Source organism: Nelumbo lutea, chromosome 6 (genome assembly GCF_056320005.1).
Source record: "Nelumbo lutea isolate HS-2025 chromosome 6, American lotus-T2T, whole genome shotgun sequence".
NCBI lineage: Eukaryota > Viridiplantae > Streptophyta > Magnoliopsida > Proteales > Nelumbonaceae > Nelumbo > Nelumbo lutea.
In genome coordinates this window covers 59,138,975-59,283,153 of record NC_142689.1, presented here as the reverse complement: position 1 = coordinate 59,283,153, position 144,179 = coordinate 59,138,975, and the positions used below count along the sequence as shown (strand labels likewise).

General features: G+C 38.1%; 4 protein-coding genes and 2 long non-coding RNA genes across 10 annotated transcripts; 2 read left to right on the top strand and 4 right to left on the bottom strand.

Moving 5' to 3' along the window:
• Positions 1 to 7,993: 7,993 nt before the first annotated feature.
• On the bottom strand, positions 7,994 to 14,296 carry LOC148849104 (uncharacterized). Of its 2 annotated transcripts, none has more exons than XM_088949341.1 (4): positions 13,985 to 14,296; positions 12,492 to 12,691; positions 9,093 to 9,185; positions 7,994 to 8,939 (listed from the first exon to the last, which is right to left on the bottom strand). In XM_088949341.1, exons 2-4 carry the CDS (start codon positions 12,596 to 12,598, stop codon positions 8,405 to 8,407), a joined length of 735 nt encoding a protein of 244 aa, XP_088805467.1. In that variant the 5' UTR covers positions 12,599 to 12,691; positions 13,985 to 14,296; the 3' UTR covers positions 7,994 to 8,404. The 2 variants fall into 2 exon arrangements, with proteins under 2 accessions (XP_088805467.1, XP_088805468.1); XM_088949342.1 differs by having other exon boundaries at positions 13,968 to 14,144.
• A 7,971-nt stretch (positions 14,297 to 22,267) lies between these two features.
• LOC148849103 (uncharacterized) lies at positions 22,268 to 24,661 on the bottom strand. The gene is made up of 3 exons (XR_016101354.1): positions 24,111 to 24,661; positions 23,498 to 24,032; positions 22,268 to 22,694 (listed from the first exon to the last, which is right to left on the bottom strand). It is a non-coding gene; the product is annotated as an uncharacterized LOC148849103 (long non-coding RNA).
• A 16,209-nt stretch (positions 24,662 to 40,870) lies between these two features.
• Positions 40,871 to 55,890, bottom strand: LOC148849102 (uncharacterized). Of its 2 annotated transcripts, none has more exons than XR_016101277.1 (2): positions 54,935 to 55,890; positions 40,871 to 41,547 (listed from the first exon to the last, which is right to left on the bottom strand). It is a non-coding gene; the product is annotated as an uncharacterized LOC148849102 (long non-coding RNA). The 2 variants fall into 2 exon arrangements; XR_016101276.1 differs by lacking the exon at positions 54,935 to 55,890 and adding an exon at positions 46,862 to 46,971.
• Positions 55,891 to 79,360: 23,470 nt separating this feature from the next.
• LOC148849101 (endoglucanase 23-like) lies at positions 79,361 to 83,713 on the top strand. Its single transcript, XM_088948564.1, has 5 exons — positions 79,361 to 80,153; positions 81,431 to 81,730; positions 82,351 to 82,512; positions 82,623 to 82,898; positions 83,087 to 83,713. Exons 1-5 carry the CDS (start codon positions 79,710 to 79,712, stop codon positions 83,411 to 83,413), a joined length of 1,509 nt encoding a protein of 502 aa, XP_088804690.1. The 5' UTR covers positions 79,361 to 79,709; the 3' UTR covers positions 83,414 to 83,713.
• A 23,797-nt stretch (positions 83,714 to 107,510) lies between these two features.
• Positions 107,511 to 116,517, top strand: LOC148849100 (Low temperature viability protein). 3 transcript variants are annotated; one of them, XM_088950945.1, is made up of 7 exons: positions 107,511 to 107,723; positions 107,828 to 107,872; positions 108,390 to 108,879; positions 108,996 to 109,427; positions 113,576 to 114,178; positions 114,709 to 114,836; positions 116,079 to 116,517. In XM_088950945.1, exons 3-7 carry the CDS (start codon positions 108,397 to 108,399, stop codon positions 116,080 to 116,082), a joined length of 1,650 nt encoding a protein of 549 aa, XP_088807071.1. In that variant the 5' UTR covers positions 107,511 to 107,723; positions 107,828 to 107,872; positions 108,390 to 108,396; the 3' UTR covers positions 116,083 to 116,517. The 3 variants fall into 3 exon arrangements, with proteins under 3 accessions (XP_088807071.1, XP_088807072.1, XP_088807073.1); XM_088950946.1 differs by lacking the exon at positions 116,079 to 116,517 and having other exon boundaries at positions 107,555 to 107,723; positions 114,709 to 114,840; XM_088950947.1 differs by lacking the exon at positions 107,828 to 107,872 and having other exon boundaries at positions 107,580 to 107,723.
• Positions 116,518 to 135,284: 18,767 nt separating this feature from the next.
• Positions 135,285 to 138,918, bottom strand: LOC148849099 (putative TPR repeat-containing protein At1g05150). The gene is made up of 2 exons (XM_088951528.1): positions 138,743 to 138,918; positions 135,285 to 138,562 (listed from the first exon to the last, which is right to left on the bottom strand). The coding sequence occupies exon 2, from the start codon at positions 137,833 to 137,835 to the stop codon at positions 135,436 to 135,438; it is 2,400 nt and encodes a 799-aa protein (XP_088807654.1). The 5' UTR covers positions 137,836 to 138,562; positions 138,743 to 138,918; the 3' UTR covers positions 135,285 to 135,435.
• Between the last annotated feature and the right edge of the window lie 5,261 nt (positions 138,919 to 144,179).

The window sequence follows — 144,179 nt, the reverse complement described above, 5'->3', positions numbered from 1 at the left end:
AAATTAGCTCATGTAAAAAATTTATTAACATGCTTATTGGGTTGTTGTTATCTCTACTCTAATTTTATTAGACTTTGATAGAGTATTTTTCTTGTTCTACTATCTTTGAAACCCCATTGGTCAGTGCCATATGGAAGAATATTGGTGGGGTCATTGCAGCCATATTCAGTATCTTCATGGAGGTTGTCTTGATGAAATACAAAAAAATTGGTTGCAAGTTGGAGAACAAAAAGATTAGAAGTCTATGTAAATGAGTTTATCTCAAATGCACACGTATGAGTGATATAGAGTGTCTTTCACAAATTAGAATGAGAATGTGTTTTTCTACCCTATGTGATTTATTTACTTTGCATAGTGGACTTCATCAACTAACTAATCATATGATCATAGAGGAGTAAGTTGCAATGTTTTTACACACTATTGGACATAATGTCTAGAATAGTGTATTCATGCACGATTCAGACGTTCCTAAGAGACCATAAGTCGTTACTTTCACAATTTTATATGTCATTCATAGGTTATATCCCATATTGGTCATATAACCATTTGAGAGCACATACCCCCCTCCCAATTAGTAATGACCCTTGTTTCATGCCCTATTTCAAGGTATGTTCCAACTATCTATTTAATAAATAAATAAATATATATATATATATTTATTTATAAATATATATAACCAATACACAATAATAGTGACCCTATTATAGGGCTTGTTTAATTGCTTTGATATCTGACATCTAAAAGTGCAATAATTACATTACAGGTATATTGGCATTAGTAAATTTTTCTTTCCTCGGAATTCTAAATATAGAGAATGTTGTTCTGAATTCTAAATTCTGAAATTACTAAATATGAAATTTTTTGTCTGTGTTTTGAGGGTATCATTGGAAAATAAAAAATTGTAACCTTGTTAAAAGATAAGATATAAGAGGAATTGAACACACATTTTCCTTTTAAAGTTGTAAGATTCTTCTTAAGAGATAAGAGTTAAGAAGAAATGAACAAGCCCTTAGTGAAATTGTAGGATTGCATAGGGGCAATAGACAACACTCATATCCCATACAAGGTGCCTATTGAAAAGAAAGAAAAAATTTGTGAAGGGATGGGAAAGACAATGCAAAATGTGATGGCAACAATTACATTTGATCTAAAGTTTACCTATGTAGTGGCCAGGTGGGAGGGTTCAACTACAAATGCAACAATCCTCAATAATTCTTTATAGAGGGATAAAAAACTTAATGTCTTTTAGTAAATTGTATAGTTATTTAATCATCCTTAACATACCACCAATCATCACGTAAATTTTGGGTTGATTTCTCTCTTAAGTGTAAATATAGGAAAGTAATACCTCGTAGATGTTGGATAAAACATGTCAGGATTCCTATCTTCTTATCAAGGCATAAGATATCACTTCAATGAGGTACAAGGTCAATTGTTAGAATCTCCAAGAGAGATATTCAATAATCAAAATTTCTTACTGAGAAATGCAGTGGAACATGCTTTTAGTGTTTTAAAAAAGCAATTGGCCATTATTGATGCCACCCAACGTTTCGACTTTTCTATACAAGTTAAAATTGTTATGGCATTTTATGTTCTCCATAATCACATAATGGGAGTTGACCCATTTGATTAAATTACTCAATGAGGGATCCAAGAAACATATAAAAGTGTTATAGTAGATGATGTTGAATACGTAGATAATGACCCCCATCCAAAATCTTTAACACAGACTCCAAAGGAATGAATTAGCAAGATGGTCATAATTTAGGGATCAAATTGGATCATATATGTTTCATGACTAGAGGAGACTGTGTCAGGGTCTTATTTGATGTTGTGTCTTAATTACTAAAACCTTATTGATGTTGAACCATTACTTTTATTATTGCATGTGTATTCTTTAATCGGCTTTTTGAACATATCAGTTGTATTATGAACATCTCTAATTAGATTTGTCAATATGTTAATTGGGTTAATGACATGTGTGTTATATTTCTTAATGTATTTGTTAATTACATGTTTGCTATTTATTTATAGGATGTAATACTTGTTAGGGATGGTTTTGAAAAAGATACCCAAGTTTCATCTATTGAGACCAAAAGGGATAAGGGTGAGAACATCCTATCTATCTATCTTTCTACCTCTACTTAGCATGAAAGAACCTAATAACTTCGATGGAGTGATACAATGGATAAAGCATTAATTGACTTATTTGTTAATCAAGTTGCCTTAGGCAATATGATTGACAAGGGGTTCAAAACACTACACATTAAGAGTAGGATGCAAACCTTGAAGCCATTTACATAGAGTCTAAAACGTTATTAGGTACAAGTGGCTTTAGTTGGAGTGAAGCAAAAAAAGGAATATCTATAGGTAAATATAACATAGATATATTTATATGTCTTCATTTCTAAAAAAAAGTTGTTAATGAAGTATGTATTGATCATGAATTGTACAATGTAGGTCAATCCACTTGTAGCTAATGTAAATGGTTGTGTCATGGAGATGTATGATGAAATTCAAGTGGTATTGGGAACTGATCAAGTCATAGGTGAAGATGTTAAAGTAGGTATTGAGTTGGCAAATGAAACAAGGATTAAACAAACTGGTTATGATAAAAATGATGCAGATATAGATAATGATGCATTAACACCGATATTTATCAATGAGGGTACCTCATTAGAATCCAATACACAACGTAAGACACCCTCTTCAACAATTATGAAGAAGAGGGTCCATGGCAGTAAGACGAAATCTGACGATGAGTTTACAAGTGCAATTGTTACAATGAATGAAATAGTGAACAAGATTGCAGTTGCTCTCAAAGTTCAAAGTGAGCAAGAATTTCCCAAGGGTCTTTGGAATGAGGTCATGGCTTTGATGATTTTGATAATGAAGAATTAAATGAAGTATTTGGCTACTTTGCTCGAAATGATAGAGAAGCCAAAATATTTCTTAATAGAGATAAGCCCCGTATGGTTAAAATAGTTCATTGCATCACCTCTAATTTTCCCTAGTAACCTAATTTGGTAGTGGGAGATACTTTTACTAATCTTGACAAGTTTAAATCATTCTTATCTCTCATATTGTCCATTTCATGCTTTGATTTAATTTGTTTTGATTATGTTGTTGATAGAACACAATAACTTTAAATACTTTGCCCCATATCTCATTTATAGAAGATATTTTTTAACTATAGCTTTTTGGGTATACTTTGCTTGCTCTTTTAAGTTGTATTTTTAATATGGTTCAAAGAACTATTGATTTATGGATTCATTAGAGTAATTTAACATTATTGATTGGTTATTATGGTCCAAAAATAATATTATTGTTTAGTTAGGTCTAGCTCCAAAAATCTATCCATCATATCCTTTAGTGATGCTCCATAAAAACAAGCCCTTAGTGACAAGTCCAAGATACCTCTACAAGATAAGAATCTCATTTGGTCTCATAAAGTAGAGTAGCAATTTGTCATCATTTACATGTAGAAATGAGAACTAATAAAATGAACTTATTGCAACTGATCCAAAAGATCTATGTATTGATTAACTACTTTTCCCTTAAAGCTAAAAGATGTTACTTTATGCATCTTTACCTAAATGCTTGCCTAATACTTAAAAACTTTTTGTCAAACCATTTAAGCATCTTTATGCAAATTTATATTTAGATAAACATAACCCAACATAAAACATATGTCAGACAATTGGTACAAATATTACGAAAATGTAGGAGCTCCACTTCACTACCATTTAACATACCAAACCTATAAAAAACTTAAGAATTGTTCAAAATCAAGCCTTTTGCACTCCTACTTCGTGTATATCATTTTTTTCCAAAACTGAAGGATGCTAATGAAGAGGTTCATCAATCCATTTGTACATTGTTGGAAGGAGAATGATAGCAAGTTGCAGCAATGTATGAAAAACATTTTTTAGTCCCTTTCACCATTATGTACATGATTATGATAGCTCTTTCTCCATTAGTATCGTGCATTCAAGATAGTCAATTGAGAAAAAAGATGGCTCAAGAACATTGTAGCAAATTCTAGTACTTGATTTCCATATTCTCCTTGCTAAATGAATATATTAAAGAACTGAAAAATAGCATCGAGACTCAATAGACAATCAGATCATCTATCAAAGAACTAATATCATATTACAATCAGAAGCAACTACTGACCGTTGTTACATATGATTACATATAATCATCTTATGGAAAATCATCATCACTTTTTGAAGTGCTAGTGCTCTCTTCATCTTCTAGCATGCCATTATGAAAAATCATCCCCTAGCACATTATCTTCTTGGGAGTCCTTTGAATCTTTTATCATATCATCTTCTAAAATGCTCTCTTCATGTTCTAAGATGCTATCATTTGAAAATCATCCCCCGGCACATTACCTTCCTAAAACATAATTTTGTTGAATCAATGGTTGATCATTTATCCAACATAACTACCCATCTTGTTTGTAACGACTTTAGGTTTCACATTATATTATATCTATTACAAGGCTGTACAAGTCGTATAAAGGGCTTGAACTTCTATCTAAATGATCTATTTTTTAGATCTATAATTTTTGCACTTTTTACATTTTTTATATCTATTATTTGCTTCTAGGTTATGTTTAAATATTTTGTTTTTTGTTATTTTCTGCATTTTCTTTTATGAAAATTTTGATAAACTTATTAATCAATCTATTTTTTTTTTATATTTGTTTAATGATCTATTGTTTTTCTTTTGTAATTGTTGAACTTTCTATATCTTTATTCAATTTCTGTTCTTTTCTATGCATTATATATATATATATATATATATATATATATACTACTTTAAAAAGTACTAATGGCCTCACAAATATTTTTGAAATTTTCTAAGGACAATATTTATTCCTCTAAATTTAGATTTAATAATAAAAAATAAGGGAAAGTAGGGTAATTGGTTCTTGATATTAAACGAGTTGAAAAGAGGTAATTTAAAGATATTCAATACAATCAATCCTCTCTCATTAAATCCAACATTTAAGTTATTAACTTGCATTCATGTTCATTGAATCATATATTTAAGTCATTTTTATTTCTTCTTATCATTAAGTTCTATTAATTAAATTCATACTTAATAAATTAATAATTCCAATAACATAAAAGCTTATACCTTTAAAATCTACCAAGCAAAAATGTGTTTTCATCTAAGTGGTAGTAAGAAATTAAATCATTTTGGGTCAAATGGGTTAGTCCATGTTGCCACGATTAAATAATAAAATTAAAAATAGATAAAATGAAAAAAATAGAAATTAAAAAAATTGGGAACATTTTCAACATACAAATTAAACAATAATAAGTATGTTAAATAAGAAATACTTTCATTAATGATGAAAATTGAATGTAAAATTTAAAACCAATTGGAAATAAAAATATTTTCTTATTCTCTCTCATTAAATCCTATATTTATAATAGATTTTTCTCATTATTAAATTCTTGTAATTAAATCCACAATATTAATTTTAATAGTATAAAAATAAATATTTTGAAAAGTAATTGAAAACAAAACCATTTTCTTCCCTCCCTGTGGTGGGCAAGCAATTTGACCATTTTGGGTCAAATGGATTAATAAATAATGTCATAATTAAATAATAAAAAATAAAATAAATAACTATGAAATGGAAGAAATATTTTTGTTAATGAAAATGGAAAGCCAATTCAAAATCTACTTAGAAATTAAATGATGTTAGAGTCAAATGATAAACTTTTTAATAATAGAAAATATAAAGAATCACAAAAAAAAGATTAGAGAAAAATTTGGACACATATTTAATGTTATATATTTATAAAAAATAAAATATTGGGTACATCTCTAATATTGTACATTCATTATATTGAACAAAAATGAGTTTTATATGAAATAATTTTATCAATGATGGAAATGTAATGCAAAATTTAATGTCAACCTTGAAATCAAACAATTTTTATTTTTAAATGGTGGGTTAGTGGTTTGAGTAAAATGACACCATAGACAAACAAAAATTAAGTGTAATAAGTAAAAAATATTTTATATAATGTAAATGAAATATATAATTTAAAGGGTAAATTGCAGTCAAAGTCGGTTGTACATTTAAAATTAGGTTATAGGTTGGCCCAGAAACCAACCATACTTTGAAAACTGGCTCTACATTTCAAATTACAAAAATCCCCACCATGTCATCAGAGGCTTACGTGGCTGTTGCCAACATGGAACTCTTATTCCATGTTGGACACAACAAAAAACCTATATCGAAAATAAGTCTTCAGTTTCTCTTCCATTCCCTCTATCTCTCAATCTCCCTCCCTTCTCTCTCACTCTCACAGTCATCTCTCGATCTCCTGCCCCCTCTATCTCTCCCACTCTCTCTGCTTCGGTCTGTAACCAAATCAAAACCTCTCACTCTGTCTCTCTCTCTCTCTCTATTGTTCTCCCTTAATATTTCTCATTCTTCCCCCTCACTCTCCCTCTCGGTTAAAATCTCTTTCTCCCTCAATCTCTATCGTTCTCCAATTGGTGTAAATTTTATAACCAAGAATTTCTTATGAATTTTATCAATTTGGTGTAATAATTTTTTAACCATACCAAGTTGGTCTCGTGTTCTTTTACACGGTTTGATTAATACCATATAAGTGTGTAAGAAAATAAGAAAATAAAAAACGAGAGAGAGAGAGAGAGAGAGAGAGAAAGAGAGGAAAACTGAGGAAGAACGATAGAAATTAAGGGAGAAGGAGAAATTGACCGAGAAAGAGAATGGGAGAGATTGAGGGAGAACGATAGGTGGAGAGAGAGAATAAGAGAATTTGATATAAAGAATGTAAATACGGAAACCAAAAACCATTTTTATTAATTTTCAAATCACACAGTCGTTAACCAGATAAAGATGATTGTGAGTGAAAGAGTGTGAGGGAGATTGAGAGAGAGAAACTAAAAACCCTTTTTTTATTTTCCATTAACCCAACATTAGAGGGCAATTTCAGTATAAGCTTTTTATTGTGTCCAATATGGATTAAGAGTCCCATGTTGGTACTAGCCACATAACCCTTTGATGACATGACAAGGGTTTTTATAACTTGAAATGTAGAGCTATTTGTTAAAGTTTTGTTGGTTTATGGACCAACTTGTAACCAAATTTTAAATGTACAACTAGCTCCAATTATAATTTTCCCTATAAAACTAATCCAAAAGTAATGCTACTTCTTATCTAGATGATGGATCAATGATCCAACTTTTCTAAAAAAAAAATAATGTCATAATTCAATAATAAATATTTAAGTTTATTTTTAATCGTATTGTTATTTTTTTTAATTTTCAATTTCTATCTTAATTATAACATATCTAAAATTCAAGTAATTAATATGAAGAAAAATTTCTCTGAAAAATATATATTGATATTTCTGCTATTTTTATTGTAATTTGCATGTTTCCTTTACTTTTAGATTGTGGCAGGTTACAAATTTTAACAGTTGATGTTGTTGCATATAAACATGTGGAAAATGGTAAAAATTGGTGGGGGAATAGTTGGAGCATCATTGGGTAGCAACAAACATCCACAAAAAAATTGTATTGTTCTTGTTCTTTGCATCATGCAAAACAAATGGACTTTTTTTTAACACTCTCTCCCCAACCCATACCTCCCCCACCCACTCTCTCCCAAACCCAGGTGCAATCGAGATTTGATCTGTAATCTCCAACCTTACCTGTCAACCACTTTGCACTTGCACGGAGAACTTGAGCTGAGTGATAAGTGGGCATGAAAATCTTGAACCACTTTTGCACTCGCATGAACCGGACATTAAAATTTTGTAGCATGCAGCTTTGTATTTATACTCCTTCCCAAACTGAGCCTTGTTATGTGAGACCATCATGTACAGGACACATGTACAAAGCATCGATATGCATCATCCAACTTCCACCATGGGGGTGGAATCAACTTCTCATGTTAATGTTACAAATACGTGGCAGTTGACGCTTGCAACAATAAAGGATCAAATAAAAGCTCATTCATTCTCCTGCTTGGACCCAAAGACTCAACGCCCGTAGAGGATTTCAAATACAGATCAAAGTTAGTAAAAAAGCCAACCAGCCCAACAAAAATACATCAATGGTTCCAAAAGGTGGGTAGGTCAAGGGAGGAGGAAGTCATGAAACACAGGGCAAATAAGTTCACTAACAGTAATACAAATGTAATGTATAAATCCATACTATAATTTCAAGTAAGCCGAAGATGCAGACATGCTAAATCTCACTTAAAGGAAAAGCTTGCCGAAATCCACCAAACCGTCAATGTTATGAACTTCAAAATTAACAACCAAAAGGACTCAAAGGTAGATAGAGCCAACAAGATTATATCGTCTCCCATTGATCCACGCTGCAAGTTTACCCCATCCCATCAGTACCTTCGAGGACCACGGTCCAAAAACCTCCCAGATGGGCACTCGAATGCCATATGTCCTCGACCACCGCAGTTGTGGCAAATCATCAACGGGCCCATACAATCCCTGCTCATGTGGCCCATCTGATGGCAGCTCCGGCAGATTACATCTCGATAACCACCACCTCGACCCCCAGCAGCCCTCTCACCAAGAATGTCAGCCTTGGGGCATTGCCTAGCAACATGCCCAGAGATATTACACAAGTTGCAAACAGGTTCATTCTGGCAGTCTCGAGCTAAGTGGCCTGTCTTCCTGCAGTTATTGCATGCCTTGTCGTTTGTGCAATCAGCAGCTATATGGCCTTGCTTATAGCAGTTGTTGCATAGCCTCAACTCACCAGGTGGCAACTCAGGAGCCGAACAATCTTTGGCACGATGGCCAGCTTTGCCACAAGTGTGGCAGATACCCTCGTTTGGACAGTTGCTGGCCACGTGGCCAGGCTCTCGACAGTTCCAACATAAAGACTTGGTTGTGCATTCTGATGCTATGTGCCTGGTAAAGAATTTATATGCATAGATATTGACAACATCAATCAAAATGGGCAATACAAATCCAAGGAAGAACACAAAAAAAAGTGAATCTTCTTGCATTCTTGTATTTGCAAGTAAATACAATTGCTTTGTTGATAAAGTTGTATTTCATTACCCAGGAAGACCGCAATTGTTACACACTGCAGCATTAGGGCATTCTCTTGCATAATGACCAGGCCTCTTGCAATTTTTGCACAGATTGCCTTGGCTGGTGGGGGCAAAAAATCCGAATGGAATTAATTGCAGAAAGAAAAAAAATTATAGAACTTCAGAAACAAAAAACAAAATGTTGTAAGAATGGCAAATCAATTATGTCCCCATTGTTACTGGTATTCGTAGGTTTATTAGGGGGCCTTCGTTTGAAATTTCCCATCTAAAAACATAATTTTTAGAAAGTGAAAACCAATTATCTATGAGCCATATATGGGCAACCAAGAATTCAAGTATAAAGAATTACAGACAATATAGCACAGTAGAAAAAAAGACCTGATATAAACAGAACAATATTTTCCAATGATACAGACACAAGTCCCATGATTATTTTAATCAGCAGCATCTCAATGCTTGAATAAAGAGCAGGGATGATCAACCTAAGAACAAATCTAGTTTAAAGTAGAATCAATACACATCTTTTTTAGTCAGCCATATACTTCCAACTCTGAACTAGAGTTTTTTTCAGAGAACAAGTTCTTTCAGTTTGAATTTAAAGAATCTACCATGGGAAACATAATGAGTAGATGAATCTCTGTTTGCATGTCTTAATTACTTTCCAGAGGCAACAAGGATCCTTTTTTTTTCTTTTAGGATCAGTAACAAGATACCATGATTTGAAAATATTTTCTTGATTTCTTCATTCTCTCTCTCTCTCTCTCTCTCTGAATGAAATAAATCCATCAAGAGAAGGGTATAAAAAGGAAAACCAGCCTAGTACACCAACCTCTTTGCAATAAAACAAGGAAAACCAAGAGACCACAAGTGCAGCATATTCCAGCATCCCAAAAAGAGTCTTGACAGGTATAAGCATTCCAAAGATCCAACTGCATGGGAAAGACCACACCACATCCAAATCCCAACATACTGAAGCACCCCACCTTGCAACAAAGGGCATGCACCCTTAAGCAGACATAGAGCTGTAAACTGTACCAGGCAGGCTGTGCCAGGTGGTCCGGACACATGCTGGGCTTCCCTCTTTGGGGGATTCATGCCACACAAGCACAGCTCATCAAGGCCTACTAGTGTGGGCAGCCCACATTACACCTCTAAGCAGACACCACCAAGCCCTGACCCTAACCAAACCACAAAGAGAGAGAGATTCCCAAGTGGCTTAGCAGGATGTGGCAATGAAACCTTCGATCCCCCTTTCTACTTCTGTTGTTCTCCCCTGCTGGGAAATCTCTAACACACCATTCCCAACAATTTGGGAGCCCCCTTATAATGACCAGCAATTCCCACCACTACAATCAACTAAACTTCCCCTCCCCACAATTTAAAACATCCCCTTTTTTCCTTGTCATTCCTGAAGAGCAGATGAACAGCATCTTTAAAACAAAAAGAAAGAGATAATGAAGAATTTGGATCAGATATTTGATGATAATATATGCTAGTTTAGAAAGTATTGTATTAGAATAGCCAAAACAAAGTATCAACCCATGTGCATTGAGAAGCTGTACAGTTTCTTTTGGAAAGCCACCAAACAAAAGAGATTCAGTGTATAAAAGAAGGGAAAAAAGTTAAACTGTACACCTAGGTATGGCTTCTGTATGCGAAGTCATGAACATAGAAGACCTTTAAAAGTAGTGGTTTCTCTCCAAACTTAAATTAGAATCATATAGAAAACCCTATCTTAAGGTTTTAACTAGAACCATAACCCAATGGGTTTGACTAGTCAAAAAGAATCTTATCAAGACTGGCAAAATCTTGAAGACGAAACTTCTTGCTTACAAAGGGCAGGCAACGTGGAAAAATGCACCTCCAGACAAGTCAATATTTAACGAAATATGCTTGATACAAGTTCACAAAAAACATTCAAGGAGAATGTGCTTAGTACAGAAGCCTTATGTGCCAAACCTATTTTTCCTCCAACCAATTATTGCAAATGATTGGTTAAGACACAAATTTTCCACTTCCATTAGCTCCCCATTTTCTAGTGCATGTCAACCCACTTATTTCTTTTTATATGTAACATAATAAATGAATATAAAGGAGAATAATAAACACAATTTTCCACCCTCTTTCGTTTATCTACTATTTTACCTTTATTTCTAACCATATCAAAGCACATAAATATCTTACCTATTTTAACATAATGCAAGGGTTGGATTCTTACCTAGACAGATCATACATCCCAAGTATTTAAATTTTGATTGTGGAGCAGGTTTTGACAAGGCTTAAGGCAAAAAAATGTCCAGAAATTGAGTGAAATTTCAAAACTGAGTCAACATTTCAATATTTTCTGAAACCTTGGCAATTAAAAGGGGATGCCTTTTACTTTATCTCTTTTTGTTTTTATCTTTTTTTCTCAATAACAAACAATAAAGAATGTTCATTTGATTTAAGAAAAATTTCTAACAGCCAACAACTTAGACGGTAGGATTTTTATTTTTTTTGATAGCATAACAAAACAGCAAATAACTGTCCATTCATCTTCACATGCTATCACACAAGAATTTTGTTCTACTGTTAAAAAATGGTATGGATAACTCCCCCCCCCAAAAAAAAAAAAAAGAATTTTGTTCTACTGTTCATCCAATTACTCTTCTGAGTCCTAAATAGCAGGTTCCAACAAAACCCAAAACAGCCAAATAATGTCAACCCAGTCAAGGTGTTTCATTCTTTTAATAACATCTCTTCAATCGTGGTTACAGTTTATAATTAAAAAAAAAAATGTACAGAGGCTTGAAATTGACCTACAGAAACAATAACAAAATATTTGAATTGAACAGGGAAATTGTAGGTGTCAACTAAATGGTAACGGTGTTAGATTAATGCACTCATGCTTGTTGATTGTGACTAGGTTGACATACTAATACTCTGTGGTATGGTAGTACAGGATATTTAAGCAAAATTGCTTTTTTGGGCAAAAATCTATCTATCTATCTATAGGTTCACTATTCAATTCACAAAATGCAATCCATGACATAAGTACTGAAAAGAGAGCTTGGTAGAAGTAACTAATTTTAAGGATCACCCACATAACATAAATACCCACAGAGCTGCACATAAAGTCTAAACATGTATAAAGGTCTTAACAATCAAGTCATATACTACAAAGGGATACATGAGACCATTAAACAGAAAGGCTGCATGCACACACACAAAAAAAAATCCAAAATAAGCAGAATTCTTTGCATTGGTGCATCCTGAAGTACAAATTAAAGTCTAATTGAAGCCTCATTCAACAAAAATGGGAACAACAGCAAGCATCCATATTGAATGAGACATGTATTAGCTTTTGTTCCCTTCTCCACATGGGGAATGACAAAGAAAACAATACAAGTAATTAGAAACCAGAAACCTGAACCCCCGACGTGAGTCTCTCCTGTAAGGCGCATCACGGTAGGAAAATCGTTCTGTACGAATCCTGCGATCCCGCGGACTCCTGCTCCTGCTGCGCTGGCTCATCTTCAAATATTTCCCTAATTTTCCAATCACAAGTGTTTGGCAGAACCAACACCACCACTACCAACACAGTCCACCACAGCTGCCGTTTGCTCCCTGTCCACATTACAACCATATGTCCACAATCACCTCCATCAGTCCACATCAAACCCTCTATCTTTCTCTTCAAAAAGAAAATACCAAATTCCAACACTATAATAAAATCCCTATCCAATAAGCAAACCATACTATCTCCATTTTTAATAAGCAATAAGCATACAACACTGCCTCCGCCTCACCATTGTGCACCAACCTTGCAAACTTAAATCACCAGTTTCTTCAACTAGAACACCACCCTATTAAAAACTCAAATGATTCCAGCACATAATCAATGCCCAAAAACTCTACCAAACTTAGACAAATAAATATACAGAGTGCACAAAATAAGTTCAGTAGAGAATATAGCTCTTCAGCATTCCCATAGATCTCCCTTTTCTCAATTTCACCTCAAGACCCAGATCCTTCCGATTTATTGAGTTCATGAGTTAATCCATGAGAAATTTTCAAAATTGGGAATAGATACGTAGGCATGAATGAGAGGAGGGGACTTGTGTCAAGAAAAAAAGCTACGAGTTACACCGGCAGTGATCTACCACAAATATAAAGACTAGATGAACATCAGATTCCGCTAGACATCTCCGATTTGTCTATTCATTCTACTGCCAGAATCATGACTTCCATGAGCCGTAGATATTATCAATTTTTACTGCTTAATTATCGAGATAAATAAATAAATGATTGCAAATAAATATGTAGTTCGTGTGCCCACTACCCAATTCAAAATATGAAAAATAAATTAATTCTGAACAAGTTTTTCTTCTTCTTCTTTTGGAGGGGGTGGAGAGCCAACCTAATTAAAAACAGGAGAAAAAAAAGTGGCTACGTCATTATTGATACCGGATTATGAATTAAACATGAAAATATCTGAAAAATAAAATCGAGAGAAATAATAGGTGCAAGGGACAAAAGAACAACATGATATCGTTACCCCACTGGGCATTGAGAATTAAAGAAATTAGTTAAGTTATGCGAAGAAAGAAAGAACGAAAGAATGAAGGAAGAGAAAAAAAAAATGTGTTTAACTTTAACATGCATAAGAACCCAATCCATTGACTCTTCCTCAGAAACCCTAATTGCCACAAAAGGAGATAACAAACCCTAAATAAGAGATCAAAGTAATCAGGAGATTACTTGCATAGCCTTCCAACAAATTAATCTACACTTTCCGCATTAGCTAAACAAATAGGCAGGGATCTACTCATCTACATACTAAAGATAAATTTAACAAGAAACTAGAAGTTTGGATGATGAACTGGAGATCGAGAATCTTTACTGGTAAGAATTACGGACCTCCGGAGCCTAGGCGTCTGTAGCTTCCTTCCTCGGAACTCTATCCAGGGAAAAGAATGGTGAATGGTTTTTCTCGCCCTCTCTTCAGTTAGGATAGATCCACGGAGGAGCGACGAGCAAGAGGCTAGGGCTTTCTAAACCGCTTTCGAACGAAAAATTTAAGGGGAAATTTCTTAGGGTAAATATATTAACCACCATTATGGTTTAGCTAATTCACTTAATCTATCCTTATTGTTTGAAAATTTACTAAAAAATTACTAAACCTATTCTTTGACAATTGACTAATACTTCCCTTATTCTCAATGTAAGTTTAAAGTATCATACATATCGGCGACCGATATGTATCATTTTGGGACCCCACCGATACGTCCCTATAGTGGGTGTATCAGGGGTCTAACTAGTTAAGGGGGTAGAGGATCCCTAAATCGGTCCCCCTGAATTGATTTCAGGAAAAAAAAGTATCGATATTTTGAACCTTGTCATAAATCATTCAAATGTATATCAGGTGACTGCTATAACTTCCAAAAATACCTAATTTACCCTTATTATAACTTCTAACACTAGCACTAGCTCTCATGGAATATATCATTGTTCCCTCTAGTACCAGCCAACATCTCTAGATCTCGTGCTACATAGAGGCACAACCTTGTCTTCATGCTTTGGGATGCAACATAAGCACACAGAACATCACCTATCAATTCTTGTTGGAGGGAGATTCAAATTTACATTTCTCCTCCCTCTCTTGTTTTTTGTCCTTTCCTCTTTCCCACCCTTGAATGACTCATTGTCCCACATTTCTTGGGAAATGAGTGTAAGTGGAGTATATTTGTAGTCTTGCTCTCTCTATGGGTAGGGACTCATAAGAGTAGAGGACTATAGATATTCCATGCATGTGAGGGGGGTTGGGGGTGCTTTTCACACGCGCATGCTATGCCAAGCTGAGTTGAGTTGAGCTGAGGGCGCAGGTGTAGGTGTAGTTGCGGGTGCGGGTGCGTGTGATGCACCGAATCTTTTTGGTCTAAATTGGTGAGTTGGTTGGCCAGTTAGCTAGTTACAATAAGGAAAAAAGGTTGAAGGAGTTTGATTCCACTTGTACTTTGTAACATAGCCTGCTATACCTAAGTGTTGATTGAACTTCAAAAGGCATCACCATGAATAATTTTCTCACTACGATTCTCAGTTCGATCTTCTTGTAATTTTCAATCTTGTGGGGGATTATTGGAGGGAGATTCAAATTTACAAGAATCTCTCTCCTCTCTCTCTTGTTTTTTGTCCTTTTCTCTTCCCACCCTTGAATGACTCCTTGTCCCACATTTTCAATCTTTTGACGTGCATGCGCCGAGCCGGGTTGGGGCGTGAGCGTGGGCGTGTGTATGTGTTCATGCGTGCGATGCACTGAATCTTTTTGGTTTAACCGAATTACGCCTTTTCTTTTTAAATTGAGTCAAATTAAAACATTTTCTTTTTTTTGTGTCTCTTCTTCCTCCTTGTGTCTCTTCGAACAGGTGCACTGTTCTGAAGAGTCTCTTATCTGAAAGGACACATCTGTGTCCATTCGGGTCTGAGAGCACTCTATAAGAAGAGTGTTGGCCGACCTAGTGCACACACCATTTTCGACATTCTTGTTTTCTCTGAGAAATTTGAGCATCAATTTTCTATGGTTCGCGGAGATCTGGTAAGCGAGTTTGCAATCACCCAGCTGCACCTTAGGGGGCAAATACGGTTTTAAGGAGAGTGACCAAGTGGCACGACTCAACCCTCCATCTTCCTGCAATTCCTAGTTTCGAGTTTTTGCAACAACTTCACATCACTCCAACTTCGGTTTGGAAAGTGACTATCGATAAGTTTCATTTGCTCTCTTTACTATTTTTTCAACAATCTTAAAACCGTATTTATGGAACCTATCTCTAGTAACCCCTTCATGAGGAACTGGATGTTGTCAACAGTTCTCGATTTATGGTTGGACATTCTTACTTTTCACATGCGCGCGCTGAGCCGAGACAGATCGGGTCAAGGCGTGGGTGCAGGTGTACGTGCGATGCACCGGATCTTTTTGGCCTAACCGAATTACACCTTTTCTTTTTTAAATTGAGTCTTTTCAATTTTGAATTTAATTTCAAATTAAAGCGTTTTCTTTTTTGTGTATCTTCTTCATCCTTATGTCTTTTCGAACGGGTGAACTGTTCTAAAGAGTCTCTTGTCTGAAAGGACACATCTGTGTCTATTTGGGTCTGAGAGCACTCTATAAGAAGAGTGCTAGCCGACCCAGTATAAACACCATTTTCGACATTCTTGTTTTCTCAGAGAAATCTGAGCATCGATTTTCTATGGTTCGCGTAGGTCTGGTAAGCAAGTGCATGCCTACCAATGGCCTGTGGGTTGTTTTATCTTGGCGATTGGTTTACAATCACCCAGCTGCACCGTAGGGGGCAAATACGGTTTTAAGGAGAGTGACCAAGTGGCACGACTCAACCCTCCATCTTCCTGCAATTCTCAGTTTTGAGTTCCTGCAACAACTTCACATCACTACAACTTCGGTTTGGAAAGCGACTATCAATAAGTTCCATCTGCTCTCTTTATTGTTTTTTCAACAATCTTAAAATCGTATTTATGGAACCTATCTTTGCTAATCCCTTCATGAGGAACCAGATGCTATCAACAATTCCCGATTTCTCTAAAATTGAACCCTTCAATGGAACCAACTATAAGCGTTGGAGACAACGCTTGTTGTTTGCCTTAGAACAGTTAGGGGTAACTTTCGCTTTGACTAAACCGAACTCATTAAACATGGAGGAACCATCCCGTTATGTTGTGTAGAACATTGGACTACGACCGACCGCTTCTGCACCAATCATATTCTAAACTGCTTGTCCAATGAACTATACAATGTTTATTCTTCCTACAGTTATGCCTATGAAATTTGGAATGCATTGAACACTAAGTATGCTCTAGAAAATGTCAAAAATAAGAAATATGTCATTGCCAACTTCCTACACTTCACCATGAAAGAAGACATGGACGTGTTTTCCCAAATAGATGAGTTCCAAGTTCTTGTGGGGGAACTGACAAAGGAAGGCATGGTACTCCTAGATGAATTCATCACCGATTCTCTCATAGAGAAACTGCCACATACATGGAATGATTTCAAGACTAGTATGAAACACAAGAGGAAGGACACTACTTTGGACCAAGTAGTGGTTCGAATTAAGATTGAAGAAAAGAACAAAAATAAAGATGAGGACCAGTTTTCCAAAACCAATCTGGTGGAGGAAAAGACTACAAAATTCAAAAAGAACTTGAATGTGAAAATGATCAGAAATTCAAGAAACAACAAAAAAAAGGAAATTGCTATGTATGTGGCAAACTTGAACATTGCAAGAAGGACTACTAGTACCGGAAGAAGAAGGTTTCTAGGAAATTGAAAGTCATTTGACTGAGAATGTTATCGCAACAGTGGTAACTAAGGTAAACTTGGTTGATAAGTCGAAGGAGTGGGTACTGGACACTGGTGCTACCGAGCACATATGTGGGGACTGCAATTCCTTATATGAGTATACAGCTTTGTCTGAAGGAGAACAAGTCTTCATGGGAAACTCACAAACTTTGAAGGGCATCGGCAAATGAAATGTGCTCTTGAAACTGACTTCGGGAAAAATCCTAATGCTGAATGATGTACTGCATGTGCCGGAGCTCCGACGAAACTTGGTATCGGGGGCATTCCTCAACAAAGTAGGATTGAAACTCACATTTGAAGCAGATAAGGCTGTGTTGACTAAAACTAATGTATTTATTGGAAAATGGTACAATGTTGGTGGATCATTTGTATTAAACATATCTGATATTATTATGAATAAAACTGCTTATTCTTCTATTTATATTGTTGAATCTTTTGATATTTGGCATGCTAGACTAGGACATCGTAGTACTCCTTATTTAAAACGATTATGTAAATTAGGAGTTTTGAATGTTCCTATTAATTTTATAAATAAAAAATGCCAAATATGTGTAAAAGCAAATTAGTAAGAAATCTAATAAAAGTGCACAAAGAGAAACTGAACTATTACAACTTATACACAGTGATCTAGGAGACCTTAAATGTCATGAAGTTAGAGGAGGAAAAAGATACTATATAACTTTTATAGATGACTTCTAGATATACAAAAATAGTTCTACTTAGATCAAAAGATGAGGTTGATCAAGTTTTCATAAATTATAAAACTAAAGTAGAAAATCAATTAGGAAAGAAAATAAAAAAAAAATGATGGACAAACCATTAGAAAATTCTTTGAAGAAAATTGAATCATACATGAAACCATAGTTCCCTATTAACCTGAATCTAATGGAGTTGCAAAAAGACTTAATAGAACACTAAAAGAAATGATGAATGCAATGCTAATTAGTTTAGGTGCACCTCTTAATTTGTGGGGGGGAAGCAATCCTAACGGCTTGTCGCTTTTATAATAGAATACCACCTAAGAAAAAGGACAAATTCCCTTTAAACTTTGGCACAACAGAAAACATAGTTTAAACTACCTAAAAGTTTGGGACTGCCTAGTAAAGGTTGGAATACCCGAACCTAAAAGAAAGAAATTAGGACAAAAAACCTGTGACTGTGTGTTCATTGGCTATGCATAAAAAAATGCAGCTTATTGGTTCCTTGTAATTAAAATAATTGAAAATGTTGTAAAAAATAACATAATAATAGAGTCCTGAGATGTAGAGTTCTTTGAGCACATCTTCCATTGGAGAAAAGAAACATTAAATAGGGAACATTCCCAAAACCAAGTTAGAACCCAAGAACAAGTGCTCAAGGAATCGATATTTCACTTAGGCAAGACCTAGACTAAAGGAGAAGTAAAAGACAAAGAAGAGAAATAAACTTGGGTGATGGAATGTTCACATTTCTGGTGGACAAGGACCTAGTAACCTGTCAGGAAGCTGTAACTTCACTTGATGCAGTTTTTTGAAAAGAAGCCATAAAAAGTAAAATTGACTCTTTAATCCCTAACCACACTTGGTAACTTGTAGACCTCTCACTTGGAACTAAGGCGCTAGATTATAAGTGGATCTTAAAAAAAAAAACTAAAACTAAATGGCACAATAGACAAATTCAAAGCTAGATTAGTTGTTAAGGGGTTCAGACAAAAGAATGATGTAGACTTCTTTAACACTTGCTCCCCGGTTGCAAGATTAACGACAATTAGGGTTTTATTTGCTATAGCATTCATTTACAAATTGGTAGTTTATCAAATGGATGCGAAAACAACTTTCTTAAATGGGGAATTAGAAGAAGAAATTTACATTAGGCAACCTGAAGGCTTCATAATGCCAGGACAAGAAAATAAAGTATGTAAATTAATTAAGTCTTTGTATGGCTTAAAACAAACTCCCAAACAATGGCATGAAAATTTGATAATGTGTTAGTAATTAATGGATGTAGCAGAAATGATTTTGATAGATGTGTCTATAGCAAATTTGAAAATAATACAGGAGTCATGATTTGTCTATATGTTAATGATATGCTAATAATGGGAACTAGTGTAGAGGTAGTAAAAGAAACAAAACAATATCTAATGTCCAAATTTGATACCAAGGACTTGGGTGAGGCTGATGTGATTTTGGGGATTAAAATCCATAAAGAACAATGAAACTTTATTCTCTCTCAATCACATTATGTAAGGAGTATTCTTAGAAAATTTGAACACTATGATTGTAAATCGATTAAAACATCTCTTGACTGTATTATTCACTTAAAGAAATATGTAGGAGAACCTGTTTTACAAAAGGAGTATGCAAGTATAATTGGATCTGTATTTTATTTAATGAACTGTACAAGACCAGACATGGCTATAGTTGTGGGAAAATTAAGTCAGCATACTCAATTCCGGAAATGAACATTGAGTAGTTTTAATAAGATTATTAAAATATTTAAAAGAAACCATAAACTTTAATTTACATTATTTAGGTTTTCCTCCTGTTTTAGAAGGCTTTATTGATGTGAACTGAATTTTAGATTCAAATGATAGTATTTCCACTAGTGAATATGTGTTTACTCTAGGTGGAGGAACAATATCATGGAAATCAATAAAGTAGTCATGCAATACAAATTCAACGATGGAGGTCGAGTTCATTGCACTAGAATTGGCGGGGTCCGAGGTAGTGACTAAGAAACTTACTAGCAGATATAGCACTTTGGCCGCGACCGGTTCTGTCTATATCTCTCCATTGTGATAGCCAAGCGACAATAGCCAAAGCCAAAACCAAACATACAATGGTAAAAGAAGACACATCCACTTAAGGCATAACCTAGTAAGACAATACCTCAGCGAAGATACAATTGCTTTGGATTTTGTAAGGTCTAAAAAGAACCTTGCAAATTCATTAAGCAAACCGCAAACTTCTAAGGTGGTTTATGAGGCATCGATAGGAATGGAGTTGAAGCCCATTACAATGTCATTAGTGATGGACACCCAACCTATGTGAAAGGAGACCCCTGAAATTAGGTTGAATGGGTAAAACGAGTCGCTAAATGACTTGAAAAAGCTCTATCATTTGTATCCCATTTCAGATGCGAAGATAAGATAATACTCATTGTAGATTGAGGATATTGAGCATGGGGCTCTTAATCAGTTAAGAATAGTGTGAACAATGCACACTAATAACTGACCTAAGTGAGTGTGAAGTGTGGCCGCTTCTAAAAGAGATTTAGGGCTAACTCTCTAAAACACTCATGATTCCAAGAGGGGAACAAATGCCAAAATGTTCCAAAACAAATGAACCACTAAAGGACTGATGAGTTGAGTTGGTTGGCCAGTTAGCTAGTTACATTAAGGAGGAAATGTTGAAGGAATCTAGCTCCACCCGTACTCTATAACGTAGCCTGTCATACCTAAATGTTGATTGATGTCCAAAAGACATAACCATGAATACTTTTCTTACTGTGATGCTCAAACTGTTCGATTTTCTTGTAATTTTGAATCTTGTGGGGGATTGTTGGAGGGGGATTCAAATTTACAAGAATCTTTTTCCTCCCTCTCTTGTTTTTTGTTCTTTCTTCTTCCCAGCCTTGAATGACTCATTATCCCACATTGGTTAGAAAATGAGTGGAAGTAGAGTATATTTGTAGTCTTACTCCCTCTATGGGTAGGGATCCATAGTAGGAGAGAACTGTAGATATTCCATGCATGTGAGGAGGAGGGGGGGGGGGTTAGGGGTGTTTTTCACATGCGCGCACCGAGCCAAGCTGAATTGAGCTGGGTTGGATCCGGTCAGGGCATGGGTGCGGGTGTATGTGTGCATGTACGTGCGATGCATCAAATCTTTTTTATGTAACCGAATTACACATTTTCTTTTTTAAATTGAGTATTTTCAATTTCGAATTTAATTTCAAATTAAAACATTTTCCTTTTTGTGTCTTTTCTTCCTCCTTGTGTCTCTTCGAACAGGTGCACTGTTCTAAAGAGTCTCTTGTCTGAAAGGACACATCTATGTCTATTCGGGTATGAGAGCACTCTATAAGAAGAGTGCTGGCCGACTTAGTATACACACCATTTTCGATATTCTTGTTTTCTTTGAGAAAGCTGAGCATCAATTTTCTATGGTTTGTGGAGGTCTGGTAAGCGAGTGCATGCCTAATAGTGGCCTGTGGGTTGTTTTATCTTGGCGATTGATTTACAATCACACGGATGCACCTTAGGGGGCAAATACAGTTTTAAAGAGAGTGACCATGTGACATGACTCAGCCCTCCGTTTTCCTGCAATTCCTAGTTTCGAGTTCCTGCAACAACTTCACATTACTGCAATTTCGGTTTTAAAAGTGATTATCGATAAGTTTCATCTACCCTCTTTAATGTTTTTTCAACAATTCTCTCCCCTGTTTCCTCACCGCAGCAGCGGGCCCCTCCACCTCCGGCCCTTCCTCTTTTTTGTAGCCATCTCCCCCATTATTTTTGGCCCTTCATCTTCTACAAATCTCCAAACATCTGAATACTAGTGCCTTTCATCTTACCACCTCCAAACCCATCATCTAATTCATCACCCAACAACGGTGATCCCACGAATCCGGTGTACCCACCACCAGCTGTTTCAAGGCCACTGCTGCTCAGGTGCTTATGCATTGAGCCACACCTTCCTGCCACCCTCTCGTTCATCTCTCATTCTTGGTATCCCGAGAAGAGAGACCCTGCACTCATTGTGGATTCTTCGTTTGTCCCGTTGGAGCAGGATCTCCAAAAGACCAAAATGAATTCTGAAATTCTTTCACCCTTGTATTGGGGCTAACGATTTGGAGCAGTATCCCCTTGAAGTTCACAAAGAGGTCTTCTATGAATTTGAGCAGTGTTCAAAGGAGTTTACAGAAAGTTCACCAGAGGTGATCGAGTCCCCTGTTTTTTCTCGTTCAAACTAAATAACCGCCACCACTGAAACTCCCGGCGGCGGTGGTCCTCTTCTCTCTCTCTGTCTCTCTTTTTCTTCGCATGTAAGAACTCTTATTCTTCTCCTCTTGATGGGCTTTCCCTGAGAAATGCCACATAGATTCCCGTTCATCTCCATTCCGCCAGCCAGCACCGCCGCTGCTGAATCAGCTACCTTCTCCCACCTTTGGATTTCGATCGATAGTGGGTCGATGGTGGAGATTATCAAACTCATGAGTTGACGTTCTAAGATGTAGTGGGCCCTAGTAGATTTCCTTTGAGGCAACTCCGACCCTCTGTTCATCAAATTAAAAATTAACAAAAATTAATATACAAATCCATACCCGCAATCAATAGCAATCTAAATACTCGAATAACAACATCCCATTTTACATATCAGTCCAGACTGGTATTTCTTGAAGTGGAAAAACTAGAGAGGGTGTGTAATAGAGTAAATATTAGCAGCCCTCAGTTGTTGAAACTTTTGTGGGGTAAAAAGTCTAGACTATACAAGGATTCTAATCCAGTAATTCTTAACTTTATACATGGATCATAGTTAACAGACTAAGATCTATCAACTAGGTTGCAAATTGCAACCCACAGAAACAAATGCAAACATACAGTAGGAAGCAAGACAGAGTATGAGATGCAGATATGGATAACTGGATATTGCAATCCAGAGAGAAAGATCGAAGAGGAGGATGATGGAATGTTAGTCATCACTGGGTTTGAAAGGTTAGGGTTTTGATTAATCAGTGTTTTCTTTTTCCTGTTTTATTTTAAAAATTTGAAATAAAATAGTCTTTTTTTTGTCTTTCTCAGTTTCTGTTAATAGATGATAACAGCAAGGGAAGTATTAGTCAATTATCAGAAATGATATGGATAGCGTTAGTCATTTTTTAAACAGTAAAAATACACTTAATCAATTAGTTAAACCATAAAAATAGTTTAAAATTTAGGAAATGGAGCAACTGAGTGTTACATGTTTTAGGAAAATTCCTGATTTAAGTCTTTACATATTTTGGGAAAATTTATGATTAGTACTACTCTAGTATGCAAACTTTCAATTTGCGATAATCCAATACCTGCGTTCACTCACCTTTAGTCAAAATGCAAAAAAACATAATTACCCACCCACTCTGTGACTTGAAGCTATGAAGAAACTGATTCCTCCTGTCGGTGATGTTAAGGGGAAGACAACACCGTAAAAGTTGAAATCGACGAGTCACACACCAGATAGCATGGTACGAAGATATTTTTCGTATATTTTAAAAGAAATTGCTGGAACAAATCGCATTTGCTTCCGGTACCCCTTGTTTTTAAGTCAACTGTTGCTGGAGAAGACAACCTCTTGTTGTCGGCGCTAGAGGAGACAACAAACAAAATGAAACTCGGTTACTTCTTGGTTTCAATAGCGTCGCCAATGGCCATGAGCTCATTGCATCATTGCAATAGCACCTATGCCGAATAAGCTGGTATCGCTCACTGCAGATCCTACCGCTATTGAAGCTGTGTGTGTGCCATGCCCATTTTCATCTCGAGCTGAGCAGAGGAAAGAAGGGATGAGTGATTCAAGAGATCTACGAGCAGTTGCTTCAAGCCCTTTCAAGTAGTACTGGGCACCAATAATTTTCCTGTGAAATCCAAACCCACAAATTGTAGAAAGCCAAGATCAAGATTTCATGCTCTAGCCGATCACTTAATTTACATACCTGTTGCAGTTGGCCATTGTAAAATTTTGTTCAGGAACACACTTCCCCTTAAATCTCTTGGGCATTGGCCCTAACCCTCTATCGTTGAAGCTCTCCGATTCCGGCCAAATTCTTGCAAGCAAGTCCTAAAGTCATATTTTATTTATACCCACTATAGATGAATAGATGATGACCAGTGATTACATCATCAAATAAGCTTGCTCAAAATAAATAAAGAAATAAAGCAGTTATCAGTGTCGATGACACAGATAATCAAATCCGACTACACATCAATTGGCAGATAGTTATATTGATGAATGTAATTGACTCCTAGAAAATCGCAAGAATGTGTGGTTTGGAAATGACGTTCCTTACTCTCCAAGACGGAAACAACCGATTTGCTCTCTACAGCATCAACCGAGAGTGGCTCATTCTAGGTAAAAGAATTCCTTCTTACATACCCTTATTCATGGCTCATTGTTGAGCTTAATTAATTTGGAGTTGATTGAAGCTTACCACCTGCGCATTCTCGGAATAGCAGAACGGTCGTTCAGTCTCCTCTCCTCTCTCGTTTGTTCAATCCATACCGAAGGGAAAGGGAAATAAGGTAAAAGAAAAAGAAAATGGTAAAAATGGTCAGAATATTATTATAAAGTTTAGTTTCACCATTATGAAATTATTTAAACTGCACCTCATGATCTCACGTGATGGCCATGACTGACGGTGAATTAATATTAGGTACTGGATTATTTCAAATTGAAAGTTTGGATATTAGATAATCGTGCTTTAAGGTTTGGGTACTAGATTGGCACTAGGCTCAAAAGTATAGGATACTTATTAGGAATTTTTCTTATCTTAAAATACTCAAAATCCGTTTCAATCGGCTCACATGTCACAAATATGTGACTTATATTTTGAAAAAGTAACATTAATACCCTTTTGACGTCAAAAATGCCCCTTCAACTCAATTTGGAAGAAGTACAAATACAAATAGTGCAAAACCTTGTATTTTGTATTAATTTCTCTCTATTTGTATCGTACATAATTGTATTTTACTCCTTTCAAATGGAGCTTTGGGTAGGGTTGTCAACGGGTTAGGTCTGGGTCAGAACCAATTAGAATTGGAACCTACCCAACAAGAAATGTTGAGGACCCGAACCCGATAAGGCCTATGATTTTTGGACCCAAAATCAAACCGATTAGTTCTTGGGGCAATCAGGTTTGATCCGACAGACCCGATTATAATATATAAAAAATAAATATTTGTTTAATATATATTATGTGTATATATATATATATATTATATGTATATATATGTATATATATTATATATATACACACATACAATATATTAAACAAATATTTATTTTTTATTTATTTATTATATATGTAATATCAGGCCAGGTCTGAATCGGTTCAGGACTAGGTGGAAATTGGTTCCAAACTGATAGTAATCGAGATCCTATATTAAGACCCAGAACCCGTCAGTTCCAATTCCCGAAATGAGGACCGACCCAAAGTTCGGGTCCATCAGGTCCATCGGGTTAGACCCGACCCATTGATAGCTCTAGCCTTGGGTTTGGCTTGGTGGAATATTGGTCTAGGACTAATGATAACAAGATGGGGTTTAGCTTGGTCCTGGTTTCCGTTGTTCCCAGGCCAACAACGACTAGAGGTATCTTACCTTTGGTTATGAACTTCAAGCTCGATGAATAAAGAGACTGATGGCTACCAACAACTACTGATGTTAGCGAAGGTGAACCAAGTAGCGATGACTACCCCAAAGTCACCCATCGGTAGCCATCAACAAATAGGAAGCTCATTTACAGGTAAGATGTTGTTGATCCGCAATTGTTTGGTGAAAGGGCTGAGTGCCTAACACCTCAAAGCCACCCTCGCCTATATAGTTTGTGCGCCTCCAAGCCACTCGCCCATCCTGCATAGCCACCTTGTGCCCCTAGGCCACCCGTCCAATCCGCATAGCCACCCTATATAGCAAAAGAAACCTGTGTAGCATCTGGGCCATGGATGGCTAGGACAAGCCTGATGTGCGCATGAGGGCCATGTGTTGGCGCAATGAATGCCTCCCCACCAAGGTCAGTGGCACTGGATCATGACTTCGCAACTCATGGCTAGGGCTCTTTGTTGGTTCATGCTGGTCCATGGGATGCATCTCTTATGTGCCAATGAGGGATCGCCTTGATGAGAGGCACATGTTGTGTTGATGTTATGGGACACCTGTTATGCCGATGATGATAGGCAACCGTTGGGCCTAAAAACACACCTGTGCGCTGTGGGCATTGGGGTAGCTCAATTAGCTTAGATACATGGCTAGTGTGGTGAAGGGTCATGCTTAGGCTAGACCCAAGTGCCAAGCCTCCCTTTAATGGGCGTGGCATAGTGTCGCTCTATGCATTGTCCCCATGAGCATGTGTGTGCCCATGAGGAACCTTAGTAGCCATGCTAGCCATTAACCAAGGCTGCCCCACAAGGGATGTTGGTCTAGGAGTGTAAAGGTTAGGCAATCAAGGAGGTCGACCACCCCTCCTCAAAGAGCACACTAAGTGTTAGCACTCAATTTTTGCTCGATCCACCACCTGAGCCTCCAATTCACCCCAATTCTCTAATCAAACCCGTCTGATCCATTCAAAACACCCAAAAACCCAAATTTCACCCTAAAAATCCTTAAATCCACCATCAAACCTGCCCAAAACCTATCCAATGGCCCCGATTGACCCCCACTTACACTTCGACCATTAGATCAGACACAACCACCAGACCCAGGACCTCTTAAAACACCTACCCGTAAAATTTCAACTCAAGATTCCTCCATTTACCCTTTCATCAAACGAAGATTCCATTTTGATCTCCCTCATTAACCTAAACACTCAGAACTTAGTCTTGACACACCTGAACCGATCAAACCACACCTTTAGACTCCGAGCACACCAAAACACCTGCCCATGAAGTTTGAATCCTAGGTTCCCTAAATTTGTCCCTCCATCAAACTAAGATTCTACTATGAAACATCCCATTGACCCAAATTCCTACGATCTTGACCTTTTAAGATTGATCAAACCTCATCATCAGATCCTAGACAGCTCCAAATACCACCTATAAAATTTCATCCCAAAACACCTTTGTTTACCCCTCCATCGCACCGAGATTTCATTTTAAGGCTCCAGATTGACTAAATTTGAAATCCGTCCGATACATACCTAGTTGGCCCAATTTAACCTTACCAATCACATCAGACTGCCAAAAAACCCTGCCCTATGAAATTTCACCCAAAACTACCTTCGCTTACCCTTTCATCGAGCATAGATTCCATTCCGAGGCTTCAAATCAGTTGAATCAAGCCCTTTCCAGATCTGCCTGATCCGACCCCAGTTGGGCCAATCTGATCCTACTAATCCACCCAGATTCTCCGAAAACCCCACCTTGCCAAATTTTAGCCAAAAATACCCACATTTACCCTTCTATCTAAAAGATTCCATTTCAACCAATTTTGCTAGCCCATGGACACAAACCCCCCTATGTAGTCAGACCCATCTCAACCCTCCATCTGTGACCCAAAATCTTAGCCACCCATCCAGACCCCGGTTTGATCACCCGATGACCTAGTTTAGCCCAACTTATTAAAAATTACGAAAATACCCTTGCCTCCCATATAAATTCAATCTAAACTTTCATTCGCCCTGTGGCTACCCGATCGGGAGGGTGGGATGGATTTGATATGGGGTTTGGAGTGAGCCGCCACCTAAATATTTGGAATTGGGAATTTAGGAAAATCCGGGTTTTTTAAGAAACACATTTTGTTTTCTTGGTGATTCGTTGTCCAATGGGGATGAGATTCTTAGGGTTCGGGGACCAAGGTACGATGTGGGAAGGTGTTAGGCACCCCACACTCGTTCGGTTAAACCGGCCTCTACTTCACCCATCTTCCAAGGATTTTTTAACAAATTCTTTGGCTTTTGAAATTGTTAGAATTGCATAAATAAAAAAAGTAAAGTTACAATTAAAGAGTCATGCTAAGATAGAAAAATAATCAAATGAATGGTCTAAATTAAAATAGATCTTAAAAAAAACCATTAAGCTAGACTCAAAATATGCAAATGATCTCCTCTACCGTAATATGCCAAAAGAGAAAACCAATTAAGAAAATGAGTGAGAGATAAAAGAAGGACTATATTAATGAACAAATTAAAGAAATGATAGGTTACAAAGACTATAATAACAAATGAATAAGAAAAAAAAGAGTTGAATAGCTAATGTAGATTATATGGCTAGTAAGGAATGGTAGGAAAACATGTGAAATGGCTAAATGTACAACTAGTAACATGATCATATCATGGACATTAGACTACAATCATGTAATTTAACAAAATTGAATTAAAGAAGAGAACAAAACAAACAACCACGATACTAGATGAGAGAATTGTCCAATTACTAAAAGAAAAAAAGGTGGAGAGGAGAGCAACGGAGCTAAATAAGTTTAAACATGATGCACGCACATTATCTACTTAGGTACGGTGCCACTTAATTGTAAAAAAAGGTAAACAAATAAATAAACATACCAATCTAATATAAAACAAAGAAAAAAAAAACTCATTTAATGAAGAGAATATACGTTTAACATGAAATCTAACACAAGCTAGCCAATATAAATTAATCGAAAGAAGAAACTTGAAACCTTAACAACAAAGTCCATTTTGGATAGATTGCTGACTAATCCTACTCAATAGAAAATTATGCTGATGGGTGCTAACGGGCGTACCTTGTTCAATAACTTAACTAGCTGAAGTTGCCTTTTTATCCATCGATGCATTCTCTATGACAGCGTAGACATTTTCAATAATTTCTACATGGAGATTTTCCTAGCATGTGCTCTTGATTATTCATTGGCTTTTCTTGGGTTTGAATTGTAGTCCAAGCGTTGGGAAACATGATGGATGACTGTAATTTTTTGTAGCATGATCTATCTTTGCTTTAAGAAGATTTCATGCTTCTTCTCTTGAATTAAGGCACGACCCAAGGGTGTTTTTTAGCTTCAAACTGATATGGAGGGATTATAGGGATACTGAAGAGTGAATGGGGAGGCTTTGGAACGTGGGTAATGGTTATGGGAGTTGAGCTCTCTCCCTAGGCTAACTTGTTTCTAGGTTAGATTGTGTATATGATGTGAGAAAATTGTGGTATTTATAGATTTTTGGGGAATATTCTAGAAGGGAATGGAGGGCTGAGATGGGAGGCAAGGGAGATCAATGGCTAATGTTTAAATGGTTTTTTGGAAGGGGATTGATTGAGAGAATGGACTGTCAAGACAGCTTTGTGAGATATTCTCTCAATCAATTAAGACAAATAGTGAAAGATTTCACCAATTTACCAAAATTGGACATTCCAAGTTTAGGTGATTGGCCTGATTGATTGGAAGCTATAGTTGGTCAAATCTTAGATTTTTAAGATGTTTTTAGAGGCTGAGGGGAAGTTTTGGTCGTGTAATGCCCTAGGTTCGAAGTTATTGTAAAGATGATTCTAAACGGAGGGCCTAGATTGAGTCTAGCTTCGGGTTTCAAGATGGGGGCCTAATGGTGTCAGAATTGGACGATTTTGGTACCATTGGACTCGGAATTTCGAGCTCTATCCATCTACAGGGTTGGATTTCAGATTTTTATGGGGTTAGGATTTGAGATTAGAGATGATCCTGATCGGACGATTAAGACCAGTTTTGGCTTCGGGTCTTGAGATGAAGGGGTAAGCGGTGTGGGATTTGGATTTTTGGGCTCTACGTACCTATGGTATCGGATTTTGGATTTGATGTTAAATGAGGATTAGGATCAAAATGATTCCGATCGGATAATCAAAATCAGTTCCGGCTTTGGATCTTAGGATAATGGGGTAAACGGTGTCGGACTTGGGCGATCTTGGTGTCGTTGGATTCGGATTTTTGGGCTCTACATACCCATGGTCTCAGATTTTGGATTTGATGTGAAATGAGGGTTAGGATTAAAATGACTTCAATCGGACGATCGAAATCGATTTCGGCTTTGGGTCTCAAGATGAAGGGGTAAACAGTGTTGGATTCGGTTGATCTTGGTGTTGTTGGATTTGGATTTTTGGGATCTATGTACCTATGGTTTCAAATTTTGGATTTGATTTGAAATGAGGATTATGATCAAAATGACTCCGATCGAACAATCAGAATCGGTTCCGGCTTTGGATCTTAGGATGATGAGGTAAACAGTGTCGGACTTGGGTGATCTTGGTGTCGTTGGATTATGATTTCTGGGCTCTACGTACCTATTGTCTCAGATTTTGGACTTGATGTGAAATGAAGATTATGATTAAAATGACTTCAATCGGACGATCGAAATCGTTTCAGTTTCGGGTCTCAAGATGAAGGGGTAAACAGTGTTGGATTCGACTGATCTTGGTGTTGTTGGATTTGGATTTTTGGGATCTAATACCTATGGTCTCAGATTTTGGATTTGATTTGAAATGAGGATTAGGATCAAAATGACTCCGATCGAACGATCGGAATCGTTTCCAACTTTGGGCCTTAGGATGATGGGATAAACAGTATCGGACTTGAGTGATCTTGGTGTCGTTGGATTCTGATTTTTGGGTTCTACGTACCTATGGTCTTAGATACTTGAGGCCTAACTTTTGTAAAATTCCAAAAATACTCCTAATGAGAGGTTAAGTAAAGAATGCTTAAATCTCAAATTGATAATACCAAGGAGAGACTATTGATCTTTCTCCCCTTCGAACAGAGCCGAATCTACTTTTCTTCTTCCCCGGTTTAAACGTAGAAGAGAGGCGCAGCGGCGGCATCCTTCCCGGCGGTTATATGCTCCTCCGACCTTTCTCTCTTCTCCCTCTCCTCCTCCTCCTCCTTTCTTCTTCTTTAGAATGCCGCCCCCCCTTTCTCCCCTGTCATTATCGCTTCAACCGAACCGCGTCACATCTCTCTCATTTTCTCTTTCCCTCCACAGTTCTTTCTAATCACTTGAATCTACCCAAAATACTGTTCATCATAGACAGAGCAGAACCGAACGGAGCTTGACGGCAACAGAAACCGGACACCTTTGCAATTGTGTCATCTCCAGCGTCGTCCCTACGAAATCCGGCTGCCGCTCCTTCTCTATTTCTCTCTCTCTCTAGCGAACTCCTATCTATTTCCCGGAACTCAGTCTCTCTCTTCGGTTACATGGTCGGCAGCGGCACCGTCTCTCTGGCAGTCCATAATCTCAATCGTGTAGCTAAACGCCAACCTCTCATTAGTTGTTGACTGCAAGGGAATTGCTGGAGAGTTTTCTGCGTGCCATCTCGAACATTGCCGGTGATCAAATCATAGAGAGAGAGAGAGGACAACGACTTCTTCCGAACTGCGAACTCCGGGAGATCTGAGCCGCCAGTTGCTTTCTTCTTCCTTAGCGGAACTCCATACCAACAGTCGCACATCATGTCAGAAGAAGATTCGATCCTGTTCTCTGAAGCCATCGTAGCAGTTGGAGCATCACAACAAAACCCTCCGTCGGTTGCATTTCTGGTTCCTATCTTACCCTACTTTTTCAGACCCGAGAAGGCTTTAGTACCATTCTCCATCAATGAAGAAGGATATACGTGAATCTTAGATCCCCCTGTCACAGCAACCGCGTTCAGGCCAACATCAGGTGAGACAAGCTCAGCCTGTGTTATTTTCTTGCTAGTCTGACTTCTTTCTTAATGTGTGATGTTTATACGGCCTGTTTCTTGATTTTCTGTTTCGGTTTTTAATCGTTAGTGTGTCTAGGGCTTTAGGTGATTGTTTTCCCTTAATGGTTATCATTAATTCTGTTCATTCTTTAGTTTCATTCTGTTTATTGAAATTTAAAATCCTTAAATAGAATAGTCAAAGATGCTGAATGCTAGTATATCATTTGATTGTTATATGCTGTTCAATGGTTTTATCAATTGATGTTTATAATCACTATAACGTGTACACCACATGCTTATGTTCTCTTAATTCAGTGTTTAGTTTAATACTGGATTATGTGTATTCGTGCTTGTAAACACTCCACGTAGGCCCCACTTATTAGACCTGGGATAGGGGTGCCTAATCCCTTTCCTCTCCCATTGGAGATCTAGCCAGACTACTTTAACCGGTGTTTTAGGTTATTAGAGTCACTATTGGACCAAAACAATTATAATATCATTCTCGGGGGTCTTATCACCTCCATTTCTTAATCTGATGGGTGGCGGTTTCGTTTCCCGCCCAAGTGGAAAGTGAGCAATTTTCCGACGCTTACAGATTGACGATTCCGTTGGGGAGTTCTTGGACCATTAGGTGGGGCCCACATGGGGCCCATTTGGCTTTATTGCCAATTTTGCATATATTGCCTGCTTATCTATTAGAATGGTATTTGCTTATATCTTGATGTCTATTTTATAGTTCTTTATTGTTTTATATATGCTTATACACATTTTGCACATCATCCTGCATTAGATTCTAGAATCCTATCATCCTATCAAGAGAGGGTTGGAGGCCTAAGCCACGGGACCTAAGTACCTGAGAAGCCCATTTGTTCAATGGGTGGAGGTTTGAAGGCCGACAACCTTGTTGGAGCCTTTTGAGTTTAGGTGTCAATCCTTCCCTCATGCATTACACTCCACGTATCAGCCCAGCCATTTAAGATGTTAGCCACCTAATTTGTTTGCTTGCATACCCCTTGCAGGGCCCACAGTAAATAATAACATAAAATAAAAAAATATAAAAACAAAACAAAAAATAGTTAAAATATAAAGAGTCCAATAAAAATAAAATAGGAAAAGAACAATAAGATAAAATATGTGTAGATAAAAAAAACTGAAAAAGGAAATAATAAAATCAGAAGGAAGGTTAGGCACAAGCACACATAAAAGAAAATGAAAAATAAAAAAAAATAAAAAAGAGGAAAATAGAAAAATAGAAAAGAAGAGAAAAGATAAAAAAAGGAAGAAAAGAAAAAATGTAAAACATATCAAATAATCAAAATTCCCAAAAATTTTAAATCAAATAAAAAGTCAAAATAATATAAACAATATAAATAAAAAAATATAAAGATAACAAATTTCCAAACAGAGAGAGAGAGTAAGAAAAATTTTAAAGGTTTGCAAAACAAAAAAGGCAAAAAATTTACAATACAATAATTTTAAATAAATGAAAAAACAAAAAAATATAAAATAGGAAATTAAAAAAATAAAAAATCAACAAAAATAGAAATACGAAAAGGAAAAGAATTGGAAATGGAAATGAAAAAAAAGGAAAAATAGTCGAATTTAAAAAACAAAAGGGGAAAAGGTAAAAAGAACTAGATAAAAAAACAAAAAAATTAATTTAAAAGTTCAAAAATAGAGTGTCAAGAAAAGTAAAACAAAACCAAAAAGAAAGAGATACATATAACAAGGGAAAATTAAGATTATGCGGCTATTAAAATAAAAATTAATAATAAAATTGGAAATTAAAAAAACATGAAAAAGAGAAAAATAAAAAAGAAAAAGAAAAATAGGAAAAGAAGTGAAAAGGGAAAAAAAAAGAAAGAATAAATTATGTAAAACAAACAAAATTCCAAAAAAAGTTAAAATCAAATAAAAAGTCAAAAAACAATATAAAATCATAAATAAAAAAACAATAAAAGAGAAAAAATAATAAAAAAATGAAGCGCAACTTCTTAAAGTTGAAAAAAGGTAGAAAAAGGGATAATATAAAATGTAAAATAAAAAATTTCTTGAAATCCAAAAATAAAGTGTTAAAATTAAACAATTAAAAAAGCAAAAAAATGAAAATACAAATATATGAGAAATCAAGATAATAATTAATGAAATAAAGAATTAAAAAAGAATAGAGATACAACCAAAATGAAAAAAAAGGTTAAAAAAAGAAGGAATATAAGAAAAAGGAAAATGGGGAAGTTATAAAAAATAAAAAATAACAAATATAGAAAAAATAATAAATATTCAAAAATTCAAAAGAAAAACAAAAGAAAACTTTAGGTCAAATTCATTACAAATAAAAATCCAAAAAGAAAGTTATTAAAAAAAGAAGCATGAGGAAAGAGAAATGAAACCATTTAAGTGGTAAAAAGTAACTATATTTCTTTTAAAGAATTAATTATAGCAAAAGCAAAAAAAATCAAATAAAAAAATAATAAATAATAAATAATCATAAATCCTAAAGTCAAAAAATGATAAAAAAACAGATTAAGTCAATTAAGAATTAAAGATCCAAAAACAAAAAAAAAAGAGATAATATGCAATTAAAAATTAAATGGTAAAAATAAATCAACATTCCTCACACTCAGCTCCTTAATACCCACCCTTTCATTAATCCCCCTAGATTCTTTAATTAGATAGCCAGAACATAGCAGCCTACCCACTAGACTTGTTCATGGGCCGGGCCGGGCTTTTGCTCTTTATTAACATAAACTTTTCAGGCCCGAGCCCGAGACTGGCCCAACCAACGGGCCTCAAACTTGGGCCCGAGCCCGAAGCCTGACTTGGGAGTCTGAGCGCCGGTGTTGTTTGAGAGAATGGTGCCTGTTGAGTTCGCCGATTCCTAGGAGTTTGAGAGTGAGAATAGAAACTCAGAAAGTGAGAAAATAGAAGATGACAACACACAACAATGCCAACTAGAGAGAGAGAGAGAGAAAGAGAGCTCACTACTCGAGAGAGAGAGAGAGACGACCTAGATCTCGTGGTGCCAACCACCAGTGTGGCGATGTCTGAGTTCGTAGAATGAAAATGGTGTGCCTGGGTTCTAGTGGTACTGGGCCGCTGGCTGGAGAGAGAACTGAGAATGAGAAGAAAGAAGATGAAAACAGTGCCAACTAGAGAGAGAGAGATCACCACCAAAGAGAGAGATGACTAGTTCTGGACCTTCTGGTGGAGTCAGCCGTCGGTGACAAAGTTCGCAGGTGGGTTGGGTTCATCGGTTCTGAGAGTTGAGAGGGAGAAATGAGAGCCGCTTCTGTGAGAGTGAGAGTGAGAAAGGAGAATGAAAAGAAAAAATTTTAAGTATTTAGGGTTAGGGTTAGGTAGTTTAGGAAAAGTCAAGCCGGGCTTTTTTAACAAATCCCGAGCCTGGCCCGTAAAATAGTCGGGCTCAGGCTTTTAGGCCCGAGGTCAAGCCCGGGGGCTAAAACACATGCTCAAGCCTGTCCGGGGGCCGGGCCGGCCCGTTGGGCCACCTGGCCCATGAACAGGTCTACTACCCACTTCTTAGGTGGCCGGTCCACTCCCAACTTTATGCATATTACTTTCGAAATAGGGGCAAGCCGGTTTTTGCCATTGTTTTCTCAATGTTTTGTTGGCATTGCATGGCTTTCACATACACTTAGCATTCTGCATATTTTGCCTTAATGGCCTTAGGTAAGACCTCCCACTACATAGCCCTTAGCAGTTTTCTCATTCCCTTAGCTATCCAATTTTTAATAAAAACCAAAAAGAGAAAAAACAAATAAAAAAAAATAAGAAACCTACCAATCACATTTCTGAATCAGAGAGTTTCCTTAGGACCATGGCATCTAGTTCAAAGAAGGTTAAGACATCGGATTCGGAGTACATAATGTGGTCGAGATCAGAGAATCCTAGGGAATCATACATTGAGACAAGTAATCAACACCAACATTCAGCAAGCACAACATTGCCATTGAGTGTAGTTCCCATATATGAAGATATAGCCAAGTTAAAGCAAGATCTACAAAATTTAAAGCACATTTAGGTCTCTCTTGAACTAGATTTCAATGAGTTGTGCTTGTACCCGGGATTAGAATTGCCAAAAGGTGTTAAAATCACAGAATTTGAGAAGTATGATGGAAGAAGTTGTCCTAGGGCACATTTGAGCACATACTGTGGAGAGATGTTTCAGCTTAGGGCAGATGAGAGAATCCTCATTTAGCTTTTCCAACGGAGTTTGGAGGGTGAAGCACTAGCATTGTTCACATCGCTTGAGGTAGATAAGAAGAAGGCTTGGAATCAGGTGGCTATAACTTTTCTAGAGCGGTTTGATTATGGCGTAGATTTGGCTCTAACAAGAGAAATGGTAGAAGACATGCGAAAGATACCTGAAGAAAGTTTTGTAGAATATGCACACCGATGGAGATCTATTGCTGCTCAGTTGAAGACTCCCATTCCTTTGGAAGAAATGATTGAATTGTTTCTAAGGACTTTAGAGCCACCTTTGTCTACATTCATGAGGTATTAGGATTTTAAGGATTTTAAGGGCTTAGTCACCGTCGGGAAGAGAATTCAGCGTGACTTTCGATCAGGAAGCCGTGGTTCGATTGCAGGCCCTCCATCATCTTAGGAAGTGAATGAAGTACAAGCTACTTATCAACAAGTTAGACCTTCGAGTCGTAAGCGACCTACTTCTCCCTCCCAATCATATGGACTGGTTAAGAGAAAGTTTACTCCGCTCCTGATGCCACTTTCTCAGTTACTTCCTCGGTTGGTGCAAGAAGGATATTTGGTTCTACTTTAGCAAAAACTAGATGTAAGAGCAACCTACATTTCAAAGCCACTCCCTCGAGGGTTCGGATTGAATAAATTCTGTGGTTATCATCAGACGCCTGGACATCCTACCAACTAGTGTGTTCCTCTCCGGCTTGCAATATAGAATCTTATCAATAGTAGAATCTTTCAGCCTTAGCGGCATACCACATTTTTTGCTCAATTGTTTTTTGTGTTCCTTTTTCCTCTTGTTCTCATTTGAAGTTGAAAATAACCCAAACTACGCTCAGTTTGATCCCTCACGAGGGCTACGTAGGTAGCCTGGGCAATGGCGCTTGGGTGCGACTAGGATAATAAAATAAAAATGAGGTATCTTAATCAAATGAAGTGGCAATTAATCATCTTTCCTTTGATCTGACCTTTCGATCCTAGACTTCTTCATACATACTGAACAACCCTAGGTTGCCTCCTGGATAGGTCCCACCCTACCTCAACCATGCCATTCATAGCATGTTTTCTTGAATGCCATTCACTCTACCAATGGCACACACACACATACACAAGGTTTCCCTTCACATTATTTCATGCATGTGCTACATATTCTTTGAGATTCAATGCTCCATATGATGAAAATAAAAAGAAAAAAGGTGGGAAAGGGGATGTAAGAAAGAAAAGTCCGAATGAGGTTAAGCCAAAGGTTCTGGACATGTTGCTATTTCTCTGTAATAATAAAAATGTCTTAATTCTTGAATTAATTAAATTTTACCTAAAAAAGGTCTCGATTCGTTGTTTTATCATCTCATTTTACAATTTGCATGATAAGTTCAATTTTCTTGGTTTGGTGCTTCAGCGTTGTTTAAATGTTCTTTTTGTCATTTTGATAATAAAGTAACAAGATTTAATAAGAAAGGGGATTGCCCAAACTTGGAAGGAGATAGAGTTGCCACTTCCTTTGAGGGGATTACATGAGATTGTTTTTCTTTAATCATGAAATTAAGATAAGCCTCAACGACGTAACTTTCTGAAATAATGACTGTTAATCAATGATCCATCGATAGAAATACCTAAGAAAAGGGGGGTTAATCCTATCAGTTCAAAATAGCAATATCCATTCCTAACCATATTCACAAATAAATCCATTATTGATAGCTCAAACTGGGGCAATCATAAGGTTGAAGTCATTGCAATGGGGTATGCACTCATTTTGATTTGTTTCCTAAACTAGCATAGAATGAAGGCATCATATTTACCTAGTGCTTTGTTGATGAATCTAGGAAAGGACTAGAGGCTATTATCAATCGTTTATTCCCTAGATGTCCCGATCATTGATAATATCATTAGTTAGCCCATTGAGCTGATTTCATTAGATTGTCTTATTTGTTAAATTGAGCAAGTTCCCAAGAGTGCTTCTTTCCAAAGGGCTAGAAAAAAATTAAAAAATGAGAGATAGGAAAGAAAATAGAAAAAAATAATAAAATAAAAAGAAAAAAAATAATGAAAAAAAAAAGAAGAATCATTGCCACTCGAGTAATCTTAGAACATTCTAGGATTAAAGGTGTCAAATGATGTAAGTACCCCTGAGTTAGCAGAATTCAAATTGTGCTTGACATGTAGTTATTTCCTATTGGTTAAACATTTGATGGGGAAATGATGGGAGGCCCTATTTTGGCCAATTGCTTTGTCCTTTTTTGTCAAACCTTCTTTATTATTCATTTCACTAGTTACCCCTTTGAGTCTTTTTAGGAACCATTCCTCCAAATACACCCTCCTATGAGGCAGATGCCATGTGTTTAATTGTGCGTGAATCTCAACAAGCTTTTTTTTGAAAGGAATAAAAAAGAAACAACAAGAATAAATTTTGGAGAAAAGTGAAAATAAAAGAAAAGGGAAAGGAAAATGAGGCATTGAAGAAGAACTGGGGCAACCAATTACTACCAAGAATGAAGAGAGAAACAAAAAAAAAAAAAAAAAATTGGGGCAGATGTGATGGTCAAGCCAATGAGATATTGTTCTATAATGACATCCATTCTCGGTTTTTATTTTAACCTTACCCATGTACATTTTGTCCTATAATAAAGCCCTTCTTGATCACCCGGGTGCATGATCCATATTATTTAAAGACATGAAGAGCAATTTGTTTCTTTTTTGATTATAAGAGTATTTAATTGAAGAAAAATGAAAGTGAGAGCATAATCTTGAGTAAAGCTGAAAATATGGATTCAAGCATCTGATACTCATCATAGTTTAAGTTTCTTAAGCCTTTTATCCCTTGTTTCAGAACCATTGTCCTAGGCCACGTTTCGTCCTAGTTAGAAGTCCTCATCGATCCTTAAGAAATTGGCAACTAGCACTGGACGAACCTGAGTGGGCTAGCAAAAATAAAAAAAAGAGAGAAAAAAAAGTCGAGTATGGTGATCCTCTAAAAACGGGGGACAAAATAGTCAAAAAAATCTCTTCATCAAAAGTTGAATACATAAGAAGTTGAAGTGATTAACCATTCGAAGTGCAATAAGAGTACCAATTAGCCCAGTTTGAGCAAATTTAACTTTGTCCCTCTTTTGAAACCTGTGAATGGCACCCATTCTGATGAATCATAATCTTGTTTGTGTAAAATTAAGCAGTTATCTCATTTGTAAATTGCCCTTTTTAATTGGTCAAAACTAGGGCACCCCCATCCGTTGTGTGTCTCTTGATGTGAATATTTGATAAGCAGTCATTGCATATTCAAAGCTTCTATCTTTTTAAGATTTGAAATATGTTGATCATTCCGTTTCGTGGAGGAGGTGACTACTTTTATCTCTTATTCAAGTTTGGTAAAAATCCCCGAAGAAACTCTATTTTTGAATATCCATCATTTTGAATCATCTGAATGTGGCATTTTACATATCATCTCTACTGGGTTTGGTTTTTTAATCACACCTCATGTTGCTTACAAAAGAATGCATTGTGTTTTTTTGATTAATCGACCAGTTAAAATTTTCATTTAAAAGTCATTCATTATTTGAAGAATCCTATTCTCAGTTAATCATATCATGTTTTTTAAGATCATACAGCTTCCATATAGTCATATCATCTCCCGCACTATGGCATAGAAATCAGTGTCTGATCATCAAATTTGTTTCAGTCCCTTGTGGCACCAAAGTCCATTAGGGCATTAAAGTCCTTTATGGCACCAAAGTTCATCGTGGCGGAATATTGAAATTTTGTGGATAATTGCATCATGTCATAGCATGACATCTGTTAATTGCATCGTGGCTTATCGTACATTAGATTTGAAAATCACTTGTTAAAATCATTCATTTGGCTTACATATGTTTTAAAGTCCCTTATAGCATCAAAGTCCCTCGTGGCATCAAAGCCCGTTACAGCATTAAAGTCCTTCATGACACCAAAGTCCTTCGTGGTAGAAAATTAAAATTTTGTGGATAATTGCATTATGACATAGCATAACATCTACTAATAGCATCGCGGCTTATCATGCATTAGATTTGAGAATCATTTATTAAAATCATTCATATGGATTATAGATGTTTCATGTCCCTTGTGGCATCAAAGTCCCTCGTGGCACCAAAGTCCGTTATGGCACTAAAGTCCATCCTGACAAAATATCAAAGTTTTGTGGATAATTGTATCATGACCTAGCATGACATTTGCTAATTGCATCGCAACTTATTGCGCATTAGATTTGGAAATCATTTGTTAAATTCACTCTTATGAGTTAAATCAGTTTCAAAGTCCCTTGTGGCACCAAAGTCTCTCGTGGCACTAAGGTCCGTTACGACATTAAAGTCCTTCATGGCACCAATGTCCCTCGTGTCAGAATATCGAAGTTTTGTAGATAATTGCATCTGCTAACTGCATCACGGCTTATCGTGCATCAAATTTGAAAATCGTTTGTTAAAATTATTCATTGGGTTAAATCTATTTCAAAGTCTCTTGTGACACCAAAGTCCTTCGTGACACTAAAGCCCATTACGACATTAAAGTCCTTCATGGCATCAAAGTCCCTCGTGGTAGAATATCAAAGTTTTGTGGATAATTGTATCATGACACAGCATGGCATCTACTAATTGCATCATGACTTATCGCACATTAGATTTGGAAATCATTTGTTAAAATCACTCTTATGAGTTAAATCAGTTTCAAAGTCCCTTGTAGCAACAAAGTCCCTCGTGGCACTAAAGTCCGTTACGACATTAAAGTCCTTCATGGCACTAAAATCCCTCGTGGCAAAATATCGAAATTTTGTGGATAATTGCATCATGGCATAGCATGACATCTGCTAATTGCATCGCGGCTTATCGTGCATCAGATTTAAAAATCATTTGTTAAAATTATCCATTTGTGTTAAATCTATTTTAAAGTCCCTTGCGACACCAAAGTCCATCGTGGCACTAAAGTTCGTTACGACATTAAAGTCCTTCATGGCATCAAAGTCTCTCGTGGCAGAATATCAAATTTTTGTGGATAATTGCAACATGGCATCAAAGTCTCTCTCTCAAACTCCTATCTATTTCCCAGAAATCCTTAGTCTCTCTCTCCGGTTACATGGTCGGCAGCGACACCGTCTCTCTAGCAGTCCATAATCTCAATCGTGTAGCCAAACACCAACCTCTCATTAGTTCTGACTACATGGGAATCGCTGGAGAGTTTTCTACATGCCATCTCGAGCATTGCCGATGATCAAATCACAGAGAGAGAGAGAGAGAGAGAGAGAGGACAACGACTTCTTTCGAACTACGAACTCTAGGAGATCTGAGCTGCCGGTTGCTTTCTTCTTACTTAGCGAAACTCCATCCAATGGTTGCACATCTTGTTAGAAGAAGATTCGACCCTGTTCTCTGAAGCCATCGTAGTAGTTGGAGCATCACATTAAAATCCTCCGTTGGTTGCATTTCTGGTTCCTATGTTACCCTATTTTTTTAGATCCGAAAAGGCTTTAGTACCATTCTCCATCAATGAAGAAGGATAGACGTGAACCTTAGATCCCCTGTCATAGCAACCGCGTTCAGGCCAACATCGAAGATGCTGAATGCTAGTACATCATTTCATTGTTCTCTATTGTTCTATGGTTTTATCAATTGATGTTTATAATCACTGTAATGTGTACACTACATGCTTATGTTCTCTTAATTTAGTGTTCAATTTAATACTGGATTATGTGTATTCATGTTTGTCAACACCCCACGTAGGTCCCACCTATTGGACCTAGGGGAGGGGTGCCTAACCCCTTCCCTCTCCCACCCGAGACCCACCTAGATTGGTTTAACCGATGCCTTGGGCTACTGGAGTCACTATTGAACCAAAACAATTTTGATACCACTCTCGAGGGCCTCATCACCTCAATTTCTTAATCTGATGGTTGGCAGCTCCATTCCATTTCTTAATTTTGATATGAGTTACCTGCTACTTGGGCTGGAAATGAAATTGCCACCCATTAGATTGCAAAATGGAGGTAATGAGACCTCCGAGAATGGTACCAAAATCATTTTGGTTTAATAGTGACTCTAGTAGCCTGAGGCACTAACTAAACCAGTCCAGGTAAGACTTAGATGGGAGAGGGAAGGGGTTAGGCACCCCTCTCCTAGGTCCAATAGGCGGGGCCCACATGAGGCTCATTGGCACTTAAAACAAAACAAAAATGATTAATTAAACAACTAATAGCTATATAATAGAAGGAAGACATTTAAGTGATAAACAAGAACTCAACTAAGCAATAAAAAAAGCATAAGTGTCCAACGCATGCATATTTTCCCTACTCAAAAGCATTAACAGTAATGAGGTAAAAGGGATTTATCAAGGAGAAAAGCTAAAGAAAAGATTGATGCATTAGTACTCTCAAAGCATTAATTGGATCAAATAAAACTAAACAAAGCATACTTCATAATGAACAAGCAAGTATGAGCTAGTTCAGAAACCATAAAAGAAAAAAATAATAAAATAAACTAAAAAAAATGAGGCTACAAGAAAATGTCCTCTGTAATCAGATTTGAAGAAACCTACACCCATCTGAAAACCAAAATCAAAGTAAAGCAAAACTAAACAATTATATCCTAATCAACATTAACTCTAACAACACACTAAGCATAGCAAATTCCTAGTCAGATTGGGTTGAAGAACAGATCTACTGGGGTGAGTTTGATAGAACCTACTCCATCGATCTGTTCCCCGACCTCTAATCATCTCTAATAGAAATGAAACAAGAAGACTGGGTTCATAGTTACTTGTGGATGTATTGGCCGATTGTTGATTGCAAGAGGGAGACGTGAAACTTTAGGCAGAATGTTCAGAACAACAAAGAAACGAATGCAGCAGAGAGCTTAAGCGACGAACATAGAGTTTTACTCTAGTTCAGGTGATGGTGGCCGAGCTTTATTCCTCTTTGTTGTCTCTGGATGTAGAGAACAGGACATAAAACATGAGAGATTCAACCCATTTCAAATTTGGGTGCTCTTCTCTTGACGGATACAACTCTATAGTAATGTTTGACTTTGATAATAACGGCCGACAATGTTAGGCCATCTTGGATTATTCGGAAAAGCTGTTGCCGGTCTTGCATTTGAGCTTTGTCGGACCCATAACTTCAGTGTGAAAGAAATGAAGAGGTGGCGGTAACAACCAATGGTGGAGATCCAGTGGTGGGAGGAAGGAAAATGAACAGTGTTGAGATGAATCATTGCCACCTGGGTTGGGTTCGAACGAAGGGAAGATCGTCGCCGCTCACCGCTCTGTGTTTGGGTTCGAATGGAGAAGAAGAGGAGTAGTTTTTTGATTAGGGTAAATGAAGAGTTAGGTTAAAATTTATATTAGGGCTAAGGGATAGTTTTGTAAATGAGGCTTGATCAGTCTTAGAGTGTTAAGATTGTAGGAATTTGGGTCAATGGGATGTTTCAGAACAAAATCTTTGTTTGATGGATAGTCAAATGAGGGAATCTAGGATTGAATCTTTATGGGCATGTGCTTTGGGAGGTTATGGGTATCATGGATGTGTAAGATCTAATGGTTGAAGCGTAAGTGGTGGTTAATCGGAGCTACTAGATAGGTATAGGATAGGTTTAACGGTGGATTTGAGGGCTTTCGGGGTGAAATTCGGTTTCTTGGGTTTTTGGATGTTTCAGAAGGATGAAAAGGGTCTGATTGGAGGTTCAGTTGGCAGACCGAGCAAAAATCGGGTGCTAACATTAAGCTTTTGGAGGTCCGCCAATAGGAAACATTACTTCTTCCCAAAATCATATTGGTGATATTTACAATAATGACACTTAATGTAAGCCCACCAAGCATAGGTAAGGCTAAACCTATGTTAGATCGTGACAATATGGATATATCCTTCTACCCATCCATTCAAGACTAACACATTTGACGAAATGTCAAAACACCTCCACTAACTTATTTTAAACTGCGAGGGACCATATTACCTTATTATAACTACCAACATAAAGATTTTGTGCTCACGTGGACTCTGTGAGTGTATTATTGTTGTCGTTTGAAATGGGAAGGATTAGAACTTTGGGCACAAGTTTTTTGCTTGCCCTTATTAAGTAAGTTAAATTTAGTGTTATGTACATAATTTCATAGTAACATAAATAATTCTTGGTAGCTTGTACTTGGTCATCTAATAGTACGTGCCCATTAGTAAATAAATTAACAAGTTAAGGGAAATAATCTTTACCTCAAGGCTTGTCCATCTTCTTGGTAGATTTTCGGTGGCGTTACCGAACATGGTGTGATTGGTCTTCTCCTGATTTTGGCATAGTATGTTGGGAAACCCTTTCACTATGTTGGCTTGCAGACTTCACCTTGTTGTGTTTAGATAATTTAAACCTAGCCATGGTTTATGCTCTTTTGGCACTTGAAAATACACTTCACCTTGCTGATTTAGGCTACTTCTTCACTTCGAGGGGGCCCTAATGTGTTCTACCTCAAGGATCTAACTGCAATGTGCGCGAGTGTGGCAACTTTTACCCATGATGTTGCCGAACATGCACTCGCCTGTGTGATGTGTTGTTGCTATGAATGTTCCGCCTTGATGTGTGTTGAGCATGTCCTCCAATTCGATGCCGGTGTTGGGTCGCTATGCTTCAATGGATAATGTACCCACATTCCTATCATTTTAATATTTTGGCTTTAATCAAGGACCCTTCCTGTGCTAATGTCGCCACTTCAGTTATATTTCTTAACCAACCGTCGACACCAACCAATTTTAGACTGTCGTTCTCACCTTAGTTGTGGCTTTGACAAGGAATAGAACAATGGTTCATCCGTCATGAAACCAAGATGTAAGCACACCAATCATACCTCACCGAAATGAACAGTGACTGATGTCTATGAGGAAGCATGACACTCCTCCACTCAAACAACCACAATATGCCTTCCAATGTATGGCCCATGCATTTGCCCCTGCATGAGCGTTGCTTCAGGGTCATTGTAATGGGGACACGATGATTGGCCTCTTGCCAGGCCTGATGTGAATGATTGCTTGAACCCGATTAGGAGTGCCGAGGGACCGCACCCCATAATGTAGTTGCTTGTTGAGATGACCACTCCAATATGGTTGGCTTGTTTCTCTGATACCAACTACAACAATAGTTGGCTGATCCACTGATACTAACTGTTACGGGGGTAGATCTACAATGGAAGAAACTCGTGTGGCATCTGGGCCATGGGCCGCCAGGACAAGCCTGGTGTGCACATGAAGGCCATGTGTCGTCCGATGAATGGTTCAACCAAGGTCAATGGCACTGGATCATGACCTCGCGACTCATGGTTGGGGCTGTCTATGGCTCTTGCTAGTCCATGGGAGGTGCCTCTTATGTGCCAAAGGGGGATCGTCATGATGAGAGACACATGATGTGCCGATGATGTGAGGCACTTATTGTGTCGATGATGACAGGCAACCGCTAGGACTGAGAACAAACTCATGCACTGTGGGCAACGAGGTAGCTCAATTAGCTTAGACACGGGGCTGGTGTGGTGAAGGATCATGCTTGTGCTACACCTAAGTGCCAAGCCTCCCTTCAATGGGCTTGGTACAGTGTGGGTCCATTCACTGTCTCCATGAGCATGTGTGTGCCCATGAGAAACCCTAGTAGCCTTGCTAGCCATTAACCTGGGCCACCCCGTAAGGGATGTTGGTGTAGGAGTGCCAAGGTTAGGCACTAAAGGAGGTCGCCACCCCTCCTCAAAGTGCACGTTAAGCTTTTGGAAGTCCGCTAATAGGAAACATCACTTCTCGTAAAAATCATACTAATAATATTTACGATAATGACAGTTAACGTAAGTTCACCAAGTGTAGGTAAGGCTAAGCCTATGTCAGACTGCGATATTATGGGCTAATCCTACCGCCCATCCATTCAAGACGGACATGCTCGATGAAATGTCCAAAACACCTCCACTAACTTATTTTAAAGTGTGAGGGACGATGTTACCTTATTATAACCGCCAACATAAAGATTTAGTGCCTATGTGGACTTAGAGAGTGTATTATTGTTGTCATTCGAAATGAGAAGGATTAGAACTATGAGCACAAGTGTTTTGCTTGCCCTTATTATGTAAGTTAAATTTAAAGTTATGTACACAATTTCATAGTAACATAAATAATTCTTGGTAGCTTGTAGTTGGTCATCTAATAGTACGTGCCCGTTAGTAAAGAAAATAACAAGTAAAGGGAAATAAGTATATACTAAGCTTATATAATACAAAAAACATGTGATTCAATTAAAGGTGTAAATTGTGTCGTGCTGGCTCATGGGTGCGAGTGTTAGAAATTGAGTCACCACCCATCATATATGAAAAGGGGGTGATGGGACCTCTAAGAATGGTATCAAGATCATTTTGGTCTAATAGTGACTCCAGTAGCCCAAGGCACTGGCTAAACTAGTCTGGGTATGACTCGAATGGGAGAGGGAAGGGGTTAGGCACCCCTCTCCCGGGTCCAATAAGCAAGGATGAAATTGAACAATTATTTAAATAAAAATGATGATAAGGAAAACAAATCATAAGAATATGCCAACAAAAATAAATTCTACCTATTTTTATTTTCTATCTTATTATTATTATTATTATTAATTTTCTTTTCTCCTATTTTTTATTATTTATTTTTTTAAGTTCATTAATTTTTCAAAGTTTTTATTTTATTTTTTTTTAATTTTTAATTTTTAAAATTTTATAATTTTTTCTCCTTTTTTTCTTTTTATCATTTATTTATTTATCTTTCCTAACTTGCCAATATCATATATATATATATATATATATATATAGAGAGAGAGAGAGAGAGAGAGAGAGAGAGAGAGAGAGAGAGGCATAACTTGCTATTCGCTTCCCTCCTCCTGCTAGTATGCGCCTGGATGGGTTAACTTCTCTGTCTTCCTGTCGGCTTCCCTTCTCTTAATTCATTTCTTAGGACGATATCAAATAGTGAATGAGATTATCACACACATCAGGAATGTCATACAATAAAACGGGGGTTGATAGGGGCGGATTGAATACATCTAATCAATAAAATGATGGAAAGAAAAAGAAAGAACAAAAATAAGCAAGTCGGCATACAAGAACCCAAAGCATGTGAAACCACTTATTCAAAGCAATGAAAAACTAAATTAGCATGTAAAAGTTGAACTTAAGTAGCTACAACTAACTACTAATCAAAGAACGAAATAACGCTAATTAAGAGTTTTAGGAAACTGATCTGTTTGCAAAATTAGTAAAGTCCGCGGAATGGCTAATCTACTTACAAAACTATTTGATCGATGCATCATTAGAGGAAGGAAAGGAAAAGAACAAAAGAAAAGAATAATCAATAAAAAACTAATCACACCAAAGGAAATGAACTGCCTCTCGGGGTTGAGAGCTTGCCGGAGTTAGTTTAGAGGAACCTCATCACTAGCTCCTTCTACCCTTTCCTAGATTTGAGCCACCACAGGGCAATACGTAGAGAAAGGAAAACAAGAACGAAAACTAAAAGAGAGAAACAAAAAAGAGATTGGCAGGTTGGCCTGGACTCGTTCAATTATGCAGAGGAGATTGGTAGGTTGTAGTCTATTCGAATTTCTGATTTTAAATGGCTAGCAATTTGATAGAGGTAACCTTCGAGGATTAAGATGGTGAAGAAACAAAGTGCAAATCTGGACGTAAGCCTCGTTGGTCCATCAACGATGAGATCACAAACTGTTGTTACTACGATTGTTGTTTTAAGGTAGGAGATAGATGAATGGGAATCTCACTGGTGTTTCGGTTCTGTTTCAATCAGAAGGGGGGTAGAATAGAGAGGATGATGGTGATGGAGAAGAGAGAGGAAGGCATTAAGAAAGGAGGAACTAGAGAGAGAGGGGAAAGAGGGAAGAGAGGACGTGGAAATAAACATATTAAATCGGAAAAGAATGGCTGGCGGAGCGGAACTGGAAAGAAGAGAATGAAAGGAAATGGAAGGAGAGAAAGAAAAGGAGGAGAAGGAGAATAATGAGAGAGCCGGAGGTGGAGGGGAATTATTGTTGATTTGTTGAGAGAAAGTAGATCGCTATTGTTGTGAGTTGTAGCGGCGATTGAGAAGAAGCAAGGAGGGGGGGGGGGGGCGAGAAGAAGAAGAAGAAGAAAGAGAAGGAGAAGGGAGAATAGGTCGGATGTGAATGGGATTGCTGCCACTTTTGCCTCACTTTCCAACGGGGAAGAATGGCTAAGATTTTGGGTCAAAATGTGAAGCGTTGAGATGGGTTCGAGTGCAAAGAGTGGTTTAGTGTGTGCGGGCCGTCGAGATTGGTCGAAACAAAATCTTTTTAGATGGATGGGTAAACAGGGGGATTTTTTGTTGAAATTTGGTAGGATGGGATTTTTAGACATTCTAAGTTAATTGGTGGGGTTAGATTGGGCCAAACGAACTTGGGTTGGGCAGATATGAAAAAAAGGGCTTGATTCAGTCAATCTAGAGCCTCATAATGGAATCTTGGTGCGATGAAAGTACAAATAAAGGTATTTTGGGCTGAAATTTTACTTGTGAGTATTTTGGGATATCTGGGGTCTGGTGGTAAAAATTTGGGTCAATAGTCTGATCTAGTACGAAATCTTGGTTTGATATTAGGGTAAATGGGGAAATCTGGGGTTAAAAACTTTATGGGCAGGTGTTTTAATGTATCCAAAGTTTAATGGTGTGGTTTGATTGAAGGGGTAAATGGAGGAATCTTGAGCTGAAATTTTATGTATAGGTATTTTAGGATGTCATGAGTTTGATGGCGGTATTTGATATGAGGGTTAAATTGTAGACGGGGGGTAATCAGGACCATCATATTTGTTTTGGGTAGATTTAACGGTGCACTTGAAGTTTTTTGGGTTGAAAATTTGGTTCTTTGGGTTTTTAGTCATTTCGAAGAGGTTGGATAGGTCTATTGGGTGTTTGGGGTAAATTAGAGGTTTAGGCAGCGGACCGAGCAAAAATTAGGTGCTGACAACTGCCCTTCTTTGTTGTGAGGTAGGAGAGTACGATACAACAAAGACCAAAGAGAAGCATAAGAGATTTTTGTGAAGGGTAAGATCAGAAGAGGAGAAAAATGAGGAAGGAGGATTGAGGTGAAGGAGAAAAGTTCCTGTGCAACATCGTTCGATCATGTATAGGCCATTTTATTTTTGGCAAAGTGACTCCTAGGTATCAAGAATTGTCAGAATTTGCTTTCATAGCCGTTTTCTACGTATTTGTTTTTCTTGATTATCACATGATAAGTTGCTTTCATAGTCATTTTCTACGTGTTTGCTTTTCTTTATGACAAATATACCTTGATTTCGTATACTTTCTGATACCTAGGAGGGTCACTTTGCCAAAAGTAATTGGTTCACACATGATAAGTTGCTTTCATCATTGCTTTTGTGAGAACCAATTACTTTTGGCAAAGTGACTCTCCTAGGTATTTGAAACCTTACGAAATAAAGGCATATTCGTCATAAAGAAAAGCAAACAGGTACAAAATGGATATGAAAGGAACTTATCATGTGACCCCTTCTTCGTACTAGAAACCTTATGGAATCAAGGCACACTTGCCATAAAGAAAAAACAAATACGTAGAAAACAACTATGAAAGTGCTTTTATAAAAGTACTTTCCTAAAAGTTATTTTCTAATTTCATAAAAGTGCTTTCATAAAAGTGCTTTTGTAAAAGTTCTTTCATAAAAGTTCTCGTAAAAGTGCTTTTATAAATGTACTTTCGTAAGTGTTTTTATAAAAGTGATTTCTTAAAAGTGCTTTAGTAATGTACTTTTATAAAAGTGCTTTTATAAAAATACTTCCATAAAAATGCTTTTATAAAAGTACTTTCATAAAAGTGCTTCCATAAAAGTTCTTTCATGAAAGTACTTTTGTAAAAATGCTTTTATAAAAGTATTTTTATAGAAGTACTTCCATAAAAGTGCTTTAATGTAAAAGTACTTTTGTAAAAGTGTATTCGTAAAAGTACTTTTGTAAAAGTGCTTTCATAAAAGTAAACATCTATGGAAACAATTTTATAGGTAGAGTTTCCTCAAAGAATGAAATGAGCAGGATGGGGCATGATTATTTTCATGCTACAAGTTAGTCAATTTTTATGCTATGGGGCTGATTTTTCATTCTAAAAAGAATGTGGCCCTGGGCAAGAATTTTGTAACCAAACACTCTAATGTTATTCATTCTTTCCGATTCTTGCCTAGAATGAGCAAGAATTAAGAGAATGAGGCCTAGAGTAGTGAACCAAACATGGCCTTAGTTGATGGATGGTGGAAACTTGGAGTTTGGAGTTGGGATTTGGTTTGAATGGGTATTTTAAGGTTTTATGTAAGATGGTTGGATTTGATTTTATGGTAATAGTGTGGATGGGATTTGCACAAGCTATTGGATTAGGGTTGGATATGTTGAATGGTGGATCTGGATGATTCTAGGCTAAGATTAGTCCTCTTAGGGTTTTTTTTTTTTTTTTTTTTTTCTCTCGATGTTTTAGGGGATGTGAATAGTCTGGTTGGGCATTTGGGGTGTGTATTATGTTTTCCGGAGAAGGTTGAGCAAAAATTAGGTGATTGCAACATGACATCACATATCTATACCACTTATAAAAGTGCAAATAAGGTCTAGTTTTCTGGAATTTTCATGAGACATAAATTACCCCTTAACCACTAAATTTCTTGGGGACAAATGTGTACTTTGACAAAACACCATAATTAAGACATTTAATATTGTAATTTCTGGAATTTTCATTGGACATAAGTTACCCCGTAATCATTGAATTTCTTGGGGACAAATGTGTACTTTGACAAAATACCATAATTAAGACATTTAATTTTGTAATTTTCTAGATTTTTCATTAGACATAAATTACTCTTTAATCACTGAATTTCTTGGGAACAAATGTGTATTTTGACAAAACGCCATAATTAAGAAATGTACCTTCACCTTCACATACACCATTATAGATGTAAATTTTCCTTCTATTCAAAAGGAACAAAATTTACAAACAGAAAAATTAATTATAACTATATGATAGGAAATAATAATTAAAGGAACCAAATCTAAATCTGATAAATTATGTATTATTATAACTTTTTTTTGATAAATTCCACTGAAACACGACATCCCTTTTTAAGTTGTCTCTATTAATTGAAATAAGGTAGTGTTTGAGAACACTTAAAAGAAATACTTCTTATGACAAGTACTTCTTTTAAGACATGGGAACACACATTAAGTGGTTTTTAAGTGTTTATGGGTGTTTGGTAAAAAAGTGGGAAAGTACTTTTTTTAAAGAAGTACTTTTTTGAAAAAGTGACTTCAAGTTGGTTTTTTTAATGTCTAAAATACCCCCACGAGGGTTATACCTCCTCATTCTCCATTCATTCAAACCTCAAACCCTAGCAACGATGCACCAATTGCAGGTCCATCGGCGACGATCGACGGTGAGGAGCAGTGGTCGATGGACCCGTCGTTTTGTGGTCTTGAAGGAAGTATTAAAAGTTGGTTCTCTATCTCTTGGGGGTGGTTTCACACAAAAACTTTCTGGGTTCTTGCTGAATATGTTCGTAGGTTAGGGTGGTTTTGGTGTGGTGTTTGCAAAGTGGAGTTACTGCATTTGTAGTTTCTGTAATGGAAATATCAAGATGTTGATTGTTCTACCTTCCATGGAGTAATAAGCATTTTGATTGTTTTCGGAGTTTTAGGGGTTGAATTCGAAGCTTCTGCTTGATACTTATGGAAATTTGGGTGGTTTTAGGTCAACTGGTCTGTAAGTTTTGTCTCTGTTGATGTTTTTCCCCTCTCTTTCTATAATTCATTTTGTAGCAGTTTAGGGTGGTTGGGTTTTTTCTTTTGGCTACAAATCGTGCACTTAACCAAGGGTGAATTTTAGGTGTTTCATGTTTTGGGTGTGATTGTATGCTTCATTATCCTAAGATTAGAGGTGTTGTCTAGAGCCGATTCTTAAGAGTTGAGGTTTTAGTTTGACCTATAATTGCTTGAAATTGCTTTGGTTTGAAATCCAGAGCACATGTTTTACTTCAGATTTCTTCCTATTTTTTGTCTGAAATGGCTTGTATGAAGCTGGGAACCAAAACTGATGCATTCCAATGGCAAGGAGAAGCCTGGTATGTTCCCTTTGCATCTGAGTGCTTTATGTGTTTTGTTTTGTTTGTGGTTTTAAATTTCTATTTTTCGTCTCAGCTAGGGGATGTAGGTCTATTTAGAGGGGGTGGGGTTGGGGTAAGAGGTTAAGAGTAATATTTGAATTTACTATAGGTATATCTTGGTTTTGGATTTTAATACCTTTCTGTATTGAAGAACTAAAACGTGTTTTTTGATTTTAGCTTATGTTTATTTTCTAAATCTGCTTGATGGTATCCATCTTTGTTGTGCAATGTTAGTGGGTTTTATTCTTAAAATATTTATCGAGGTTACCAAGAAAAAAAAGTATTTGTTGATAATTTATTATTTTCTAAATCTACTTGATGGTATTTTGTTATTTATCAATATTATTCATTATTTGCTAACATTAGTTATTATTATTATTTATAATAATAATAATAATAATTATTATTATAATTATATAATTATTACTATTATTATTATTTGGATTCACATGGCAGCCCATGTGGGCTATCAGTTGAAATGTATAATATAACATGTGAAAAGCATTGTATATATGTATGCATGAAGTGAGGGCTAAAATTGTCATTTGTGTTAATATAAGCACTTAAGGGAAAGTAGCTTACCAAACATTCCCACCCCAATAAGTGCTTAAAAACATAATTAGTGATTTGAAAAGTGAGTTACCAAACAATCTTAAGTGTTTGTTAAAATAAGTATTTCTAAGAAGTACTTGTGAATTAACAAGTACTTAATCATCAAAAAGGTTCTAAAAGGGTTATTAAAAAGTAGTTCCAATCCAATTCAATTGGACTTCATAAGGGATTTTTCCAAGTCCTATATTTAAGGTGTTAACTCTCGTTCTCTATGATCATAACCTTTACTTGAGGTATTTTTATTTCTCACTAATAAATTATACTAATTAAATTAATATCCAATAATTTTAACAATACAAAACCAATGTATTTAAAATTTACATGAAAATGAAACCATCATTCAATTTAGATGACGAGTAGTCAAATCATTGGATTAAATGGGTTAAACCATGGTATCATAGTTAAATAATAAAAAAATACAAACAAAAAAATATACAATTATAAAAAAACAAAGAAGTGAATTTTTTAGAACATTTCTAATATTATATATTTATCATATTAAAAAAAACGACAAATAAGAACTATTTATTAACGATTGAAATGAAATACAAATTTTAAAAACTACCTAAAAACAAAACCATTTTCCTATTCAAGCGGAGGATTAGTGGTTCAACCTTTTAGGTCAAATGGGTAAAATAAAAATAAAAAAAAAAAGATAAAAGCATAGAGTAGAAAGTTAAAGTAACATGTAAAGAAAACCATTTTCCACCTAAGTAGTGACCAACAGTCCATAGGGATTTACTTGGGGGAACCCAACTCAAGCATGGATTGACTTAGATTAAGATTTAAGACAATCTTGGATTTTTAGTCCTTGGGTTGGGTGGGCCCCAAAGTTTGGCCTTTTCTATTTTTTGGATTGGGCTTAAACCTAGCTTGAGCGCAACCCAACCCAACCCAATCAATAAGCAAAATAAGCAAGAAAATAAATAAAACAGATTTTCAAAATCTAACAAATAGAAGTTTCACTAAATTACATAAATAAAACGAAGTTTCGAAATCGAACAATAAGATCGAATGGATATTTCGCTTGATTACATAAATAAAACAGAATTTATAAATCTACAATAATATCAAATGGAATTTTCACTAAATTATATGAATGAAATGTAATTTCAAAATCTAACAATAAGATCAAATGGATGCAAAAACTCACTAATTCTGAAATTTGAAATGATATTTTGACATAATTATTTTTTTTTCTTTTCAATAATTATTTCAATTTCAGCATTTTCACAATTTTCAAATTTCAAAAGAAAAGTTGAATTTGGTAGTTATCTGAAATTTCATAATTTTAATTATTTTTGTTTTGAGAATTCAGTAATTATTTTCAGTAATATTATAATTCTCAGTATTATAATTACCGAAAATTCTAATTTCTGAAATAACTAAATTTAGTAGCTAAGACTTAAAAGGTATTAAAATTTGAATATAAAATATTAAAATTATTGAATGACTGAAAACATTAAAACACAATTATAATTTTCAGTGTTATGAAAATATTATATCATCTAATTATAATATTTAGTATTATCAATTATGAAGATCAGTGAATATTAAATATAATTGTTGACGTAATCTATAAATATTCAGTTAACATAATTAACACAATTCAATAGTTTATATTAAAGTAAATTAGACCTTTTTAATGATTCAATAATTCTTAATCTATCGTTAAGTCTTCAATTCAATCCCGTCCGGGGGCCGGACCGAGCCGGCCCGTCGGGCCACCCGACCCATGAACAGGTCTAATAGTCACGATGACCTTTTTAATTATGGGACGTGGGACATGAATAACCAACCAGTTTAATAACTGTTTAATATTAACAACAAACAAATCATTTAATAACATCCATACTCGACCCGTTGGAAACATGAATAACCGTCCGTTTAACATTAATGATAAACAAATCATTTAGTAACATCTATACCCGACTCGTTCACCTAGATTTGGGTTATCTTCTTGACCCGAATCTTTACTGCGTATAATGCTAAACGTGGTGGGGTGGGTTTGGATTTAGCAAAGAAACGATTTGGAAGATGGCTTTAACACAAACAATGGAAAACTTGGAAGATGGATTTAATACAGAAAAGCGACTTGGGTTTAACATAGAAAATAAAAACGATTTGGAAGACGGAAAACATACCTGGGTTTTGCTCGATGGAAAGAGTTGTGCTCAAAAACAAGGGCTATATGGGTTGTGCTCAGATAGGATGGAACCTGAACCGACAAAGATAGTGGAGACGATCCACTTTGAGCAGAAATCTCTCATTTTTTTCAGTGTCGTTTTGCAATGTTTCCTTCCACAAGAGTCAGAACTAGAAGTCTAGTCTTCTTGCCTTTTTACTTAGTGCCCACTCGTACATCGCAGGTACCAGAAATCCGCCATTAAGAGTGTCGGTGATGAATGAGGGAGTTTTTGAATATACCCACTGTCGATCCCCTTTCGTCTCACGATCTTCTCGACTATTCCTTGTTACGCTAGAGACAGAAATTCGCTATTGACGACCATAGTCTACTGTGATTTCCATTCTTAGCTATATCAGTGCTTGCGATAATAATGGCGGTGAAGGTCCAAAACTAGCTTATTATTCACAGCAGCAGAAAAATATGAGTCTTGAGATAAGGGATATTTTTCAAAGAAGATTCATAACGGCATGAACAAAGAGGTTTCAGAGGAAAGCCCTCGGTAATGGAGAATGAAAGAGAGAGAGAGAGGAAGGGGGAGATCTAATATAGTATTGAATAGTGAGCGAACGAATTAGACAGGTAAAAATTTCCTCAAACCATAACCGAGGAATTCTAGAGGGAAAGAAGGATAGCAGTCTATGCGGATTCTAATGGCAACCACGTTGCTTATGAGATCGCACCTTTCTAAAACCCTTTTGGCGAAAGATTTTTTTTGGTGGAGTTTTGAGCGATGAAACAATTCTTTCTACCCCCGCTTTCTAATGTGAGTAGGGTGATAAGGCGATGGAGGTTGGTTAAGTCTCTGAAAGCCTGGAGAAGAAGGCAAGAAAGAGAGAATGCTGAGAGGACTGTAGAGGATGGCGGGAGAAGACAAGAGGAGGAAGAAAGAGAGACCGGTAGAGAGATAGAGTCAAAGTTAGGAAACCCAAGGCTATAATTTATCTTTACGTCAAATTATTAAAGGAGCACCATTGAGGTTTTGCCACGTGTCTCATGAGCCCTGTCTGGGACGAAGTTTCCTTTTGTCTGAGGATTCTCATAATACATGTGTGCTACTTTCTGACATGGCACGAGTGATCTTAGTTTTAGTCTCAACATGTCTTTCTTAATCTTACTGGGCATCATGTTACGAGTGATATTGGCTAGTCGTTATATTTTTTGTTCGTTGCTAATTTGCGATGGCTTTGAGCTCATTGCAGGTCTGTGGCGACCTCAATTTCATCATCGGTTGTACATCTTTGAGTTTATTGTAGGTCTATGGTGACCTTGAACTCATCGCAAGCTCGTGCAATCTTTGAGTTCATCACAACTCTGCGTAGGCCCTGAGCTCATCGCAAATCTATGCCAAGTTGTGAACTCGTCGCAAGTAGGGGTGCCAATGAACCGGTTTTGGGTTGGACTCCTTCTAAATCAAAATCCATTTGGACGGATTGAACGGACCAATATGACATCGAATTGGACCTGGTCCATCCATAATGAATTTATATTGGATTGAGCCAATATTTGGTCCATTGATAGAAGATAAGAGCATAGGTGTCAATGGATCATGTTTGAGTTGAAACCAATCTAAACTAACATGAATTTTAACAGATTGGACAGTCTTTGGACCGGTCCAAAATGGTCCAAAATATTCATTGGACTGGATTGGACCAGGTCCATTTGTAATGGACTCACATTGGATTGGACCAAATTGGACCAAATTCAATCAATTGACACCCCTAGTCGCTAGTGTTTCTGTAGCATTGGTTTAGAACCTTCATTGACAACATGTACCGAGAGAGGGTTTTAGGGTACCCATCATTGACATTCTTGATAACTCAATCAAAAAAGCTATCAATAGGGTTAGATGTTTAGTGGCTTCTAATCTCTCTAAAAAACTTCAATTCCATCTGCTATAATAATTCGATTTTTTTCATGAGTTTCTTTCTGTTAGACCTATTCATGGGCCGGTCCGGGCCGGGCACGGGCTGGCCTTTCACTCTACATTAACAAATTTTTCTAAGGCCTGAGCTTGAGCCCGGCCCGACCATCGGGCCTACAACTTGGGCCCAAGCCCGAAGTCTAGCTCATGTCACTGCTATTGCTGAAGCGACTGAATAGAGAGAGAGAGGTTATAAAGAAAAAATAAAAATACATATATTAAATTATTAATATGTATATTCTAATAAATATTATATATTTTATATAATATATAAACTACATATTATATATTTTATAAAATATATAATGCTGAATCGGGCCAGACTGAGCTCAGGTCAGGCTTTTTTGACAAATTCCGAGCCCGATCCGAAACACAGTCGAGTTTGCTGTTTTGGGCCCGAGGTTAATCCCGCAGGCCTAATAACATATCCAATTCGACCGGGGTGCAGGCCGGGCAAAGCTGGGCCGTCGGGCTACCCATCCCATGAACCAGTCTACTTTCTGTATGTATTGGAAGATTGACGGAAATAGTAATGGGCTCATCTGAATGGATGCAATGAGCCGATGGTAGTCCTTTCGTGGTGGGCTCGTCTAGAAAGAGAATCCGCACAGTCGACAATGAAGCCGCACTGTCGAGACCACTGGTGGGCTCACGGAATAGCAAAGTGTTTCAATTTATCATAAAAAGGTTGGTTTGGGGTGTTGTGTTCTTCTCGTCCATGTCTATACTGTTATAGTTAATATGGGCTATAGATCCGGAGTCGCTATAGAGGGTCCAAATTAGACGACTCCAACTTGTGATTCTATATAGAAACAGGAGGGATCTTATCAAAGCTGTCGTGGATCAATGCTACACCATCCCTTCTGCGCACATCTCCTACTTTTGGTTTCTACACACATCAGTGAGGCTTTAAGTAATTTAATCTCTTAATTAATTTCTTATCGACAGAAGAAGTTGGTAGTTGGTGTGTTTTTTGCAGTCATTATACTTCCGGTTAAATTTCTTACCAACGGAAGAGATTATATAGAATAGAGAAGTGTGGGCTTAAATAATTTATTACCTGATGAGGAGCCTTCTAGTGACATCAATCACACATGGCATTTCAGAATAGGCCGATGACACCTTGGCACCACCTAGGCGACGATATGCCTTAGCCAAAGTGACGGGGTCCGACTTGGCGACCTGCCTCCACCGACTTGGTGGAAATCTAGCTTGCAACCTCGTCCACAATTCAAAGTGGCTTGCAACACCTCGTCCAAGGCCGACCTATGGTACCTCGTCAGTACGGCCAAAGTGACTTTGACGAGGAGTGAACTCCCTCGAGGGCTTACCGATCTGATTGAGGTCCAGGTGGCGACCTGTAAGATGTGGTTTTTGACTAATCCTGCATGCATATCCCGTCACTCCCGGGTTTCTCAGAAGTTGGCCCCCACCCCAAATGTTTTGGAGGAAATCGAACAAGGTGCGAAGATTGGTATACGTGCACGACTACCTCCGAGGAATTCGGACCAATTAGGTACGTCTTCCTGGAGACCTTGGATGTAATGCGTGAAGCCCACACCAAACAATGCTTATATAAAGGCCCACATCGGTTAGGCATGTCTCATATTCACAAGTTTTCAACTCACAACATAACCAACATGCTAACTTAAGCATCGGAGTGACCACGCTGGGTTAGCCACCCTAGGTTCTCAGAGCTTTCCCCTTCTTGCACTTTGACTTGCCAGCCAAGCAACTGACGTCTGAGCTGCCATCTAGCTCGGAGCGAACAGATTGCGCACCATCAATTGGCGCCATCCGTGGGAAACACAACAAAAAGCTAAGTTCTCACCTTCTAGTTTTCACCTTTATCAACTCAATGACATTTTTGAGCAGCACCAACATCTAGAATGAAGTATCAGTTACTAGGGGCAAGAGCATCTGTGATGAACCTTGAGAACCCCTTTGTGACAATCAAGTAAGTTCAGTGCCCCTAGCACTTCCTGGATTAGCAACCGTGCTAAACTCAACACTCCCATTACTCTAGACAAGCACACTGCTACCTCATGTGAACTCCCGTTGGGATTGAAGCGCGACAGTTTTATGAACTGAAGAATGAATCTCTTGACGTGGGCATGGGAGGAAAAGTTCGGTGCATTCATGCTGCTACAAAATAATCAATAGCAAAATGACCTCAGTGATGAGCAGTCCAACGACAGTTACCTCGGAGCAAGGCCGACCTCGCAGGTCAAGCCCTTTGTGGTTCACGCAGGAGTTGATGGCAAATAGGCCGAGCAGCTCTGCCGACCTCAATTCAGCTCAGATGAACCTCGTCAGCTCTATTTGCAAGGTTGCCTCTACAGGTCGAACCCTTCGTGGCTCCCGCGGGAGTCAGTAGCCAACATATTGTGTGGTCGCCCTTGTAGGTCGAGCCTTCTAAGTCTCCCATGTGAGTTAGTGACTTACAATTAGTAGAGCTGCCCCCACAGGTTGAGCTCCCTATGGCTTCTCGTAGGAGTAGACAACTAGCGTCACCAAGGGGCTAATGCAGTGTAGCCGTGACACCGACCTACCACCCAATGCTGACAGCAACATATGTATCGACAAAGCCATCACAAGGGGGGTAGAATATGAATGACTAGCCCATACAAGCTTCAAGGATCTGGCCTAGATTGTATCCCAGCCCGAACTACGAAGCCTCACTATTGATCAAACTCTATATGGCTCCCTTGAGAGTTGGAAGCGAACCGAATGTGGAATCGACCACATAGGTTGAGCCCTTTGTGGCTCTCATGAGAGTAGGTGACCCACACACAGTAGAGCCACCCCCTCAAGATAAGCCTCCCATAGATCTAGTAGGAGAGGGTGTCCCACAGCTCCAGGAGTAGGTGTAGTACATGTATGCCATGGTCTCACAAGCACCTACCCTGAGAAGCCAATCCCACACAATGGCATGGGAGCATCCACATTTAAAGCTACTACTAAACAACCATCCGCTTTAGCAACTTGGTCAAATTGAGTTCTAAGGGAAATCCATACCACCTTTTAGTTAAGGCGCCCTTAAGCCAACTTCGAAAGCACGACGACAACAGGTAGACTGATCTAAGTAGGTCGGCCCCCCGTTTATCTAGCTTGGAAACACGTGTGAATTGATCTCAAAGGACATTAGCATCTCACCACCAACTCAAAAAAAAAAAAGGAGAGAAAAAGAAATGAAAGTAGGGAAGACTAGTTTTCTTTCCACACCATGGCGGATGTGCAAACTTGGCCGATCGCTTCACAACCGACCTCCACCTCGGTTTCAGGCTCCACATTGACCTCGCTGGCTACTCTTTCAAGAACCGGCTCGAGGGACATTGTGTTGTAGTCTACTTGAGTGGAGCGACCTGACGAGGCAGACACACAATTAGAAGCCCCTCTTGACTACGACATGACGAACTTCGCTCTTGAGGTATTTGGCTGAATTGCAAAACTCCTTGATGGTTGCATCCCTAGTAAGGTAGATGTCCTCGGAGTGCTTGTTTCGCCTCTCCTCAAGTAGATGAATTTGGTCTTGCGCCTCTATAATCAAGACGGTGAAGTGCTGCGTAAGACTGCATTCAACACTTAGACTCTTCCGACCTGGGGAGAAAACTAGACCGACACCTATAGCTATGAGCTCATTAAATTAGTCACCGATCTGATCTTAGCTCGGGAGTGGGGGGCAATTGCTGAGGGCGGATTTGGTCCTCTAGTGACATCATGACACATGGCATCTCAGAACAACCAGATGACACCCCGACACCACCTAGGCGATGACATGCCTTAGCCAAAGTGATGGGATCCAACCTGGCGACCTGCTTCTGCCGACTTGGTGGAAATCTAGTTGGCGACGTCGTCCACAACTCAAGTTGGCTTGCAGCACCTCGTCTAGGGCCGATCTATGGTACCTCATAAGTATGGTCGAGGTCACCTCGATGAGGAGTGACCTCCCTCGAGGGCTTGCCGGTCTGATTGAGATCCAAGTGGCGACCTACAAGACATGCTCGTCGACCAATTCTGCATGCGTACCCCGTCACTCCTGAGTTTCTCGGAAGTTGGCCCCCACCCTGAATGTTCCGACGGAAACCAAACAAGCCACAAAGACTGGTCTACGTGCATGGCTAACTCCAAGGACTTCGGACTAGTTAGGCACGTCTTCCTAGAGACCTCAGATGTAATGGATGAAGCCCACGCCAAACAATGATTATATAAAGGCACCGACTCCAATGACACAATGTATGTGCAGTTACTTGCTTATTAGATCTTATATCCACAAGTTTTCAGCTCGCAAACTAACCAACATACTAACTTAAGCATTGGAGTGACCACGCCTAGTTAGCCACCCCAAGTTCTCTGAGCTTTTCCCTTCTTGCACTTCAACTCGCCAGCAAAGCAACTGATGTCTGAGCTGCCATCCAGCTAAGAGCGACCAGATCACACACCATCAACCGTGGAAGAAATTATAGAATAGAGAATTATGGGTTTAATTAATTTCTTACTGTTGGAAGAAATTACAGAATAAAGAATTGTGTGTTTAATCAATTTATTACTGTTGGAAGAAATTACAGAATGGAGAAGTGTGGGTTTAATAATTTCATTCCGGTCGGTGCATCACAAGGTTTTGGCATAGTTGATTTAGACATGTCCGTAACAATCCCTAATTATTTTCTCTTCTTATAGAAAGGATATTATTGTCATTTTCTTAAAATATAATAGTCACATGGGATGGCATGTGCAGATTGTCATGGATTGTGACGGAATCCTAATAGTGGGAAGAATTAGTCAATTGTGAGAGAACTTAAAGGTGCTTTTAAGACAATATGTAGGCAGTAAGGGTAGTTATTCAATTAGCAAAATGATAAGGGCAGTTTAAAAAATTTGCCCAAAAAATCATTTAAAAACATACATTGGGTCCCACTATTTTAATTTAATTGATTGTGGATAAACAATTGTCAAAGCTATAGAACTTTTCTTTGAGAATGTTTAAGAGAGAAACTACCTACTTCTTGGATTCTATTTCTTGAAATAATAGAATGTGTGACACCTATTTTAGAGTGCCACATGTTTGAGTATTAATACTTGAAATTTTTATATGGAGTTAAGCAATTCAAGTATGTAAGGACTAGGTTTTCTCTTTGAAAATGGGAAGAGCCACGTCTAAGATGTTATTTACTAAAATTTTAGGATGCCACATGTTTGAAGGGGTGGACTCTAACCTCACCACATTCCTTTATCTATCTATCTATAATATATATATTAGATAGATAGATAGATAGATTGATTGATTGATTTTTTACAAAAGCACTTTTATGAAACAACTTTAATGAGAGTACTTTCACAAAAGAACTTTTAGGAAAATATGTTTTATGAAAGCACTTTTACAAAATTACTTTTGTGAAAGTACTTTTACAAAATTGCTTTTATCAAAGCATTGTTATGAAAGTACTTTTATAAAAGCAGTTTTATGAAAACAGTTTTTACGAAAACACTTATAAAAGCACTTTTGCAAAAGTGTTTTTATAAAAGCACTTTTACAAAATCACATTTATAAAAGTGATGCTGCTCAATCCGAGGTAGTGCACGGACTAAGGAAAGCAACCAGATAATCCTTGTTGACTGGGCGGTGTCGAGCTAATAAGGACGATGCCGCACAATGTAACCTGCGATCAAGAGAAGAAGTCAGAGGCCCGAGGAGTTGTCCTCGGGTAAACACTCCGATTCTCAAGTTAGTGAGAGGGTGGTGAATGGTCAGGCCGAGCAATGAGGGTGCTGGTTCGAGTAAAGTAACGGTATGGGTGCTAAAAGTTGGGATCCCTTACCTTGAGCATGGGGCACCTTTTTATAGTCAGGGTTTCGTCTCCTAATCGGATTATGCTACTGGGGAGATCGGGATGGAGCTCTCCGCCAAGGTTACTAGGGTAGAGTCCTACAACTCAGTGAAGTTGTCTTCCCACCCCCTATCTACGGTTGAGCTTATCCATGGGTCGTATAGTTGACGTGGCTGGAGGGATGAGACAGGGGGCCATGGTAATAACATAGCTCAACCAAGCTATGCCAACGTGGCTGGGCGATGACTGGGCAACCACGTATCTCTAAGGGCCATCTCAGCCTTGACCCCGACACCACTCCTTAGTTTTGAAGTCGAGGGACGAGGTTCTCCTGGTTCGTTGCTCGGTTGAGGAACTTCTGAGCTGTTGTCCGGCTCTTCTGCTGTCCGCGTAGTGTTGGTTGTTGCCGAGGAATCCTCTGATCGTTGGCTGTAGAACTTAACTAACACCAAAATTTTGCTTCTCGAACCACTCCCCTAGTTCTGCTATCAAGGAGGGGGAATGCTCGTCTAGACTATTGCGCGGCCATGTAACCTTGTCTGGCGTCAGGGCTCAGTTCCGATCGGTGTTAGACATCCTAGCTGGGCCAGCATTCTTGGGTGGCCCCACTGGGGATCCGCGTTGGTGGTTGGAGTGGCACTGAGGGTTGAGCCAACACATTTAATGGTCGTAACCGTTGCACGTCAGGGTCATCACTTCAGTTTCTGATGCTTCATGCGTGCGTTGTCGGTCACATCAATCGGTCTTTCGAGGCATTGTCAGAGGTTTTTCATTTGTATCATTGATCTCTCCTCAATCCATGTTGGGGGGGCCTCTATGTCATTTGCGAGGAAGGTAGCTTGCATTGCTTGGCTCGGTATGTCTTCCTTATCCATCGATCCTCTTCCTCTTCCTCTTCTGGGTCCTCTAGTAGTGGTTCCAATTCCAACTCTTCCCATGACTCCAACTACGAGCTGGAGCTGGGGGATTTTGTGGCCGCTGAAGTTGAGGAGGCTATGGCTTGCCCTTTTGGAACATAGGTGGAACTCCCTCTGCGGGTAGGTCACCGGTTTGGCACCAAGCCCTACATCTTGGTGCCCAGGGATATGGCACACATCCGAGCTATATACATCATCCCTGCAGAGTTCTAAATGAGGTGTCCGCAACCAGATGAAATGGCCACAGATGCTCGGCTAGACGAGATATGTGTTTACGAGCATAGCTTGGAGGCTAGGTTGAGGTTCCCATTGAGCGAGGGGGTCATCGAGATATTGGGCTGGTATAGGGTGTTGTTGGTGCAATTGTTGTCGAACTCCTTCAAGTTCTTGCTCGACCTCATGTCCTATTGCGCAATTTGTGATATTGAGCTGACCTGGGGATGGTGAGCTTCATGCTTCAGCTGAAGCACCATCAGCAGGGCTACTACTATTTCTCCAGTAGGCAGAATGTCTAATCATAGGTTAGGGCTCCTTCTATGAAGCACTGAAATGAGTCATTTTTCTTCGTGCGCATTCCCGGGGTCTCCCTTTTCTGGTCAAACTACTAGAACCGAGAACAATTGTGCCATAGCCCGAGTGGATGATGCTTACATGGGAGGAGAGGTCGACCCTGAACATGATCCATGAGATAGATGTTATCACGTACACATGCTTAGAGATGTTGTTGCTCACTGGGTTGATGGAGAGGGTGGTCGATCTGTTTCTTTTACTGTTTGTTTGTTGAGTCACTGTTCCCTTGTTTGCTTTCTACTTATCTCGGGCATTCTGTGTTGCAGGTATAAGGATGACTAGCGAAGAAGAGATTGTTCATCGGTTGAGGGCACTTCGACAGAGGCAGGGGCGGGCTGGTATGCAGTTGGAGGCTCGACCCGAGGTAGCAGACCAGCCACGATCTACGGATAGGGTGTCTCATCAGCAAAGGAAAGGTTGGCGGCTGGAGGCCAAGGAGGACGATGTTGTCGTGGTTGACCCTAAAGGGGTTCGTCATCCTACGGGTGTGTCGGGGACAAAAATGGGCGGTAGCAGTTCGGGCCTACACATTCCGCAGTGGTCGTTTCATGTTGACGATGACTTGGAGATGCTTGAAGTTTCCAAGTAGTTGTTGCGAGGGATTATGACTATGTCGATGGCTTAAGCGTCGGTCGAGGTCGGCAAAGGAGCCTTAGAGTGTGCGCTTCTGCGGCCTGATGACCATGTGACTTCCTTTCTTTCTTATCCCCTATGCTTTTTTTTGGGCGTATACTCATCATTCTCTTCTGTAGAATGCTTGTGCGGCGGTCATGTTGGTTGATCTTCTCCGGGACCATCGATCAACGTACGAGCGAGAGCACTCTGAGTATCTACGGAAGAAGGCCTAGTTGGTCGAGCTTCAAGCTGCCAGGGAGCGGTCAACCATGCTAGAGAGGGAGGTGGCCGAGCTGAAGACGCAATTGGCCAAGTAAGCCAACATTGTTCGAGGGCTGAAGCAAGAGATCGTCGAACTTAAGGCGGAGTAGGAGAGGCTAAGGCAAGAGGCTGCCAAGGAGTCAGTTGATCGGTACAAGGCATCAGAAGAGATGAAATTGCAAATGGACAAGTACACTGAGGCCTCCTTCGAGGATGGATTTAACGCCTTTTGCCGAAGGGTCATTCACCACTAGCCAGAGCTGATCGAGGTGTCACAGGGCCGGAGGACTTGTGATCCGGACACTCCCCCAAGTTCCGCCGAGGATGCCGACGAAGGGGCCGGGGACGAAGTTGACGCTGCTGAAGGGGCAGCTGGCTCTGCCACCAAGGATTAAGCGATTATCTCTTCCAAGTTGTGCTTTTTCTTTGTGTTAGGTTCTCTCCATTCTTTTTTTTTGTATCGGCTCGGTATGTCGAACCTTAAACGATGTAGCGGACCACTTTCTGATTTGAATATAAGTTATTTTTGCTGACCATGTATGTGTGTCTCGCTGTTGTTGCGCATTCTTTATACTTGTGCATTTCTTTTGCTAGCTGAGGCATGGCTGATCGGGCTATTGCGTGCCGATTTGGGCTATGCCTCGACATCCTCGACCTTCTGCTGATCGAGGTATGGTTGACCGAGATCGTTCGGTTCCCGAGCTCTCAGCCATGGTATGCTCAATTTGTAGTCTCGGGGGCCTTTGGGGCCCTTTTAGGGCTGGTTGTTTCCCATCTAACTCAGTCATTAAGCCAGCAGTCGTGTGGAGTTCCACGACTGCCCTAAAGCCTCGATGGGCGGGGTGTTCTTTCTCCAAGTTTAGGCTCAACCATGGTTAGCTAAGATAGGTAGCTTAGTTGGCGATACGTTTCCGAGTTGGGCGTTATGGACTCGACCGTTCTAGGATCGGCAGAGTCAACTTGGTCGGTAATGCGGCTTGGCCTGTACATGTGTATCGTGTGCAGTGATCATGTATGTGCCTGGGGGTCTGAGATGTAGTTTACAAGAAAGGAAACTTTTATTACTTATAGATTTACTGGTAGTACATCTTGAGATTTCCCGAGTTCCAGCCCCTCAGTGTTGGTCGGCCTTCAAGGTCTTCGAGTCTATAAGTACTCGGTCCAAGGACCCTGGTGATTCTATACTGCCCTTCCTAGTTTGGTCTGAGCTTGCCTTCTCCGGGTGCAGTGACTATGACTCTACGTAGGACGAAGTCGCTTGTCTTGAATTCACGTCCTTTGACTTTGGAGTCGTAGTGCTTTTCTATCCTTTGTTGTTGTGCAACTATTCTTACATGTGCCCCGTCCTGGGCTTCTTCTACTAGGTCCAATTCCACACGTAGATCTTCATCATTCTACCCCTAATTGAATAGCTCGGTCCGGATAGTTGGGGAACCTATCTCCATGAGGACTATGGCCTCGGCCCTGAGGGTCAAACTAAAAGGGGTCTCTCCAGTGGCGGTCTGTGGGGTCGTTTTGTATGCCCAGAGTATGCTTGGCAGCTCCTCAACTCACTTTCCCTAGGCTTGATCTAGGCACATTTTTAGGCCGTGTAGTAGTGTTCGGTTGGTTACCTCGGTTTGCACGTTACTCTGGGGCCGATGTACTATGGTGGTCCAATGATTGATCCTTAGGTTGGCATAGAGGGTCTCAAACTTCTTGTTAGTGAACTATGTCCCATTGTCCATGATGAGAATGCGAGGGATGCCGAAGTGGCAAACAATACCCTACCAAAAGAAGCTCTGGGCATTATGGGCAGTGATGCATAACAAGGCTTCAGCTTCCACCCACTTCGTGAAGTAGCCTACTGCTACAAGAAGGAATTTCTTCTGTGCAACCACATTGGGAAGGGGCTGAGGATGTCCATTCCCCACTGGGTGAACGACCACGGGCTGGTGATTGGCTTCAGGGGCGTAGGCTGGTGATGGAGATTGGAGTGTCGTTGGCAATTGTCACACTTTTGAACTAACTAGGCAGCGTCCTGCTTCATCGTCAGCTAGAAGTATTCTTGCTGGAGTGCCTTATGGGCCAATGTGCATGCGTTGGGGTGATCTCCGCAAATGCCCTCATATATATCCTAGAAGACATAGTCTGCTTCGACTAGGGGGAGACACTTCAGGTATGGGAGAGTATGGGAGCAACGATAGAGTTGACCTTGGATAAGGCAGTACCGGGCTGCTCTGTGTTGGAGCTTCTTCGCATCCGCTCGGTCTTCTGGGAGAGCACCTTCTCAAAGATACTCGGGCTATGGGGTCCATCCAAGATGGGTCGTGCTGCACTGGGAGGATGAGAATGGTTGTTGGTGCGATGCTCGACTGGGCTAGTGTATCCAGTCGTACAGTCGAGTTAAGGTCAGTCTACGGTGAGATGGCTAGCTTTGAAAGGGCATCGACTCGGGTGTTCTCAGCTTGAGGGATTTGCTGAATATTGAAATGCTCGAGCTGCTGAGTGAGCTCCTGCACCTTTTATAGATAACTCACCATGGAGGGGGTTCGAGCCTCGAATTGGCCGTGGATTTGATTGACCACTAGCTATGAGTCGCTGAAGGCCTCAATTCTTCGGGTCCCGAGGTCCAAGGCAAGGCAGAGCCCATCAATCAAGGCCTTATACTCGGCCCCATTGTTGGACGCCTTGAACTCGAACCTGAGGGTGTGTTCCAACATTGCATCATCTGGGTTGAGGACGACGAGGCCGACGCCGCTGCCCTATTGGTTCGATGAGCCATCTACGTGCAGTGTCCATACTAGGGGTGGCGGGGCCGGTTCCTCAGTGGAGAATGTACATTCTACGATGAAGTCTACCAAGAACTGGGCTTTAATCGCCGGTCGGGGTGCATACTCGATGTTGAATTCACTTAGTTCCACACTTCACTTGACTAGGAAGTGCGATACTTTTGGCCTCTATAATATCTGTTTAAGGGGCTGGTCGGTAAGTACTCAGATGTTGTCGGCCTAGAAGTAGGGTCGGAGCTTTCTGGTATCTTTGACGAGAGCCGAGGCTAATTTCTCTAGGTTGGAGTACCAGGTCTCTACACCGCTAAGGACTTTGCTGGTGTAGTAAGTCGGCCTCTGTACCCGGTCTTCTTCCTTAATCAACACTAAGCTGACGACCTCGTCTCCAGCCAAGAGGTAGAGCAATAGCTCATCCCCTGGGTTTGGCTTGGTCAGGAGGGGTGGCGAGCTCAGGTACTGCTTCAACTCCAGGAAAGACTACTCACATTCTTCGGTCCAACGAAAATCTTTTGATCACTTAAGGGCTTTGAAGAAAGGGAGACACCGGTCTAGAGATTTGGACATAAATCTGCTGATGGCGGCTATTCTTCCGGTGAGTCGTTGCACCTCTTTATGGGTCTGGGGAGATGGCATGTCAAGGATGGCCTTTATCTTCTCCAGGTTTGCTTCGATCCCTCTTTGTGTCATCATGAACACCAGGAACTTTCCGAAGCTGACCCCAAAAGCACACTTGGTTGGGTTTAGCTTCATCTTGTATTTTTTGAGGGTGTCGAAGACTTTCGTGAAGGTCAGTCAAGTGATGCTCGACTCTCTTGCTCTTTACGAGCATATCGTCGACATACGCTTCTACATTCTAGTTGAGTTGTTCTTTGAATACCTCGTTCACTAGCTGCTGATAAGTGGTGTCGACGTTCTTGAGGCCGAAGGGAATTACTCTGCAGTAGTACAGGCCATGGTCGATGATAAAAGTTATTCGCTCCTGGTCATCCGAGTGCATCCAGATTTGGTTGTAACCTGAGAAGGCACCCATGAAGCTCAATAGGTCACGCTCCATTGTTGCATCGATGAGTTGGTCGATCCTCAGTAGGGGGAAGCTGTCTTTGGGGCAGACCTTATTTAGGTTGATGAAGTCGATGTAGATCTTCCACTTCCCATTGACCTTCTTCACTATTACTATGTTGGCCAGCCAGTCGGGGTACTTGACTTCCCGAATAAAGCCAGCGTCGAGTAGTTTTTGTACTTTGTTGGCGATCACTTGCCACTGCTCTGTGGCGAAGTTCCTCTTTTCTTCTTTACAGGTTGGTAGCGTGGGTCGACGTTCAACCGATGTGTTAATACTTCAGGGTCGATCCCGGGCATGTCTGATGTCGACCAAGTGAATACGTCGGCGTTGTTTCTCAATAGTTGCACAATTTCTTCTCAGAGGTGGTCATCTAGTTGGGAACCGACTTGGATTGTCTTCTCGTGACCTTCTTCAGAGAGGGGGACTTGGATGAGGTCTTCCACGGGTTGGCCGCGCTATGCCTTTTCCTCATTGTGTAAGTCATAGGCTTCCACCATCAGTGTCTTGGCGATTGGACGTGGTCCTCGGCAGGAGAGCTGATAGTAGTGTTGCATTGTTCTCTGGTCTCCGTGTGCCCCCTCAATACTGTACTTGGTTGAAAATTTCATGGCGAGGTGGTATGTCGAGATTGCGGCCTGCAGGGCGTTGAGGGTCGGTCTACCAAGGATCACATTGTAAGAGGAGGGACAACGCACCATGATGAAATCTACCATGGCCATCGCAGTGATGTTGTCATCTTCGATCAAGAGGGGAAGAGTTATTCTCCCAATGGGTAGGAGGGGCTCTCCCGAGAATCCCACCTAGGGAGTGTTGACCGACGTGAGCCGCTCTCTGTCAATGCCGAGCTTTTTGAATGCATCTTCGAACAGTACATCAACAGAGCTCCCTATGTCGACTAGGATCCGTCGGAACTCAAAGTTAGCCACCTCGGCCGTGGTGACCAAGGCGTCATCGTGCAGTGTCTGGATCCCTCAGAGGTCGTCATCGGTGAAGGTGATAGATGGGCTGCGCTTCTTCCTATGACCCTGGTCGTCAATCTCGCACAACCAAGCATATTTCTTTCGATCCGAGCTACTCTCCCCTTCAGCGGCGGTTCCTCTTGATATGACATGGATAACGCCATTTGGGGGGCCTCGGGGCGGCGGTTGTTAATCTTCATCCATTCTCTGCTCTTCTTGGGTTGGCCTCTCACTTCTGTCGATGAAGCCGCTGAGGTAACCACGCCTGATCAAATCTTCAATATGGTTGCGTAGGTCAAAACAGTTCTCCGTGTCATGGCCGTGCTTCTTGTGGAACTCACAGTATTTGTCTTGGTTCCTCTTGTTACTTTGTGTCTTTATCTTCTCGGGCCACCTAACGTAGTTGCGATCATGGATTTGCATCAGAATTTCAGACCATGGAATATTAAGCGACGTGAAATTCTGGTAGGTCGGTGGAGGGGTCCGAGGTCTATGGTTTGGTCAGCGATCCTATCTCTTGTGAACTCTGTTCGACCTCTCGGACTTCTGCTCGTCGGTGTCTCTACTCTTCTTGTCGGGCTTCTCATCTTTGTCTCTAAGCTACGCCTAAGCCTCTTCAATGTTGATATACTTCTGTGCATGGCTCATTAACGTGATTGGCGTCTGAGGAGGACTTTTGGAGATGGAGAAGTTGAAAGGGGTAAGGCGGAGCCTGTGCTGTATGGCCGTAACTGCGATTGATTGGTTCAAGTCCCTAACCTGGAGTGCCTCCTTGTTGAACCTTGCAAGGTAATCTCTGAGGGTCTCCGCCTTCCTTTGTCGGATTTGCATGAGGCTGGCCGAAGTTTTCCAATGCTTCTGGCTAGTGGTGAACAGCGCCAGAAACTGGGTCTCGAGCTAGTCCCATGACATTATGGAGCACGACGACAGAGAGGAGTACTACGCCAGGGTTGGACCTTGTAGGGTGGCTACAAGGGCTTTGCACATCAGTCCTTCCGATGTGCCGTGCAACATCATTTGAGCTTTGACTGCCACGACATGGTCGAAAGGGTTGGTGTTCCTGTCATATTTGTCGAACTAGGGACTCACCATCCAACGAGGGCCATCTCGTCCATGATGTCTTGGATGAAGGGTGGCTCCTTGATGGCATGCATGGCAGCCTATGCTGGCTGGTCCATGGCAGGCGCCATGCTCTTATGGGTCTAAGTGCATTCCAGTTCTTCTAAACGTTGCTGGAGCTCTTTGATCTCAGCGTCTTTGTCGTCTGGGGCTGCAATATGGGTGGCCTTCTCCTTCTTTGGTCGCACAGTGTGGTCCTTCATTGGGCTTGACTCGGCAATGGAGACCACAAAGGGCGGTGTCCTCTGGCCAAGCCTCTCTCTGGCAGGGATTCGAGCTGACTGGCGTGTCTAGTTGTGGTGATCTTGCTCGCGGGAGCAGGCAATGGAGGCAAGCCATCGGGTCATGTCCTACCTTTCTTGCTCTGACCGTGCTCCCCTCACATCCGACTGACGTACTTTGGGGTCCTTGGTCTGAGGATCGTCTTTCGTGCGCGTTAGGGTGTGAGGGGGGATGGCCCGGTTGGGCGACACGACAGACCCCAGCGCTTGCATGAACTTGAAGATCTTATCGACCTTCTCTTGCATAGCTTGGAACTGCACTAGGTTCACTGCGTCCGAGGGCTGCGGGGCTTCCTGATGCGAGGAGTTGTGATGTCAGTTCTCCTGAGATGGGGAATGACCTACTGATCGTTCTGACTGGTTTTTAGGCATCTTGATCGATTTTGAGGCTATGCGACAAAGGATTTTTTTTTTCGGGAAGGCTTTTTGTGCGTTCCTACATACGACACCAATCTGATGCTGCTCAATCCAAGGTAGTGCATAAACTAAGGAGAGCAACCAGATAATCCTTGCTGATTGGGCGGTGTCATGCTTTATAACCTATGATCAAAAGAAGTCATAGGCCCGAGGAGTTATCCCCGGGTAGACACTCCGATGCTCAAGTTAGTGAGAGGGTGGTGAATGGTTGCGCTGAGTGATAAGACAGAAAAGAACCCTATTTTTTGTCCCCTAAATTTCATCCTTTTATACTACCTTAGCACTTAAATGCACTCATTACTCTTGTATTTCGATTCAGGGCAATAAAGAAGGCAATTGGAAGGAAACAGACAAATTCGGGTGATTTTGCACAATTTCGGCGACAGTCAGTGATCTGGGCCTAACTCAGAATTCCGGACTCCGAATTGGAAAATTCAAGAAGCATTAGAAAGAAGAAAGAAAGTCCCACAACTTTTGTGTTTTGGGTTTTGACTGATTTGGTCCGCATCGAGTACGAAACCGGGCCCGAAGTCGGTGCAAGTTCGCAGCCAGGCCCATTTAACAGCTGAAGCCCAACTCGTAGAAGAACCTGGAAGCAGCCCAAGTAGCAGAGAAGCCCAACTCGGGTGCAAGAGTCTAGAGTCCTAATTCGAATGTAATCTCCCAAGAGGGAGAGAGTCTTATTAGATATAAACTTTGAATGTAATCCTATAAAGATAAGAACGTTGGGGATTAGATAAGAGATATGATAGGATCAAGACTCCCTAAAGATAAAATGATCTCCTAGAAGGAGTTGGAAAACAGCCCTCTCCTTTGGCTATATAAAGAGGGGGCGAACCAGCTCTAGCATCACTCATTCCAAGATCCAAGAGATCATCAAGAGGCCAAGAAGCTCAAGAAAGCAGCTCGGCTATGGAGAAGAAAGGCATGGAGATTGCGCAGATCATGAGTAGCTAAGCTTCTTTTTCTAGTTCAAGGGGGGAGGTTCAATTGTGTCATTGTGAGGTTCTGTAGTTACTTTATTTTCTTGCTTTTTAATTCAAGTATTCATTGATTCTTGTGCATATTTTTATTGGATGTTGATGTTAATTAGTTTGACAAACTGAATTAATGTTGATCTTCCTACTCCTATCCATGATTTTGGTGATCCGTAATTGTCACGAATAATGGTGCAAGTAGCAATTAGGTTGATTTCTTTTTGGGTCAATTGTTAATGATAGCCTTTGACCAATGTTTTAACATGATTCAACCTAAAGGAATCGATGGAAAAAGATTCAGTAATTGCAGTTATCTCAATTATTGTTATTTTGGTTTAACTATTTTTACAAATCTTAATGCTATCACTGTTTAACATGGAACGCTATCGTACCCAGTTGAGTGGTGATAAGTGTTGATCGAATGCTGGGTTTGGTCAACTGAATTAGGAAAACACAAGGTTTATTATGGCTATCCTAATAAATCTAAGGTTAAATGCTTGAATTGCAAGAATGCTGAAATTTACCTAGGATCGATGGCTAATCGATTCAACCCGAACCCTTGAACCGGAATTCGGTAAGACTGATTTTCTCTTGTTTGTTTAAGTGCTTTCCTATTCTTTTAATTTTAGTTATTAAAATTTCCCACTCAATTATAGTATCCATTCAGCTAAGAGATTACTGATTTGCTCCTTATGGGATTCGACCTAGCACCACTTTTACTGCAAATATCTTATTGTGGGACTAGTACTAATTTTGAGGGCTTCGACAAACCCGTCACTAAGCAATGAGGGTGCTGGTCTGAGCAAAGTAACAGCATGGGTGCTAAAAGTTGGGATCCCTTACCTTGAGCATGAGGCACCTTTTTATAGTCGGGGTTTCGTCTCCTTGTCGGATTATGCTACCAGGGAGATCGGGATGGAGCTCTCCGCCAAGGTTACCGGGGTAAAGTCTTACTCCTCGGTTGTGTTGTCTTCCCACCCCCTATCCGCGGTTGAGCTTATCCATTGGGAGTGTAGCTGATGTGGTTAGAGGGACGAGACGGGGGGGCATGGTAATAACTTAGCTCAGCCGAGCTGACTCGTTGTTGCCGAGCTATGCTGACATGGCCAGGCTATACCGACGTGGCTGGGCGATGACTGGGCGGCCACATGTCTCTTAGGGCCAGTTCAGTCATGACCCCAACAAAAAGTATATTTATGAAAATACTTTTATCAAGGTACTTTCATGAAAGCACCTTTGTAAAAGCACTTCTGTCAAAGTACTTTTATTCATTCACTTTGGATTGGGGTATTTTGAAATTAAAAAAAAATGAATGACAAAGAGTCACAATTGCTTATTGGAAAAAAAAAAGACCACAAAATGCCCAATATGAAATAAGTGCTTATTTTTTTAAAATAGATACTTGAAAAAAATGGGATCCAAATGTAAATAAATGCTTATTTAAATAAGTGGCAAAGCACTTATTTTTAACATAAAGGGATCCAAATGTAAATAAATGCTTATTTAAATAAGCACTTCTTTTTAAGCACTTATTTTTAATATACACTCCCAAACATGATCAAAGTCCCAAATTGCATATAATATTCATGGGCCCTGGACTGCTGCCCATGAATAGGAGTAACTGTACGGATTCATCTGCAGTTACTATATTTTGTTTGAAGGTAAAAGTAGGAAAACATATACAACATTTATAAAGGTTTTATACTTTTTTTTTTTTTTTATAACCAAATAGGCAAACACAGCCTTAATGCTTAACTGAAACGTTAGTGGCAAGTCCGGACCCAGGCGTTGGGCAGGGTGATGCATTCATTAAATAATGGAATCTTACACGATCAATGCCACAGTTGATGTGGAATCGAGTCAGAAATAAACGCAGCCACTGGACCTATGAATAAAAGAAAAAGGAAACCGAAAACTTGGGAAGTTGAAAGTTGGAAGCGTCTGTGGATATGAAAATGAGACACACCTGACCTGGATTCTATTTCTGGAGTCTGGACAGGTGATTGCTGAGATCCCGGCAAATCGGCATTGCGATAACACATATGAAATGAAACGCTGAGAACCAATCCAAAATTGAAAGCAAAAGCCCAAAGAATAAAGCGAGACATTCCAAATTAATTTTAATGGTATAGAATGTGAACCCAAGAAGCGTAATCGTAGCCTCGTGGGGGTGCTGGTTTTGGGTTATCACTCATCACTACCATCGTGGGCTGAAATTTTGCCTTGATTATGTTTGGTCAATTCGGGTCCAAGAATTGCAACGCATGGATCTGGGCGGTCTATATCAATACTATATCGACTGAATCACTGAATTGGTAGTGATCCTCCTCCATGGTCCACACTCCATTAATTCGTGTTGCACACATTCATTAGGGTTAGGGCCCACCCAAGATGCTTTAGCACGCTGGGCCACGTGGTTTACCAAGCCTAAAGAAAAGTTGATCATCAGATTGAGAATTGAGAAATGGGAAATGAGAATCCTTGTGTGTCTCTGCATTCCTGCACACTTGCCGGAGGGCTACAATTACATACTGTTTACACCTTTCTGCGTGGTTCAACCAACTTTGGCCTAAAGAAAACCGAGGGGGAGGAGATTAATTAGTTATAGTGAGACCGACCATCCAATTAACTAACTTTGTATTTCCTTGCTTGTAACAGAAAACTTCTTCCACATTTCTGCTTTCCTTCTTTTCAGCTAAAGCTTATGCTCCCTTACGTCTCTAACTAACAAAGATATCCGAGGAACCATTCGATTTCAGTACTACTCGAGAGCTTTCTTTAGTCTTTACGGTTTGGGGCGGCCCCCACTTCTGCTTGCAAAAGTGAGCAGAAAAGGAAATCAAATGATCAGAAAAAGAGCGAGAGATTGAATAGGCCAGATAGATGATCTCCATCACCTCTGTCTGTCTCTACCCTTTTTCTTTTTCTCCCGGTTTTGAGTTTTGACTTTGAGTAAGACAGAAGTTATGGGATTGATTCTCTTTCAGAAGAGAGAAGACAACAAGCCTTTATACTTCTATTCAAACAAAGGAGAGTTTAGTAGTTTACACAACCATTCAAACAAAATAGAGTTTAGGGTAAATTGTTGAAACTTCTCGCTGAAATTTTTCTTCAAATTTGATCATTGCAATTACCTCCTCTAAACTTTGTAACATAGTTGCAAGTAGACCCCCTCTGTAAGGATCCTCTAATATGAGACATGAAAATGTTCAAAATGCCCACACAACAACTTTTTACTAAAATGTTTATTTTTCAAATTTTTTCCCAATCAATGGTTACCTTCAAATTCTTCCAATCTCTTTTTCAAAATTGATTTATTTTTTAAATTTGCCCTTCATATTAATCACTTAAAGGTAAAACTGTAATTTTAAACTCTATTTTTTTTTGTTGGTCATAAAATTTGTATTACTTTTTCCCATAGAAATCAAGCTCAATGGACCACATATTGGTTTAATCCATTCCAATCCAATATGAATTTATTAAGGATAGACCAAATCTAATCCAATTTAATAAATATTTTGGACCAAATTAATCCTCCAATATGAATTGTGTGTCTAATCTGTCCAAAGTGATTTTCTGACCGAAACGAGTTCAGTCAAAACCGGTCCATTGAAACCCTTAGTCTCTCCTTATCAAAACACCATACGGTAACAAGAATGTCAAAATGGAATGGACTTATGGACCTGTCTACGCTTCTATCTCAAATCTGACAAACGAACGGTGGTCAAAGATAGTAACTATCACGTTGCTAAGATATCTTATCATGTGATATATAATGAAAATGCACAATTAAATGCCGCGCGGATTAAACATCTTGATCAGAAAAGATCCAACGGCTATACGTATTAAATTTGGTTGGGATGTTTTATGGTATAAAGAATCACGTGTTCTAAGTCATTAGTCCATTTTCTTAATAATATTGTATCTTAATTCAATATTAGCGAGTTTTATTAAGGTGATGTTTGGCATTTATTTTAGTGATTTTTATAATATCGGTAAAAAATTAATTATTGAAATTGGCCACTTTTAGGGATTATTTTTTTATGATTTTTTTTTATTTCTAGCTGATTCCGATTTTTTGAGGATGACATGGCATTAAATAATAACTCTAATAGAAAAATAATTGGCCCTTGAAAATCAATACCACACAGATTCAAAGTAAAAAATTGGCTTACATGGGATAAATGATACCAAACTACAATTTTTGGTGATTTTTGAAAAATCACCAATTCCAGTGATTTTTAGATAATCGGCAAGAAGGAATCATCATTGATGCCAAACATCACCTAAAAAGTTCGGTTCTCGAATCTCAATGGTCTCAATTACCTAGTTAAGTATTACTCTCCATTCACTTGGATAAATAATTTTTCCATTTATAAGGAAAATTGCTAACACTTCCTTCAATAATGACACTTTTATAGATAAAATGGTCACTATTTAACTTCAAAAAAAAAAAAAAAAAACAGAAAACACTAAAAAGTACACTTACCCAAATAAATATTTCTCAGGAAGCATTTGCCTCGATAAATAATTTTACTCAGATAAATGGCTTCCCATAAATCAAACTGGGACCTAAACTTTTCACCAAAAAAAAACCCCAAAATTCAATGAACAATATTCGATTCCAATTTGTCTATTAAATCATCCGATACCTTTGTAGTACACCCCAACAAATAGACGTAAGGCATCACTTGCCTAATTATCTCATCGGGTTTTTTACCCTCTGACCTGATTTCCATACCTTTGGTTTTATAATGTTGCCTAATGCTTGGTTAACTACTAGCTCAGCTCATCGGGCTTTTTACAGCCCGAACCAAATTTGATACAATCAAACCGTATACACAACTTCAGCTAAGCATGTAAACAGATCAAATTTGAATCTGAATTCGGAGCCGATTATGATTCATGATATCCAAATTGGATTTGATATCTGATATATATATATCTAAAATTTAAGTTTGAATTTGATTTCGATTATTAGGGTTTTGGAGATTTAAATTCAGTTTGGTGCAAAATTATATATATATATATAACAGACCAGAAATCAAGAGGAGCTGTTAAGAAAAAATGAAAATAATGGATCTCTTGCGCTGGCTGTTTGGAGTTTAGATTTTCTGTCCACACAAATTCTGCCCACATTTATCACAGTCACACATGAAAAACATCTCATCTCCTGCATAGTATTATGCAGGAGGAGATGTTCCCAATTCACGGGAGGTAGTGTATTGTGGGCAGAAAATAGTTGTCGCAGGCCCCGACATTACTGACTTTTGAAAGTCTTAGTTTTTAACCGACTTATTCATCAATGTGGAGAGTGGGGAGGAATTGGGTCTACAAGATAGAGATGTCCAATTGTCTAAGCCTCTAAGGCAAACCGCCACGAGAGAGCAAGGAACATGGATTTAGTGTTCTAAATCCATGTTCTGAGGCCACAATTGGTCCAACCCAAACAACGGAAATGAAGAGCTACCTGATCAAACCTCTGAGCCTCTAATGCCCAACTGCTGGGGGGTAGTATATATCTAAATTCGATTAAGGTTTATGCATTTTGGGTTATAGGGCTGGATTTGGTTTAAAATGAACTAGTCCTACAACCAGATGTAGATCCTTGATGCAAGTAGACCTAAGAATCGGGTCAGGTCAATTCAAGCCGGTCAAGGCAGTTTTGGGTCATTCCGAGCTGGGACACCTTTTGGGTTAGGTTGATAAAGGCTAGACCCTAATCATATATATTCAGGTTAAGGTTGATCCTAGTGTTGCAATGAAATCAAGGTCTAATCGAATAATTCGAGTTTGAGTTTGAGTTTAATTCTGATTAAGTTCGAATTAGGGTAAACTAGATTAGTTTTTTGAACTTAAGCTCAGTCATAAAATGTCCGGTACAAAAGCATGTAAATTTAGCTCGACATACATGCATGTATATATGTTATATGTACATGCATGCATATATATTTTATAAAATATAAAAATATATTTTTATATTCTATATATATAATATAAGAATACGATATATATTATAAAAATATATATCTTATATATTTATATAATATAAAAATATATTTATTTTTGAGCTTTCAAGCTGAACTAAATCTCAGAATATTATTTAATCAAATTGAAGTTGAAGTTGAACCACAAAATAGAGTTTGAATCAAAATCGATCGAACTTGAACCTGAATCTAATAGTATTTTAATTGAGCAGAGCCAAGACATACAGAAGAAATTCAGTTTGGCTCAATCCAATTACACTCCGAATTGATCCACGAGCCAATGGTTCAACAGATTGGGTCTATTAGTTTCTTTTATCAAATCAACACTTTTACAAAGAATACAGGTTTAGCCATCTACTTCAAATGGCTTGAACGATCCAACCATCTGGGTCAACACCAATTTAGAATTACTGGTTTGAAAATAGGTCATTCGTGAGTCTATGACCTGAGCCAAACTAGACCGCCTTGTCGGGTCGATGCGGGTTAGGTCGAGTTTTGCAAATGTGTTTATGTTTCTAGTGACATGTTTGTTTGGAACCCCGAAAGACTACTAGAAACTGGAGAGTGAAGTTTAAGTTAAGTTATATTTTTTACTTTGTGTGTTTTTTTTTTTTTTTGGTTGAAATAGAAATAATAATGTAAGTAAATCAAGAACTCCACGTTACTTGGGCGATGCAAATGCATGTGAGGTTTACTGACATCCCCAAGTGATGTCGGCGTATGTACGCTGTGCATTCCAACCCCCTCCCTCCAGCCAGTCTCCGTTCCCCATCAATCCTCTCTAGTCCAAGTATCCGACTCTTGTCTCTTTTTTTTTTTTTTTTTAATATTTCTCCTAATCACCACCTATCTCTCCCCTATCAAGACACAAGTCTCTCTCAATTTTTTTTTTTCCCAATCTAATATCAGGGCTGAGTTTCTTCAATATCTATATATACCTCCCCCCTAAACGACGTAGTAATAAACAAAGACGAAGAAAAAGAGCAGGGAATACTAGGAAGAAAGAATAAACAAAGTGAGAAAACAGCAGCACCTCACTGCTAAGATGACGATCCCCTCTTCTTCTCTTCTTTCTCGTTATCTTCTTCTTGTTCTTGTTCTCTTTGTGCTTCTTCTGGGGACGTCGCCTCGTTTGGTTAAATCTGGTAGTCATGACTATCAGGACGCATTATCCAAGTGCATCTTATTCTTTGAGGGCCAAAGATCCGGGAAGCTACCGGCGGACCAGCGTCTATCGTGGCGGTCAGATTCGGGGCTGGGCGACGGAAGGGAGAATGGGGTGGACTTGACCGGCGGCTACTACGACGCCGGGGATAACATCAAGTTCGGCTTCCCCATGGCCTTTACCACTACAATGCTGGCATGGAGCGTCATCGAATTCGGCGACATGATGCCCCCGGCCGAGCTACGGAATACCCTAGTTGCCATCCGGTGGGCCACCGACTATCTTCTCAAGACCGTCTCCCAACCTGACCGGATTTTTGTTCAGGTAACGGCACTGGCCCCGGCACTTAATTAATTTACTTTTAAAGAAAAAAAGGAACCAAAGAAAATTCATGTTGTGGGCCCGTTGTTATTGCCTATATTGGCCTTTTGGGGTGTGTTTCCCGAACCGAAGTCCGGATTACTACCCTACCCGTGAGGATGGGTTGTCGTCGCTCATTGACGGTGGGTCTCATAGGTCCACCGATCAAGCTGAATGGGTCATGGGTGTGTGTGTCATCTGGGTCGTTTCCGGTCAATGGTAGTAAATTGGCTAACCTTAACCTTCCCAGTGACTAGTTACGTTCTCATCTTTCGTGTAAAGTACCAGGGCTACTGCAAAACCAATCTGCACCTAGAGTAGAGGATGGTGTCTCCTTTCAACGGAAGTATCACCACCATTCAAATGGTACCTAAAGTCCTAGACCACGCGGTGATCAATGTCCTATTTTATATATTTTATACGGGACCAACTCTGCCGCCCATCAGAATTCAGAAGTGGGCAGTTGGCTCTGCATGCCACCGAGCAACAATCAACTGACAAAAGAAACGATAGGAATTTGTAGGACACCCACCTCTCGTGACTGGGTAGTTGCTGAATCCACTAAAGTTTAGGTTGATGAAACTTTCGGTGAAGTTTAGTAAAATTACTTTCCTTAAATTTTCTTTTCTGATATAGTTGCAATTTAGATCCTTTTTAAGAATTTCTAAAAAAGGCATAAAAATGTCTAAATTACTCACGTAATTGCTTTTGATTAAAATATTTATTTTTAAAATTTTTTTTCATATAAATTGCTGACCCAAATCCTTCCAATTTCTTCTTAATTTATTGTTTAAATTTTCTTCTTGATATCAATTGCTCAAAGGGGAAGTTATAACTTTAAATTTTTTATTTTTTATCATTTATAAAATTTATATTGTTTTCAATAAATCTGAAAATAATAATTGCATAGGTATTTGAAACATTTTTGTATTAGATGATTGTAATAGAGGAATTCTATTTGCAACTGTATAAGAAAGTCTAATTGCAATTGCCCTCTTGTGAATACTATTAAATATTAATATTATTTCATCGTGATTAAAAATGGTGCAATTTAACGAGATTAATAAGGTCCTCATTTTACGTATTAAAAACACCAATCATTTGTCGTATTCACCTGCACCTGTCTGTCGACTGTACAATCAGAATCCACTTCTCTACGAGCCCAAATCCCTATGAGAGGAGAGACTCCGGCTGCTAACACTACTCTCTCTCGATGCTTTCTCTGTGTTGTTACATGTTAGGTGGGGGATCCGCTCGTAGATCACAACTGCTGGGAAAGACCGGAGGACATGGACACGGTTCGGACCGTTTACAGCGTCGACTCGGCAAACCCTGGTTCGGATGTAGCGGGCGAGACATCCGCAGCTCTTGCAGCATCTTCTATGGCGTTCCGATCATCAGACCCGGCCTACGCCGAGACGCTCTTAAGTACTGCCATCAGGGTCTTTGAATTCGCAGACAATCACAAAGGAGCTTACAGCGATAATGAGAGTATAAGAGCCGGGGTGTGCCCCTTTTACTGCGACTTCGATGGGTATCAGGCAAGCCATCCATCCTATCCTCTCTTGGGTCGGGTAGTAAAATTATAGTCACTCACACCAAAAGATGAGATGGGTTAAATTTTGTGTGGCCGAGAAACTTCCAACCCTACACACCGGATCAACCATGCCCCCACCCCTGAATCAACATGGACCCGACCGACTGGATCGAGGGAATCCTACAGACTAGAGGCTACAGCTCTAATGATTAGGGGTATAACAATCGAATTCTAATTTGTTTAGAAAAATCTGATATTCGAATTTGATTTAATATCTGATGGATATTGAAAATTAATATTCGAATTTAAATTCAATTAAATATTTGAACATTCGATTTGATTAATTAATTATTTTAAATATTAATAAATATATATAAAAAATATATTTTATTGATATAAAATATATAAATATATAATTTATTTATATAACTTAATTATATATAAAATTTATATAAAATATTTTATATATTATATATAATAAATAAATAATCGATCGAATTCATATATTTATTGAATCGTATTCAAATTCGATTCAATTATTTCGAATGTCAAATTTAAAATTAGATTTTCAAATACAGTTAACATCCCTACTAATGACCCATTCGTGGCTTTCGGGTATTGCAGGATGAATTGCTATGGGGAGCAGCGTGGCTGAGGAGGGCCTCACAAAGCGATTCGTATCTCAACTACATAACAAACAACGGTAAGACCCTCGGCGCTGATGACAATATCAACGAATTCGGATGGGACAACAAGCACGCAGGGCTTAACGTTCTCGTGTCCAAGGTTAGAGTTATATGTGAGGAAGCGGGTCAATTTGACCCGACCCGATTAGGTCTGAAGAAAATTTCTATGTAGTGTAGGCTGCTCAAGGTTCTGATTCTAATTGAATACAGGAATTCCTGGAAGGGAGCGTGTACTCACTTGAATCATACAAAGTATCGGCGGACAGTTTCATGTGCACGCTCATACCGGAATCGTCGTCGTCGCACATCGAGTACACTCCTGGTGGACTCATATACAAGCCTGGAGGAAGCAACATGCAACACGTAACCTCCATTGCTTTCCTCCTTCTCGTCTACGCTAATTACCTGTCCCGTACATCACAGACCGTTAATTGTGGGAGCGTGTCTGTGGGATCCGCTTCTCTCCTTCAACAGGCCAAGAAGCAGGTACGATAACAATATGGGTCGGGTCGAGATCCAAGAGTATCGCTGGTGGGCAACCAGTATCAATCAAAATGTCCATCATAACCAGTGATCCAGAAAACAAATTAATCCTTATTTGTCTGTATGTGAGGGTACGCAACGTACGGGTGTTTGATATGCATTATTAATTGACACTTGTGATAAATGGGCAGGTGGATTACATCCTAGGAGATAACCCGATGGGCATGTCGTACATGGTGGGCTACGGCGACAAATACCCGCAGCGGATCCACCACCGTGGCTCGTCCATACCATCCGTGAAGGATCATCCTCAGTTCATTGCGTGCAAAGAGGGCTCCGTTTACTTCGGGTCATCCAGCCCAAACCCGAACACTCTCGTCGGAGCCGTGGTCGGAGGACCGGGAGAAGACGACGTTTACGAAGACGACCGGGCCAACTTCCGAAAGTCGGAGCCAACTACCTACATCAACGCTCCATTGATTGGCGTCCTTGCCTATTTTGTCGCCAACCCTAATTAACGCGTCTGGATTACTCTGGACCACACACATGTACATAACCAGAATCCCACATAAATTACAACAAAGAAAAGAAACCAATTGTCTCTCATCTTGTGAGAAGCAAAGAAGGAAGAGGCTTGTTACAAATTAAGGATTGTTGTGAGGTGCATGTGACTCGTGAGGGAAGGGGGAGAATACCTACTCTTGGTATGGTATTGTTGTTGGGTTGGGGCATTATAAATTTTTGTGCAGTTTTTGTTTATTGAGTTGAGTGATCAATCAACAATGAATACACAATAGAGATGCTGTTTGTTTTATTAATTTATTTGCTTGGTAGAGAGGACAGATTCTCGTGCACGTTCCGACTGATCTTATAGCCAAATATAGGGAAAGAAAAATAAGCATCTGCATGCGAGGACCATTAATGGTCGATTGGTCACCTACCCTTGATTTGAGATCATATATGGTGTTGCTGATTAAAGAGGATTGAATGAGATGAAACCCAATCGATCCATCAATCCATAACATTTATAGGTGCTTGGTGGGCCATCTCTTGGATTTAAGACATGTTTGGTTTTGTTCCAACACATTCTTTACCACAGTTAGGATATGGGCCTTTTGGAATTTGCCCACCCCTTGCTAAATGATTAATGGGTTGGTGTAGGAACTAGAAAGGCTTAGTATTAATGAACTGGTTTTGGATTGGACTTTATTCAAGTTAAACTCAATTTCGATGTATTGGGATATAAGTGTTAATGGACCAAGTATGGATTAGAACCAATCTAAAATAAAATAACCCAGACATTGGATTGGACCTGATCCATTTGTAATGGACTCACATTAGACCAGATAGAATTGAATCATATCCGGTCTGATTAACACTTCTACTCACCACTGGTGGTCTGGTCTGGCATAGGGGAATGATTTTCTGTCTTCTGAGTGGATTGGAGAGAAGAATGATTGGTAAGTTGAGTTAATCTCGGAAGTCGGCATCAAAGTTGTTGTTTAAGACAACTTGCTTGGAAGATGTGGTTGATTCGTGGATTTAAGTTCCTCGAACTTTGTGTTTATCTTTCTTTAGTATTTGTTTAAGACACTACTTGTTTGGAAGATGCGATCCAAATATTGAAATACCCTAACTCCTGTATGTTTTGTCAATTTGTCCTGTCCAAAAAGATAAAAGTAATCTCCTTGTTTAGGCAGATTAATTAAAGGACATGTCCACTGACGATTCCACGGCCAAACCCTTCGGCCGCCCTTATCTTCCTGATTGTACTGCCATGACATTAAATAAAAGGAAAAGTTGTAACAGATTAAGGAAAGAACAAATTAATTAAAAATGTCATATGGTAAAACTGCATTTAATGTATGTATATATCAATGTGAAACTAATATTTTTATTGCTAGAGGCACTTTGGTCAAATATATATTTCTATCTTTTCTATGAGCAAGAAAGCCTATTCTTGTAGTCAAAGGGCCTATATGTTACTAGGTAAACCTAAGAGTTGAGAAATATTTACCCAAACCTCAAGGAAATTATAAATAATTTATCTATTAATGAATTATGGAAGTATAAATAATTTATTTTTTTAATAAAATGGATAAATTATGGGTTACCACCTTATACTTTCGGGTAGTGACATTTAGCTCTTTTAACTTTCGTTTGTAACATAGATGTACTCTACACCTTAAGATTCTAACACTTTGCCCCTTCGTTAACTATATGTTAAGTTGTTATGATACTAGAAAGACATGATATTGGTAGGATTTTGGCCAATTAAAGAATAGTGTGAATTTTGATGAAAACCATATGATTGGTGATGCTGTCCGATCCGAAGTATTTTGAATCAAGACTATAGTTAGATAATCCTGCCAACTGGATCAGGTCGAGGTGGAAGGACGAAACCGTATACCGAAATCTGCAATTACAAGGAGAGTCAAAGGCTCAAGGAGTTGTTCCTCGGGTAGACACTCCGATGCTCAAGTTAGTGAGTGGTAAAGAGATCGGTCAAGATGAACCGAGGTATGTGGGCTGGTCGAGACTGAGATGAATGCAAGAAGGGTCCTTGTTTGAGTTATGAGTCCTAAAAGTCCCTTACCTTGAGTTAGACATCCGTGTTTGGATCGGATAGGGCTCTCGGGGTTGTTGCGATGAGAGTCTGCTTCCTTGTTCGTGTGGGACACTCATTCTTGGTTGCGCCCATCCTTCACGTGGTTTTAGGTGACGATGCTGACATAGCCCTAAGGGGGAGGCCACGGAGTCAACCACATGGTACCTTGGGCCAACTTAGCAACCACCCAAACACCACTCCCCTAGTTTAGAAGTTGAGGAGTGCGGTGCTCAACCACAAACGGGTGGGAGAGCTTTAAAGTCCTCGACTGAGGAACACTAGTTTGCGAGCCGGACAGCCCATGGTCGAGTTAGCTTAGTGGGCGGATCAGGTGGTTCGACACATACAATTTCCGTTACGGTTTGGCAGACGCGTAGTTTCGTCTTCCTGAGGTCATGCTCATGCGAAGTGCGATGGCGATCCTACACCAATGATCTTATTTGATCTAGACCATTGGCTGCCTTTATAAAAAGGGGTAGGCAAGTCATTTCACTTTGTCATTTGGAGAGAGTCTGTGCCTTGGAGTTTAACTGGCGTCCCTTACTTGGTATTTCAAGTGTCTCGAGCTTCTTTTTTATCTTCGGTAAGATGTCTTCCACTACGTCTTCCATGTCTTCCCTTTTTATTGAGTACACTTCGAGGGATGAGAGTGAGAGTAGTCCTCGACACGAAGCAAACAAGGTTAGGTTACCAGAGATTGACGACAATATGGCCAAGATCGATGGCGAGAACAACACTGAGGTTTGAGAGATTGGTACCCGGCAGACTGGTGTCGACGAGGCTACTGAAGCCGATGTAGAGTTAGAAGGGCAAGCCCTCGAAAGGAGATTTGGGGAGTGGTTTACCTCGGCTCCGTGTAGCCTTTCTTCGATTGACATTGCTCAAATCCGGGAAGTGTATCGCATTCCCGAGGAGTATGAACCGTGGTATCTCGAGATCAAGGAGAATGCCACTTCGGCCCATCTGAAGAAGGCCATGACCTCTTCCTGCTCCTTTTCATCTTCATTAACTCTCATTTTCTCACACGGGTCCTCTAACATCCTCCCATTCCTTAAGATTTTAACAACTTTGGCACTTTCAGACTGAGGGTTCTTAGGAGGTGGTTGAATTTGTTGTGGAGGAAAATCTAGTGAATGATTTCTAGGAGTCGCAACCGGTTGACTCGGTATTTTCCCTACTTCTCTCATCGCCTTGGCTTTGGCTAGCAGTCCTATTTGGTTTTCTAATCTATTGATGGACTGCTGTTGATTTAGGATTAGCTACTAAAGATGCATGAATTGGTCAACTACTATACGGGTCTGAGGAGGTTGAGGGTAAACCTGATATAGTTGGGCCGGTTGGTTCCTAGGATACATCTGCTGGAATTGGGTTTGCCCTTGTGGCATCTGAAATTGTTGGGCCATGGAGTTAGATGAATGGTACTACTGGGACTATGTGTAGGTTTGACATGGTTGAGCTGGTTGAGTCCTAGGGTAATCATTGTACTCCTAGTGGGTCTGGCCTTTAGACCATTGAGAGTGCACATCTAGTAAGGGGGTTTCTTGGCCTTGGGCCCTATAAGTGAAGTTGGGTTGATTTTCCCACCCATGGTTATATGGACTAAAGAGTGGGTTAGCATTGGGTTGGAAAAATCTATTGGCTGCATGTACTTGGTTTGGACTGACTAGTTGACATGGGCCTGCTACAGGGCACTAGCTAACATGATGGGTCAGGCTTGCATAGATGGAACATGATGGATAGGCTGACAAGGTTGGGTATGGGCCACTTTGTTGACGATATGCAAGGACTTGGTCAATTCTATGGGCCATCCCATTAATCCTGTCCATTTGTCGAGACACATGGTTCCAATCTATTTGTGGCTTAGGTTGGAAGTAGTTTCTCATTCCACAAACTCCGACCATTGAATTCATTTTGTTTTAACCCCCTTTTTTTGAAATTTGAAATTTGAAATTTAAATTTTAAATTTTAATTTAAATTTTAAATTTTAATTTAAATTTTAAATTTTAATTTCAAATTTAAATTTTGAAATTTAATTTATGCAATTTAAACTCAAATTTGAAGTTTGAAATTTAAATTCAAATTTAGATTTTGAAATTTAAATTCAAACTTGAATTTTAAAATTTTAAAATTTTATTATTTTTATTTTTATTTTTGAAATTTGAAATTTAAAATTTTAAAACTTAAATTCAAATTCAGATTTTGAAATTTAAATTCCTAAAATTTAAATTCAAATTTGAATTTTTAAATTTAAAAAAAAATGCAAGCAAATCAACCACATGACCTAGGGGCTGACCTAGGGTTTCCTAAACTAGTGGTTGAACCAATGTGAATCCTCTTAGGTTCACTTGGAATTAAACCACTTCTTTTGGTTAGCCAGGTAAGAGGTGGGGAAGTAGGAGGCTCCCCTTGCTCTCGCAAGGACCTAAGTAAGTAACCACAAAACTCGCTTTGGTATAGTCGTTTAACCTTTTTCCTTTGACACCAACCGCCGGTTATGGAAAGTAATTACAAGCTTTCCTAAAATTCAGCACACCTTTGAACCAAGTGTGAGGCTTCTCTAAAGGATCTTGCTATCCAAAATTTAAATTAGGGTTTAGGGTAAACCACACGTGAAGGGTGGTGATTTTTGGGCCAAGGAAGGGTGATGAAATCCCCACCTTATCTTATTTAAGTTGGGTGCCCTTAAATGGATTAACGAAACAAAAGCAATCAAACAAAATGAATGCAACTAGTTACAATGCATGAACAATTATTTCTAAAATGCAATTCAACAATATAACATAAAAGAATAAAATAAACTAAGCACAAGAAGGAATTAAAATAAAAAGAAAGCGTAGCACATTCACAACTAACAAAATAATTTTAGCGATTAAATAATCCTATATGATGCATGCTCTAAAACATATCAAATCCTAGATGTTGGAATGCAAATGCAAAACTTTTAAAATATTAATTATTTTTTATATATTTTTTTTATTTTTTATTATTTTATTATTTTATTATTTTTTTGGAATTCAAAATTTTAAATTTAAATTTCAAAATTTGAAATTCAAATTCAAATTCAAGTTCAGATTTGGATTAAATTCAAATTTAAATTCAAATTCGAAATTTAAACTCAAATTCCAAAATTTGAACATTTTCCTATTTAACGATTAATTATTCAATTAAATAACTAAAAAGAAAGAATTAAATAAGGCCACAAATAATTATAACAAACAGAAAATAAAAGAATTAATTATGCTAAAAAGATTAACAACTACCAAAATAAATTCTAACAAGAAATTTTCTATTCTAAAAATTAAACTAAAAATAAAATAAACAAAAGAAAATTATGCGGAAATAAATAAAATAAAATAAAATAAACAAAAAAAATTGAAATAAAAGAAAAAAATACAAACCTAATAAGATAGAAATTTGAACAAGAAATTAAAATAAAGAAAGAAAAATAGATCTAGAAACAAAACTAAAGAGAAAAAAATAATAATACTTAAAAAATAAATTGGATCTAGGAAAAAAAATAAAAAATCGAAAATCACTATTCAACTGAAAAAAAAAAGAGTTCAAAAATGAAAATAAAAAATCAAAAGTAAAATGGAATGACTATACCTGAAACACAATCCAATTTCTCTTCTCTTCTCTTCCGTCCCACAGTCTTGCAATGCTCCGGTACCCCACCTTTCACTATTCAGTCTTGCAGAATCAAAGAGAAACACGAATTAAATTTAGATAGCAGATCAAATAATAAAATGAAAAAGAAAAAATAATGAAACAGATTTGGAAAAAGTAAATAAAAATTTTTCTCCATGCTTCCCGGCAACGGCGCCAAAAACTTGGTGTAGTCGGAAGCGTGTCGTTAAGCACTTCGGAACACCAGTTTAAACATTTATAAAATTTTCCAACTCTCAAACAAATACTAATGCAGTAAATTGGTGAGAACGGGTCGTATCCACAAGGAAGCGAGGGGAAAATTAATATACACTCAAATCTGGACAAGAGAACACAAGAGGGAAGTATAAAAATTAATTAATTAAACTGAGAAAAATATAGAATTTGAACAGTATTGAAAGTTAAAAGTGCAGAAACATAAATAAATACAAAAATAAATAAACAAAAGAAACGAAATAAAAATCTGTAATCTGATCAGAGGTAGCAATTTTTAGATCTCTCCTTTGACCCTCGAACTTCTTGAGCTAGGCTTTCCGTCTTACCTGAACGAATTGCAGATCTGAATAAAATAAAATAAAGATAAAGTGGAATGAAAAAAAATTGCAAAAAGTAAATAATGAAACTGGAATTGAAAGAACATAAATTAAAACTAAAATAAAGTAAAAGTGGTTGGGATCCGATTCCAAAGGTGGCAGTAGTGGTGTTGGCGAACTGCAAGTAGGAACCCCTCCTCTTGCCTAGGCATCCTCCTCTTCCTCTACCCTTGAACTTCTCAAGATCAACCTCCCATTTTACGTAGGGGCAGAATCCAACCCCTTCTCTAGGGCCCTTGGGGTCCTTTTTAAAGAGAAGGGTGGATAAAAGTGGGATTAAAGAGAAAGAGTGGGGCAACAACTAGGTTTATGCAAAAATATGGGCACCCTAGGGTTTAGAATGGAAGGTTAGGATTGTTCTAAGGTGATCCTAAGGCTAAAAAGAAAAAAAGAGGGCACCCAATATTATGTATGACTGAGATTTAATGGCTAAAGGTTGAATGGTGAAGATTAGAAATTAGGTGTCTCCCTCAGTTAGGGGTGGCTAGGGTTTGTTAAGGATGAAAAGAATGAGTGGAGATGCGCCCTAGGGTTTTCTAAGATGTGGGGAGCATGCTAATACAATAGGAGGGGTGCCAAACTAGATTTAGCAGGTAGGAGGCGCCCTCCTGCTTTCAGTTTTTTCACAAAAATGCCCCCTCTCGTAACTGGACTTCACACCAACTTCCCAAAATATGCATTTCAGCCATAAAAACTTCCCAGTTTTGCATAGAATTTTCATAGAGACCCTTAGATGTCACAACATTGAAATTAACTGGGAAAATGACACAACTTGACTATTTTAAGGCCAAAAATACCTCTGAATTGATGCCCTTAAGGCATCAAAACGCAGAGTTACCATGGCACAATGGTTGGTTTGGCCAGATGACACCCTTGAGATGGAGGGGACAGCCAGGCAGCTTGTTCAGGGTGTGATGCTCCCTGGTATTAGGAAGGAAGCCAGTAGCGACACCAACAACTTCCTAGAGAGTGTGACTCTCCATTAAATAAGGTGGTAAGTTCGGATCTACTTGTTATTCCTTGGTTTCTCTTCTTTTTTTCTTTTCTTTTGTACTAACTACTTGGTGCCCTGTAATTGGTTTGTTCAGTCACTGGCTTTGTCGACCACCTCCACGGGTTGTGTTGATTCTATGAGTCACGAGAGATCGAGAACACCTAGTTGAAGGCAGAGTTGGCCAAGCTAAAGTGTGGCGTCAACGAGAGGGACAAGACCATTTGCAAGCTAAAGAACTGCGTTCATGATCTCAAAGAGGCGTGAGAGGTGTTGAAGAAGGGGGTCAAGAAGGCCGAAGCGAAGATAGCTCGGGCGAAGGAGGAGGGAATCATATAGTATAGAGCTTCGAAGGCTCATTAGAATGAGTTGGACGACTACGCTACCGACTCTTGGTAGGAGGTTCTTTGTCAGTGGTGGGTGATGTGCCAGTTCTTGGAGGTAGCCAGTGTTGTTTAGGGGTTTTGCCCATTTGATGCCAAAGAGCCTACACATGAAGATGCTATCGTCACTAACACCCAGAAGCGTGTTGAGGACCCCCCAACGAAAAATTAATGTGTTATCTCCTTCCCCCCCCCCCCCTTTTTGAGGGCCTTTGTATTCAGCCCAATATGTCGGGCTTGTAATCATTGTATTTGCTTCTTGATTAATGGAAATTTAGTCTTTTTCCGAGCTTATTTTGTGTTGCTTTTCTCTTCTTTTTCTAAGTTGCTCTGCTTTGGAATCAGGTTGGTCGGTAGGGTTCATAGGTTGTGCTCTTATACTTGTTCTCAAGCTAGTTGGGTCTCAGACTTGACATTGTGGCTGGGGTATTTGGCATTATGGCCTCGATCTTGCATTGGCCGAGGTCTTCGGCCTTGTGGCCTCAATCTCATGTTGGCCGAGGTCTTGGGCTTGATGGTAAATGGGCAGGTCTCGGGCTTGCTGAGGTTCTCGGCTTTGTGGACTCGGTCTCATGTTGGCTGAGGTCTCGGGTGTAACGCTAGATGGCTGGGGTTTGCAACTTCGTGGCCTTGGTCTCATGTTGGCCAAGGTCTTCAACTTCGTGGCCTTGGTCTCATCTTGGCTGAGGTGCTTCCGAGCTCTCAATATTGTTAGGGAGCTTGGTGGCACCTAGTCTTGAAGAGCCTTATACTCTTTGACTGGGCTAGCCGTGGTCCTCGGCTAGCTCTGTTCTGACTATTGGTCATCGGGTGCACGGAGTTCAATGGCATCTTCTTGCCATTGTGGTGAGAACATCGTTCCCACGATGCCAGTTAGGGGCTTGTCCTGGCCTCGACCGTTTATTGTCGATCAGGTCTCCTGTGTGGTGATTGTCAAGCCTCGATCGTTTGAGGTCAGTCGGGGTCTTTGACGAGGTGTATGCCACGTTGCAGTGGGTCAGCAACCTCGGCCATTTGAACTCGGTCAGGATGGAGCACATGTGTAGTGGATTGGTGTTCCCCAACTGTTTAGAGTTTGGCTGGATTGTGTGCTGGTGTTTACTCGTTCACGCTTCAAACAAAATCTTTTATTTATTTTGTTTGTACAACGCTATCCAGTCGCCATTAGAGCTCGATGTAGGTTGTTGTAGTGATTTTTACAATGCTATTCTAGCTTCTCGACATTCTAGCTCCTCGGTGTGAGTCCTTCGTGCCTAGATGTTCTTTCCCCTGGAGGCCATCCCACCCGAGGTGATGACGATGACCTTGACGGGGGGAGCTCAGGTTGGGGGCGCGTTAGCATGGTGTGGCTCCTCTTTGGGCTTATGCTCTTCGACGTCAGTGAAGCCACAGAGGTATTCGCACTAGACAAGGTCTTCCAGGTGGTGGTGAAGGAAATGGAAGCTTTTAGTTTCATAGTCGTGGTCCCGATGGAATTTGTAGTACTTGTCCCGATCTCTCTTGTTGTCTTGGGTTTTCATCTTTTCGGGCCACCTGACAAAGCTGCAGTCACAAATTTGCATCAATATTTTGGCCCACAATGCATTGAGTGGAGTGAAGTTATGATACGTAATGGTGGAGTTATCGGTTTGTGGTCAAGCCGGTGGTCCTTCCTCTGGTTACTTTGGTCCGATCTCTGATCATCATAGTCTCTTTGCTTCCGATTAGTCTGGTCCTCTTCACTTCTATGTAGTGCATGGGCTTCCTTGGCATTCATTATTTCTGCGTGTGCTTCATGAGCGTAGATACGTTGGGTGGAGGATTGTTATGTAGCGAGAAACTAAACTTGAGAAGTGCAGCCCGCTCATGATGGTGGTTACAGCCACCGATTGGTCTAGAGCTCAGACCTGAAGGGCCTCGGTGTTGAACCTCACCAAATACTATCTTAATGTGTCTACTTTCTTTAGGCACATTTCTATGAGGCTATCCGAAGTCTTCCATGCCTTTGGTTGGTGATGAACTATGTCGGGAACTATGTTTCCAACTATTCCCAGGAGGAAATGGTCCGCGACAAAAGGGAGGTGTACCAGGTCTTGGCAACCTCATGAAAGGAGGCGATGAAGGCCTTGCACATGAAATCCTCGAATGAGCCATGTAGCATCATTATTGCCTTGAACCCTTCAATGTGATCATTGGGGTCGGAGGTTCCATTGTTCTTCTTGAATTGAGGGGGCGCCATCCGATTAGGGGGAGCTCGTCAATGATCTCTTGGACGAAGACAGGTTCCTTCGCGGGTTGTTGGCCATGGTGTTGCTCAATTGGTCGAGCCGTCAGAGAAGCCATGCTGTGATCTACTTGGCTGCATTCCAGTTTAGCCAACTGTTCTCGTAGATCTCGGATCTTGGCGTCTCGTTTGGCTGGGGCTACATCCGTGGGCTTTTTCGGTTTAGGGATTGATCGCCAATCTTGTATCGAGATGGATTTGATTATCGAGAGCGGGGACTGGTGCATGCACTGGCTGAGCCGTTCTTTCATCGGGATGATGTTGATGGAGTGGTGGGATCTACTGTTGGGGTCGTGGGTGCGGGGCCACACTTGGGAATCAGACTTCCATGATGGTGATTGGCCTCTCTTTTGGTTTGAATAGTGCCTTTTGGGGTCCTAGATTCGAGGATCAGCCATCGTAGGTGCCTGCGTGATGGGGTGAGGGGCTAGGGAGACCTAAGATGGCTGCCCTAGCGTCTCCATCATGACTAAGACACAATCGACCTTCTATTGCATAGCTTGGAATTGGGTGGAGTCAACCGTAGATTGTGGATGAGGTTCTCGACGTGAAGATGTATGGAATGAGTAGGATTCTTGAGATGGGGAGCAAGTTGCATAGCAGTCAGATGCGTTCTTTTGCATGATTACGTTTGGTGCATGGCTAGGAGGTTAGGGAATTGGCTTTTTTACGATTCCCACAAACGATGCCAATTTGATGTTGTTTGATCTGAGGTGTTTTGAACCGAAGGTGTAGTCAAATAAACCTACCAATTGGATGAGGCTGAGGTGGAAGGACGAAGCCGTACACCAAAGTTTGCAATCACAGGAAGAGTCAGAGTCCCAAGGAGTTGTTCCCTGGGTAGGCACTCCGACACTCAAGTTAGTGAGTGGTAAAGAGATCGGTCAAGACAAACTGAGGTATGTGGGTTGGTCGAGACCAAGGTGAATGCAAGAAGGGTGCTTGATTGAGTTATGAATTCCAAAAGTCCTTTACCTTGAGTGTGGCGTACCTATTTATAGTTGGGCATCCGTGTTTGGATCGGATAGGGCTTTCAGGATTGTCGGGATTAGGTTGTCCGCCGACGTTTTCAGGGGGTTCCCCCTTCCCCGGAGCGATTTTGGGTGACGATATTTACGTGGCCATAAGGGGGGCCAGCCACGGAGTTAGCCACGTGGCACCTTAGGCCAGCTTAGCAATCACCCAAAGAATTAGTCACCTCTTTTATGATGCCAATTGATTGATTATAAGTATGTAAGCAATTTTAGTATTATGTCTTTCTGGTGTAAACCCTTACTAAAATGCTCTTTCAAAGTTTATATGTCAAATGACCGATTCCTGGTTTTTTTCGATCCAACCGTCGAGTCCAGTCCGATTCGTGAGCACCCCTATCGATAGCTAGTCATTTCCCCTTCTAATTTCTTTGTGTTGATTTGGATTCTCATAGGAAAATACAAAAGATAGTAGTTGGCTGATCGTTGCGTACCAGTTAGCCAATTGGGAGGGTCTGCCCAGTTTATCAAGATCAAGAATAGGTGTGGAGTGCGAAGAATAGAGGGTCCCATATTAGATGCCACGTGGAAAGTTTGGTTCCATTTATTATAATGGAAGAAAGTTTGCTTCGACTAAATGACATTTATATGGTCCCTTAACTCCATTTGTTAGAATCTGATGACCCAGTGTTTTGTACATTCTTGTTGTAGTTAATAATTCCTCCGATGCCCATTCTCATTTTTGTCCTTTTGTATTTTTTGTATTTGGGCACCTATTCAAGGGCACCTTTGTAATTTTTCTTATGAAGAAGAAATGAAAAGTCTCTTGGTGTGAACAGTTCTATACCAAGCATTCTCGACACTTCCTTCTTCTCCTTCTCCTTCCCCTTCTTCTTTTCTTCTCTCTTCAACATCTCTAAACTTTACAACTACTATCATAGCCTTTCCATTATCCTTTTTCTTTGAATTTAAATTCTGATTGAATAAAAGATTGCTAACTTTGGTTAGTCTTTACCCTAGTGATGATTGTGATTAGTTTGAGTTGAGTTTAGTTTGATATTTGAATTTAGATTCATAAATACTTGTTTTAGTGTATTTGGATTAAGCAATATATTTGTTTCGTGGTTTGTAATGGAAATAAATAAATACTGCATTTATATAGAAAATAAAAAATATAATAATAATAAAATAAAATAAAGATAAAAAGATAGCTAGAATTTACTTTTGTGGTTTGCTGTCTTTATTTTGTTAAATAATTATTTATTTATGCTTGTCTAAGATCCTGTATGGGCCCCACCTATTGGACCCGGGAGAGGGGTGTTTAACCCCTTCCCTCTCCCATCTGAGTCTTACCCAGATTGGTTTAGCTAGTGCCTCGGACTTTGGACTCACTATTGAACCAAATTGAATTTTAATGCTATTCACAGAGGTCCCATCACCTCAATTTCCTAATCTGCTGGGTGGTGACTCCAAATTCAACCGAAGTGAGTCGTTTCCTGACGCTCATAGACTAGCGACTCAACTAGGGAGTTCTTGGACCATAGGTGGGGCCCATTTGGCTTGATTGCCATTTTCTTGTATATATCATGCTTCTTTGTTTCTTTCATTTGTTAGAGTAATAATTGTTTATTTTCTAATGATTATTAGATAGTTCTTTATTGCTTTATTTCTACTATTTCTCTATTTGCTTATGCACACTCCGCACATCATCCTGCATTAGATTTAACATCCTATCATCCTATAGGAGAGGGTCGAAAGCCTAAGCCCTGGGATCTATGTACTTGTTGACCGAGCTAAAGGTTCTCAACCAGCCACCAACCTGAGAAGCCTATTTGTCCAATGGGTGGAGGTTTAAAGGATGGCAACCTTGTTGGAGCCATTTGAGTCTAGGTGTCAAATCTCCCCTCACGCATCACACTCCATGTGTTAGCCTAGTCAATTAGGATGTCAGCTACCCAGCTTGGTTTGTTTGTGAATTCCCTTGTGGGGCCCATGTAAAAATAATAACATAAAGTAAAAAAATAGAAATAAATAAACTTTCAAGAATCCAACAAAGCTAAAATAGAAATAGGACAATAGGATAAAATGTATATAAATTAAAAAACAAAAAATAAAAATTATAAGAAAAGAAAAAACAGAAATAAAAGGGGTAGGAAGAGTTAGTTCAGCATAAATACACAAAAAAGAAAATTAAAAAAATTAAATATCCAAAAACATTGAGAAGAGAAAAAAAAAGAGAGAAAGAGAAAAAAGAAGAAAAATGTAAAAAATGTAAGATAATCAAAATTTCAAAAAAATGAAAATTAAAAATCAAATAAAAAGTTAAAGAGATATAACAACAAATCCAAAAAATCAAGAAAGAAACATTAAATGGGAAGTTTTTAAAGAGGAAAAAGAAAATGAAGAAATATATTTAAAAAGATGTAAAGAAAACAAAATGTAAAAAAAAGTAAAATAATAAATAGTAATAATAAAATATCAAATTTTTGAAAAATAAAAAATAAAAGTTTTATTATAATATAATAATTACAATTTAGAAAAATAAAAAAATTAAATGTCTAAAAAATCAATATAAAATAATAAAATAATAAAAATTCAAAAAATCAGAAGAAAAAAACAAATACACAAAAGAAAGGAATAGAAATGGAAAAAAAAAAAGGAAAAGAGAAAAGAGAAGAAAAACAAAAAAGAAAAAAAAAAAGAGAAATGAAGGAAGGAAAAGAAATAAGAAAATATGGCAATATATCATTCGGGTATTTAAGGAAAATTATACATAGCACAAATAATAAAAAATAAATCAGTGAAGAATTAAAAATAATAAACAATAATAAACAAGTAGTACAAGTTCATAATAAATAAAAAAAATATATAAAATTCTAAAAAAAGTGTAAAGAAATTAAAACGTAAAAATCAAAGAAGAGCTAAAAAATAAAAAGAAAAAAAAAACTACTTAACGGAAAAATAAACTATGTTTCTTTTGGATAATTAATAAAAAATCAAAAATAGAACATTCAAATAAAATCAATCAAGATTAAAATACAAAAATGATGATAAAGAAATAATAATAATAATAATAATAATAATAATAATAATAAATATATAAAAGATAAAAAAATGAATGATGAAAAAAAAAGAGAAAAGAAAGGTGTAGGACCCACATAGTGTGATAGCATAGAAAAAATAAAATCTCAAAAAATGGTAATAAATAAAAGCAAGAAGCACATAAAAATAATAAATCAAAAACAAAAATTCAAGATTAAACAAAAATATATCACCAAATAAAAATTAAAAATAAAAGTAAATAGAATAAAATAAAAAATAATAATCAAAACAATAAAAACATGAGGATTCAAAAAAAAAAGAAAATGTCATAAAATAAAAATCAAGCAAAATAATCAATCAAAAGGGAGTGAAAAAGAAAGGAAAAGGATAAAATTTGAAAAGGAGAAAAAAAGAATGAATAAGAGGGTAAGGGAAATTCTCCATAATACAATAAAGAGCAATTATTTTTAAATAAATTGGGATAGACACTAATAGGAAATCTCAAAAAACTTCAATAATTTAATAAAAAATAAAATAAATAAAAAATAAAAAATGTAATAAATGAAAAAATAGTAAGAAAATAAAAAAAAAATCAAATACAAAAGAAGAAAATGACAACATGGTTTGCATCACTTGAAGTAGATAAGAAGAAGACTTGGAATCAAGTGACGACAACTTTTCTAGAATGGTTTGATTACGACATAGATTTGGCTCTGACAAGAGAAACATTAGAGGACTTGCGAAAAGTGCCCGAGTAAAGTTTTGATGAATATGCATACTGATGGAGATCCATTGCTACTTAGTTGAAGACTCCTATCCCTTTGGAAGAAATAATCGAATTATTTCTAAGGACCTTAGAGCCACCATTCTCTACATTCATGAAATATCAGGATTTCAAGGATTTCAAGTGCACAGTTTGTTGGAAAGAGAATTGAGCATGACTTTCAATCAGGAAGTCGCAATCCGATTATAGGCCCCCCATCATCTTAGGATGTAAATGAAGTACAAGCTACTATTGGTAATTATCAACGAGTTGGACCTTTAGGTCGTAAGCGTCCTGCTTCTCCTTCCCAATTAGATAGAAGGGTTAAGAGAAAGCCTACTCCGCTCCTAATGCCACTTTCATAGTTACTTCCTCATCTAGTACAAGAAGGATGTTTGGTTCTATTTCAGCCAAAACCAGTTCCAAATCCACTCCCTCTAGGATTCAAATGGAGTACTTTTTGTGATTGACATTAGATGCCAGGATATCATACTAATCAATGTGTACCTCTCTAGCTTTCATTATAGAATCTTATCGGCAGTGGAATCTTTCAGCCTTAGCAGCATACTGTGAATTTTGGTCATATAGTTTTCTTTTCCTTTTTCATCTTTCTTATAATCGAAGTTGTAAATAACCCAAACTACGCTTGGTCAGATCCCTCATGAGGGGTACGTTGGTAACCTGGGCAGTGGCACTTGGGTTTGACTAGGATAATAAAATAAAAATAAAGTCTCATAATCAAGTAAAATAGTGATTAATCATCTTTCCTTTAATTTGACCTTTCGGTCCTAGACTTCTTCATACCTGCTAAACAACCTTAACTTGCCTCCCTAATAGGTTCTACCTTACCTCAGCCAAACATCCTTCACATCATTTCTCGCATTCCATACACACCACCAATGGCACACACACACACACACACACATGCATGTTTATGCTTTTTCCTTTCATTGTCTCATGCATATGTGATCCATTGTTTGAAGTTCAATGCTCCTGTAAAGTGAAATGGGGAAGAGAAAGAGTAGAAGAAAAACAAGAACAAGATAAGGTTAACTTAAAAGGTTCTGGACATGCTGCCACTGCTCTATAATAATAATATTGGTGTATCATTTCTTTAATTATATAATAAAGGTCTTGATACAGTGTTCTATTTTAGCATTCATTTTGCATAATAAATTCAGTTTCCTGGTGTAGTGTTTTAAGTTTTTAGTTTAGTTGCGTGTTTTTCTGTTATTTTTGTTTTACTTGAAACATTTTTACATAATAAAGCAATAAGTTTTAATAAGAAGGGGACTTCCCAACCTTGGAAAGAGATGGAGTCACCACTTCCTTTGGGGGATCGTATGAGCATAGTATTTTATAATCATGAACTTAAAATGAGCCTTGAAGGCATGTATTTGTGAAACAATGATATCTATTCGAATGATCATGGCTAAAAACACCTTAAGGAAAGGAGGGTAATTCTATTAGTCCAAAACAACAATATCCATTCCCAACCATACCCACAAATAGTATCCACCATCGATAGCTCAAACTAGGTAGTCATAAGGTTGAAGTCATTGCGATGAGATATTTACTCCTTTAGATTCATTTCCTAAGCTAGCATAGAATGAATGTGTCACATTAACCTAGTGCTTTGATGATGAACCAAGGAAAGGATTGGAGGCCATAATCGATCATTTTTTATCCCCTAGATGTCCAGATCATTGATAACACCACTAGTTAACCTATTGAGCTATTTCATTGGACTTTCTTCTTTGTTAAACATATCACATTCTAAGGATGTTTCTTCCCAAAGAGCTAGAAAAAAAAAGATTAAAAAAGCAAAAAAGGAAAAGAGAAAAGAGAGAAAGAAGAGAAAAGGGGAAAAGAACCACTCTCATTCAAGTAAGCTCGAAATTTTCAAGTGTTGAAACCATCAAATGATGAAAATACCCTTGAGTTGGTCGAACTCAAATTGTGTTTGACATGTATTTCTTCCTTATGGGTTATGAATTTATTGGATAAATGATGGTAGGCCCTCTTTTGTCCATTTGTTTTATCCCTTTTCATTAGACCCTCTTTATTGTTCATTCTACTAGTTATTCCTTTGAGCCTTTGTAGTAATCATTCCTTCAAATAAACCCTCCTAAGAGGCATATGTCAGATATTCAATTCTGCATGTGAATCTCAATCATTTGAGAAGAAATATAAAGAAAGAAATGAATTTGAAAAATTGGGTTGAAGGTGCAAAATTAAAAAAAAAAAAAAAAAGAAAGAAGAGAAAAGGAAAAAGAAAATGAAGCATCAAAGAAAAATTAGGGCAAGCAGTTGCTACAAAGAATGAAAAGAAGAGGAAGCACAAAAAATTGGGGCAGACATGGTAGGCAAAGTGGTAAATTGTTCTCGGAAAATGACATTCGTCTTCATTTCAGCCTTACCTATTTATGTTTCATCCTACAATAAAATCCTCCTTGATCATCTAGATGCATAACCCATAGTATTGAAAGACATGAAGAGCATTTTGTTTCATTTATGACTATGGGAGTTTTAAATGAAGAAAAATAAGAGTATAAGAGAATAATCTTGAGTAAATCCCTTGTTTCAGAACCCTTGTCCTGGGCTACGCTTCATTCTAGTCGGAAACCCTCCTCATCCTTGAGAAATTAGTAATTAGCACTGGACAGACGAAGGCTGGTAAGGAAGGAAATTCCAAAAAAAAAAAAGATAAAAAAGAAAAGAGGAAAGAAGAAATCGAACCTAATGATTCTTTGAACCAGGGGAAAAATGGTCCAAAAGAAGAACCTCCTCGTAAAATACCATGCATAGGAAAGTTGGATAATCAAGTAAGTGAAGTGATCAGTCACCTAAATTGCGGTAGGATTACCAATCAACATCCTCCATCACTCTCTCTCTTTCTTCTACTCTTTCCCTCCCTTCCTTCTTCATATCACACTCTCCGAAATCCCTCTTCCTTTCCTCCTCCTCCTCCTCCTCCTTCTTTTGTCTCCCACCTTCAGTCCTGTTCATCTTCTTCTTCACAAAGAACAAAGACACTCTGGCAGAGACACTCTCTTAGCATTCCGATCACATCCGACCAAGATACCACCATTTCCAGATCATTTTTTCTCCTCTTATCGTGACTGTCCTTAGCTTAACCATTCTCGGATCACCACGAACGATCATCGACGACCTTTGTTACTCACTGATAAAGCAGAATCGTCAACAGCACTCGAGTTGGCTCCAAATGGGATTTTTACACCGAAGATCCTTTCTCTCTTGTTATTCGACGATATGAAGTTGGTAGATTCTCGGTTCCCCCACCATGGTAATCTATCCCAAGCCAAAATCTCCCATCTCTGATCACCGATCCCCTACCAAAGTCTACCCAAGTAAATCAGTTATTGCTTCTTCTATTTATTTTATTTTACTTTTATTTATTTATTCTCTTGTTGCTCGTTTTTTTAGTTTTATTCTCTTTATGGTTGAGTAATTGGGACTCGAGGGAGGGAGGAGAGTCGAAGGAGTTGGTTCCGTCGGCTCTTGTAGACTCTCGACCTCAACCCAGCCCCTCATAACCTCTTTTATTTTATTTTACCTATTTTGTTTTCCTTTTAGAGTTTTTTTTTTTTATTATTATTATAAGTTCATTTTGAATTTGTCAAGATAGCAATCTTTTCCCCTTCAATTTGATGTTTGAAAGTCTCATGTATGCTCTATTTCTGTAGCAAAGATTATTGCTTATCTGAAGTTCAGTTAGCTTAGTTAGTCCTTAATTAATTTGAGTATTGTGCTCTTGCTTTATTTTGATTTAAATTGAATAATTGTCCGGTTTATCAAGCTTGTATTCAAAGACATTGTTTTACCTTGCTTATTATCTATGCCTAGGATTTAGGAAATTACAAAAAAAAAAAAGAAAAAATGAATAAAATAACAAAAGTAAAATAAAAATAAAAATAGAAAGTCAAAGAATGTGATAATGAATTTAATAAGATTTGGAAGTTTAGTTTAATAGATAGGGTATGCTTGCATAGAGAATAAGCCGCCAAAAAGGAAACACTAAAAATAAAATTTGAAATGTACAGAAAAAGTGTTAAAAATAAGAAATAAAATAAAAAGAAATCAATCAAACCAAAAGTACAAAAAATGGTTAATAAAAATACTGAAATTAAAAAAAAAAGTTAAATTCCGTAAAACAAATAAACAAATGGGGTTGCATAGGGAAATAGTAAAAAATAATAATAAATTAATGAAAGAAAAAATAAAATAAAAAATAATTAAAAAATGAAAGATAAGAATCAATAAAAATGTAAGAAAACAATTAAAATAAAAAAAATAAAAAACAAAAGGAGAAGAGAAGATAAAAGAATAATATAAAGTAATAATAAATATATAAATAAAACAAAAATGATCATCGAAATAAGAAATAATAAATATAAAAATAGGTGAGATTCACTTTTTTTGTTTGTTCTTAGTTTGTTACCTTTTGTATCATTGGCTTGTCACTATGCTTTGGATTCATTATGTATTTGCGATTATGGTTGCTTGGGATGTCATGTGGGCCCCTCCTATTAGGCTTAGGAGAGGGGTGCCTAACTGATGAGACTGAAAAGAGCCCTATTTTTGTCCCTTAATTTTTATCTTTTTACATTATTTTAGCACTTAAATGAACTTATTACTCTTGTATTTTGATTTAGGGCAATAAATAAGGTAATTGGAAGAAAACAGGGCAAATCGGGTGATTTTGCACAGTTTCGGTGACAATCAGTAATCTGGGCCTAACTCTCAAATCCAGATACCGAATTGGACAATTCAAGAAGCATTAGAAAGATGAAAGGAAGGCCCACAATTTTTATGTTTTGGGTTTTGACAAATTCGGCCCGCATCGAGTATGAAAGCGAGCCCGAAGTCAGAACAAGTTCGTAGTCAGGCCCATTTCACAACTTAAGCCCAACTCACAGAAGTACCTTGAAGCAGCCCAAGTTTTAAAGTAGCCCAACTCGAATTCAAGAGTCAAGATTCCAAATCTCAAATGTAATCTCTAAAGAGAGAGTCTTATCAGATCTAAAGTCTTGAATGTAATCCTAGAGAGATTGAGATTAGATCATTAGATAAGAGATAGGATATGATTAGTTCAAAGAAGATCAAGACTCCCTAAAGATAAGATGATCTCCTAGAAGGAGTTGGAAAATAGCCCTCTCCTTGGCTATAAAAAGAGGGGGGCGAACCAGCTCTGCCATCACTCACTCTCAGATCCAAGAGATCATCAAGAAGACCAAGAACCTCAAGAAGGCAATTCGGCTATAGAGAAGAAAAGCATGGAGATTGCGTAGATCATGAGCAACTAAGCTTCTTTTTCTGGTTCAATGGGGGAGGTTCGATTGTGTCATCGTGAGGTTCTGTAGTTACTTTATTTTCTTGCTTTCTAATTCAAGTATTAATTGATTCTTGTTCATATTTTTATTGGATGCTGATATTAATTAGGTTGACAAACTAAATTATTGTTGATCTTCCTATTGCTATCCATGATTTCAGTGATCCGTAATTGTCACGAATAATGGTGAAAGTAGCAATTAGGTTGATTTCTTTTTGGGTCAATTGTTCATGACAGCCTTTGACCAATGTTTTAACATGGCTCAACCTAAAGGAATCGATGGAATAAGATTCAGTAATTGCAGTTATCTCAATTATTGTTATTTTGGTTTAATTATTTTCACAAATCTTAATGCTATCACTGTTTAATATGGACGCTATCGTACCCAGTTGAGTGGTGATAAGTGTTGATCAAATGCTTGGTTTGGTCAACTGAATTAGGAAAACACAAGGTTTATTATGGCTATCCTAATAAATCTAAGGTTAAATGCTTGAATTGCAAGAATGCTGAAATGTACCTAGGATCGATGGCCAATCGATTCAACCCGAACCCTTGAACCAGAATTCGGTAAGACTCATTTTCTCTTGTTTAAGTTGCTATTTATTTTCTTTTCTTTTAATTTCAGTATTTAAATTCTCTCACTCAATTACATTACCCATTCGGCTAAGAGATTATTGATTTGCTCCCTGTGGGATTCGACGTAGAACCACTTTTACTAAAATTATTTTATTGTGGGATTAGTATTAATTTTGAGGGCCTCGACAACCCGTCAAAATTTTGGCGTCGTTGCCGGGGAGCAACGTTAATTTCTTAGTTGTTACCTTCTTTTTTTTTAACCTTCTTGTTTTATGACTTGTGTTTCTCAACGAGATGAATCTTGGATCTACAATCACTCATAATTGGCTTGAGTCTTGTATTGCCACTTCCGTGGCGGTTGCTCTATAAGCCCAATGGATTCTTGGATTTCGATCAAGCCAACTTAAAAACTTATGCAAATGGTAATAGGAAGGGAGAGAGAGAGAGAGAGAGAGAGAGAGAGAGAGAGAGAGAGAGAGAGAGAGAGAGAGAGTAGGATTTAGGGTTTAGAGAGTTAAGATTAATAAGAGAACTGAACCCTCGATAACCTTTCTTTTGTACAAGCCTTAGAATTTCCATTTTGGGGCTTTATCTATATTTTCTTATGTTTCTCTTTGTATACAGTGAGCAACGTTGTAAACTCGAATGACTAGAATGATGTGGGCTCCTTAACATGTACTTGCCATCTCCATAGTTGTGGAAGCCATTGAACCCACCCCAACTATAAATGCCTTGTTAATGTTCTAGATATCGGTTGTATTTGATTTCATAATAGTTTGGAAAACTCAAGCTATATATTTGAAATTTTGAAGAAAAATAAAGGGTAAAAATGTTACAAGGACATTTAAGTCTATTTGAAAAACTCAAGGTACTTTTAAGTCAATTTATGAAAACTCAAGGTAAGTTTAAGTCTTTATTCTTTGTCACACTTTTTTTTTTTGTTTAATATGATTAATTAATATAAGATTCATTGAAAAATGGGAGTTAATACCCTAAATATAATACTTAATGAGAGGGAGTTAAATAAGAGAAATATAATAGTATAAATTACATTTTGTGCCCTCACAATTAAAGAGAAGCCAAATTCAAGAATAAGGGTATCTTAGTCAAAAATAGGATTCAATGAACGCTAATGGGAGTTAATACCTTTAATATTACATTTTTATTCTTACAATTAGAAAGTCTGAACAGGGGATTTGTGGACATCAATCTGGGTGAACGTGGACAAGAACCCTTCTTGGGTCATGAGGTTTGACATTTTCAAAACTAACTGACAGATTGTTAGCGATAGGGACCTATTAGACAGTTTTTGGAAGTTCAAGTACTACAAAGACACATTTTGAAGTTCGTGGACTAACTTAAGACAACCCTAAAGTGCAGGGTATTGATCAGAAAATTTTCCTTATTATTATTATTATTATTATTATTATTATTATTATAAATTAATTATATATTATTATTCAAAACTGATAATTAATACTTGAAAAGTTTAGTAATTTTCTAAATTGATTTTAAAAATGAACTTTCTTAAATGAAAAATTATTTATGGATATTTTCATTTACATTGGTTTTCTAATTATTAAATTTTAAATTGGAAAATTATTGAGGAATTTTAATTATATTTTTAATTTCCATAAATATTTGGAAAATTTAATATTTTTTAATTTATTAAATTGGAAAGTTTTAATAAATTCCATAATTAATTATTGGTAATTTACATTGGTTTTGGTATTTATTAAATTGGAAAATTATTGGGGAATTTTAACATTGATAATTTACATTTGGTAATTATTAATAATTTACATAGTTTTTGGTAATTTACTTTGTATTTATTGAGAAATTTTAATTTAGTGATTTCCATAAACTAATTTTCATATTTTTTATGGGTTTTGGGGATGATTCCCCTCCCCCCCCCCCCCCCCCCACCCACCTGAATGCTTCATGGAATAACAATATTTAAGCTTTTTTTTACGTTAACCCTTGTAAAAAAAAATCCTTTCAAATTATCAATCAATAAAAAACCCTCCTTTCAAATTTTCTGATATTCCCTCTAGTTTCAAATAAAAAGAAGGATCATGCACACCACTATAGTTTGCATATGTTTCCTAAAACCTACCCTTTTAGGGGTATTTTTGAAATGAAAAATCTTAAGTCCATATCTTTTCATATCTTTCACAAGAAAAAGTTAAAGCCAATTGGGTTTTATCGGGTCAGACCTGATTAATAATCGATCCAGTACCAGTTAAAGTAGACCCAATAGGATCTGGTTCGGTTCTGGGTATATGCATTTTTGTAGTTCGTCCCAAACCAGACCCGATCTATTGACAACATTAATTAGTAATAATTCCCCCAACAGTTTTGAGTACTGTTCAGAAAATCAGACCAGACCGGCCAATTGGACCAGTTGAACTGTGATCTGTCTGATCTGGCTATATCCTAAAACTGTTTTGGTAAAAAATCGTAATGGACCGTCCACTTGGCTGGTCCGACCTAGAAACTATCAAATCAGTCCTGCTTTTGCAGAACTGGCCAGGTTTTATAGGCATCATAATGTCCTTAGGCTGCATTTGGAATCCTTGTAAAAAGCCATTCGTGTAAAAGTACATTAATAATGTTTTACACCAAATTGTGAGGAAGTAATTGTTACACTTTGAAAAGCATGATGAGAAAATGTAAAATTTTACGTCAATTTTATCATGAGGTTTTACATTGAATCACGATATAAAACTCTACTCCGTCCAAATGCTAATAAATCTAAAATGGAGTGAAGTTTTACAATAATTTTCATTTACACCCCATCTAAACATTGACAAAATAGAACCCACATAAACTTTTTTATCATTCTTGATTTACACCGCTTTCAAACGCAGTCTTAGGCTCAATTTGAAAGGAGTACAAATACAAATATGTAGAGTTCAAAACTGTATATTTTATATTATTGTGTAGGTATTTGCACTATATATAGGCTTTGCACTCTTGTATAAATACAAATACATAGGCCTTGCACTCTTGTAATGTATTCCTTCCAAATTGAGCCTAGGTTGTATTTATTTGCAATGCAAATAAATTTATACTGATGCAGAACTATGGTAGTGCAAATGATTTAAGTGTAAATTCGGATTTATTTTTATTTTAAATTTTAACTTATTTTGTTTGATTGTAGTATAAATGAAGTAAAATAAAGCAGAATAAAGTAAAATCTAAAACAAAATTAAATAAGAATTTGCATTTTTTACATTTGCACTCTCATGCATTTGTATTATGCAAAAAGATAAAAAATATTGTGAAATATTACGAAACCGCCACCAAAAATCTTTTCAATCTCTGCCACTCCGTTTACGGTTTACCCATCCCACTTTAGGTTTTCTTCTACTAATCTCTCCTCTTTCGCTTCAGGACAAAAAATATTGTGAAATATTACGTAACTGCCACCAAAAACCTTTTCAATCCCTGCTACTCCGTTTACGGTTTACCTATCCCACTTTAGGTTTTCTTCTACTAATCTCTCCTCTTTCGCTTCAACCTTCCCATCTCCCGCAGCCACCGCCCGCCGCAGCCACAGGCACCGGTGCACCGCCACGAGGACACCAACCTCAGGGCGCCGCTCATCTACTACCAGGTACGTCTCTTCTTAACCACTCAGTGTCTCTTTTCTCTTGTAAAAGCAGGATTGGAAATTTTTGAATCAAACATCTGAAACATTTGACGCTCGGTATCTCACAGCTATTCTAGGTTACTTCTTGTATCAGCTTCGACATCTCACTCAAGGTTAGCCACTTAGTTGCGACCTCAGATTTCCTTTTTAGTTTTTCGAATCCAAAATTCCGAATAATTTAAATTGAAAATTTTATATGGTTTGGTTCTGAATTTCTGATGTAATTTGAATCAGTTCTTCCTTTTATTACATGAATTATCAATCAATTGTTCTTTGATTCTGTCATTCTGAATTGCCAATCAAATCCGATTGCATAGTACTTGTTTTTTATGTGGGACATATAGTCAGTGGGCTAGTGGAAATAGCTAATAACACCCTAAATCCACTAATACATAATATTGCCACTAACCACCGACTCTAAATCCACTTATGCATCACTATATGGTTGTACCGTTACTAAGCTTTTTCTTTTTCTTTTTTCTTTTTTTTTTTAATTTGTATTCAGTTTTGTTATATTATGTTTCTTCATCCATCAAAATTTTTTTATTCTTTAATGGGACATTGATATGGACAAAGTTTTAGGGATGTTCTCTATTGCTAAGCTCTAATTATGACCAATACCATTGCCAGATTATAAATGGGAAAGAAGAAGTTCATTGACAAGAAGAAGTCTGCAACATTTCAGTTACTTGCGAGGGACACATCAGACCCCAATTATCATGGGGGTCTGGCTAGTGATCGAGTCTTTGTTAGGGTTGACAACAATCCATACTCTGTTCATGGGTTCTTGGATGAAGACACTGATTATGTGGCTGGTGATGTTTCTCCTGGTTATCCTGATGAAACAAATTTTCTTGATGATCCCAACTCAATTTTTGCTGATGCACCTGGAGATAACGAAGATGATGAAGTTGAGAATCCTAGAAACCAAACTCGAATGCGAGGCAGAGGTGTGGCCCCTCTACCAGATCATGCTAGAAGGGAAATTTTGGAGTTAGGGCTTCCTGATGATGGTTATAATTATCTTATTCATTTGCGGGAGATTAGAAACACTGGTGGTGGTTCCTCTTATTACCACAACAGCAAGGCAAAGCTTGATCAGCTCCCACTGGATGTAAAGGTTTGTGATGTTGGATTACTGCAATCAAGCCTGTTCTTATCTAAGTTTAAATATCAGGCTGATTGGGAGGGGGTTGAGTTATTTGTAAATTCTTTTATTTTTATTTTTTATTTCAGGCCTATGATGCTTCAAGAGTACATATTCCAAAAGTTGATGAAGACTCAAATGAGAATTCAATCTATCAAGTTGCATCAAGGACTGTTGGTGTGAGGATCCAGAAGGCTGTTGATCATGAAGTAGCTGCTTTGCTTGATGATGATTTATCTCGATTTGGCTCAGACGTGGAGGACTTGGAAGAGGATTTTGTAGTTCAAGCAAACCTACCTGAGGAAGGGGAAAATGTACTTGTAGATAAAAGTGTAAACTTTACTGAGCAACCTGAAGTAATCAAAAGAGAGCTTAACAGATCTGCAAATTATGCTTCTAAAGAACAGGGACTTGACTCTGTCAGTTGGGATGAACCAAAGAGTCACAATCAGGAAGCAAGGAAGGAGTGTGGCAGTGGGAAACCTAGAATTCGACGCCTTTTGGATGAGCAATTTGATGTGGTGAGAACCTCCTCCAGTCCTCCACAATAGAGAACTTGTTAATACATGTTTATCAGAATGAGGTGTTTGATTTTCTGAAGCGTCAATTTTGTTCTCTGTCTCAATATTTGTTTTTTATCCAGTTAGAGCAAGAAATTCTCATAATACCTTCTTCTTGGTTGCTATGTTGAGCTCTAAATTTAATGTGTTTGTTTCATTATTTTTTGTGCTGTTTTAGAGTTATAAGTGAGCCAAGTGAAATTTGCTCCACTTGTTTTCTTGGCACTATATGTTGCATAAATATAAGATTAGATTGCATATTATGCTCTTACAGATTTTTTAAGCCACTATGGACTTTTTTAAGATCAGATTTTACAAGGCAGAGGTGACTCATGAGGTTAGGTGCTGGAATATTTCAATGTGTGACATGGAAGCCTTAATGCTTAGATCTCATTTTTGCGAGGAAAAAACAAGAACTAAAATCAGAAATAAATGATTTATTCTTCATGGAAATACTGATAAGAAAATTATTCATCGCAGGAACAAGGGATATAAATTTCAGAGTTACTGGCGTTCTGGCCGATCTTTCAAGCTGTTAGAAAAATGTCAACATAAAACAGAACTAAGTTGGTATTGAACTATTAAAAACCTTATACATTTAAAAAACCACAAAGACAAGTTATAAAAATATAATAAGACCCATGAAGAAAATCACAAGCACATAGTTGGAAAGCTTAAAATTAGTCTTTAACTCAGTCTTGTAATGTGAATCCTACTTAAATTATTGTATGGAACATGTGTTCTGGACACAAGGCATCTCCATGTGCAAAGCTTATCCCATCTACTTTCAGGCATTCCAATTTGGTATTCTTAGAAAGTTTATTGGACCTCCCAATAGCTTATTAAGGGGATGACAGACAGTTGTAGTCTTGTAGAATTCTCGGTCAAAAGATGGCAAGAAGATGCTGATTGGGTGGAGAATAGCTGTCATTGGCAGGTTGGGGGTTGACTTGGGATGTAGTAGTGAAGCTCAAGGGGCTACTTTGAAGTATAATGATGCAAAGACACTGGGCATTGATTCTGTAGTAACATCCGGAAAAGAAAAGAACAGTACTAGAAGTAGATGACTTATCAAGTGGATGGCAGACAGATATCGGATTAAAGACAGAAAACTGTGCTGATTGAGTGGAGCATAGCTTTTGTAGGCAGATTGGGGGTTGATTTGAGGCATAGAAATGAAGCTCAAGGAGCAATTTTGAAGCATAATGATGCAGAGACACTGGACACTATTTATTATATAGAAACATATAAAAAGAAAAACGAGAACAATAGTGGAAGAAGAATTGGAAATTCAAAGAGTCAGTTTAATTTACATCACTAAGGTGTTTTCCTTTTTAAAAGGTAGCTTATATGGAGCTAGACCATGTGATAAGTAGTGTTTACAAGAGAAAGACATCAAAGAATGGCAGTTGAATTGTGAAAGTAGTTGAATGCATGAACAAAGATGAGAAGAAGCTTGTTGATCGAAAAAAAAAAATGATGAGAATGAAGCTAAGCCATGCATTGTGTGTCCTCAAGAATACGGGAAAGATCCTTCTTTAATAGAGAGAAAGATGATGAGGAGTCAGGGACACAAATGGAGGTCAGTGATGATTCTTCACTTAGAAAGGAAAAGGGAATCAGTGTTAGATGTCAGGCTGGAGGGGAGGAGGATATGGAAGCAACTAAGGATAAATTTGAGGCAAGTGAAGAACAGGTGTGTAAATATGAGGTTAGGAAAGTGAATAAAAAAGGTAGAGTTGAGTGAGGTGATTGATAGAGAGTTGGAGATGGGAGAAGTATTGGGCATGTTGTATATAGGGGGAATGGAAGCAGCCAGAAGAGTATTTGACAAGCTGGAGAAAAAGTGAAGGGAAGACATTATAGGAGGAATAACAGAACAGTAGAGGAATTTTTGAACTTGGATGGGCTGGTTATTGTAGATCTAGAAGGGGGCAACATATAGAATGAAAATGTGAGGTGAGTTCGGATTGCGTTTTGACAATAACAATAAAACTTATTTTATTTTACATATTAATACAAGTGGTGGGATAGCTTTGTGGCTTAAGAGTGAGTGCGTTAGGCGTGTGATTGTTATCGACCCAGGTTCAAATCACCTCAGCGTTGTTTTTAGTAAAAACTAAAAAGCATGAGCACAAACATTCGTGTCTTGCATGTGGCGACGTGGAGTATCTGTATTGGTCCGATACGCATGACTGGTAGGATATACCTCCAGTTGTAGCGTATCCCATGTTGGATGCTACCGATACTAATACAATACGCTCCGTATCGGACGTATCGTATTGATATTTCAATCCTTGGATCTTGGTGATGCCTCATCACCTCAGATCGTAGCAATCTGCTTTTCTCCTTTTTAATAAGATTTTTATTTCTTATAAAATGGAGTTGGGAAAACGAAAATTAAACTTTGATGGCTGCAGCTTAGGTAATCTAGCAATTTAGATATTGAAATTATAAAGGATGATGGAGGAAATATCTTATCAAGCTTTTCAGAATTATTGGTGTGGGTAGTTCAATTTGAGCAGAGCTGTTTGCCCTATTTCAAGGCTTAAAATTTTCTTTATCAGAAGGATGGACAGAATTGTGGGTTGAAGGAGACTGCCAAGTGGGTTATAAATTGGCTGATCTTATGGGAAGAAGCATCTAGGACTATTAGGAAATTGGGACTGGTTTGATGAAATGCTTTTGAAACAGCAGGATAGCTTCCTTTCGTTAATAAAACATCAATTCGTTGTTGCTTATCAAAAAAATCTTGCACTTGCTCAATTATTTGTCTTGTGGTAACAATGATGCGACTTTTTATTTTATTGCCTTGAATTATGTTTGCAATGCATATTATGTATTTATGCTTACAATATTTTAAGAGCACCAAGTCACTGTCATTCTTTGGATTCTGAGTGTTGGGAGTAATTTTTTGCTTCATCAATTTGATTAGACAGCTGTTTATTTTCTGGACAATGTTCTCTTGTAATAATCTCATAAAACAATGTTTTTCTTAATAGGTCCCACTGCTTTCCTTTGAGTGTAAACATAAGACATACCACTAATATCCATGGTTTAAAAATCCAAATATTTCCTGATATTTTCATGATTTTTTTTCCATTTCCATATGTATTGACATGAATTATTTGCTGGATTATATTTTGATATATTCCCAAGTGCTTTAATATCTTTTACATCGTTTGCAATAAGTTTTACTTTTAATTATAGCAATTTAAAGTTTTCATTTTACATATACATGGATATGATTCAAATAATTTGTTTGAATCTGACTTTTTCTCTTAAAATTATTATTTCTTTTCTGAGTTTAGCATTATAGATAATTCTTTTCTTCTTGGCTTCCTTTGTAAAATATTTTGATTATCCACAGTTTAACTAAATATAACTAATGTTTTAAATTCTTGTAATAGGATAAACAATATAATAGGATAAGTATATGTAAATCATTACTTTCTATTAGTTAAGAAATAATAAAATTGTTTCAAACTAAAATATCATCAGAAGGCAGTCAGGCACTTTTGTAAATTATATCATAATTTATGTTGGCACGATACTTTTTTAAGCCCTTAAATTTCTAAGTGGAGGAAGAGTCCATGAAATGAGCTAATCATTTCAAAAGCATCCTTTTTATCACATTATAATGTTATAATTATATAAAAGAGTGTGTGTTTTTATAGCTTCAAAAAATATCATTAGATATTTCTATAGATTAATATTTGTAATATTTTTACAATAAATCTTCTTGTAATTTTTTGATATATTTCTTTTGTTTAGTGGTCTACTTTTTTACCAAAACCAACATTTTGAACTCATACTACTAGTTAAAAGGACAAGATATTTAAAGAGTTCATATCAGAAAATACATTTCACTTGCACTCTCTTGTATGTAATGTGTCAGAATCTCTACTTAGGAGTTAAAAGGTTGGTTACCTGAAATGTGCCTGCCTTTCTATCTATCATTTTTCCTATTCTATTTTATTACAGAACTAACTTTATAACTTACCAATGATGATTTCCTATTTATTTAATTATCCAAAAGTGATGATTTCCTATTTCTACCGTTGGTTTTTTATTTACGTAAAAATCTCCTTGCATTTTGTGTGTTACAGTTTGAGCAACAAGAATATGGCACGGACAGTGATTACAATGATAATGGTTCTATGGATGCAGAGGGCGAATGTCTTGCAGAAAAACTTAATGATGCCTTTAGGAATCATGCAGTGGATGAATTGGAACTTGATGACAAATACAAAGCCCCTGCAGATTTCTTGTGTGGAAACGAAGTACCGAGCAAAGTACTCAATTCAGCTGCTGATGTCATTCGTCGGTGTGCTGAGTATGCTGAAATATATAGCAATGAAATCCAAAATAATGAGGATGTGGTTGTGCTGCAGGAAAGTAGTGATGAATCTGAGGTGTGGGACTGCGAGACTATTGTTTCTACATATTCAAATCTCGATAACCACCCTGGGAAAATAGTTGCTCCAGAGAACACTAGAAAGAAGAAATTGTCTGAAACTTTCTCCAGAGCATTGAGTAGTAGTGGCAATGTGATTTCTCTTCGAGGGAAGGAGAAAGTTCCAGTTGAGTTTTTGCCCCATAGCAAAAAAGTTGTTTCAGAGAAAATGAAGGAAGTGGCTAGCTCGAGGACTGACATGCGGAGGAGGAAACCACACGGTCAAGAGTCAAAAGAGCAAAAGAAAGAACGGAAGGTAAGTACTGTTAGCCTTTCTAGACTATACTCAAGTCTACCCATGCCAAGCTTTGCTCAGAAAACATAGATGGAAGGTTGTGTAAGGCTAGTAATTGGCAGGAAGCTTCTTCTACTGCTGCCAAGTCCTTTGCTCATGGTAGTCTCATTCTAGCAAAACGAATACTTGGTGAAAGCCAAGTCTCAAGAAGGATAAATGTATTGCTGTAAACGACATGGGCTGAAGGGGAACTAGAGACTGGACCAACTATTTGGGAAAGGTCAAAAGCCAGTGACCAACTGAGTGGTGGCTCAATTAGTATGTTAGTTGGGTAGTCCCAGTGGAGATGTGGATACCAGTCCTGCTGCCTGTTACCACCTACATTGAAAGTTATTAGTGTGATGCATTAAAATATCAAAAAAAAAAAGGCAAAAGCCAGTTATGATCAGTGAGAGGATCATCTCTCCTTTCTCAACTCCTTTTCCAGTTAGGTTTTATGAGTGCCATTCTGTTAAGGCTGTCATGGTTGACTGTAAGCTGCTTACATGCAGGCTGCTGTGAAAGAGGAGAGGCGAGAAGCACGGCGAGTGAAGAAAGAAATGAAAGGGTTGTACAAATGTGAGGCGCAGCGTGCACAGAAGGTTGTAGCTGTATCCACTCCATGTTCCATCCATATAATGTAAGTGTCTCTAATGATTTGATCTATTTAATTGGAAATCCTACTTAATTTTTGGAAGTTAGGTTGGAGATGACCTTGCTTCTTGGAATTATTTTCTATATTGAATCCTAGATGCTACATTCTTGAATCTAGTCTTGGAAGAGAATATGAAGTTCTTCCCCCTTGATTGTAGTTACTTGTTGGTTTGTTATTATTAGGAATTATGTAGCCTAATTAGGTCGATTTGGATTTTTCTCAAGACAGATTGATCTGTTTCTGCTACATTGAAGAACAATGTGCCAATTGCCAATTCAAACCATCCATTGGATTGGGCATCCTCTGGATTGGCCACATGTTCATTTCCCTAGTACTCAATTTTGGTCCTATACACTACCTTGTGTTTGAGTTTCCCCAAGTGACTAGCTGTACAAAATGTCTTAAAGAAACCCAGAATTTGGAATCTAGAGCCCTTACCATTAATTTGTAATAACCATTGCCATCATCATTGTTAATAGTTTCTAATGCGCAAGTATTTGGGCAGTGAGAGTAGTGCTGTACTTGTTTTCTGCGCTTTCCTTTTGGATCACAAATTAAATATGTTTGTTCATTTTCTTAAGGCTGCATTTGGAAGCGATGCAAATAAGTGTGAATGCAAATATGTAGAGTGTAAAACGGTTCATATAAATTGTAAAATTGGGTTAGTTTTGCACTGACAAATTTACCTTCTTACCAAACAGACTTTTAGTTGTAATAGATGCAAACATGATTTCCAATAAAGCATATGCTTTTTTTTTTTATCAAAAAGCCCACTTGAATGCAAATTTACTTTTTTTTTTATGTACTTTTACATCTTATTATCACTGTAAATATGCATTGGTCTGTCATTTGTTAATGCATTAATGAAATGTTGCCAAACACATACAAAAATGAACCAGAGTGCAAATTTACCCTGAACCGGGGTTTATACTTCATTTGCATCATTTCCAAATGCAGCTTAAATGTTTGGTTGCTTTCATCTTCCCTAACCTTTCAAGCATAAAATACAATGTATGAATCGTGGCCGCGGTTTGGGACTAGATGGAAATTGTAGGTGTTATTTTAGGATCGATGCCTCATGGTAAAATGAAAGGAACTTTATCCTAATCATTTCTCAGATTGATGCTTTTCTTTTCATTTTTTTTTTCAATTATGGATTATGGTATGGAAATATTACTACACTAAAAACTAACTTGATTTTGTTCTCTATTTTTATTGTTGAATTAGGTAAATGTGGGATTGATGGGCTTAGAACTTGATGCAACTAAACGAATGGAAGTCTATTTATTATTTGTGATTCACTTTCATGTTGAGGATAGGCATGGTTTTCTCAAAATGCACGTGCCATCTCAAGTTTTGTGCATTACGGGTGGAACTGTGTACAAAATTGATGATTTTGTTGGTTGCAGCATTTCCATCAGTTCACTAGCTTTTTGGGGTACATGGAGTGTACCATTGAGGAATACCTTGAATTTTGTTTTAGCATGGATATGAATTCCCTGAATTTGGCAGAATTAAGTAGAGTATATTTTTGAATGGCTTGTTCCTCGTTTGCCATGTATAACATTATATTAGCTCCCTCTCCCTGCACTCCTTTCCAGTTTTTCAGTACATAATTGACAGTATGACAGATGCATTTTTTACCTGTAATTTGACATTAAATTTACATTTTTTTTGTTAAATTGAAATAATAGGGCTAGGGTCGTTTGGTTCCCATTCTGATTCGGAATCAGAATTGGAATTGGAATCTGAATCAGAACGGGAATCAGTTGAATGGATTCTCACTCTCAAAGAGGGGGAGGGAATGGTCATTCCCTCAAATGGAGGAATGTTATTCAGGAATGGGAATGGTATTTCAATTCCGCCCAACCAAATGGTTGGAATCAGAATGGACTATTTGGATTTAGATTCCCACCAAAGAAACAAACCCTTAGATATCATAATATGAAAATATTACAAGACAACTTGAATACGGATACAAATAATCTTTGGAAATGCATATACTGGGGAAAGTCATACAAATTCTATAAATACATTAATAACATCAAATTTAAGACAAATAGTTAGAAATGGTTTATAAATACATAAAAATGTATATTTTAATAATATATATGAAAAAATATATTACAATTAATATATTGGGATGTGTAGATATCAAATAATTTTATTTATAATGCATCAATTAAGAGGTTAAGACACTAAATATATGTACCTATTATATTTTAATTATTGTATCAATTTTTTTTATTTTACTATTTTAATTTTTTAACCTTAACAAAATATCAAATAAATATTAAATTCTCAAATGCAAATTAAAATGTCAATTAATAATGGGAAAAATCTTGATTAGTACTTGTACTTTGGGATTGGTGCCACTTTGGTCCCCAAACAATTTAGTATCTAAACTTAAAATGTGTCAATCTAGTATCTGTCGTTAACCAGCCATTATGTGGCATTTTAAAAGATAAAAATGTCATTTGAGTGTCATCTAGTTTTCTTTAACATCCAAACGTTGACAAAAAATGAACATTCTCAAATCATTGCCTCTTCTATTCAAGGAAGTTGGGGTCGCTAGAATAGAAGAGGCAATGATTAGGAACAGTTCGTTTCTTGTCAACGTTTGGATGGTTGATAAAGAGAATTAGATGACACTCAATGGGAATCTGTGCCTTTTCAAATGTCACTTAATGGCTGGTTAACGATAGGTATTAGATTGACACATTTTGAAAGTTTGGATATTGAATTGTTGCATTTTAAAGTTCAGGGACCAAAGTGGCACTAGGCCCAAAGTCAATGTTCAAAGTATTGATATGCATCGTATCGGAGCCTTTCCAATACACCCCTATAGGGGATATTTCGGGTCGATAAGTGGTCCAGGTGGTAGATCGGCCTTAAATCGGCACCCTTGAACCAAATTCAAAAAAATAAAAAAACAAACAAAAAAAAAAGATTATCGATACAAGCCAATACACCTTATCGGTGTATCGCCCTGTATAACCTTGCCACCAAAGTATAAGGTACTAATTGGGAAGTTTCCCATTAAGAATTTATAAAAGTATAATATTTGGTATATCAAATTTGTTAAAATTTCTAAGATACATATCATATACAAATTCTTAATTTTAATTATTAAAATATTTATTGCATTATTAATATTTTTATTTCTATAAATTATATGAGATAAAAATCATTTTTTGAAATAAATATAGATTAGTGGATTTGATAAATCCAATTGAATATTATATTTTTCAAGACTTATTTTTGGCAAATAATATGTTGTTATTACTTATTAATGTAAATTAAATATTAATTAATAAGTTGTAAAAATGTATAAAAATTTTAAGATGCATGTCATGTGCAAATTTATAACTTTAAGTATTAAAATAATTGTTCTATTATTAATATAAATTTTTATATTAAAAAGTCATTGTACTATTTTAAAATGGTATTTTTGAATATTGTTTTGAATAGTTAGGGTTATTAAATATAAACATATATTTTTTTATTTAAATTGCATGTAGACACAAAGGATAATAATATTTCTTTTATTTCATTTATTATCACAAGATGGAGTATGGTTTAGTGGTTTAAAATTGTAGTGAAGGATTGATGCGCTTTAAGAGACCTGAGTTTGAATCATTATATTGCATTTTTATAGAGGATAGAGAGATCCAAGGTATCATGTTTATCGAGTATTGACCCTTATGGGTGGTATCGGCCAATACAAGCAATACCGGCCAATACATATCTCGATACAAACAAATAGAAGCATATCTATGTAATGCCCATTTACATCATTTGTAACAAGCCAACTGAAACTTTTGCTGAAACTCCCTTAAAGTTGATAATTACAATCACCTCCCTTAAACTTTATAATACAGTTGCAAATTGACCCCTTTTATTAAAATGCTCTAAGAAGAAGCAAGAAAATATCCAAATTATCTATGCAGACTTTTGACTAAAATGTTTATTTTTTTAATTTTTTTCATATCAATTATTACCCCAAACCCTAATCTCTTTTTTTTTTCCTAAAATTGGTTTTTCATTAGAAACCTGCCTTAATATTTATTCTATGGGTATTTTAAATATTTTCATACCTCTCATTAGAAAATTCTAACAAAGGGGATCTACTTAATACTGTGTCAAAATGTTCAAGGGTATTGATTGAAATTACCAACCATCAAGGGAGATTTCAGCAATTTACCCTAAAAAATAAATGACTTTGCAAATAAACTTTCAAATACTTGGTTTCAAGTTTCAATAGTGATGTTTTCACGAAGAAATGTATCCAGAAGAGACTGACTCTGTCAATCTTCCAGATTTCTACGTCCTGATTCCTCAATCGTTTTAATTTAATTGTCATGGTGTCACGGGGTTAATCAACGAGGCCCTGTGCGGCGCTCGATGAGGTCAAGAAAGCCTACGAAAGCAAGCAATAACACACAAAAGGCAACAAGAATGCACACAGATTAGACAAAAGGTAACTTGTATTGCATTAATCAGTGGTAAGCACAAGCACACAGTATAGTGTCGAGGGGATCTTGTGCTTAACCTTTACACGCTTATGAAGTCACTCAACTACCTACCTCCCCTCAAAGAGTACGTTAAGCTTTTGAGGGAGTGACATTAAGAAACATCAAAAGAATGAAAATTCATACTATGTATTTACAATAACGCCATTGGCGGTCCCCCCTTACAAAATACATGCGTAGCCCACCCATGACACACAAGCTGACACCTTGAAGGCACGCGGTTGGCATTCTGATGGCTCATGGTAGGTGCTTGATGGCGCGACAAAGGAGTCACTCATGACATTCTCCCCCACTCAATTCGATCTACGTCCTCGAAGATTGGCTTCGGCTGGTCCCTTAGAGTCACTATTGTGGAAGGAAGGTTCTTCTGCTGCTCCCGAACTTGCTGTCGTCCAAGGCCGAGGTGTATAGTTTTGTAGCATGGTTGGGTTGGCCTATTCTGTTGGGGTTTCCTAGGGCTAAGTCCTTTCCTGGCGACCTCAAGGTATGTTAATGGCTTATTCGACTTGGTTATAGGATAGGTTTGGGCCAAGTAAGGGTCAAAATGATGGTTTGGATTGTTGGGGTGTTGGTTCCCATGAATTTTTCCCCAAGGGTGACTCACAAGGCTACTAGATGATTCAGTCTGATGGATGGTGCGAAAGTGGTCCCTAGGCGGCTTGGGTGGCACTCGCTTTCCCTTGTGGTTGTGGTAATAGGCGATGTTGAACTTGGACACGGCCTTGGGTCTTCTGCTTTGCTTGATGGTTGTTGACGCGCACGAACTCTGTTGCTGGAGAGGTGTAGATGGCTGGATGGCCTGCTGTTTCCTACTACTGCTGTAGTTGTTGGCTCAAGGTGCGGCTTCTTCAGCTTGTGGAGTGGGGAACTTCTCTGCTTCCTTCATGTTGTCGCTGAACAAGTCTTCTCTATGAAAAAGTTGTAGTGCAGAAACTTGCTTCCCATGAATCAAGGTAGAAGTCACAACTGGTACCATGCAAGGGGAGTGCTCGTCCAAGATGCACAGAGAGTTGATGTGAGGCAGGAGTGTTGCTTTTGCTTGTCTCATGAAGTCCATTCCTAAGACAACTCGGAAGTAATCCAGGGGTACCACTGAAAGATTAATCTTGTTTGTCCACGGCCCAACTTGGAGGTCAACCCCACGAGCCGTGCCTTCAATCGCCTTTGCCCCGGAGTTCACGGCCTTGATCCACCCTGTCTCTTTCACAGTGTTCAGCTTGAGTCACTTGGCCTCGGCAACTGAAATGAAGTTGTGGGAGGCCCCTGTATCAATAAGGGCTTGAGTCGGCTTCCCGCCGAGGAGGATGTCTACATACTTCAACCCCCTTTGGGCTCTCTTTGGCCTTCCATGATTGGCCTCTTTCTTCACCATGGCATTGAAGAGTTGAAGGGCGCCCACTCTTGGCGCCTACACAGACTTTTCTCATCACTTTGCTCGTAATCACTGAGCTTGGCGACAAGGGCATTGATCTTCTTCTTGGTTGGGCAGTTGCGAACCAAGTGATTCCCCCCACAGAGGAAGCAAGAAATTGGGGACCCAACGGTTCGGGGCTTGTAATGGTGCTGAGGGCCTTGCTCTCCTTGTGGCTTCTTCCCGTAGTCTTGTCTTGCTGGCTTGTTGAAGCTGGAGTTGTCGTACGAAGGGCGTGAGCGACTTGCTCCCCCACTCAAATTAGGGGAACGCAGGCTTTCTGGCTTAGGAGCTTCTTCATCTGACAAGCTTGTCTCATTGAGTTGCTCCGCCACTGCCATTGCCGTGGCGAGGTCCTGTACATTGCGGCGTTGGAATTCTAGTTCGGCCCATGGCTTCAGTCCGTCCATGAAGTTGAACAGTAGATCCTTGTCGGACATGTCCGTGATCTCCAAAGTAAGGGCTGAAAACTCTTTAACATAATCGTGGAGTGAGCCCCCATGTTGGAGTACTTTCAACTTCTTCCGCACCAGGTACTCCACGTTCTCTGGGTAAAATTGCCACTTTAGTTCTTGTTTGAAATCAGCCCATGTCTCAATGGTGCACGTACCCCGTTCAATGTCTTGGCATCGCCTGCGCCACCATAGCATAGCAATGTCAATCAAATACATGATTAGAGTACGAATTTGCGTTAGGTCATCATCAATGCCATCGGCATGGAAATATTGTTCCATTTGCCACAAGAAGTTGTCAAGTTCTCTAGCATCTCAGGAGCCGGCATAAGGTGTGGGCTCTCGTATCTTCACACGAGCAGGGGCCAGTGTTGTGGAGGGGCTTGGAGTGCTGGCCACTAATCTCTTGAGGAGCAACATATCTCTTCTTAGTTCATCCACTTGAGTCTGGATGTCGGAAGGAGAGGCCATGGCTACTTTCATGGCCATCCATTCAGCTTTCATCTCATCCACCTGGTCTTGGATGTCGGATCGAGATGAGCTTCCTTCTTGTCGGGATTTTGTTCCAAGGACTTCCTTGAGGGTTCTATTCAGGATGTCTTGGACCTCATTCATAATGCCATTTAAACGAGCTTCTAGCTCCACCATGGAGTTCTCAATTGTTTCCACATTCAAGTGGATTTCTTCTACTCAGTCACGCATCTCCCCAACAGTCACTTCACAGCGAAGGATGCGTGTGTCGAAGGCAGCAAGCGTGTCAACTGACTTGTCAGGCTTGCTTGTCTTGGATGTGCGACCCCTTGGGGCCTTCTCTGCAGCGGCTTCATCGCCTAGAGACTCATCAGTCTCCCTTGCATGGGCAAGGCCATGCCTAATCTCGTCGGTGAGTTCCTTGTTGTGCTTCATTGCGCCACCACTAGTGTTGCTATGCAAGGGTCATGATCGTTGAGGAGCAACCTGCTCTGATACCAACTGTCACGGGGTTAATCAACGAGGCCCTGTGCGGTGCTCGATGGGGTCAAGAAAGCCTACGAAAGCAAGCAACAACACACAAAAGGCAACAAGAATGCACACAGATTAGACAAAAGGTAACTTGTATTGCATTAATCAGTGGTAAGCACAAGCATACAGTACAATGTCAAGGGGATCTCGTGCTTAACCTTTACACGCTTATGAACTCACTCAACTACCTACCTCCCCTCAAAGAATACGTTAAGCTTTTGGGGAAGTGACATTAAGAAACATCAAAAGAACGAAAATTCATACTATGTATTTACAATAAAGCCATTGGCGGACCCCCTTATAAAATACATGCGTAGCCCACCCATGACACACATGCTGACACCTTGAAAGCACGCGGTTAACACTCTGATGGCTCATGGTAGATGCTTGATGGCACGGCAAAGGAGTCACTCATGACAATGGGCCATGGGAAGGCAGATCTGCTGTAAACCCAATGAATGACCGCCATGTGTTCTTTGCATAGGTCCTGGTCTTTCCATGTGTGTAATACTTAACAGAACCCCCTGTAATTTCAGATTTCTGAGGTGTAGTGAGTCTATTTATCCCAAAAATTTTTGCTCAATCCTGTAAGTATGTACTTTCACTTTTTCACCGTGGACGACTCAACCATGCCTCCTGTTTTTTGTTGAAAATTTTTGAATGTTAAGTGTGGTGGTTGAACATCCACCGTGAAAAAGTGGAAGTATGTACTTATAGGATGGAGCGAAATAAAGCTCAATAATTTTCTTATTTGTTTTTGGCTCTTCCTCTTTCTGATCGTCTTTCTTCCCAAAACTCTAACCCACTTGTTTTCTTTCCATACCCGAAGCCATGACCTCATGTCCAACTTGCGTCTCTACTTAATCTGTTTAGTTAGATAGATAGATAGATAGATACATTAATCATGCCCAGTAACCAGTTGCTCAAGTAAATGCCTCCTAGGGATGGAGTAATGTGAAAGGGATTCAATCCAAGAAATTCAAGTCTTGTGAACAACAACAATTTCCATTACAAAGTCTTTCTTAGAGTATATATGCTTCAACTTCTACCCAAGTCACGTAGCTTTAAAAGTCTTTAACACAGTCATATAATAATTCATTGTTCTTAATGGATTATCCTTTCTACCAAAAAAAAAAAAAAAACACACACACACAATAATAATTTGCCATCTTCCAAAACAGGGGAAAATTGGATTGAAATAATCAAACTGTTTAACTTATATTGTTGAAATCTACTAGTATCCAAAATGGAATGAAGACTTATCCAATGACAAATGTCTATTTTAGTGCTTGGAGTATGTTGATCATTCTATGAAGTGTTCAGGTTACTTTGAACATTTGTATAGCAGAAAACCAGGTAGATTAGGGTTTAGGGAAAGAAGAGAGGATGAGGAAAAGATGAAGAGTGAAAATAGGAAAGAAAGAAAACCTCCAATTTTTTGGTTCATGAATTATGGGCTATATAATAGGGGTGATCATTTCAGCCCACACAAGCCCGGCCCGTAAGTTATGGGCTTGGGCCTGGGTTTTGTGTTCAGGCCCGGCCCGGGCCTAGGCTCACAAATTTTAGGGCCGGGCTTGAGCTTAATACTTCAAGCCCGGCCCGGCCAGCATATATTTAAATTTATATATTTTGTGTATAATGTATACATATGTATACAAGTTATTTTACATTATATTATATATTTTATATATAAATATTATAACATGACATGTATAATTTATATTATATGTAATATTTTATATTATATAATGTATAAAATAAGTTTATATGCATGTTATGTCATTTAATATAAAATATTATAGATATGTAATGTTATATATATATATATATATATATATATATAAAGACATTGGCCCAGAAATGTTTCAGGCCCGAAACCCCGGGTGGGCCGGGCTGGGCCCAGGCCTAAGCTATAACCCTTATCATAAGTGCAAAACCTATCTCAGGCCCGGCCCATGATCACCCCTACTATATAAATGAAAAAATAAATAAAATATTGATATTAAAGTAACAGTGGTTTGTGTGTTAAGGCATACATGGAAACACCACCACCTATGAAAGGAATAGGTGGTGTTCATTCATTGGGTCTACATCAGATCCAGCTTCCCATCTGGCTCGGTTCTCATTCACTAAAATGCAGCATTTTGAGATCAAGGACGATAGAACTGCAAGAGCCAAATCAAGAATATCTACCATCACTGTCTACACTTACTCCATCTGGCTGGGGGAGGCAAGATCTCTGGTTATAAATAAAATAGTGGGCAAGGAAGCCTTTTCTTTCAGCGGCATGAGTTGCTGTTTTATCAATGAAACCTTATTGATCGATCGTAGGTCTTTTTACTCGCTGTCTATGCCTACAACAACTTCACAACATTACATCTTTAAGTTGTGTTTGGTATCATTGCTGCTATTAGAAATATTTGGGGTTTATCAATATAAATATTTGATAAAAATAGGTCACGGTTTACGTAAAAAAAATCATTTTTTTGTATTAAACTTAGATACCATTGCCACTTCTTCATGAAATGCAACACTAATCCATTGCATATATTTTTTAAACGGAAGTTATCATGATATAACAAGACAATTTCTCAAAAATTTATATTGAAAAGCCCCAAACTTTTCTAGTAAAGACAGCAATGATACAAAATACAATCCCCCATCCTTGACCCCATCGGATTGGGGAAGTCGGGTTCCTGTCGTGGATGGGAAAATTGCCATCCCTAGATATCCTCACTGGATAAAAAACCTATAATTTCATATTGGAAGAGTTTGATTTGTTTTGGAGAGGAGAAATCCAACCCAATGACCAAAATACACTACATGATACAAGTGCTCTTAAGGGGAGGGAGGGTCCGGAAGATAAAACACAATTGAGCATTAATCAATTCATCGTCTGATTTGCCTTCCGTAGGACATAAAAAACTTTGATCAACCTCCAGGAAGGAAAAGAAGCCAAGTTGGTTTCAATGTTTCGTTGTCAATCTAGTTATTCTTCCATCTTAATACAGCATGTATACATTGAAAGACTGAAAATAATGGATGTAAGTAGTAGCCTTCAACATTAATATTATCACTGTTATTGTTCGTCATCCAGTGTCATCCAGTGAAGAACTGCAATAAATATGAAGAAGAAATAATACTTATTAATGGGGGATAGGAGCACCACCACCACTACGATACAGAACAGGTGTAGGATCTGCAACGCCATAGTCATCTTCCCCTAAAGATTCACCATGAAACTGATCTGCTCCTCGCAAGCTTGGGAGGACGGATGGCCATTCTTCTCCTTGATGATTCAGCCCATATCCTAGGTCGAATGACAGACTAGGGGATGGAAAAGGTGGCAGTTGTGATGATGATGATATATTGATCATGGATGTCGTCACTACGATCATCAGGCACATGTGCACCACCTTCCTCACAGTCAACATCGATCGATATTTCTTGGACTTAACTACTTCATAGCTAATCTTCTTTGGTTGAGCCAATTCTTTACTTGTTGAATGAATTCAAAGTCATCTTAATTAAGAACTAATACATGATAATTGAGCTTGAATGAGGGTTTAGCTTAAAGGGAAGAAATGGTTTAATGAAATTGTTCCTCCTCTTCTGGGTCATCACACTCTGAGAATGACTGGGGTCATGGTTCTTGCATGTCTTGGAATGGACATAACCAACTCTTGTCAATGAATTATATAAAACTTCGTTGCTACAAAGGAAAGCTGACAATTTGTTGGTAATCCTTTATTAACTTTTATTCATTATATTTTATTATTTGTTTGGGCAAGTAGATAGCATTCCAACAAAAAGTGGTTTTCCATTTCCTAAACCCTTAAACCCTTAAGCTGTAAGCAAGCCTGATACGTTGGCAAATTGATACATATTTTTATTGATTTTTTTTTTTTTTTTTTTTTTTGCAATCGGTTCAGGGGGGGGTCAGTTTAGGTCTCCTCTACCCCTTAAACCGGTCAAACCTCTGATACACCCACTGTAGAGGCGTATCAGAGGGGTCCCAGAATGATATGTATCGGTCGATATAGGCTGATACATGTCGATACTTTGAACCTTGGCTATAAGTAGGGGGCAAAAAAACCGAACTAACCAAAAAATCAATTAACCGAACCAATCGGTTCGGTTTTAATTTGATATTCTTAAAATACCGAAAACTTCAATTTGGTTTTGGTTAACCTTGTACAAAAATCGGTGGTTAACCGAACTGACCAATGTATATATAATGTATGTAGGGTATTATATATTATATTTATATTTTTAAAATTGAATAACCTTACTGTTGCGTGTCTGTCACTCTGTCCGCCTTACCTCTCCATGTCCAAGAAAAAGTAAAAGCTTAACCTTAGTACCTTACCTCTCCATGTAAATTTGTTATTTTTAAAATCCAAATATCCAATAAACAAACACCTGTGCGTCTGTCTCCATTTGGCGCCTTTTAACTTTTTCCTCTTTTCAAGTTTTCCCTCTTGTAAATCTAAGCCGTAATAGGTAGTAGGCTTTCTCTCTCTTAGTATCTCTTGTGATTCTTCACCTTTTCCTCCTTGACTCTCTCCGCCTTCCTAGTTTTCCTCTGGCGTGTCCTCCGACCGATGGCCTCTCAAGTCTCACATATTAGCCAATTCTCCTCTTGCTTCGATGCTTACCTATGCCCCTTTCTCTCTTTGTCGCCTATCATCTCAGTCTCCGTCACACCAACCATCAAGACACTAGTCACCGCCTCAACTCCGGTTTTTTTTGCTCACCCCTACAACAACCAACCAAGACACCAGTCACCGCTTCAACTCAGCCAGGACCGCCACCTCCCGGGCTCTGTCGCTGTTTCTCTCATCTCTTATCTCCGTGGCTCCGCCGCCTCTCAGGCTAGGTAATTTTTCCCTTTTTTTTCTTAATTTTGAGTGTAAAAAAAAAATTGAAAAACCGAATCACGATTAACTGGTCCACCGGTTAACCGGTTATTTCAATTCAATTTCAATTTAGATTTTTAAAAAATTGATCAAGTCAGTTCGGTTCAAAAAAACCCCACAATTCGGTTAACCAAACTGTGAGCACCCCTAGCAGTAAGTTTAAGGGGGAAATGTATATATGATTTGGCTCATAACACAGTGAAGGATAATTGGTGGGTGGGTTTTAAAAAACTCTAGCCTTTTGAATGTTGTTTCCTAATCAACACCCTGAATTGCAAAGCAGGAACAGGTATAATATTAAGCTCAAACCCTGAGTGTTAGCTTGGTACACATAGGTTTACCAAGAAAAAAGGTTTGAATCCAGGTAATTAACACTGAATTCCTTTCCTTAGGCCCTGATTGGTAAGGATTAAAATATCGATACGCCCAATACCCTCAGGTGGATATCGGTGCGTGCTGATGATATGATTGGTACCTTTTTAATTTTATAGATTTGAGAGGATCCTCACCCAGTATTTTTTAAAGTTTTAAATATTTTAAGAAACCTTATATTAGTGTATTCTTGCATATCTTGATGCATCGGTTAAGAAGTGGTAGAAATTAAAGCTTTAAGTTGTTGGTAGAAAAACTTCAACCCTCAAATTTGATTTAGTACTTAAATTTTAAAATGTGCCACTGCAATACCTAAATTCTTGAAATCTGTTAGTTTAGTCCAAAATTATTAATCGATGTTATGTTTAAATCCCTTTTCATTGCAATTGGGCACTACTGTTTACTTTATGCCCTAACTTTTCTCTCAAAGAATCAGTGTTTTTCGTTAGAGAAGTTACATGAAAAAGCGTTGGAGAAGACAATGCCGTTGCTGAAGAAGAAGGATTTGGACCACCGTTCTTGCCAGAGAAGACAAGTAATTCTTGTCGTTGATAGGGAAGACACTCAAGATAAAATGATCTCAAAAATATTAAAAAGGGTAGTTTTTATATTTTTAAAAAATTTAAGTTAAGCATGTCGTTACATGATACAAATAACTGAAATTGTTAATGATAAATACTAAATTGACAGTTTTTGGTAATTCAACTATTACAGTGGCATGTTTTGAAGTTTAGGTATTAAGTGAGACTAACCCCAAAGTATAAGGTATTAATCTGCAATTTACTCTTTTATCTCGACCCAATTCTAGTAGCTATCGGCTTTCTCTCAACCAATATGATGAATCCAAAGTCCAAACTGCTATGACCATGATCAAGTGGAGTTAATCCATAGTTCCTTAATTGTAACCCAATAGATCCAAATTAAAATTAGCAGTGCAACATTCAACAAACTTTTCTAAAAATAGAGACCGACAAAGTGGGGATCCCAGCCCAGCTTCCCCAGGAGGGGATTTGATGTTCATTCAACACTTTGACAAAGAAACTCTTCATTTGTAATCCTTACCACAATATATATCTTCTATTCTTTCTATCTTGGGGTCTCAGTAAAACCTGGTTTGATGTAGGGATGTCAATTGGACTGGATTTGGCCAATCCGATCCAGTCCAATGTGAGTCCATTACAAATCGACGTGGTCCAATCCAGTCCAATGAATATTTTGGACCATTTTGGATCGGTCCAAAGACTGTCCAATCTGTTCAAATTCCTATTAATTTAGATTGGTTTCAACTCAAACCTGGTCCATTTACACCTATGTTATTATCTTCTATCAATGGATCAGATAGGCTCGATCCAATATAAATTCATTATGGATGGACCAGGTCCAATCCAATGTCATATTGGTCCATTCAGTCCATCCAAATTCAATATGTCTTGTTGGCCTGTTCAATCTATCCAAATTGATTTTGATTTGGATGGAGTCCAACCCAAAACTGGTCCATTGATACCCCTAATTTGATGTTCATGAGTCTTTCTTTAACATAGTTTGCATTTGTATCAGATAGGCTCGATCCAATATAAATTCATTATGGATGGACCAGGTCCAATCCAATATGTCATATTGGTCCATTCAGTCCATCCAAATTCAATATGTCTTGTTGGCCTGTTCAATCTATCCAAATTGATTTTGATTTGGATGGAGTCCAATCCAAAACTGGTCCATTGATACCCCTAATTTGATGTTCATGAGTCTTTCTTTAACATAGTTTGCATTTGTCTCTTTGCTTTCAGCCTCACCAGTTCTGATAGTATTCTGTGTTATTACTAGTATCACAACGACATACCTCCTCGACCTCAGATCAGAACTTCTACATGCTAGCATCACACAAGTGTCTGGTATACATGGTTCAAGTTGAAGGTCCCATTTATTTTTCCAGAAGTCGTTTATTTGGGTAAATATGCTTACCCATATAACATATTTATACGGTAAATAAGATAATGACTATTTTAGCCATAAAAAACCATTATTAAAAGGTGCAATTTTGTTCCATCAAGTGTTGACAACTTTCCCCCAGGTAAAAGAGTTACCCACCTAGTAGATGTGTATACCTAGGAGAAATGAAATTTTCATGAACCCCACATAAATCTGAAAAAGGAATATAGATCTCTTGTTCAATAGGAACCACAATCCCATTAACCAACTTTCCCTCTTCTCAAAATCCGAAAAAAGAAAAGGCCTGAAATCAACCTAATAACCAGCAAAAAGGGAAAAATGCTTAATGCAATGTCAATATGTCATTGGATTGGGTGAAAATGGCCTTGTTTTGGTGTCAATGAACCTGTATGGCTAGGTACATATTGGTTTGTGTAAGTAGGTCGATACTCGTTAAGCTACGTTTGATTGTAGTGCAATTTTATTTGCACTAGTACAAATGCATGGGAGTGCAAATGAAAAAATGCAAATTCTTATTTAATTTGGTTTTGGGTTTTACTTTATTCAGCTTCATATCTTAGGCTGTGTTTGGTTGCAATGCAAATAAATTTGCACTAATGTGTTGTGGCAGTGCAAATGATTCAAGTGTAAATTCTGACCTATTTTTGTTTCAAAATTTAGCTTATTATGTTTAATTGCATTACAAATGAAGTAAATTAAGACATGAAGCAGAACAAAGTAAAACCCAAAACAAAATTGAATGAGAATTTGCATTTTTTTCATTTGCACTCCCATGTATTTGTACTAGTGGAAATAAAATTGCACAGCAACCAAAGACAGCCTTAATTTACTTCATTTGTACTACAATCAAACAATATAAGATAAAATTTGAAACAAAAATAGATCAAAATTTACACTCAAATCATTTGCATTGCCATGGTTTATTTTTTTTTTTGCATTGCAACCAAACACAGCCTTAATACCATGCAAGAAATATGATCTAGTGAGAAAACTCCTACAGCTCTTTATGAGAAAAATAACATTTGAAGTTGAATTTTTTTAATATATATCTAAGTCGATTTGGTCATTAGATCTTCAACTAACAAGGAAAACTTGTGTTTTCTTTGCTGTTTTTTATTCATTCCTTCAAGTTTCAGTAGATTTATATGGTTGGATGCCTGAAATACATAGATATATTTTACAAATATATTGAGCCCTTATTGAAACTGTGATGTTTTGCTCATATAAATAAATCTATGGGTTTTCTCAAAATTTTGAGGAAAAAATAAAACAAAAGTTGCAAAAGAATTCTAATATTTGGCATGATCTTAATGGTAAGGAAGAACCATATGAATCTATGGATCATCTATTATCTATGGATCCATCAACAATTTATATAAAAATAAATAAAACAAAACAATTTTTTGGTAATTTTAAAAAATAAAGAGACAGAATAATAATTATTTTAATATTTAGATTTTATGGATCTTTCCCCAATCATATGGATCTAATATATTTTCAGAATAATAATTTATTTTTTGTAATAACTATTTAGTATTTTAATTTAAAATAAAATAACATATTGATGGTTAGTAATATTATAAGGCAATATAGCCATTGGTTAACATATTAAGACTAAGTAGAGTTAAACTTGGATTTCAATTGAACAATCTAGGGGGTTCGACAACATGGTTGGTTTTGTTTTTTGAAAACAAAAACAACTGCCCTGGCAGCAAACACAACATACGATAGTTTAGGGCCTATTTGGAAAGGTTTCTGCATTGATTGAGATATTTCAGAGAAACTACCTAACTTCATGAGAAAATTTATTTTGACTCATTAAACCTATTTTTGGCTTTCTAGATCTTCATCAAACATGGCACAGTGGATTTTTGAGAGGACTGAAGTGTAGTGGATGCTGGCTGTCCATGTGTAGAGCCCATACAGACGATGGGAGCCAATGATGGGCCCCACACAATTCATAAAATACATGACTTGAGTGCCCCATTATCAATTTATCATTGATTCCACAGCCTGCTAGACAGTCATTGGGTTCAACTAATCAGAATTACACACAGATAGCCTATAAACTATGGGTCCGTTTGATTCATTTGGTTGATCAGAATCGGATTCCCATTCCCATTCCCATTCTAGACCGAATGGTTATTTTCCCTAGAAATGTTCCACCTCTCTATTTCTTTTCTTGACAAAAAAAGAAAAACCATTTCAACCCAAGCCCTACTTGACCCCAAACCTCATTGTCTCACAGGCCTTCCTGCATCCAAGTTCGCCATTGAAGACAACCATCTCTGGAGAGGTAGGACCAGTCGGCAGTCGAGAGCCGGTCATCCTTCCTATATCTCCTCTCTTCTTTCGCTCCTTCTCTCTCCCTCTTCCTCCTCCCCTCTGTTGCCACCACTGCTACTAATACTTCTGGCGGTCAGTATTAGCAAATTCTATTCTTCCTCCCCCTCATTTCTTCTTCCTCCACCTCTTCTTCCAAATCTTTGTCTAGCCAAACAAAGCTTGGAATCCAACCCCTTCTTCTTCTTCTTCTTCCTCTTCTAAATCTATATCGTTGCCACTTTGACCTGTGCATGGGCCAGTCCGGGCCAAATTCGGGCCAGACTTTTGTGTTTGTATTAACAGAATATACTTAGGCCTGAGCCCAGCCTGACCATCAGGCCTAGGTCTTGACTCTTGAACCCGAGGTTTGCCCTTTTATAAAACCCGAAACTTGGGCTCGAGCCCGAGCTTGAGCCTGCTAGCTTGAAATCCTATCCAAGCCCAATATAAATCGGGCCAAGCCAGGCCAGCCCATCAGGCTACCTGGCCCAATTATTGTCTAAACCAAACATGTATCAAGAATAGGTGATTCTGATTCTGATTCTTGTAGATTTCAATTCCAATTCTGATCTTGACCATGAACTAGACAGACCGACCCTATGTTTTGTGAAAAATCTTGAGAGCCAAATTGGCTGTCAATCAGCCAGTTGAAGGGCTGTTCACTTCAGCCTCTTTGAATACCTTATGCAAAACGCCTTGTCAAGATTGTTCGAATTCTGGTTTCTTTGGACAATTAAGCTATTTGTTAAGAAATAAAGCTTATTTTATTTCTGCAACTGAACCAGAACAGCTGAACCAAAGCTTGTCTTCAACTCAGCCCGGGCGAAAGGATCACATCTGTTGGGACCGTCCATGGAGCAGTTCTTCCTTGCGATCCCCAAATAAATAAGGGCAAACCAACAATGAAATTTTGAAAAGAAAAAAAATTCTCTGCTAGAAGATCATGCAATGTTTTAAATTTTAACAAATTGAAGCAGATGTGAACTCTCGGTCTCAAATGGAGGGATCAGGCATGCCAATCACCTCAACAGCTCAACTACAAGGTCGTTGGTTGTTTTGTTTAATAAGAAGTAAAATATATGCTTCACGGTTTCACAAACTTTTCAAAATATTCAGTTCAGTTAAAGCCCTAAAGATAGTGCAAATATTACAATGGCTGAATAGCCCTTGTTTTTCAAAAATAATTTATGAAACCCAGTTGGTATTTGGTAAGAAACCTAAAGATCAGTAACAAAAGGGAACAGATATGTTCAAAATACCATAGACATTGGTGAAGACCCCTTTTATCAATAACAATTGTTTCCAATAAATAGCTAACAAGGAAAAAGAAAACCAAAGTTTGCACCAACTAGCTCAATTGCCATGCATAACAACCTACCTCCTCCTTTAAAAACTCTCATTGTCCCACTTATTATTCTGTTTCCCCTTGTATGGTTCTCATCCTGCTTTCCTTGACAATTATTCATAACCTGGAAGTGTCTCTTCAGATGGTACACAAGAAAGAAGAAACAATTTCATGTTTCTACAAGTTTCAGCAAGCATTCAATTTGACCCCACCGAGGTATCAAATACAGCCTTGTAAGAACCATTTGCTCAACACATTTTGCAACATCACTACAAGCTTTTATCGAGAAACCATTATCTGTATTATTTAAGCTCCTAGCTATTAGAAAATTTTACAAAGAAAATAGACATCTATCTAGTTACAGGCAGAGGCTCCTACTTTACACTGTTCAATATCATAAAACTCCAAAATACAAAAACAATGTACAGAAATACCAGAAATACCATGTACATAGCATTAGCCCAAGTAAATGCAGAAAGAGAGAGATCCAAACTATGGGAGAAAGGGTAAGGCTTAGGCTCCATTTACCCTGCATCCACAATTTAAACATAGTGTAGAACCAAATGGGGAGTTTTGAAATTCAAGCAAAGATAACTTGCCAAAATTGAGCAAGTTGGATGAACCTAACAATGGATGTACATTCTCTTGAATGACTCAAGTATGAGAATTTATTTAGAGAGGAAATGGAATTTTAAGCTGTGTGATGCGGGGGGTGAAAGATCTAAGATGCTGAGTTGTAGATGAACTACTTAAGCTTCAAACCAAAAGCTATCAAGGCCATTACTCAACTTATGACCGGAATTTGAGAGGTTGGAGTAGTGCCAAGTATGAAAAAATATCAAATTACCTGCACAATCAAGATTTCATCATCCAAACATCAATTGAGAGCTCTACAAAATCTTTACAAACATCTGATAGGTTTATGATAGGATTCTTATTTTTTTATTGCTTTTAATTTTTAAATTCCGAATTTGTTATTTACTATCTATTTTGATTGGATTTAGTTCTTTCTTTTATCAGAAATTCATGCCAATATGTAATGGGATCAAATGGAATCTCACTGGATGGGCTATATAAAATAGAATAGTTCATATTACACCAAAGACCATCCTACTGAATTGGTGGAAGAGCCTAGCCACCTTTGGATTTTCATATGTGATATATCTATGAGGTATTCATTTCCTCTCTGAGATTCCAACCTACTTTATTTTGATGGTAAGACAACTTCAATGTAAATGGTCGAGAACTCAGAACAGGGTCACTTGGTGTTTCCACGGCTAGAAGGGTGGAGACTGTTAAAATGGGTTGCCAGGAAGTTGTTTGTTTGGCTTGATTTAAGAACAGGGTCACTTGTTGTTTGTTTGCCAGGTGACTGTTAAATGGGTTGTTGTTTGTTTGTTTGCCACTTGGTGTTTCAGCAAGTTTGAAGGTTTCAGAGAGTGTTTTCTATTCAAGCTGTGAATGAACCATTGTGATATTGAGAGAATATAACTATCTGAATAATTACGGGATGATTGAAATTTAGAGGTGTACTTTTCTCAAGTTCAGTTACTCTGTTTTTAATGCTTATCCTCATTACATAGGTTTGCGTGGTCATAGAACCCCTATCAACTCAGGACAGCGAAATTGGACAAACAAATTCCTGATCCTTTTTTTTTTCTAGTTTCATTATTAATCATCAAAAGTTATATGTAAAGCTTGAAAAGTATTCATAATTCAAACAGCATATAATCACTGCCATAGGAGAGTAACTTCAAATGATCTATAACTTTAATATGTTGAAGGTCTAAAGGTAACAACCCTGCAACATGAGGGGCCTTCCAGACTAGGCACAGCAGGTAATTTGAAAATAGCATGGATGTACTTAAGTAACTTTGCCATCAGCTGTATGAATCACTCCCTCATACCCACCCCCTCTTATCTGATGTTCTTTCTTGGATTGAGCACACTTGTCTAAGTGTTTTATACATGGTTAGGTATCCCCCCCCCCCCCCCCCCGATTGAGCACACTTGTCTAACTTTCATTTGAATCAATCCAAGGGACTGCAACATTGCACCATCCAATTTTCTAAAGTTAGATTAATAAGATGAGAGAAAAGAAGTGGAAGAAAGAAGAAATTACTTCACAGCTACAAAACAAAGAATGCCTCAATTGAAATCTTATTATACAAAGGAACAAGCTGATGATCAAAAACATCTATGATATATATTGCACACTGAACAATTAGAGCTGTGGGATATTGCAGAATGTTCAAAGACTTCATACAAACTAGCTATGAATCATTTTTGGAGGAGCCTTTGGAATGCAAACTAAAGAACATGCACTTATCTTTCATGGCCTCAGCCTCAGTTCCATATTCTTTAAATCTGTATTCTTCCTTCTTGAAGGAAGATGGAACCTTTCCTTCACTATAGCATTGACTACACAGGCTGAAATGCAATTTCATCTCCCTGAAGCGGGATCCAATAATGGGATAGCGGCATACCGAGCATGCATGCCGACCATGGCGGGTCCTGTCCCCATTTTCAAGCTTCACCAGAGTGGCCATGATCCCAAAACCCCAATCAGGGTCATCAAACATCACAAGAAACTCAGGAAAGGAAACCATGGAATCATCTGCTTCTCCATGGATTTCCATAATTTCACTGACCCCATGGGATGGGATATAGATGGCCCTCAACAATTTGATATACTTGAGAGCATCAGCTTTCTTGATCTGGGCACTGCCTTCATTCATAGGTCGCAGTGCATCGAATGCCACACGTTTCCGCTTGTCAGGAGGGCCACTACAAATAGGAGCCACAACAGCATAGAACATACTCAAATCCACCCTACCTGAGCCTGCACCATCCAAGTCAGATAGAATCTTCTCATTGATGGCTTTTACAGCTCCTTGGAAAGTCTCTGGCTTCAAGAAACTGAGCAATTTTCGGAGAATTCCCTCCAGTGCAGCCTTGCGGATGGATTTCTCAGGAGCACCACTTCCTGAATAGGAAACTGGAACCTCCGTTTCAGTCATTTCCTTCTTCAGAACATCCACATTGCAACGGTTCAACCTAGTGAGCCTTTGGAAAGCCCTGATTGCAAGAGCATTTGCCAACTCCTGCCTAGTGGTAGTCTTCTGGCCCACTCTCTTAAACTTTGACAGCTCCACCACAAGAAAAGCGCTCTCCCCTTCAGCACTTCCGTTCCCCTTGAACCTCTTTTTCTGCAGTTGTTTCAAATGAGCAATTGCATCATGTAGTTCAACCCTGTTTGTCATCTTGAAAGCCTCCTTTAGGGCTTTCTTGGATTCATCAGACTCTCCAGCTCCCAACAAGGACACAGCTTTGTTGAGCTGCGCCCGCCAATGATTTGGCCACACAGCCAGTACCCTAGTATACATCTCCGAGGCTCTCTGATACCTTCCCATATCCATATAAAGCCCACCCAAATTGTATAGAGCGTCCAAATGCCCTGGCTTCAAATCAATGGCCTTCTGAAACTCCTGAACTGCCTTCTCGTCCTCCCCCATCGCATGCAAGGCCGAACCCAGATCGCAGTGTGCATCAGCATAATCCGGTTTCAAGAAGATAGCCTCCTCCAGTGCCTTCTCAGCGGCTCTATACTCTCCGACCCCGAAAAGCGCACTGCCAAGAAGCTTTAAAGCCCTGAAATGGGTCGGACAAAGAATCGCGGCCTCTCTGTAATGTTCGCAAGCACTTAAAACCATGCCTTCCCCCTCGAGAGAAATCCCGAGATTAACGTGAATTTGGGGAAGAAGGTAAGCCCACTGGTTCCCACCGGCTTCGGCAGCCTCAAGAGCGAGCAAAAATTCCTCCTTTGCCTCCCCGTAGCTGCCAGTAGCATAGAGACAATTCCCTGCCCTGAAATGCGGCTTCACATCAGTCGGTTGAACCTCACAAGCTCGCTTGAAGCTCACCAAAGACTCTTTAAAGAGCTGGTGCTCGTACAGAACCCGACCGATCGCCATGTGCCTGTCGAAAGCTTCTTCCCTCGACCTGACCCCGTCGGCTTTGCTTCTCAAGACCCCTAATTCCTTCACGAATGCAGCATAGTCATGCCCGGACTCGTCCCAGAAGACTCTTTTCTCCGAAAGCTCCGAGGAGGGTCCGAATTCCCTAGACCAACCGGGGTCGGAGTAGACATCCAGATTGTCCCCTTTCATCTTTCCATCCTTGGCCTGCTTCGCTTTCAACCTCTTCACCAGAATTTCCAAATCATCGACTATCTTCCAGGTGTCGTCAAAGACGATACCATGGTTCGGAGACGCCGCCCATGCAGCAGTTCTCTGCTTCTTGTTTGACTCCACCATCCGGTCATCGGCAATCGAAGACGAAGAGGCTTCAGAAGGCAAGGAAGCTTTGGCGGCCTCCTGGTTGAGATCTAAACCGAGGGCATCGAAGTCACGGTCGACATCACCAGCACCGTCGTCGTAGGTCCGAAGAAGACCTTCATAAGAGAGACCCTTCTCGCCGTCGATGAACTCACCGTAGGTTTTAAAGACCTCGTCAAGGATGGCATTAATCTGCTCGTCGCTGAACTTAACCCTAGGGTTCACAGCGACGACGAGAGACGCCATTTCTTCTCTATTAAGGCCTCCATCTTTGTTCACGTCGAATTGCTGGAAAATTCGCTTCACCTTCTCTGCTCTGCTTCCCCTTGAAGCCATTTTTAAAAAGGTGATATGTCCTTAAGGGTTCTCAATTTTCGGGACAGCAATAACCAACAAAGAAGAGGAGATGAAGAGAGATGAAACAAGACAAAAAGGGTTTGGGTTTTCTCCTTCAGACTGAGAAGCCCAGACCCATTTGAGCACCGCCTCTCTCCTCTCTTACCCCCTCTTAATGTTTATTATTGTCGTGAACTTTTCTCTTTGGGGGAAGAGCAGTTTCAACTTCCAATTCAGAATAGATCTGTGAAGATGAGAAATAAAAAGAAAGGGGTGAATATGAGGTGGAAAGAACTTTGATCTCAGCTATCGGGACCGGCGTTTAGGGGCTTCTGGCTGTGGTGGAGTTGAGTGATGGGACTGGGACTGGGACTGGGACTGATAGGAAGCCCCACGCCATGAGTGACGAGTCCATGTCCATCCACGATCTCTCTTCACTTCCCTGTTGTGTCTCGTGTCGTGTCTTGGGGCCTCAGCCTAGCAATATTTGGCCGTGGTTGGATAGGCTTGTCTCATATAGAACATATATGGCCGTGTGGCTGTCAGGCTGTGGCCTACCCATCAATAATCTCTGCCCGCCGGTCTACGTTTTCTCACTAGTAAGAACTAAGAAGGCAGTAAATTTTCTGAGTTTTCCGGGCGACAGGCGAGGTATATAATGACTGGGCTCTCCACTCGTCGACGACAATCTTTCGTTTATTCACTTCTCCCCCTTCTATTCTAATACCTGCAGAAAGCAAGCTAAAGAAATGAGCTGGTTATGGAAAAGAAATGTTCAGTAACCCCATGGACAAAGTTCTCACTAAAAAAATGTTTTAACTTAAAAGACTGACATAGAAATAGAAGAACTGGCTCATAGTCATAGTTATTAATAAACAATAAATGGGTTTCCCTGAAACGTGCAAACCTGATTCAGGTCGTTGTTTCTGACTCTCTGTGCATGCCATTCTCTGCTTCACCATCGTATGTATGTATCTGGTTCATGCTTATACATGACTCAAAAAATAAGGAGTTTACAAATGTGTACGATTTTGTCAGGGCTTGACATGGGCCAATACAGCTCAGGCTAAAGCAATGGCCCTCAGGCCTCAGTTGGGTCTAACCCACTCAATTATTAGCTACCGGCTAACACTGAACAGTGAACACTTGGCAAAGGCAAAGTAGAGATACCTAGAAAAAACATTATCACTTCATGTGATAGTGTGATACACAATAATAGAACTGGAACATCTTTAGTGGGTTCTCCCATTAGGAATATATTTGGTCTGTCAAATTTCTCTCTTTTTTCTCAGTTTGCTCTTACCATTTCTCTTGACATCCACAGCCACAGGAACGGAAAAACTTTGGACAATGTTTGATCACCCAGTTAACTCAATAATGTTTCACTCACACAAGCGACCAAACAGGTGAAAAACTACTACTGTATTTTTTTTTTTTTTTGTGGGCTGACTCCTGTGTCTATGTTGGGTGGGGCTTCTGTTCTTATTTTTATTAATTTGAGTACAGATCCGTCATTTGTTGTTTATATCTGTCTTTTTACAAGAAAAAATGGAAAGAAAAGGATTCTAATAATACAAACCTAAAAAAAAAATGAAGTGGGTTGCAGATAAAATAATATTACAAGTTGGTGGAGCCTTTAAAAAACTGTTTGTTAATTATTGAATTTGGTGGGTGATGAGTGAAGTCTTTTTGCCCAGAGGCATTCCATTGATCCTATTAAGCTTCTTCTGGCATTTTCTTCAAGTCCTATATTTTATTACAGATTAGGAATCGTGTGATGAGGAATTCTGGGCTTTAAGGCAAAGAGACTTTGGCAAACATTCTCGATTATAAAGGTCAGGACCCCAACATTGAATGACTCCACCGACCACCAAGAAAAAAAAAAGGAAGAAAGAGAGAGATCAATGATATCACCCACCTAAGAGATCTGCAGAGATACAAGTAATAGAGGATTGGCTGATTATAGAAACTTGTTGTTGAAGTCCCAACAGAATTGAGGTATAATGTAGCTAAAAGTAATATAGTCAGATTTGTTTTCCTTCTAATTCCCTGCTTTTCTCTTTTTGGCTTGCTTTGGCATCTGGATTGACAAGAATGAAGAACCCCATTTAGTGGTGGGTCCTTGAGCTTAAAACTGGATAAGTTGAACAACATGGTTGGAAGGAATAATTGTTGATTAATTGCATATTGTAGAGGATAAAAGACATACCCCAAAGAAAAAAGAGGATACGGGGAGTGAGGGGATCCTAAAAGTTACTCAAGGCCTGCTGCTAAAGAGTGGTAGTGTTTATAAATGAGTGGCATCATGAGCAAGTTCAGAGAAATATTTAATATTGGGTTGGAGGGTACGTATGGTGGTTATTTACTCTCTTTTTTGTTTGCCAATTAATAATATACTTCCTTGTAGCTACTTGACGAGGTCAAGGTGGCATCAGGCCATTCCCCATGCCCATAATCACTCCCAGAAAAAATTTCGCTCGTGCATGCTTTAAAACAGGCTCTGGATGGATACATTAGTAGCATTGTATTAAATGCTTGATTTTTTTAGGTTAAACTATGATATGGAAAAGATATGATATCCGAAAAACATGATAAACGTAATAGCCATTAAGGTGTTATTTATTAAAATTCATGGGTGCGTTTTGATCAAAACTCTTTCCATGCCATATCTTTTTCGCATCATAGATTTTCCTTTTTTTTCGAGTAAATATTGATTGTGACTAGACCTGTTCATGGGTTGGGCTCGGGCCAGGCTTTGATTCTTTATTAACAGAGAAATGTTAGGCCCGAGCCCGAGCCCGAGCCTGAGTCCGGCCCGACCAACGGGCCTACAACTTGGGCCCGAGCCCGGCCTTGATAAAAAGCCCGAAGCCTGAGCCCGAGCCCGAAGCCTGACCTAATAAAAGAAATTCAAAATTTTCCCTATTCAAATTGACATTATTTATTTTAATTCAGATGTTTTTCCCTTATTTAAATGAACAATGGGCCTACAAGTGAATCAACAACCTTCTCAAATCAAAAAAATTATTCAAATGGACATCAGATAGGGTTTTTATTTAGGTTTAACTATAGGTCGGGCCGGGTTTACTTAGGTTTAACTATAGGTCGGGTCGGGCCGGGCTCGGGCCGGTTTATTTTGGCAAAGCCCAAGCCCGGCTCAAATTTTATGTAGACCAGGCTTTTTGGCCCGAGGTTAAGCCCACGGGCCAAAAAGCCTGTTCAAGCTCGTCCGGGGGGTCGGGCCGGGCCGGGCCGGCCCGTCGGGCCACCTGACCCATGAATAGGTCTAACTGTGACCACAAGGTGCCAATTGGCTGATTGATAAGGTCTCCTAGTTGTAGTGGAGACTTTAGAATCGAATCCTACCTATACCAAGGTTGGGATCATGGGTTTCAGGATGGGCTATCGGCTATCCCCTTGTGTAGCCCGGTGGAGTCAAAATAAAGTTGATTACTAGTAGGGACCCATGTGATTCATGGGTTTTATTTATAAGTAAAATTGAAGAAGGAGCTCTATAGCATTTTCAATTAAATGGTGTCCATCTAAGTTCAATTAAGTATTATTTTTAGAGTTATGTTTAGTTTATCCGATCACATTCTAAGTTGTGCTTTAGTGAGAGTGGCCAATTTTTTATTCTCTAGATAAACTTTTATTATTCTTTATATTTTAATGCTAATTTTTATTGGCTTATTATTATTATTATATTTGTATTAGTTTTAGGTAAAATTATTAAAAAATCCTCTTACAACAATTCTATAAACCACACTTTGTGCTTTGACCCTAGCAAAGGCCTCCCCTATAATTTTGATAAAAAAAAGGTGCAAATACATCCTTTCCCCTAGCATTTCAGTAACAAAGACATTAAAGTTACCAAAATACCCTTTATCATTGTTGATGCATTATCATACATAATCTAAAGTTTCAACTTTACCCTCTACTAATTTAATTTGCCATACAACTTTCAAAGAATAATTCTCCTTACTCATCTTGGACAAAGTAAGGTAAAAAGGCTAAAGTGAAGTAAAATTAATGCATTATATCAACATTTTTATTTGGAATGTTGACGAAGGAAGGTATTTGCACCTTTTTTCCAAAACAATAGGGGAGGTTTTTTGTTAATGTCAAAACACTGGGGAGTTTCATAGGATTGTTAGAAAACCCAAGGAGGTTTTTATAATTTTTCTTATTTTTAAATGGAATTTAAATTCCATATGAAATTTAAATTTAAATTCCATATGAAATTTAATTAACTATATAAACTTTTATTTTTCAGTAGAAATTAAGTTGGTTTTAAATTAATAAAATTTAATTATAAAACTAATAATGGTTTGATAATTTTGAATACTTTTATATTAATTTTAAATTGATATCATTTTTAATTTGTCTTATTCATTTTATTAATTAAAATTTTTTATTATATTAATAAAAATATTTTTATAAATAGCAATAATTATTAATTATTTTTATTCTATTTAAGTAACTTACTAAATTATTTTTATTATTTTCAAATGAAATATAAATGGATTATAATTTTAAATGGAATTAGCTTATTTAGCACAATAATACATCATTGAATACCTTAATTTCAATATAAATTAATCTTTACTAATAATTGCACTTTAATGCAAATATATCTAATATGCAAATATAGTTACATTGAAATGGATACATATAGATAAAGTATATGCTTGGAACCGTGGGCGTTTATTCACTAAACATTTCTACTTGATTTGTTTGCAAAATCGAGAAAAACAATAATGAACCTATTTTATTGACACTTAGGCGCCATTAGGCACCACATCAACAAATCAGTGAATAAACGCCTACCCATTGGGAGAAGCATTAAAATGAAGTTTCCCCCAATGGTAGACATGCACATAAATCAAGGCTTGCTTTTGCAAGTCTCTACGCATACAGATCCGTATAATGGGGGAAATGATAAAGTGGCGCCTATGTGGCAGCATTTATTCAATAAACACCCACGGTTTTAAACACATGCAAAGTTGATGTATTTTATGCAATTTAATGGAGTAATGGTAATGAGAAATTTAGTGGCATAATTAATGAGGAGAGATTATTAAAAGAGTTAATGGAAAAAGAGGGAGAGAGAGAGAGAGAGAGAGAGAGAGAGAGAGAGAGTTAGTGGTGTATTAATAAAGAGTGTTAAAAAGTCTTAAAGGTGATTGGTCACTTGAGTTATTTTGTCCAATTTTAAAATTAGAAAATTCAAAAAAACTAGAAAAAGAGATAGGTTCCTTTGAGAAGAAACTAGAAAAAAGATAAATGATTTTAAGAATAAACCACAAAGCAGGAAAGTGTCAAGTTGGCAAATTCCATTTTAATATATAAATATAGATGTGCCCATTAGTTGAAAGCTTTACAAAATAAGGACACTTGCATCCTTAAATTTAAGGAGCCAAGCTAAACTCATTATTCCCTTATTCTCCCTATTGACTTGGCAGCATGTTGCTGCATTTGCAAATGGAAGTGCAAGTGGTAACTAGTGGTTTTTACGTCTAAAACAGGCTTATAGAAATTTGCCATGAAAGTGTTGGGTAAAACCAATATTCAAAGTATTGGAAATGCCAAATGCATTGAAAATATAATTTTAAGAGATGTATCGAGATACGCCTTGGATATGCATGCATATCGGAGAAAAAATAAGATATGCATAGATACACAAGAAAACACTATAAATACTTCCATAAATCATGAAAATACATTAATAACACTAAATTCATGGCCTTGATGAGGTGTACATACATTTAATATATTTTAATGGTATTATGAAGAAATACATCATAGTCAATTATAATTTCATTAAAAAAAAACACATGCTTAATTATAATTCTTAAGTTTTAAGGGATTGAAAAACCCAACTATATATTGGCACAACTTCTAAGTGAAAATATAATTAATAATTATTTCTTATTTAAATAATTACTATTTACTTTTTATTTTAAAAAATACAAAATAAATTAAAAATAAATAAGCATTGTATAATATATTCTAAAAATAATTATTGAAGAATATATTTCAATTGCTCTATGGATATGATAGATCATCCATAAATCTATAATATATTCAATCCTTGTGACTAGATCATAAAATATAATTAATTATTAATTATTTTTTAATTCTAAAATTATAAAAATTTAAAAAAATTACTGAAAAAGAAATTCAATTGCTATATGGACATGATAGATAATCCATAGATCTAAAACATACTACGTCTTTATAGGCAAATAAAAAAAATATGTTTTCAATTTTTTGTTATTTTATATTTTTCTCAAATCTTCTTCATAAAATTTCCATTGATCTATTCATAACACAAACATATATGA

Coding starts and splice junctions, on each gene's coding strand:
- LOC148849104 (XM_088949341.1), bottom strand. CDS start 12,598: ATGAGCCAGCGCAGCAGGAGCAGGAGTCCGCGGGATCGCAGGATTCGT. Junction 9,186..12,491: donor GACTCACGTCGGGGGTTCAG/GTTTCTGGTTTC, acceptor TGCCCCCACCAG/CCAAGGCAATCTGTGCAAAA. Junction 8,940..9,092: donor AACAATTGCGGTCTTCCTGG/GTAATGAAATAC, acceptor ATTCTTTACCAG/GCACATAGCATCAGAATGCA.
- LOC148849101 (XM_088948564.1), top strand. CDS start 79,710: ATGACGATCCCCTCTTCTTCTCTTCTTTCTCGTTATCTTCTTCTTGTT. Junction 82,513..82,622: donor TTAACGTTCTCGTGTCCAAG/GTTAGAGTTATA, acceptor AATTGAATACAG/GAATTCCTGGAAGGGAGCGT. Junction 82,899..83,086: donor TTCAACAGGCCAAGAAGCAG/GTACGATAACAA, acceptor ATAAATGGGCAG/GTGGATTACATCCTAGGAGA.
- LOC148849100 (XM_088950945.1), top strand. CDS start 108,397: ATGGGAAAGAAGAAGTTCATTGACAAGAAGAAGTCTGCAACATTTCAG. Junction 108,880..108,995: donor AGCTCCCACTGGATGTAAAG/GTTTGTGATGTT, acceptor TTTTTATTTCAG/GCCTATGATGCTTCAAGAGT. Junction 109,428..113,575: donor TGGATGAGCAATTTGATGTG/GTGAGAACCTCC, acceptor TGTGTGTTACAG/TTTGAGCAACAAGAATATGG.
- LOC148849099 (XM_088951528.1), bottom strand. CDS start 137,835: ATGGCTTCAAGGGGAAGCAGAGCAGAGAAGGTGAAGCGAATTTTCCAG.